This window comes from Silene latifolia, chromosome X, assembly GCF_048544455.1.
Source record: "Silene latifolia isolate original U9 population chromosome X, ASM4854445v1, whole genome shotgun sequence".
Lineage (NCBI taxonomy): Eukaryota > Viridiplantae > Streptophyta > Magnoliopsida > Caryophyllales > Caryophyllaceae > Silene > Silene latifolia.
The window spans coordinates 336,653,771-336,761,222 of NC_133537.1; the positions used below are offsets into that span (position 1 = coordinate 336,653,771).

The 107,452-nt window shown below is 37.7% G+C and overlaps 5 protein-coding genes and 1 long non-coding RNA gene across 6 annotated transcripts; 4 read left to right on the forward strand and 2 right to left on the reverse strand.

Annotated features, from left to right (window-relative positions):
* The first annotated feature begins 14,850 nt into the window (after positions 1-14,850).
* LOC141622524 (uncharacterized) lies at positions 14,851-15,980 on the forward strand. Its single transcript, XR_012533001.1, has 3 exons — positions 14,851-14,931; positions 15,589-15,684; positions 15,773-15,980. It is a non-coding gene; the product is annotated as an uncharacterized LOC141622524 (long non-coding RNA).
* Positions 15,981-31,889: 15,909 nt separating this feature from the next.
* Positions 31,890-41,485, reverse strand: LOC141619084 (ARM REPEAT PROTEIN INTERACTING WITH ABF2). The gene is made up of 19 exons (XM_074436116.1): positions 41,170-41,485; positions 39,762-39,916; positions 38,887-39,059; positions 38,671-38,791; positions 38,499-38,573; positions 38,082-38,176; positions 37,896-37,971; positions 37,131-37,238; positions 36,060-36,188; positions 35,880-35,948; positions 35,656-35,715; positions 35,414-35,537; positions 35,142-35,281; positions 34,881-34,944; positions 34,490-34,569; positions 34,293-34,357; positions 33,775-33,892; positions 33,561-33,685; positions 31,890-32,664 (listed from the first exon to the last, which is right to left on the reverse strand). The coding sequence occupies exons 1-19, from the start codon at positions 41,387-41,389 to the stop codon at positions 32,580-32,582; spliced, it is 2,082 nt and encodes a 693-aa protein (XP_074292217.1). The 5' UTR covers positions 41,390-41,485; the 3' UTR covers positions 31,890-32,579.
* An 18,501-nt stretch (positions 41,486-59,986) lies between these two features.
* LOC141619087 (putative LRR receptor-like serine/threonine-protein kinase At4g29180) lies at positions 59,987-66,067 on the forward strand. The gene is made up of 9 exons (XM_074436118.1): positions 59,987-60,221; positions 60,815-61,370; positions 62,156-62,607; positions 63,391-63,529; positions 63,618-63,689; positions 63,924-63,995; positions 64,404-64,475; positions 65,439-65,510; positions 65,594-66,067. Exons 1-9 carry the CDS (start codon positions 60,146-60,148, stop codon positions 65,640-65,642), a joined length of 1,560 nt encoding a protein of 519 aa, XP_074292219.1. The 5' UTR covers positions 59,987-60,145; the 3' UTR covers positions 65,643-66,067.
* Positions 66,068-68,319: 2,252 nt separating this feature from the next.
* Positions 68,320-69,444, reverse strand: LOC141619096 (uncharacterized). The gene has a single exon (XM_074436125.1). The coding sequence runs from the start codon at positions 69,296-69,298 to the stop codon at positions 68,594-68,596; it is 705 nt and encodes a 234-aa protein (XP_074292226.1). The 5' UTR covers positions 69,299-69,444; the 3' UTR covers positions 68,320-68,593.
* A 4,150-nt stretch (positions 69,445-73,594) lies between these two features.
* On the forward strand, positions 73,595-74,788 carry LOC141620972 (stemmadenine O-acetyltransferase-like). Its single transcript, XM_074437706.1, has 2 exons — positions 73,595-73,969; positions 74,165-74,788. Exons 1-2 carry the CDS (start codon positions 73,595-73,597, stop codon positions 74,786-74,788), a joined length of 999 nt encoding a protein of 332 aa, XP_074293807.1.
* Positions 74,789-78,362: 3,574 nt separating this feature from the next.
* LOC141620973 (vinorine synthase-like) lies at positions 78,363-79,469 on the forward strand. The gene has a single exon (XM_074437707.1). The coding sequence runs from the start codon at positions 78,363-78,365 to the stop codon at positions 79,467-79,469; it is 1,107 nt and encodes a 368-aa protein (XP_074293808.1).
* The last annotated feature ends 27,983 nt before the right edge of the window (positions 79,470-107,452 follow it).

A 107,452-nucleotide genomic window follows, 5' to 3' on the forward strand; every position in this document is an offset into this window, starting at 1 on the left:
TACGATCCAAATTTGAACCACGTACGGCCATAAAGTCTCGTGGCTCGCGGACTTTGTGTCGACTTACGCGGCCTCCCGGACCCGGCCGAACAGGAGATCCCGAATCTGGAAGAAGACAAAGGAGAACAAGTGTGGGAGTTACATGTGGACGGAGCCTCAAACGCCAAAGGAGCAGGAGTAGGGCTGGTCCTCAAATCACCCCAAGGAGATCTCATAGTCCAAGCCGTACGATGTGAATTCAAAGCCACAAACAACGAAGCAGAATACGAGGCACTAATCCTGGGTCCGAAGTCGCTCGATCTCAAAATCGGACACCTTCGGGTTTGCGGTGATTCTAAGCTTATAGTTAACCATGTGAATGACTGCTATGAAGCCAGGGACCCCAGGATGATGGCATATTTAGATGTAGCAAAAGAGCTGAAAGTCAAGTTCGTCACATTCAACATTAAGCAAATCCCCGAGAGAGCGAGAATGCGAAGCGAGACGCACTAGCCACCACCCCGGGGGCAACCTTCAAAACAGAACTATCTCCACGATACCAATTGTCCACGTCTTTGGAGCCAAAGAACACTAAAATCCCAAAGAAGAAGGAAACGAAAGCGATGTGCGGCACCAAAGATGAAGAAAGTACTCCAGACTGGAGGAAACCCTATCTAGACTGGTTGCAGAATGACGTCCTACCAGCAGATAAAAAGGAGGTAAGGGGCTTTAAAATGAAAGCATCCAGATTCCTACTAATCGATAACGTCCTTTTCGGAAATCCCACGCTGGACCCTACCTCGGATGCCTGGATCGGGAAGAGTCCCAGTCATTTTTGCATGCCATCCACAAAGGGAGAATGTGGAAACCATGCGGGGCGAGGAGCCTGTCCAACAAGGCACCGAGGCGGGGATACTTCGGCCCACAATGCGCAAAGATGCCATGGAATTCGCAAAAGATGCGACGCTTGCCGAGACATGCCCATGTCGCCACCAGGCCACAGAGCCTCTCGCACCACGGTTATCTCACCATGGCCTTTCATGAAATGGGGGATGGATATCGTGGGACCACATTACCCGAGCACCAGAAACAAAGTCTACATGCTCGCCATGACGGATTACTTCTCCAAATGGATAGAAGCGAAATCATCCTCCCAGGTTACGAAAAACCCGGTGATATCTTTCATTAAACGCAATATCATATGCAGGTTTGGCATTCCATCTGAAATTATATGTGATAATGGTTCCCAATTCATTGGAAATAAGACGAAGCTTTTTGTGCTAGGTGGAACATCTCGTTGCGAAATCTACCCCGTAAACCCCGGTCAATGGACAAGTGAATCCAAAATAAGATTATCATTGAAAACTTGAAAAAGAAACTAGAGGAGATTGGGGGCAAATGGGCGGAAGAGCTACCTCCTGGTTCTCTCGGGCCGATAGAACCACACCAAAGGTTGCAACGGGGCAAACCCCCTTCACTGGTGTTCGGAGCGAAAGCGATCATCCCATCCAAGTCGGGTCCCAACCCACGATATGGATGCATCACGAAGATCGGAACCAGGTGGAAATGGCAAGCGGCTGGACACAATAGATGAACTCGAACCGGCGCCCGGATCGGGATGGCTTCCTACCGACAGATCGTGTGGCTAAAAGCTACAACAAGAACGTAAAAGTAAGAACTCTGCAGGTGGGAAATCTGGTCTTAAGGAAAGTCTTCCAGAATACCAAGAACCAGCAAGCAGGGAAATTTGCCTACAACTGGGAGGGGCCATACCAAGTAGAAAGCACAGTGGGAAATGGAGCCTACCGACTCATGACTATGGAAGGGCAAATGGTTCCCAGATCCTGGAATATCACCCACTTAAAAAAATATTTTATTTAAAGTCACCAGCAAGGTCAACAACCGGGTACTCAGCCTACCAGATACAGCCCAGCCAGGTTCTAGACATTGCTTTACATATTTTCTGGCTCTGAATATTTTTCTGTCTCTAAATACTTTTATGCCTCCAAAAATTCTTCTGGCCCTAAAAGATATTTTCCTGCTTCTAAAATATTTTTCGATTTTTTACATTTCTCTGGGTCTAGATATCTCCTGGGTCTGAATGTTTTCTGGCTCTAAAAACGTTATTTTTGAATCCAACATTTTTGGTTCTAAAAGCCTTGCTCGTATTTTAAATTCTAACAAACTTTAAAATTGCAAAACCATCGTGAAACATTTAAAATATTTTCAAGTAAGCCAAGGAAATAAAATGCAAACTAATCTGGCAGAGCTTGTATTCACTGCAGAAGGCGTGTGTCCGTGGCTAAGCACATACAACCGGGACAACCAGCCTCCCGCGATGCATTAGCACCCACGCAAGCCTGGCTCCTCTGGACGAGTGGGCATACTAGACCCCTTAGCCAGCAATCTATCAGCGATGGCCAAACAAACGACGTGCATGCACAAATCAAAGCACCAGAAACGGTACGACACAAAAAGATAACTAGTAGAAAATACTTAAGTCACAAAGCAAAGTACGTCGGCACCGAGCGGACCAAAAGTACACAAACTGTTCAAAATAAAGATGTCATGCCCCGTAGGGCAAAAACTAACTAAACATAGCATAAGTCTTTCGGATGCGAGAAATACTAATCTACGTCAATGTGCACCACGGTTTGAAGCAGTGCACGAGCATCGGGAGCGGAGAATTGACCTCTTCCTCGGCGGGATCATCGGCGAAATGATGCCAGCTCCACCAAGCCAGCCAATATATCCAGATTGAGACCATCCGGAAAGGTAGCAGCAAGCCTCCCTTCCTCAGCTCCTAAATCCCAGGCCGAATGTCCTCCCTTCTGGAACACCTTTATACAGTCAATCTTCGTTTCCAGAGCAGCATAAGACAGAGCATCCACCAGAGTCCTTTTTAACTCCTGCACCTCAGAAACCTTCTCCTCCTGAATCTGGGCAGCACGAGCCTCTGCATTAGAAGCACGCCTTTCAGCATCAGCAGCCTTCCCCTTAGCATCAACAGCCTCCTTCTCCGCATCAGCAGCTCTCTTCTCAGCATCAGCAACTTTCTTTTCAGCACCAGAAACCCGCCCCTCAGCAAGAGAAAGACTGTTCTGCAAATTCTGCTTCTGAGTGGCCTCCTCCAGCAGCAAATCCTGGGACTTATTCAAATCGGCCTGAGTTTTCAGCCTATCCTCATTTGCCTCCTTTGCCAGCTTCCGGAGTTTCGCATTTTCTGCTACCAGAAGAGGCACCTTCTCCCGCAGATACAGGGCCATCTGAAAAGACTGGTGGACCAGAACCAGGCATCAAAAAAAAAAAAAAAAAAAAAAAAAAAAAAAAAAAAAAATTATATACAGCAGCGGCCAACGGATGTTTACCTCAAAAGAATGCTCGGTAGCACGATCCACCAAGTCAGGCAAAGGACTGCTATCCAGTGTAGACCTAGGAACCGGAAGAAGCATCTGACTCATCAAGTCCAGGCTACTCGTAGACTTAACCCTACCAAAATCATCTGGAAGTGAAAAAACAATAACCCCCGGAGTAGATTTAGCCCCAGAAGCAGGAGCAGTTCTGGAGCTAGAAGCGGTCCCAGAAGCAGGAGCAGTCTTGGAACCAGAAGCAGCTCCAGAAGCAGGGATAGCTCCAGAGGCAGGAGTGGCTCCAGATGTGGGAATCACATCGACGCAGCACACACGGGGGCGAACCCGGGAGCGACTTTGGAAATTGGAGCATCTCCAGAAGCAGATGATCCATGCCCAGGTAATGGGGGCCTCACAGCCAGAGGCGTAGCCTCAATCGGAGTCTGCTCCTTAACCCGTTCCGCAGCAGCAGACCTCCTTTTGGGACGGGGTCCAGAACCAGGGGCAGGAGTAGATTTTCTTTTCTCAGCAGGCTTGGGGGCAGCCGTAACCTGCTCTTGCACTCTCTGAGCCAGAACATCTTGCAATGAGATTCTAGATTTTGCAGAACCTGTAAGCAGCAAATATTAAGTCAGAACCAGATATACGAAGAATCCAGAAATAGAACCAAGTCAGAAAAGGGAAGAGCAACGCACTAGTCGACATTGAATCTTTTTCTTCAGCAGCTGTTTTCTTCACCACAGCAGCAGAATCCTGGATCAGATTAGGAAAGGTCCTATTCTCTGGAGGTGGACTGAATAATTTGGAAAGCGAGGCAGTCTTGTCAGGAGACAAAGGCAAGTGGCACAGACCTACACAATAAATCAAGTAAGGAAATATAAGCGCCAAAGAAAAATGCACAGGAATAAGGGCATGCAAATACCGTGTGTTGATCGCCAGACACTGACGATATAGTCAGTCGGAGCGGGAAGAGTATCAATTTTCACGAAAATAAAGCGGGAAAACCACTTGCTATCATCCGGTTTCACGGGGAAGATGATGCAATTCTTCTCCCCGTCTCGAACCCGAATAGTCACTTGACCCCGAGCCAGGGACCTGACCGAGAACAAGTGTGCAAGATCCGGAAGACCAATTTCATAACCAAAACGATTGTTCATAGCATCAATCGCGAGCAAGGTTCGCCAAGTGTATGGGGCCACTTGGCAAATAGCCAGCCGATTCAAGTTCAGATACTCTTGGACCAAGGGAGGGAAAGGAAATCGCAGACCCAGACGAAAAGCATATTCGTACAGGCAAATCCACCCTTCCCTCACTGAGTCGGCTTTCTGGCCCGGAGTCGGAATGTGGAACACCACATCATCAGAAAAACCGAAGGTTTTCTTGATATACTCAAGATCCTCGGAGGTAAAGTCAGAATCACAGGAGTGCTTGGCGGAGAGCACACCGCCGGAAAGAAAAAGGTTAGGCGACATTGCCGGATCCGAGTCTGAGATTGAAGAAGCGGTTTTTTGTGACGTAATATGCAAAGAAATATAAAGAGGGTGAAGACGAAGTACCTGTGGAACAAAGCAACCGGCGGAGAAGATGGGAAGTGATTGATGGTGAAAAGTAGAGAGAGGGAGTAATAATGAGGAGGATAGGAAAAGAAAGGGAGTACCGAGGGATTTATTAAAGAGGGAAGTTGGGGAGTTATGGTGAGGGGAGAATTCATAGGGAAGTGGGAAAGTGGCGGCAGTTTGTCTCAAGTGGGGAGTTGTAATCATCAGGTATAACTGCCCAGTTTCGTCAGTTCTCCGCATCGCAAATAGAAATTCCCGCCTAAAAATATTTGAGACGGAAATTTGGGGGCAATTGTTATGGATAAAAATGTCATTTATTATCCGTGACATGGCAGCGAATTATTGGCGAAGAAAAGTGACAAGGGATGCCTACGTGGCGTGCGACAATTGGAAGGAGAGGGGAGAGAGGGATTGCTGAGGTGGCGCATTGTGGACCATGGGATGGAAAGCAAACAAACACAAATTATATAAGATAAAAACTCACGTGCAAAGGAAGAAAGGGACCTTGTCAAACAACTACTCCCTATTCCTTAGGGAGTTGACCAGGAAATCCGCAACAGAAGCAGAAGCAGCCGTCAAACCCTAAATGGAGACTCCAACAGCTATAAAAACGAGAGCAAAGCAGTCTACGAAGGTCATTCACAAGTATCATCAATCAACAGCTCCACCCAAAAAATCATTGGCAATTGGCGATAATTATCTAGCAATATTATACTTGTATTTCCTTACGTATTCATAAAATCTCGATTATAGTGCTATAATTGGCGGGATTCCGACTCCCCCCGCGGTTGTTCCCACACCGGGTTTTCCGCGTCACCAAAAATCCTCCGTGTCTTTCTCTTCGCTTATCTTCATTTCGTCATTCCTTTCGTTCGTACTTTAAACATAATTGGCATTAAGGATAATCACTATCACTCACATAATTAGTTCATAGTCGGTAAATTTTTACCAAAACAGTATTGTCCACAAACTTTTGGAGGATTTATCTATTGGTGGACTCACTATTACCATACTACCAGTAGACGGTATGGATTTGCCTTGGATATTGAGACGGAAACTATTTATCAGTTTTCTGAGCCAGAGGACGTAGTTAAAACTGCTTTTGGGTTCGTAAGTATGGGAACAAATCTAGGGTATATAGCTTCAGGAAGAGGATTTACATGGAGGGTCTTGAAATTGACAGACGTAAAATGTGGTGAGTGGACTGAATTAGCCTCTATTAATGTGAATACTCTATGTCGTCGCTACGATGAAGTCTTGGATCCATATGTAAATTTGCTTTATCAACCGGTTAAATTATTTGGAGGGCAACTGTGGTTCTACTGTGATATCAAGGACGGGTCTGCTTTGGCTCGTTATAATTTTGGTAATGATAACTTGATGGTTTTTCGGATCAAGAGTAACCTCGATTATTGCACCCTCCTGTCTCATGCAAACACATTGGTTTCGCCGAAGAACTTGTAGGACTGCAAACAAATGATGACTAGAATGGTGACGGATTCACATAATCGCCTTTTGTTTACTAGCCAAGCCGGTGATCTCCTCTTCTCGCCTTCTGTTGGGTTTTCGCCTACATATCTGTCTGTGTTAGTTTCATACTTGTAAGTAGGGGGGAAGTTTATTGCTCCTTCCCTTCATCCACAGTGGCGAATCTAGGATTTAGAGAATGGGGGTGACAGGTGTTAGGGTTTTAAATCTCGGTATCGGTCGCGCGCGATGTCACGTAATCACTTCCGAATTGCTTGTTGCGGACCAAAATCGCTCGTCGCGGTCGATTTTTGTTTCACAAGTTTTTTTGGCTATATTTTTATTAAAATGGGTAAAACATCATTATTAATAGTATGATGAAGGATTAGTGAATATTTTTATTAAAATGGGTAAAATCGCTCGTCCCGACCCGTCTCCCAACCTGGCCCGACCCGACCTGCCCTATATACAGGCCGGTTTCGGGTCCCCAAATCTCAAGCCCGACCCGTCCCAACCCGGACCCGCCCTAAACCCATCTCCCGGGCCACCTTTAACCCGACCCAGCCCGTGCCACCACCTATCTCGGGTCGACTCAGGGCCTCCCAAGTCAAACCCGGCCTGCCCCTTGACCCGAACCCGGCTGACCCGTACCATTAACCAGCCATATTGTATACTAATGTATGTATTCAATTCACACATTTTGTGTGCTACCCGGTAACGTTAATTTATTTTCCTTTTATTTTTATTGTATATGCTTGTTTTTTTTTTTTTTTTGGTGTAAACCATCCGGTTTAATCCGGATTCGAGTCGGGTAGGACCACTAGGGTGGTAAAGCTCTCCCTCATGAGCTTTAACACTGCTGTGTTCCCAGGGCTCGAACACGAGACCTCTGGTTAAGCTAGAACAACCTCTTGCCAATTGATCTAATTACAATTGATCAAAAATTGTAATTATGTAGCTCACGCTTTAGCTCATGTTTTTCCTAGGGTGATCGGTAGAGTAGAGTGGTCAGATTCTCTGCCACCGATCGCGAACAATGCTGTTTCTTTTGATATATCGTTAATGCAGTAAACCTTCGGGTTTTCCCCTCAAAAAAAAAAAAAATTGTAATTATGCCAAGAAGTTTCCTAAGGCAAGACTGCGATATTGTATATACCGATATACGTATGCTTTGTCCTTGAATGAAATCAAGAAAATCACTCGGTCGAAAACAACTTTAGGATTATCTATTTGCTTAAGTGAATTGTTTTATACGGTAACTGTCCATTGACTTTATTTTTGGTTGACCTTCCTTGCCCCGGCTCAGCTTTGACTTTGACTTTCTTTGACCATGATGGTTTGACTCTCTTTGACCTTCACCTTGACTTTGCCACACTGGCTTGCCTTTCTCAAAGCACCAAAACACATACCAAACCACCATATACAAAGGCTATCAACAATCATTAATACATTACAAAACCCATCATCAAAATAGCATAGTTCAATAAGATTACAACCAAATAAAGTTCGGGTTACTTATTACAAAACCCTAACTATTGACTCAAATATAACATAAAAACAATATTAAAATAACCTACTTGACTCGACATTTTATTGTACTATTAGTGAAGGGTGAAGGATGATCTAATACGAAGCTAACAAACACAAATGCTCATGTATGTGTGTCGTCGGCCACCGTGAAAGATGAAAAATCTGTATCGTCTCTTCTTTAGAACTTTTTTTTTTTTTCTACTTTCTCCTCGTTCATCCTTATTCAGTTCAGGGGCGGAACTAGCCTAATTCTACTGATTAGGGATGACAATGGACCGGATTTGGGTAGGGTCCGATAGGATCCAGATTCATATCCGCCACACCAACGTTGGATCCATATCCGACCCATATCCGGCGGATCCAAATTTTCCAGATTCATATCCAGATCCATTTTCAAATAAGTGGATCCATATCCAACCCATATCCACGGGGTCCGAAAAATTAGGATCCATATCCTACTCATCAGGGTCCGGATCCGCGGATCTAGATAGGGTCCAGGATCTGTTGCCATCTCTACTACTGATGGTAAGTTTTGTTCAATTTTTATTCAAATACAAACCTACGTGCAACTTGATTTTACGCAATTTCCAAATTCTAGACATAATACTTTCCCCCCTAATTTTTAATATTCGTTCTTGACAAACTCCAAACGTTGTGTATTTCAAATATTGATTTTAGTAACGACCACAATCAAATATAACATAAATAAATTAGTAAGGAAAGAGAGAAATAAATGGACTTATTAATATACCGGGCTGAAATATATACAAATAGTACCCGTCTTAAATGAATAACCCCCGTGGGGATCGTTATCTTGTATACACCAGTGAGGAGAGGATTCTCAATGCGTATACACACAACACACATCGTTTTGAATTTTTTGGCAAATTGGGGTTCTTTTACAAATTAATTTACGATTTACGATTAGGGGTTGGTTTCAAACTTATTGGGTCCAATGGGTCCACGTCATCACTTGTATTTTTTTTTTATGTTTTTATATGAAGCAGATAGAATAGTTACTATTTTAATAACATTCCATGAGGCTAGTAGATTAAAAATTAAAAAAAAAAAAAGAATCACACCATGTAAGCCGCTAAAGTTACAATAAGTTTTGCTTGTGACAGAATAGTGTCCCCAGTGGCGTATCTAGGATTTAGACGGTGGGGGTGCAAAAATTCATTAACTAGAATACGTCAGTTAGTAGCGAGACTTAGAGGACATCAACGCTAGAGTTTATTTATAATAAAAAATAGCTCTCGTGAGTAACTAAGAATGATAGCATGAAATCGTAACATTGATTCAAAAATAAACCCATAATTTTGGCATGAAATCGTAACCATTAGTCTTGTGTAAGGCAATTTTATATCAAATTTTTGTAAAACGAATCCAACATACGCATATTAGTGGGTAAAAGAAATTATTAAAAACAAACCCGGTTTATGAAAACGTGGGTACGACCGTTCTACAAAACTAACAAAAGTATTTTTAATGAATAATAGGTGTATTAGTGTATACAACTTGAAAATAATATTTACCTAAAATGCATACACGTATAAATGTAAATTGGGGGAAAAATAATAATTTGTGGGCAGCGAGATTTGAACCCTAGAAGTCAGAAAAGGTGGCATCATAATTTACCACTCACACCAGAGCAGAATAATGATAAATCTTGAAAACTAAAATGTATACATTTCCAAATTTCAGGGGGTGCGGGTGCATCCACCGCACCCCCTCTAACGACGCCATTGAGTGTCCCTCTTACAATAAGGCAAGTGGGAGGGAAATGAAGCACCCTATGAATAGTGTCAGAAGCTCTTTCATATGAGTATACATATTTTATTATTTAGTCTTATATTTTAAGAGATATTGAAGTAAAGTAAGTGTCTCAAAATGTGAGAAAGTCATATACAGTATGAAAAAACAAAGGGAGTATACAATAACCTTTTATCTGATCTAGCCCATACTTCGCTTGCTATTGTGAATTGGTTATGTGCTTATTGTCACTTTTGTGCGAATTATTTAGCATACTTTTCTAAATTATTCACTAATCCTTCATCATGCTATTAATAATGTTGTTTAAACAATTTTAATAAAAATATAGCCAAAAAAACTTGTAAATCAAAAGTCGACCGCAATGAGCGATTTTGGTCCGCAACAAGCGGTTCGGGAGCGATTACGTGACACCGCGATCGCGACCGATACCAAGATTTAAAACCCAATACCCGTCACCCTCATTCCATAAATTTTAGATTCGCCACTATGGATAGAGGGAAGGAGCAATAAGCTTCCCCCTACAAGTTCTGGTCACCATTCTGGTCATCATTTGTTTGCAGTCCTACAAGTTCTTCGGTGAAATCAATGTGTTTGCATGAGACAGGAGGATGCGATAATCGAGCTTACTCTTGATCCGAAAAACCATCAAGTTATCGTTACCAAAATTATAACGAGCCAAAGCAGACCCGTCCTTGATATCACAGTAGAACCACAGTTGCCCTCCAAATAATTTAACATGTTGATAAAGCAAATTTACATATGGATCCAAGACTTCACCGTAGCGACTACATAGGGTACTCACATTAATAGAGGCTAATTCAGTCCAATGATCACCAGATTTTACGTATGTCAATTTCCAGACCCTCCATGTACATCCTCTTCCTGAAGCTATAAACCCTAGATTTGTTCCCATACTTACGAACCCAAAAGCAGTTTGAACTATATCCTCTGGCTGAGAAAACTGATAAATAGTTTCCGTGTCAATATCCAAGGCAAATCCATACCGTCTACTGGTAGTATGGTAATAGTGAGTCCACCAATAGATAAATCCTCCAAAAGTTTGTGGACAATACGACATTGCATTCCTCATTTCCGAGTTAACGTGCTGTATACCCTGAAGATCGATAAATCTCCAACCTTTGTCGATGCCTATAGTAAATACCTTCAATTTTACTTGTTCATTGTAGGATCTAGATGCACAAACACACACTACTTTATAACGACCAGATGAATCAACTGCTAAACCCGCGGTACTCGTACCCTCTACAGGAGGCAGACTGATGTTTTCTTTAGTCATAGGATTCGCCACATGAAATATATCTCTATTAGACGAATTTGTAAGCAAGACTAACCCATTAAAACAGGATACTACTGCAGTTTTTGAAGGAATTTGGATTTCTGTAGCATTATTCAGTGTAGGCGTGTCATCGTCGATATGAATCACGTGATTATGATCGCTATGTGGCGAATGAGTCTCTTGAATGAGGAAACCGGGAGTAGAAATTCGACAATTTAGTCTAATGAAATTAGGATCGCGAATTATGTCGTACCATTGCTTGCACACGTATCTCATAACGTGAAAAAGGGTATTACCAGGAATAAATATTAGGATGTTAAATATTACCTCTATTGGAAGATATGGTGTGTTACGAGAAAGGTTCGAGGAGGAATTTGGATAACAATGATCATGAGGAGGCTTTTCAACTGCGTTTCCGGTTGCGGTTGCGGTTGTCATCGTTGCGTCTGCCGTTGTTGCCGTCTTCTTCTTTGGTGACATTCTTTGTGTGTATTCAATCTTCTGCCCTATTTGTGTTTCTTGTTACAGTTTTTCGATCAACTCTTTTCTACAGCCGTCATATATAATATAATATACGGAGTAATAACCTAGCACCTAGCTAGGATGAACTCAAAACAGAAAGCTCAAAAGTGAATAAATTTGTTTGCGTAATCTTTTAGAACTCTTATTTCTTAAATACTATTTTAAAATCCGTGAAATTTACGGGCGGTTTTATGTTTCGTAGTTAGATAATTATCTTCAAGCTAATACTCCGTATATTAATAATAAACTAAAAGTCATACGAAAGTCAATCCAAACTACCCAGTTGACTTTTCACGGTCTACGAGACGATACGTTGACCACGTTTTTCTTCATTTATATACTCTCTCACATTCATCATAATATTCCCATTTTGTTTTGGCACAATACTTTAGGAAAAGTATTAAAATAGGAGTAAAAGAGTTGTGTGGTGTTGTTGATATGAGAGAGGGATGAATTATTAGTAGTTAAATAAAGAATTGTGGGGCCAAAACATAAATGAAAGTAATAAAATAGGAGTAAAAGAGTTGTGTGGGGTTTGGTGATATGAGAGAGGAATGAATAAAATAAGTGTAAAAGTTTCTAAAAATAGAAAGAGGAACATTAGTTGAATAATCTGTTTCGGGAAAGAGGGGACATTATAGTGACAGGGAGGGAGTATTATTTTTTAGTGTCGAAATTATAATTTTCTGAAACCTCTTTTTATAACAAACGAAAATATGTCAAGTTTACGTATAAATTTTAAAAATTTGACTGAATATAATCAATGTCAAAATTTAACAAGGTTGACTTTGTGCGCAGGGCCGGCCCTGTGGGTGTGCAACCCGTGCGGCCGCACAGGGCCTCAGATTTTTGGCGGCCCATTTCTGTCTAACTTTCAGATATTTTTACATTAGAACGCATATAAAGACAGTCTATCATAATGGGTGCAGCGGTAGGAACTCTGCCATTGGAAGGAAGCACTCCGAGTTCAATTCCTCCTCCAAACAGTTTTTAGCATTTTAACGTTGTAGTGGGGGCAGTTTTAGGGGTGTAAACGAGCCGAGCTTGGGTGGGCTCGGCTCCAATTTTTTAGCTCGAGCTCGGGCTCGGCTCGAAGCTCGTCGAGCCTAAAAATTTGAAGCTCGAACTCGGCTCGGGAAAAGCTCGAGCTCGGCTCGAGTTCGAATCGAGCTCGTTTTGTCATTATATATTTTCACTTTCTCACCTTTTAAATTTAACAAAATATAAATATTTTTAAAAAACAAATAAAATTATAAAATACTAAAAATTATTATATTATAACATACTTATATAAATGTCTAAATAAAATATAATTTGAAATAATAATAATATTACAATATAAAGATTATACAAAAAAATTATAAACGAGCCCAAACGAGCTTTCGAGCCGAGCCTTGCTGAGCTCGGGCTCGGCTCGTATTTAACCGAGCTCGGCTCGAGCTCGAGCTCGGTTTGACCGAGCACGAGCCGAGCTTTGACCGAGCCGAATCCGAGGGCTCAACGAGCCGGCTCATATCATTGACAGCCCTAAGTGGGGCCCCTATGGAACCATTATTGCAATTTGCAACTTTAACTGCCATGGTATTTTTTTTACTTGAAGTTAAACAATGGACAATTTGTGCTCGTGTATATTTGTTGTAATCTTATTTTCTCACACAATAAATTACAACTACTTTTAATTATTTATACTGAGAAAATATTAATCTCTCTCCTTTTTTTTAATATATGAGGTTTTGCTTTTTAAGGTAAGCCTTTTATTTTAACATTTACAAAAATATATTTGTTCAAAAACTATAAAAGTACTACCATTAAATTCCCTACGAAAAGTTCTTTCATTTGAGAATACATATCATGATATTTAGTCTTATATTTTAAAAGATATCGAAGAGAAAAGTGAGGGTCTCAAAATGTAAGAAAGTCATATATAAAAAAAACAGAGGGAGTATATAAACTGATATTGTTTGAATACTAAATTTACTAATAACAATATAAATAGGAAAAAATGAGTAGTTTTATGTTACAATATACTAATGTACATTTATAAAAAAAAATGTCTTAATAGTTAAACTAAAGGGATAAATCTTGATGTGAAAACTGAAGAATAAACTAGTTTTAATTAAACCCGTGTAAAATTGCACGGGTATATATTACAATGTCGAGTTTTTTTGGGTTGAGACGAAAATATTGGTACATGACCTTCAAAAGCGGGAACAATATTAACCTAGGGCCCCATTATTAAATATCGCACAGGGCCCCCGAAAACACAGGGACGGCCCTGTTTGTGCGTACAATTGCTCAGTATTCATGACATCATTATACTTGTTGCAGTTTTCCTTGTTTGGATCATTGCTGAGTATGCTGACTGTTGGAGGACTCTTAGGTGCACTAGTTTGTGGGAAAATAACCAGGGCCGGCCCAGAGGCCCGTTTGCTGGGTTAAATGACAAAGGCCCAATCATGGGAGGGGCCCAATATATAAAAAAAATAGCAATCCAAGAAAGACCCGCAAAGGGGTCGTTTGGTTGCATATATGAATTTGTATTGCCTAGGAAGTCATAAAACACGTGAATTTGGAATTCATGTGAATTGCAAAAAAATGTTTGGTTGCCATGGAGGAAGTGCAATTCATTTAGGAACTTACCTATGGGGGCCTAGGTAAGCAACTTCTTCCATTGTGGAGGAATTGGAATTCATGGGAAATTTCAATTCATATGAATTGGGGTAACCAAACAACATACCCATTTTGCAATTCACATAAATTTAAATTCCTGCATTGTTTAGTGGGTAACCAAACAACCCCAAAGTAGAGAATGCCAGTATCAAATTTTCAACTAATAATTACTTTTCTTCAATCCTAAAATCAATTTCTCTTATAAAATTTCTAGGGTTCTTAAAAAAAATCAATACTTTCATCCTTCAAAATTGACATTTTGAAAATAGTAGATAACCCTTGTCTTCCGACTCGTTATTCGTTAACCTCCATTCGCCTCTCCGTTCGCTTTTTCGTTCACCTATTCATTAATCGGGGACTCAAACTGAAAGGAGCACTATCCGTCTTCAGCTTGTGACGTATAGTGCCCGTCTTCAATGAGAATCGTGCCTGAAGTTATAGGCGGCTTCCCACATTTTCAAAATGTTGCTAGCACGTAAGGATGTTCAAGAAAATATGAAGGGTTGAAACCGCCAAGGACATTAGCGGCTTATCCTTTTACGTTTTCTAATACTTTAGGTATGTTTTGAAAAATAAGACGACTAAAACCGCTAACTATCCTAGCTAGCGGCTTCATATAAAAACACAAAAATAAAATAAAAGTGATGACGTGGACCCATTGGCCCAAAGTAATTTGAAATCAACCCCAAATTGCAAATTAATTTATAAAATAACCTCAATTTGCGAAAAAAAATTCCATCGTTTTCTGGTTTCTTGCTCCAGACTCGAACCCTAAAAAATTCAGGTACTATTCTCTCCTTCTCTTTCTCTTTCTTTCCTAAATTATCGATTGATCAATTTTAAATTTCATCCCCATCAAATCTGGGTTTAATTTGCTGTGGGTTTTTTCGTTTTGAGATCATATTTTGGGGTTAATTAATTCATTAACTACCCGTGAAATTGATTTGATTGTTTGTGGGTGAAATTGATTTGATTGGTTCGTATTAATTCCGGCTTGTATTCCTTTGTTGTTTTAACTTTTCATGTAAAACCGTCTTACACCCAATTATTTGTTCCCAGTTAATTAGTTTAATTCAACCCTTATTTTTATTATACAACTGGTTGTATATTCAACTTATTTCGTGTTGTGGAGCTTTGTTACAAAGTTGTCGAGCTATATTTACAAAATTATCGAGTTATGATACAAAGTTGTTGAGCTTAACAGAATAATTATTAAACTCAATAACTTCGTAAAATAACTCAATAACTTATAAAATAACTCAACAACTTTGGGTGAGAGCTCGATAACTTTGACGCGGTTGTACATAACTTTTATACAACTAGTTGTAGGATACAACTAGTTAAGTTGATTAATTCCGCCTATTATTCCTTTGTTGTTTCAGTTTATCCTGTTATTTTTCGAGTTAAGTTGATTAATTCATGTCTGCATGCATGCATGCAGGACCATCCTGTTGTTGTTCTCAATGGGCTATAATCTCACGGTCGTGGAGTATGCTGTTATATTTGTAACATCACAGATAACTGGTTTGATTATTGAGTGAGTATTTCTCCCTGTGTTTACCGTTCGAGTAATACTCTTTATTATGTAGGTTCTTTACCTCACTAGCTAAGCTATTCATTTGCAGCAATACGTTTTTTCCGATTGAGAAAATGATCAAATGGAATGAAGCCAAAGCCATAGCCAAAGCCAAAGCTCTCCGCGAGAAGGCTAACAAATCTTAAGCAACTAATAATAATCCATGCGTAGTCGTCCGAGTATTTGTTTTTCAATTGTCGTTCTGTCTTGTTTGCTCAACTACTTAATCATGTTTAATTATCAGTCAACTCGGTTGCTGCTTTTTTTTTTGGATGGAAGGAACATGTATTAAAGAAATCAAAGTTTAGAGTACATCACGGGGGCGGGTCAGGGGATAAAGGCACAGAGGCCAAAACAGAGTCACTAATACAAAGATCAACAACAAAAGGAGGGGCAAGAGCCCACTCAAAACAACCTAAAAGAGAACTAGTATCATGGACGGAATGATGTGCAATCGCATCCGCCACACGGTTAGCCGTCCTCTTCTCAAAAATCAGCTTCAAATGGGGTGAGTCCTGCAAGAGGGCCCTGCACTCAAGAATGATGTTAGTGTAAGGACCACAAGGGGCAGAAGTCTGCAAAATAGAGTTGACGGCATCCAGACAATCCGACGCAATCAGGACATTGTTCACAAGGACACTAGAACGTACAAGCCCATCGCGGATGGCAAGAACTTCACACAGGAAAGGGTCACTCCCAGGGAAGCGGAGTGACCACCCTAAAACCCAAGACCCAAAACAGTCTCTAATGACACACCCCAAACTGGCTAAACAAGAAGAAGGAGAAAGGGCCGCATCAACGTTGGCTTTGAGCCAACCCTGCGGCGGAGGGGCCCAGCTAATAGGAAAGCTAAAGGCATCAAGGGGGGTGGTACCGGTGCAAGGGGCAGTGGGGGTGCGGTCATTGGCTCTGGTCCAGGTAAAGGTTTGGGAGAAGACGGAGGTGCAGAAGGAAGAAGAGGGCCGAAGGTTAGAAGGGGAAGGGGAGAAGATAAGGTCGCAACGCCTCATCCAAAGGCGCCAGATGGCAAAGGTGAAGAGGGTGTTCCAGCTAGGGGAAGGGGAGTTACAGTTATCGAAAATCCAGGAGTGAAGGTCAGGGCCGAAGAAGGAATTTGGGACATTAATTGAGGCCCAAAAGTCAGAAGCGAGACTGCAATCACGGAGGACGTGGAGAGAAGTCTCATGGAGGGAGGGACTATGACAGAGGGAGCAAGAAGGGCAAGGGATGATGTTTCTAGCAAAGAGGGAAGCTTTGTGTGGTAATTTGTTCCACCACAAAAGCCAAAGGAAGACTTTGATCCTAGGTTGAGTATGAATTTCCCACAACCATGACAAGTCCAGGGAGAGGGGGGTGGGTGGCAAGGCGGGGAAAGGGGGGCCAGGGAGGTGGTGGTAGGTGTCCCCCACAGAGAACTTGCCTTTGGGGGCAAGGGAGGTGGAGAGGATGTCGCCTCGAGGGGAGGAGGGGATTGGGATTGAGAGAATGATCTGGGTAATATGGTCGGGAAGCTCGAAGTCAAGAGAGTCAAAGGACCAAGTACCATTAGTGATGATGGTGCAAAGTCTCGCCGTAGAGGAAGTAAAACTGAGAGGGCCAGTGATGACAGCCCGGAGAGGCCCCAAACTGGTCCAAGGATCATCCCACAACCGGATAGTGGAGCCATCTCCAATAGACCAGGTGAGTTTATTTTTGAGAAAGCCCCACCCGATTCCCACGTTTTTCCAAATATGAGAACCATAGGAGAAAGAACGGGGACGGGGGGTAAGGTATTTACTGTGTAAGGCTTTGGCAGCAAGGGAGGATTTGTCAAGGAGGATTTTCCAACTCAGTTTAGTGGAAAGGGAATCATTGTGAAGCTTAGCGGCCTTAATACCCAGTCCACCCAAGGAGAGGGGAAGGGTAACAAGATCCCAATTGGCAAGGTGAAGTTTCCTAGAAGACTGGCTAGACCAAAGAAAGCTCCTGGTAATTTTGTCAATGTCGCGGAGAATGGAGGAGGGGAGGCGGATGCATTGCATAGTGTGGCTGGGAATGGCATTAAGGGTGGATTTGATGAGACAGATTCTCCCAGCTTTGGATAAAAAGCGAGATTTCCAGTTGGCAAGTTTGGTTTGGATGTTGTCGAGGATGAAGTGGAGGTCGGCTCTTTTAGGTTTTTTACCGTGGAGAGGATAGCCAAGGTAGGTTCCAAGGTTGTTAGCTTTTTTTATGCCTAAGGCATCTTCAAAGAGGTGGACATCGGAGGGGGAGGTGTGTCGGGAGAAGATGATTTTGCTTTTGAGGCAGTTAATTTTTTGGCCAGAGGCGGAGCAGAAGGACAGGATGGTGTCTTGAAGGGCACAAAGGTTTTCCTCAGAGGTTCTGCCAAAGACAAGGATGTCATCAGCAAAGAGAAGGTGGGAGAAAGCGGCTCCCCCTTTCCCGAGAGGGTAAGGGGTCCAATCGTTGTCATGACAAGACTGATGGATGAGACGAGAGAGGGCCTCCATACAAATAATGAAAATGTAGGGGAGAGGATCGCCCATCGGATACCCCCGGAAGGAAGGAAGTCATCAAGAGCGGTACCATTAAGGCTAACCTGAGCGGAAGCCGTGGTGATACAGCTCATGATAAGGGAGATAGTGTCAGGATCAATGTTGACCGCAAGAAGGGAGGTTCTAATGAAATCCCACTCAAGTCTGTCGAAGGCCTTTTCAAGGTCAAGCTTAAGGGCAAACCAACCCAGGTTACTCTTGGAGAAGTGTATGGAGTGAAGGATCTCTGAAGCAATGATGAAATTGGTATCAGTCCCTCGGCCAGGGACAGAGCTTCCTTGGTTAGGGGAGATGAGGCTGTGCAAGTGGGGTTTAAGACGGCTGACAATAATTTTTGTTATCATCTTATAGGTGGTGTTGCAAAGGCTAATGGGTCGAAAGTTTGTGATTTTTTGAGGGGAGGGGATCTTAGGGATAAGGGAGATAATGGTTTGGTTGATGGAGGAAGGAACGGTCTTAGTTGAGAAAATATTTTTAATGAAGGGGATGAAGTCAGGCTTTATGATGTCCCAACACCTTTTGAAAAAGCCCGCGTGGTAACCATCGGGTCCGGGGGCTTTGTCACTCGGTTGCTGCTTTGCTTACAACTTTTGATTCTTAGCTTATTGTCAACTCTACTACCCAATTAGTTGTCATTGTGTTACTTTTGCTTAAGCGTTTACTTAAACTTTTGGTTCAATTGCTCAAGCAGTTCTAAATTGTGTGTCGGAGTATCGTCTTTTAGCCAGTTGATGGCTTGCTTAAGCTTTTGGTGGTGTTAGTCTTCTGTAGCCGTATGCCCGTATCCATGTATTTTTTTTTTTTTGCTGTAGACAAGAGTGGAAGTTGAAATCCACTCTAGAGACCGCCGGTAGACGCTATCTTATACTATTACCGATTTAGCGACGGTTGGGGTTCCATTAAGTTATCTCCGTGCCTCACTTGCTCTGTAAACAAAATATTTTTGAATCTTGAATTGTGGACATCTTTTCTGTTGAACAGAGATTTGATTTGGCATTTTGCCTATATTCTACGTTAATAATCAAAATCAATTATGCGTATCATTAAATTGGTTGAGTTAAGGCTGTGTTTGGCAAGACATCTCAAGTACCTGATTTTGTCAAAGTAGCTTATTTGACCAAAATTTTAGGTACCTTAATTTTTCGTAAGCGTTTGGCAAGCAGTTTATTTAACCAAATAAGCTACCTGAAATGAAACTCTACCTAGAGTAGCATTTGAGATTTCAGGTACCTGGTTTGCTTTTATTTTACTTTTTTGCCCTTAAATCTATAATATTAAATAGAGTAAATTATCAAAAACTACCTTTTATATACCACTTTTTAAAATTTACTCCCTTTTAAATTTTTTTTTAAAAATTACTACCTTTAAACGCACTTTTTTTAAAAATTGCTACCAAACTTCTATTTTTGTGTTTTTGTGACAAAAATGCCCCTAATCTTTCTAATTGGGCAGAATTGGGTCATTTTGTTTGCTTCATATCTGGAGTTTTACATAGACAAAAATTACGTTCTTTATACGGATAGAATCTTGAAGAAATCTACTTTCCAATGGCGTTGGAATCAATAAGTTTTACCGTGTGAATTTTGCCCAACAAGCCTTCAAAGACTGATACAATTTTATGACAGATTTGCGTCTTTCCACGAGAATTGCGATTCCCGACAAACTACAAATCACCCAGAAGTCTACCTTACCAATTCGGAAACTAGACTCAAAGGGCTACAACCATGTGAAAGGGCGTTTACATTAAATCAAAATAACACCATGGAAATGGCTCCTCAATATCGACACACGAATCTGAAAAACAGGAATTTCGGTCTTAAAATCGTATCAGTCTTTGAAGGCTTGTTGGGCAAAATTCACACGGTAAAACTTATTGATTCCAACGCCATTGGAAAGTAGACTTCTTCAAGATTCTATCCGTATAAAGAACGTAATTTTTGTCTATGTAAAACTCTAGATATGAAGCAAACAAAATGACCCAATTCTGCCCAATTAGAAAGATTAGGGGCATTTTCGTCACAAAAACACAAAAATAGAAGTTTGGTAGCAATTTTTAAAAAAAGTGCGTTTAAAGGTAGTAATTTTTAAAAAAAAATTTAAAAGGGAGTAAATTTTAAAATGTTGTATATAAAAGGTAGTTTTTGATAATTTACTCTATTAAATAATTATTATATCCTTTTACGTCATTTAATCAAATTCAGTTACCTTTTCAGTTAGTTGTCAAACATTTTTTTTATATAATCCGCTACCTCATTAGTTCTTAATTTTCACCTACTTTATCAGTTATCTTTTTAGATTTCAGTTATCTTTTCAGTTTTTAACTAACTTTTCAGGTTTCAATTATCTTTTCAATTAGTTTTACCAAACAGAGCCTTAATAGTTAGTAGAACAATGAAACAATGGTGAGTTTAGGGAATTGCTCACGTTTAATTTTAGATATGAAACCTTTTAGTATGACTTTGAAAAGTGAAAAGTAGCAAATTGCTCGCAAATGTTAGGGGCTATGTGCAATCTACCTTAAACGTTTGAGACGATGTGCAAATTAACCCAATTTTATAATTACGACGATTTTGCTTCTACTACCACCCGATCAAACAAAATTCTTTACCTTGTGTCCAATCCTAACTCTCATCTCCCATTCAAACCCCAACCATAACCTAACATTATCACCCATTTTAGTTATTTGGGTAAAATTGATTTGATTGTTTTTATCATTAAATCATTGATTTGATCAATTTTAAATTTCATCTCCATCATATCCTAGGTTTAATTCAACTAACAATTTAGCTAATTTTCAAGTCGGATAACAACGTAAATAAACTTGTAAGGAAAAAGAGAAAAACAAAATGATTTAGGTGTTGTTTGGCCTAGTTTATGTGAAATAACTTTTACTTTCTAGAATGAGTTTTTTCATAAACTACTTTTTGAAAAAGTTGTGATTGTTTGGCCTAACTTTTGTAAGAGTAGTTTCTTAACAAATTGATGTGTTTGGCCTACTACTGCTTTTTAGGTTTTTTTTTTGTTTTTTTTTTTCCATAATCCTAAGGGTTTTTGGGAGAAGTAGAAGCAGAAACATCAATTTGGTGTTTCTGTTTCTAGTAGCTTTTTATTAACTTCTGGCTTTTCAAAAGTAGTTTTTTATCTCCCTAAATTATAGTGTTTGGCCCAGCTTCTACTTTTACAATTAGAAAAGCACCTAGAAAGCTTGGCCAAACACCCCCTTAATCTAATTAATATCCGGGGGTGGCATTATAATCACAAAATCTCTATAAAGATGTCAATATACCGGATATATCCGTGTTAAAGAGAGACTTACTAATATAAATAACCCCGTGGGGCTCGTATAGTCTTATACACAAGTCACAACATACATCGTTTGCTGGTTTCTTGCTTGACACTCTTAACTCTAAAAAATTCTGGTAATATTCTTTCTTTCTCCTTTCTTTCCTTTCGCCGTTTCTTTATGTTATTTGGGTGAAATTGATTTGATTGTTTTTATCCCTAAATCATTGATTGATCAATTTTAAACTTCATCTCCATCATATCTGGGTTTTTTGTGTGCTTTGAGATGATATTTTGGGGTTAATTAGTTCATTAATTAATTAAACCCTAATTAATTCATTCAGCCCTTAGTATTTTTGTTGATTATTGTATCCGCTAATCTTACTCTCTTTTCCGGGTTCGGGTTCGTTGGGGGGTAATGATAAGATGTTCATATAATTATCATATTTATTTACTAATGTCATTCAAATTCTGATGATAATTATTTGAGTGACATTAAACAAAACGGTAGTAGCGTTATTATTGCCCTTAATTTGTATTCTCGCATGTATGCTTTCAGTGTGATTCCCTCAATGCCGCGGACCCGTCACTTTTATTCTCGCACCCGTCACCCTTTTCTTCGCACCAAGCTCTTTTGTATGTGTGTAGCGATAACTGTTATTACTCGAAATGCTGTGTGAGTAATTCTCTCTCTCTCTTTGCCATAATAATAATAATTATAATAATAATAATAATAATAATAATAATAATAATAATCGTATGTAGGTCGTTGACCTCATTAGTTAAGATATATTCATTGGCAGAAAATGGTGGTTTCTTCGTGACATACTATGGAAATTATATGGTGTATCGTGTATAGCAAGTAATATATATTGTAGTATTATATGTCGAGATTATTTTACCATATTAGAAGATATGTTTTATGTATATAAACATAGGTTGTACAAGGTTGAGGAAGAATAAGAGATTATCATTCACTTCCAAAATCGTTTTCACGTTTCTTCATGGTATCTTGAGCTAGGGTTTTTTCTTCCACAAAAAAAAAAAGGAAAAACAGCAGACACAATGCCAGGAGACGATGGCAAAAACACGAAACCTAAAAACATCCCCTCCAATTCTCCTCTATACCTCCACCCATCTGATAACCCTAACTTATCTCTTACGCAAATAATCTTCAATGGCGACAATTACGATTTATGGGCCGCCGCTGTCAAGAATGGTTTGGATGCGAAGAATAAGTTAGCCTTTGTCGAAGGAAGAGTGAAGAAACCATCAGATGTTGAAGGAGATGATATTGAGACGGTGGCTTGGCGACAATGCAACGCCATGTTAAAGGCATGGTTGCGGAATGTAATTGACCCGAAGCTACATCCGAGTATTGCATTCGAATCGACTGTCTCAGAAGTATGGGAAGAATTGAAGGACCGTTATTCTGCCGGAAACGCACCAAGAGTGCATCAATTGAAAGGGGAATTGACGGAATGCAAGCAAGGTCGACTTTCTGTAGTCGAGTATTATACCAAACTCAAGACGATATGGGACGAACTTGCGAATTATAGCAAGGTTCCGGCTTGTACCTGCGGCGCAGCAAGCATGATAGCCAAAGAAAAGGAAGAAGAAAAGGTCCATCAATTTTTGATGGGACTAGACAAGACTTTGTACGGACAAATCCGTACCAATTTATTGATGGAAGAACCCATCACTTCACTTGCTCGTGCATACGCCTTAATATTGCGAGAAGAGCGACATTCGAGCATGACAAAGGTGAAAGAGGAGAGCAATGAAGGTGCCATGGCTGCAAGGTTCCACAATGCAGGAAGAGGAAGGGGGAACTCATCGAAACAGGAGAATGAAGATGAGATTGAACCACCTTTTTGTACTCACTGCAAGAAATATTACCACACGGAGGAGAACTGCTATGATAAACACGGGTATGAAACCGTGAAGAACAGAGAAAGAGGGAGAGACCGTCGTGGTGGATATGGCCGTGGACGCGGCCGTGGAAGGTCACAGGGACGCGGGCAGCAGGGAAATCACCAGGCCAATGCTGCGAATACCTCGTCGGGATCGAAGGAAGGAGAAGGATCGATGCAGAATCTGCCCTTCACGAATGACGAAATAAACAGACTTCGAATTCTCCTTAGCGCCAGTCCTGAAGGTAATGACAAGCTAGCAGGTATGCACATTAAAATTGATGATCGAGAATGGCTAATTGATAGTGGTGCTTCGCACCACATGACAGGAAGACGGGACTGTCTTTCGAATATTTGGACCGAAGATCCATCTACCATCGGTTTACCTGATGGACGACAAATTAAGGCCACTGAACACGGTGAAGTTGTTTTAAATGATCGATTCATCTTGAAAGACGTGCTATACGTGCCCACATTGACATGTGATTTAATTTCGGTTCAGCAATTAATTTATGAAAACAATTGTGTAATAACATTTTTTTCGGACTATTGTGTGATGCAGGATCCGGTTTCGAGGACGGAGATTGGACGGGGTGAGCATCGTGATGGAGTTTACCTTTTGAAGTCGAAGAAGGCTGAGTCGGTGAGTAAGGTGTCGATGAAGAAGACAGATGAGTTATGGCATAGACGGCTTGGACATCCGTCGAGTAATAAATCAATTTCTTTTTCTAATTTAATTGGTTATAATTTGCATTGGGATTCTAGTCAAGTATGCGATCCTTGTTGTAGGGCAAAACAAACTCGTAATTCTTTTAGTCTTAATAATAAAAGGTGTGACACATTATTTGGTTTAATTCATGTTGATATTTGGGGAAAGTATCAAATTGCTAGTTTATCTCGTGCCCATTATTTCTTGACCATTGTAGACGATCATAGTCGGGCTGTATGGATATATTTGATGAAAGAAAAGAGTGAGGCGTGTGAATTGTTGAAAGGCTTTTGTCACATGGTCAGAAATCAATTCGGAAAATCCGTCAAAGTTATACAAAGTGACAACGGAACCGAATTGTTATCTGGCGTGATGCAATACTATTACGCAGACCAAGGGATTTTATTTCAGACTAGCAACGTTGACACACCACAACAAAATGGGAGAGTAGAGCGAAAACACCGTCACATTCTAGAAAAGGCTAGGGCTTTGCGTTTTGCCGGACATTTACCCATTCGGTTTTGGGGAGAGTGCGTTTTAACAGCTGCATACTTGATAAATCGGACACCTACACCCTTACTTCACAATAAAACTCCATACGAAATTTTATATCAAAAGAAACCGTCTTTCACTAACCTCAAAGTCCTCGGATGCTTATGTTATGCACACAATAAAGACAAACCTCGAGATAAATTTGGAGAGCGAGGGAAGCGATGTGTATTCTTAGGATATCCGCATAACAAGAAGGGTTGGAAAGTGTATGATTTAAATGCACAGCGTATGTTTGTCTCGCGTGATGTGTTGTTTTTTGAGCACGTTTTCCCATTTTTTGAACCGTCCAAAAACGTTCCTCCTGAAAGTGTTGGGGAGAGTGTTGTGTATACTGAAGAGGACGTGCCCTCTGACAATGAGGATGCGCCAGTTTAAGGACAAAATCCCAATGATAATGTGGGAACAAGTTCACAAACTGACCACAGCACACATTCGGATACAAACAATGTCGAAACCGTCGAAGAAGTGCAGGGTATCTCGGAAAATGTCGAGGAGGAAAGGGTCGGCAGAGGAGCAAGGGAAAGAAGGGAACCGTATTGGAGAAAAGACTATGTCTGTAAATCGACAAGAAAGGTAAACCCCATTATTGAAGCTCATCACGATCAATCAACCTCCAAGAAATCAGGTACTCGTTATCCTTTAGACGATTATGTTGTTACTAATTGTTTTTCTCATTCACATAAGTCTTTCCTGGCTAAAATTGATGAAGTTCGAGAACCCGTTTATTATTATGAAGCCGCAGGTGACTCGAAATGGAGAGAGGCCATGAATAAAGAAATAGAAGCACTGGAGTTAAATGGCACTTGGAAAATTGTCCCATTGCCGGAAGGAAAGAAACCCATAGGATGTAAGTGGGTATACAAGATTAAGTACAAGGCAGACGGGTCCATAGAACGCTATAAAGCGCGGCTGGTTGCTCAAGGCTTCACACAAGTTGAAGGGATCGATTATCATGAAACTTACGCACCGGTCGCTAAAATGACAAGCGTTCGTTGTCTGCTAGCCGTGGCAGTTGCAAAGCGTTGGAATATAGAACAATTAGATGTGAACAATGCTTTCTTACATGGAGATTTGGAAGAGGAAGTGTATATGAAGATTCCGCAGGGATTTGAACGAAAGGGGGAGAACAAAGTTTGCAAATTATTGAAGTCAATATACGGCTTGAAACAAGCCTCGCGTAATTGGTTTGCTAAACTTACCATGTCATTAAAAAGGTATGGTTTCGTTCAATCCTTGGCCGATTACTCTCTTTTTACCTATAATAATGGAACCGTCTTCATGGGAGTCTTGGTATATGTTGACGACATGATAATTGTTAGCAATGACAAAGCGACAACTGAAAGGTTTAAGGCCTTTCTCGACAAGCACTTTGGCATTAAAGACCTAGGAAAGCTGAAATACTTCCTTGGTATCGAGGTCGCGCACGGGTCGAAGGGTTTGTTTCTTAATCAACGCAAGTATGCGTTGGGTATAATCAAGGAAGCTGGACTCGAAGGAGCGAAACCCGTGTCCACGCCGATGCTGCAACATCACCAGTTAGAGCTTGCGAATGGGTATTTATTAAAGGATGTGATGAAGTATCGAAGATTAATTGGAAGGCTTGTCTATCTAACGATTACGAGACCCGACCTTGTCTATTCGGTCCACATGTTGTCGCGTTTTGTTAGTGAGCCACGAAAGGAGCATTGGGATGCCGCTCTAAGGGTAGTGCGATATATAAAGATGAATCCAAGCAAGGGGATCGTATTGAGTAAGGATACGGACTTGGAGCTACGAGGGTATTGTGACTCGGACTGGGGGAGGTGTGCCGTGACAAGACGTTCCTTGAGTGGGTATTATGTGTCCCTGGGATCGTCACCGGTTTCGTGGAGAGCAAAGAGACAAGTTACGGTGTCAAAGTCCTCGGCAGAAGCGGAGTACCGAGCTATGGCAGGAGCAACAAGCGAATTGATCTGGCTAAAGTCATTTTTGGCTTCGTTGGGGGTATTCCATACGAAACCCATGATGTTGTATTGCGATAATCAAGCGGCCATTCATATAGCGAAGAATCCGGTGTTTCATGATAGAAGAAAGCATATAGAGATTGATTGTCATTTTATTAGACAACATGTAGTCGAGAACACGATCAAGATGGCACATGTTCGAAGTAAAGAACAAGTAGCGGACTTGTTCACGAAGGCTCTAGGAGGAGAGGCTTTCGATCATTTGCAACGCAAGTTGGGTCTTGGCTTAACAAGAGCTCCAACTTGAGGGGGAGTATGGAAATTATATGGTGTATCGTGTATAGCAAGTAATATATATTGTAGTATTATATGTCGAGATTATTTTACCATATTAGAAGATACGTTTTATGTATATAAACATAGGTTGTACAAGGTTGAGGAAGAATAAGAGATTATCATTCACTTCCAAAATCGTTTTCACGTTTCTTCACATACCAACTACTACCACTTTAGCGGAACAAAGTGCAATAATATACGAGTACGTGGAGAAACTCAAGGAAGATGCAGAGGCAGAGTGTGACGATCCGCACACTTGAACCCTTAGATTTATTTATGCTTATGTAATTTCATTTCCTTTGTACATTTGTAGTAAGTATTTTCTTAGTAGTTTTAGAATAGGTTTCCATAAATAGGTATATCGCTATTCTGAACTAAACTTGTAAATTCAATGTTTCCTGCTACCAGGATGTAACTATCATATTTCCCTCTTTAGCGAGTACTAGTGAATGAAAATCTGCTTCCTACCTTGTGCATTCGTATTGCTTGTTGTTGCTTTGTTGTGAACGACTTTTAGCCTTCACTTTTCTAACAAGCCGTGTTTGTGGGATCGACACTAGGATCCCGACTCACACCCCGAGACCGATTACGAGTGCCTAGTGCCTGACAAACACTAGTGCCTGACGCTCTCGTGCAATCCTGTCTAGTGTTGCCGAGACCCGAGTATCGTGCTAGTGAGCGATCCTTCACTAGTCCGAAGAGCTTGTCGCTTGCATCTTGCCTAGATTCGGGCAAGGGTGCGCGCCACGGTTCGGCTAAAGTACCGGACCGTGACATTTGGTATCAGAGCCCGGTCTTCGGACAGGCGTCTGCAAGCCGCATTTGTTTATCGAGATCGAGAAAATGGGCGAAACAATCGAGGACCGAGTGGATGCCTTAGAGGACACAATCGACGTCAAGCTTCCCAAACTCGAGGACATCGTTATGCGGATGGCCGCGAGCCTCGAGGAGTTGCAAAAGACGGTTTGTGACCTTGAGACGAAGGTGGACGGGATGGATATCCGCATCCAAGCGATCAGTGGTGCGATCCCCGACGATCGGGAGGAAGAGATCAATCATCTGCATCGAAAGGTCGAGATGTTAGAGAACACTTGCGCCACGCTCGTGAAAGCGGTGGCCAATGACAGGAAATCTGTGGGGAGCCATAAGGTGAAGGCACCTCCACCTCGTGCCTACGATGGGGCGAGGGATTCGAAAGCGGTGGATAACTTTATCTTCGATATGGAGCAATACTTCCGAGTAAGTGGGCTCGACGAAGACGCGGAAGTTGTCACGGCTAGCATGTATCTAGTCGACGATGCCAAGATGTGGTGGAGGGCTAGATACAAGGAAATCGATGCGGGCACGATTACGGTGACATCGTGGGCCGACTTCAAGAAGATCTTGAAGGATCACTTCTACCCCGAGAACACGGAGTTTGTTGCTCGGAAGAAGTTGAAGGAAATCAAGCACACCAAATCAATCCGAGAATATTTGAGGGAATTCTCAGCGTGCATGCTCGAGATTAGCGAAATGTCCGAGACGGATAGGACATTCGAGTTCATTGACGGGTTGAAGAGGTGGGCACAACAAGAGGTCATGAGGCAGAATCCCAAAACTCTGTCTTCGGCCATATCGGCTGCGGAGCGCCTACTCGACTTTCACGGAGAGCGAGAGGCACCAAGAGTTGTGGCACCAACGGGGAATATGGGTGCATCACAAAGTGGGTACAATGGACAAAGGCCACAAAACAGCGCCATTTCAGTTGGGAACAGTCGGTTCCGCTCGCAAGGAAGTCAAGCCCAATCGGCGAGCACTACAAACTCGCCCTCAAGCTCGTCTTCTAAGGCGGGAAACTCTACTGCTTCCACAACGAAGAGACCGTTCGCGTGTTTTGTGTGCAAGGCTCCCTCACAAGATGGCCGATTGTCCGAACAAAGCGGAGTTCAATGCCATGTTCAAGCAGATGCCGAAAGGGGCTCAAGAACGTCTTGATGGGGCGTTGGCCGACTATCACCAAGAGTGTAACGAAGACTCGAGTGATGGTGAAGACCAACCACGGATGGGCTCACTCCAACGGATCAGCGCGATGGGGAAATACGAAGATTCCTCCGCCAAGAAATCCAACGGGCTCATGTACGTGGACTTGATGGTGAATGGGAAGCAAGCACGAGCCTTGATCGACTCGGGCGCCTCCCATAACTTTGTTACGAAAGAGGAAGCGGATCGGTTGGGGCTAGTCTGCGGGATGCTAACAAATTGCCTGCTGAAGCGGTCAATGGGAAAATGAGACGCGTCCAAGGAGTGGCTAAGAAGGTCGCGGTCCAAGTGGGTGAGTGGGCGGGGAGCTCGACTTCACCACCGTTCCGCCGGATGACTTCAAGTTAGTACTCGGGATGCGCTTCTTTCGAAAAGCATTGGTAGTATTGAAACCAAGTGACGGATCGATGCTACTAATGGGGTCTATCGTAGTGAATACGGTAGACGGCGACGAAGACAAGGGGCAGCATCGAATTTCGGCTATGAGGGTGATACCGACGCCGAAACAAGGGATGCGACCTTGGAGAATGCCTAAAGGTTCGGTGGAGCCGAGGGCGAACAAGACCCAGGCTAACTACGATGCTAAGTGGCCTGGGGACGAAAGAAGAGTCTACCCCCTCACCGAGGAGTAGACAATGAGGGCCGAGATGCCCAAAGAAGTAGGCCTCATACCATCAGGGGCCGCGTCGATGTCTTGAATCGACGTCCTGGTTTGCGGGTCATCGACCCAAGAGATAAAGCCTCATACCATCGTGGGGCCGCGTCGATGTCTTGAATCGACGTCCTGGTTTGCATGGGTCGGTCGACCCAAGAGAGAAGGCCTCGTACCATCGGGGGGCCGCGCCGAAATGCCGATTCGGCGTCTGGAGAACTCACTTACCCTTGAATGCAGTGCGAAGTGACGAGAGACAAGGTGAAGGTCCGCCGGAGCCGCACTTGGAGAAAGCCCGAGAGAGATCTTTTCAGGCGGCAAAGTGGACTTTCCCGAAACACAAGGAGCACGTGGTGGACTTGGAGAACATGATGTTCGGCAGCTTCTATGTCAAGGAACTCCAGCCTATCCTTGAAGGGACGAAGAGGCCAGTCATTGTTTGGGACGAAGCGCACATTCATGCCGAGTTGTACAAGCCAATCCCCAACACTGCATGGACAGTCAGAGCTCACCGAGGATGTCTCACTAAAGCACCATTCAAGATTTTTTGTGTTGCCGAGGGCGGCAACAGATTAGGTGGGGGAGAGTGTGACGATCCGCACACTTGAACCCTTAGATTTATTTATGCTTATGTAATTTCATTTCCTTTGTACATTTGTAGTAAGTATTTTCTTAGTAGTTTTAGAATAGGTTTCCATAAATAGGTATATCGCTATTCTGAACTAAACTTGTAAATTCAATGTTTCCTGCTACCAGGATGTAACTATCATATTTCCCTCTTTAGCGAGTACTAGTGAATGAAAATCTGTTTCCTACCTTGTGCATTCGTATTGCTTGTTGTTGCTTTGTTGTGAACGACTTTTAGCCTTCACTTTTCTAACAAGCCGTGTTTGTGGGATCGACACTAGGATCCCGACTCACACCCCGAGACCGATTACGAGTGCCTAGTGCCTGACAAACACTAGTGCCTGACGCTCTCGTGCAATCCTGTCGAGTGTTGGCGAGACCCGAGTATCGTGCTAGTGAGCGATCCTTCACTAGTCCGAAGAGCTTGTCGCTTGCATCTTGCCTAGATTCGGGCAAGGGTGCGCGCCACGGTTCGGCTAAAGTACCGGACCGTGACACAGAGGCAGCCAAATATAAGGATGAGTCGATGAGACGGACACGATCTTAAGCAACTAACTAACCCTATAGTCCCCGTCAGTACTCTAGCCATAGTATTATTTAACTATGTTGGTAATTCAACCAATCTAGTAAAAACTTTTATATTCAAATCATATTTTGATTCGATTTCTTATAGCTTTGTTAAACGCAGTGGTAATACAGTGGCGCATCACTTGGCTCATTATTTGACCCTAGGGCCTAGACTATTCGACCCGTGTGTGTTTGGTTTGATGTGTGTCCGGACATCATTGGTGATCTTGTAGCTACCGACTTGGTTTTGGCTTTTGAGAATTTTTTCTTTTCTTTTGAAAAAAAAATAGTCTTGACTAATAATATCAGGTGAGAATTGGGTAGTTGTTTTGATTGGGCTTTGTTGCGTGAAGTACAATAGGCAGGGTTCAAATGATTGAGATGGCAAGGGAATTGATATACTGTTCTTGCAAAACTAATTCGACTATTTTAAATTTTGGTTGTTACGGTTGCCGTAGAGTTGTTATTTAATCGGCTTAAGTCGGGTAGGATCAATATGCCTTTTTGGCTTTCAATCCGGGTCCGGGTTATTTTGGGTTGATCGATGTGTCGAGTCGGGATATGTTTGGATGGGATCTGATTATTGTCAGATTTTTACAATGTTACTTTCGATTTTTGACCAGCAAGTCTTCCTTGTGACGGACATATTCGTCACAAGTTTGTGACGGGTCAAAAGTTTGCGACGGGTGAACTATTACCTACGTGGATCAATAAGACAAAACAAATTGTTATTCCCTAGACACCCTGCTTTTTTCTTATCTATCCACATGGATAGTACTTGATCCGTCGCAAGTTTACGACGGATATACCTGCTACAAATGAGAATTTGTGATAATTCTAGTTTTGACCATATCAAGTTAAACACTAAATCACTGGCATTTAGAATCAACTTTGAGCTTAAATAAATGTCTGGTCGTCATCAATCATATCTAGGTAATGTCAAGTTAGGTTCATATCGGGCATTTAGAATCAACATTGACCAAATCTTTGTTTATCAATTAAATTGAACTCACTACGAAAAGAAGAGCATCACAAATGTTGCCATTTCATTCAAACAAAGTTTAACTAACGTTTAGCATTATGGTTCCGTAACCTGACTAAGAAATCAATCAATACTGTTAAATACACTTCCTTCAAACTCGAAAGTAATTAGACATTACCAGAAAACATGAAAATATCGACACCAATAAAAATGCTAGCCTTGTTTATAGCATCAGATAATCCTAATCCTACCCAGCCTGTGAATAAGCATATCTTCAGTATCCACACTGATTGAACAGCAGCATCTTCAATGCATATCATCTTGGCAAAAGCCGGTCTCAGGCATGCACAAGTACTAATACAAACTTGCACTCTTCTAAACGCCAAAACACGGTTCGCAGACGATGACACACTACTGCTTCCTGCATAAGTTAAGCCCCCCAGCTTTGTATACCGTGTTAGAAAACCGTAAGGGGCCCGTATCCGTACTAGAGTTGCTCTAAGCTTTTTTTTTTTTTTTTTTTTGCTTCTACTATTTTATCAAAGTGAAAAAGACACGAGGCTGTTGAGAAGCACCGGGTGAAAGATGGAATTGAAGGTTGATTAATCCACTAGCTAGGTAGGGCATTGGAAGGTTAGAACAGTGGTCGAGTTGCTTACTTTTGTTTGCTTGTTTAGACTTATAAACATGAAGCCGACCCTATTATTTCGAGGAACCCAAAAAGTAAGATCGCAACCTTAGATCATGGCATCAGGATTAGTGAATAGTTTAAAAAAGTAGTTTCTGATTTCTGGTAAAGCATTCTGCATCAGTGAAGGGTGCCTACACATTTCCACAGCAAAACGACGGTGAACAGAGAAATCAAATATAGTCCGACATCTTGATATAACCATAATCGAAGATAAATCATATGAAAATGCTGAACAGTTCACACAAGCGACAGAAGTAACAATAAGCACATAACCAATTCATGATAGCAAAGAGAAGAAATCAAGAAATCGTTTTTTTCCCATGGTATCGGTCAGATAAAAGGTTGTGTATCAATGTATTCAATTCATACACTTTTTTCTTTATTTTACTATTGAAAAGAGACGCTCTATGTTGAATAAAAACTCCAAAGATAACTGGAAACATTATTACTCCGTATATGACTTTGTCAAGAAGACAAATACTTCATCAAAAAAACCAATATCAGCTTTAATAACTAATTAGATATCAAGGCAAAGCTTCAAGTATCTAAGAAACCCAAGCTTATGAATTTGCGTGAGAGAGTGCTATCTCTCCAGTTACTTGGATTTACTAAATCATTTGTTCCTTTTTTTTGCCACCCAGTTCACTACATGAGTAAATTCTAACTGTAGATCTACTACCTTCTTTAACGCACGTCTATCACTGTTCATCCACAACCTTTAATTACACTATCAACTTGAAATATGCCCAGCCCACTTACTGTAACAACTTTTTGCGTCATTTGAAAATCTAGTGAATCAAAACAGGAGTACTAACTAAAAAAAACATACAGGGGGCATGCCACCAAAATTGCACGACAAACTAATACCCCCTCATGCCATCACGCACGTAACAAGATTTTTTTGCATATTGTCATCTTGTATATGAATCAGAAACCCGCAATATATGAAAAAGGGAAGGTCAAGGCCTGCTAGCTAGGAGGAAAAGGTGAAAAGCATTAAACTATACTCGGTGTTCAAAATGCTTACCCAGGCATGACACTCAATTTATCATACTGCTCCAAAATGAAAAGGATGCAAGCCTGCCTCAATGACACCGCATGAATAGCCTCAGAAAGCTCGTACATTGCTGACACGTTTTCAAGTGATATATCCTTCATATATAAGAAGAGGAAAAAACAGAGTGATGTGTCACTATAGAAATATATAAAAGCAACACTTGCAGAATCTTCGATCTGCTTACCTGTGCTATGGTGTACTCACAGAGACGTTTCAGTCCCTCTAAAAGGTACTGATCAGCAGCCCTAAGAAGATCTTGAGCGATGTCAGATGTTATATCGACTGATCCAGTATATATAAATCTGTAACATATGAAAAGGGAATTAGAAAAATGAACCATTTGGTAAGCCGAGATGGAATTTGTCAACCCAAAGTAGACGGAAATATTGGATTCAGAGCACTTAGAATCCAGGAACATATCATTGGTGGGAAAAGGTAGTGAGATTTTACTACAGTGGAAGTTGGCCTCCAACCTAATGGTTGGAAAAGTCTGAAGTCGTCGGATTATGAGAACACTAAACATCACAAGTGAGGCTGATATACAAGAATATGGGTCACTCACTAGACAGGTTCCTTCTCATTAATAACCTTCCTTAAACATAGTATTACATTTTCTTTTGATTTTTAGAAAGACATTACAAGGAAATTAGCACATCGCACATATTTTAGCAAAAAGAAAAACAAGGTACATTAAAATACTACCTCATCATTAACTCAAAAATCTCCCATCTGATGTTAGGAATCTCTATATCTCTAGCATCCTTTTCCTGTCCCATTATGACAACAACAAAAATACATCGCGTAAAAGTCTAGATTGGAGAGAAAAAAAAAAGGAAGAAAGAAAAAGAGAGAGACCTGGGCTTTGGCCCACCTCAATTTACGAGACAGGTTAAACTCACCCGATAACCTCCATCAAACATTGCTCGAAATGCATCAGATTTGGCAAGAAGGCAGATTCGATGAGCAAAAAACCGTCTACCTGAAATAATAATGTGACCACATAGTTCAAAACAAAAGTAAAGTGCTAGCCAGAACTTGGACTACTGCCCTGTTTTAGGACAATAAAAGGCAGCCCGGTGCACGATGGCGTCCCCGCAAGCCGAGGGTCCGGGGAAGGGTCCCACCACAATGGTGTAATAGGGGCAAGCCTTCCCTTGCCATTTTGGCAAGAGGCTGCTCCAAGGAATTGAACCTGTGACTTCACGGTCACAAAGCAACACCTACACCGCTGTGCGCCAAGGCTCCCCTTCTTTTAGGACAATCATAAAACAAAATGTTTTTTTTTCCAACCTTCAACCAGGAAAGTAACATCAGACAGTGTTGCACTGTTTACAAACTGTTCCCCCAAGTAGACCTGCAAAATAATTTTATAAAACTGTGTTAGTGAAAACTGCACATATCCATTGAATAATCACAAGACTTTCAGAGATAATAAACAATCATGAGTCACATAGATACTCTGCCTGTTTTTATGTCTCAGCAAATGGGAAATTATGATTAGGATATGGATGAATGATTGTTATGGCAAGTTGGCAACTAGTGGACCCTTACCTGCGATATGGGAGAGGGAGGAGCTGCATCAACAGGAGAAAGAGTCATGGCTTTGTTTGCCAACTTAAAGAGGGCCATGGCACCGTCATGTTGTTGCTTAATACTTGAGGATTTGAGAAGCCCGAGAAGTAACTCCAAACCTATCAAATGACGTCCACGACAGAAAATTAAAAATCGAAAAAAACATGTGAACCGGGCCTATAAATCGTACTCACAAGTCACAAAGAGGAAGATATGCACAAAAATGATTGCAACCAATTAGATAGAGATACCATTCTCATCAATGAATATTTTTGTTTGGTCCTCTGGAGAGCACAGATGAGCGAGAGCCAAAGAAACTTGTCTTTGAGCAGCTTTTTCACCATTACGTATGAGGTTCAGCAGATAAGTTAAAACCTGCAGAGAACAGTTAAAAGAGAGTTGGGAAGAAGTTTTAATCATTCAACTTCAATATGAAGCATGTGAAAGTGTGTATTTGTGTAATAGTGAAATTTGAGAGCTAAAAAATACTCACCCGACCATGTATCTTATCCTCCAATCTTTTCAGCGTTTTGGCTATGCAATCTTTGGTTGCCTGAAAGAATTTTTTTGGCATACACCGCATGAATAATGATTTACAGTTACAAGGGCAACTTAAAAGTACTGTTGCTCAACTGCATATTTAAAATCATAGCAACTAAAACAAACTTAAAAGCATAACATAAGTAGTAAGAGAGTTTGACCAAACAGGAAACTAACCTGCACAATGAACTCGCCCTCCTGCAACTTCTGAAAACCACCCACCTTGATAAACTCTGCTACATTATCCTGATAGTGTACAAGACATGAGGTGAGATTGGCAATCAACATAAAGAAAAATATTACATTTACGGCGTAGTTATGAAAGAATCTATGATCTTAATTTAGGAATGAGAATACCTCATTATCCGCAAGACCATAGAGAGCGAAAGCAGCATTATGCTGAAGGGAACCGTTTTTGGAATCAAGAAGTTTTAACAGAGGCACTAACCCACCACTATGAGCAATCCCAGCTTGATTATGTGACTCCTGAATATATTTTAAAATAGTGTCATTTCGATAATCGAGACGTGCAACATCAGAATAAATGAGACAACTTTGAAACTGCAAAGCACACTATCTGACTATCTGTACCTAAATTATGCCTTTCCAACTGACATTCACACGCAGAGCCTTAGAATAACAAGTTTTTGACACTTTTTAAACGAAAACAGGACCTGGTAACAGTGAATATTCCAAACAGAAGGCTTTTCCATGACGAAATAAGTCATTTCAGGTAGCTGATTTCTCAAATGCTACCTGGGGTAGCATTTCATTTCAGGTACCTTATTTGACCAAATAAGCTACTTGCCAAACACTTCCAAAAAAATCAGGTAGCTGAAATTTTGGTCAAATAAGCTACTTTGGTCAAATAAGCTACCTGAAGTGTCGTGCCAAACGGAGCCTTAAAGTATGTGTTGAAAGACTCTAAAAGGCATTCGGGTACATTTATGAAGATCTGACACTGTGATTAGAGTTATGTGTCGATGCATAAAAAGATTTAAGGGTCGTTGACTCAAAGTAATGGTGAATTGATGGTTCTTAATAGTCCACCTAACTTCCTGGTGAATTTATGAAACACGATGCAACTAGTCAACAGATGCAACACTTGTGAAAAACCACTATGACTATGCAATATCTGAAGGAGTTGGGGTGATAAAACTACATAATACACGATTGTATTTTTCCCCCTCATCATTTCTTCTATGATCTAAATTATATGATCATAAATTATAAATCAAGCTGCCAGTGAATAAAGATTTGGCAAACAATTATAACTGCAAAACAAATTCATTACAATAAACAACACAGACAGCATACAGTTTTTCCTATCTAGCTAGGTATAGAACCATAAGAATATATCTATATCAAGTGGGGATGCACGACGATCAAAACAATAAAAGTAATAGGAACAAGAAAACGGATAACAACCTGTGCTAATCTCCCCAGTGCAAAGGCTGCCATTTCCCGCAGCTGAACGTCAGGAGATCTGAGCATCTCAATCAACGGAGGAACAGCACCTCTCTGGACAATATGAACCTATAAAGGAGATAATATGTTGTAGTCAGAAAGGAATAACATTTAAAAGAACAGCATCAGTCAAACTAGCCACGTAAAGTCTGGCAAATACTTATATAACTATGCATGGATGGGTGTGTTATCAGTTTAGCAATGAGAAGAATAAGCATTATTGGTTTCCTCTCTCAAACTACTTTTGGTAGAGAATGATTCCAGATAAGATAAACTTTACTAGAGCTGCAAGCCTGCGACTTAAGTAGTTAAAAATAAATTGATACACCCAAGACTCAAAACTAAATTTAGCCCTCCTTCCAAATGAATATACATCAACTTTGTAAGTAGTAAATACGGGAGTTGTCTCTCATTTAACTTACATGTAATGTTATCAAGTTATGTGATAGAACGGATAAGCCCTGGCTAGAATTGGTATCTAAGTACTAATATTTATGTTAAATATCCAAAAAGGGTGTAATGTCCTTTAGAAATACGGAGTTTCTATTTAACGACTGTTTTATGAGTTTATGTTATTAAACAAAACAGCAGTGCAAGGGTATATTCAGTAAATGCATAAATCACTGTAAAATAGACAGAACAAAAAAGCCAATTATATAACAGCTCTTTCTATTTCTATTCTACAGACTAGATGAACAATTAAGAATGTCACTCTCGAAAAGAAACCTTGCAATCCGAATCTGTTGCCGCAAATTGTCCAAGTAATAAGGCTGCCTCCCTCTGGCTCTCAGAGCACCGTGAACTGTTACCATCAAATACAAACAAGATTTGTATTACCCCAGTTAAGATTTTAAAATCAAATGAAGAAACAGGCAAAAGAACACAATTACACCAAAATAAGAGCTTAATGACCTAAGTAGCCCAATAACAGGTTGCAAAGCTCCAGCAAGCAGGACGTCTTTTTTAATACTAGGCGATGAATGTACAAGATTTCCAAGCACACCAACCTGAAAATATCAAAGCAAACTCATAAGATGGTGATTGTTCTTGATGCACAAGTACCAACTCAATTCCATATAGCCGTCGGATATGAAAAAAGAGTTAACATTTGGTGAGGTAATGTGATGCTGAGCTCGTTTGAGACTTGATCTCAGAAGTAAGAAAATGGATCATTGTGGCCAATACAACCATCGAATGAGATTGCAGTAAATTTCGGATTCTCATAACCATGATAACTCAGTCACGATGCAGTGTTGCCGCCCAGATTCTTGACAATCCGTATATGCAGCAAGCCACATAACTAGTTGAGTTTTAGTGGAAGTTACTTACCGCTTCATAATGTATAGCAGCATCCCCAGATTTAAGCATAAGGATAAGAGCTGGAAGAGCATTGCAATCAACAATCTGCAAGTCATAATGTTGAGTTGATTAAATATGCATAAAAAGTAACTGAAAAGTTTAAGAATGAGAATTCTAAACTGGCTCAAGAAAAGTTCATCACCTGCTTCTTATTTTCGTCATTTTTAAATGCCAAAGTGCGTAGTGCCCCAGCAACTGCTTTTTGCACCTTTGCATCACTAAATTCAAGCAGTTCGACAAGAGGTGGAATGCCTCCTTCTGCCCTGGAGGTAAATCCAGTATTCAAAGTCAACAATTATAGAATGCCAGTTTCCATCTGAGGTATAAGTGTATAGCGCACCAACGCAGGAAAACGTACCTGACACGAGTTTTAATGCTACTATTTTCATGAGCAAGGTTGGTTATTGCATCTGCAGCTCTACGAATGACACCAGAGACAGCTCGAGAACTTAAGCTCCTCTTGTGCCTTTTCAAAAGATCCACGATAAAAGGTAATGCACCAGCATCAATAATTAGTTGTTGATGCTCTGGCTGCAAAGTGGGACGAGACAAATACGTGAGTTATACACGAGGCTGAATAAGTTGAAACCCATTTGAAGGTCTCCATTGTATAGTTTGGAATTTGGCTGATGGATTAAAATTTAAATAAGGTGGCAATCCCAGCTCTATAGGAATTTGGTGGCATCCTAGAGAAGAGGTTCCAAGCTTGTATAAATTAAAAAAATGGTGTCTGAAAATTGTAATATGAGAAAATGCCATGTAAGGAAAATCTCATAATTGAGAAGAGAACATCTATCAATCAAAACCAGATTGTTTCACTAAGACACTAGAGATCAAGCATCAAACACTAAACCTGATGATGATGCAATTAATTAGGTAATACCATTCATAGACCAGCTATCTACTAGTTTCTCCTTTCTTATGTGATATTTTCATGGCAAAGAGCGAAGCACAAGTTTGATGATGTGCAAGGAAAAAGACAACTATACACCAATCACATTTTCCGCCTTATACGAAAGACATGTAGGTGGGAAAAAAAACTTGTTCTATTTGAAAACAAGTTAGCTTCCTTAACCCTTTCCATCTTAAAAAAATCCAACACAATCTGCTACTTCGTCATGAATAAATAATCATCCATATATCGTCATCACGTCATGCTTAAAAGATGATACTCACGAATATTAAAACTTAAAAGAAGAAGAGGTGATTAAAATAATTAAAACTCTAACTGACCTTCACAGCCAAAAGCCCTAGTGCAAAAACACTAGCTTTCTCAACTTCATGCTCATGATGTTTCACACTATCATTCTCTGTCAAAGGTGGCGCTTGAAGATGCTTCACCAGCACAGGCACCGCCCCACCTTCCACGATTATACCAACCACATCCTCTACAACGACAAAGTTCAACAAATATACATTCAATTGAAATTATCACACCAAAATACGACACTTATTTCTGCTACAATTATACTCGACTCCACCCCTTTCAAGAACACTATGTTGTCCCTTCAATAGCAAAAGGCCCTTTACTAGTCCGCCATTCCTCCTCAATCAATGGTATGATCTACCCACAAGCCACCACAAGTCATACACTATCACCCCATAGTTGACTAATTTGATACAAATGTGTTAGCAATGATATGCAATACACACTTAATAAAGCATTGGATACATAGAGTCCATCATTCCAATCAAACGCCACGGAATACCACTAACAAACTGTACAATTCACTGTGGTTGTGGTCAGGGGCGAACCTAGAAATAAAATTTTGGGGTAGCGAATTTTTCTAATATTGTTTTATACTTATCTTAAGGTCCATATATAAGAATTTTGGGGTAGCAAAACTCGATAATTTTAACCATTTCATGAAATTTTGGGGTAGCACTACTACGAGCTAGGTTCCACTCTGGTTGTGGTTGTGATTGTGGTTGTGGTTGAGAACCTGGTAACCCCGAGTCATATGAAATAAACCACTCAATGGATAATAGACCACCAAAACACAAAATTTAGCATTGTATCAAGCAATGAGGAGCCTAATAGTCTCCTCTATCCCCAAAACAATCCATATACTCCTCAGTTCAAGTACGCGCTTCATTTACAAGAACACTCTAATTTAGTCAAATTAAGTACTTCAACATCATCAACATTAAAATATACAATTACAAAGTTCGATCATACAAAATCAAACCCTAACACCAACATCAAAACCACAATAACACCAAAAATCAAGCTAAAATCTCGACGAAAGTAGCATGAAGCGGATTATAATGCTCTAACTTATTCAAATTAAACACTTCAACATCATCAACATTTGAGCAACACAATTAATAAGCTGGATCATACAAAATCAAACCCTAACATCAACATCTAAATCAAAACAACACCAAAAAAAAACAGCTAAAATCTCGACGAAAACGCGATGAAGCGTATTATCAGCAAATGATTATTTCTTCTTTCCTTTTCAATTGCGAAACCGCTCTTAATTTATTCAAATTAAGTACTTGAACATCATCAACATTAAATTATACAATTATGAAGCTTAATCATACAAAATCAAACTCTAACATCAACATCAAAATCACAATTACACCAAAATTCGGAAATCGGCTAAATTATCGACGAACAATCATGAAACGGTACCGTTTTTGGCGAGTTCGGCGAGAACATGAGTTGCTTTTTTAGCGGCGTTTCTATCGGCTTCGGTCCACGAGAAATTCGCCGTCAATATATCGACTTGCGCGGCGATAGTTTGACGAAGTGAGCCGCCAGAAAGCGGGTCGGATTCTCTCTCCTCCTGGTGGTTTAATTTACGCTTTTGCCCTTTCCTGCTGCTCGAATTTTCCTTGTCTTGCCACCCCATTGTTGCCTAATTGCCTAATTGGTGGGACGGAGAGGAGCTCCACTGTAGGAGGGGCCACGGATTTTGAACCGAGGATGAGAGAAAGGGTAGTGTCGTAATTTTACAAAAATATTTCTCAAACATATAAACTTGGTAAACGGATCATTCGGATTGGATGCGGGTTTGGTTTGGTCAATTTGCCGGATCATTTTGAGCTGCCAAGAATTCGTATCAGTTCGAATCGGAGTCAAGCCATTTCGACTTCCGCTCTTTTTTATGTCTGATTATCGGTTATTATTAGACCTGTCAAACGGGTTGGGTCAGGTGGGTCGGTTTACAATACCGGTCGGGTTGAATACGGGTTGGGTTATGCGGGACACGGGTTGGTTAGGGTCAGAATACGGGTTAAGAAATAATTTCTAACGTCTATTTTAAACGATTTTTTTAAAAAAAAAAAAATTTTGAAAATGCAAAATATATTTAAAATTAATATTTTAATCATATTCAACGTTTACCTTAATTATATTGACATAATTATTAAAATATAGTTTTTTTAATAATTATTTTATTATTAAATATTATAAAAGTTATATAAAATTAACTTTTTAGTTGTTTTTGTAATTTTAAGTAATAAAAAAATATTTTTTTAATTATTTTTTCAAATATAATATATAAATATTAATATTTTAATAAAAAAAATTATTTACGTTTGACCCAACGGCTCGACCCGTTCGGGTCGGGTCTCGACCCTAAAATAAGGAAAATTTCGGGTTCGGGTTGCGAGTCAAAAAACCGGGTCTGTAACCCTAAAAACGGGTCGGGTTTTCGGGTCAAGATTTGACAGGTCTAGACTTATTATCGAGTTGTTTAATGTTAAGAGTACAAAGTAAGCTCGGATTTTCGGTTTGAATGTTGAGTGGGATACAAGTCCGATTAATCAAGTTGGATCGTTCAGATCGGTCAATTCTATGAGGTCTACCCTCACACAATTTCCGGCCAAGGTTCGAGTTTTCGAATAGGGGAGTTGGATATGCAACGTGCGAATGTCAGGAGAGTTGATAAATTGTGGGCCTGGTCATTTTCAACGAGCAGTATTTTAGTGGGTTGACCCAGTCATATTCATCGCTCACACTCAGTCCAAGATATGGACATTCTCTTTCACAACTACCCTCTTTTAACTCCATTTATTTATCACAAATTCTCATTGAAGACATGACATATCCGTCACAAGCTGAAGACGGATACCATTTTACCTCACAATGTACCCACTTTTTCTCTCTCTGCAACAATATTCATGTAGTCCCCTTTCTCCACTAACTCATTTTGTTACCATTTTATCTCACAAAATATCCGTCACAAATGATAACCCGTCACAAGGGAGACCAATTGTTTATTTATTTACCATATATACATAACCCGTCTTAAATTTAAGACAAATATGTCTATTTTAAATGAAAATTTATTTTTATATTAATCTACGGTAAAATAGATGATAGTGAAAAAGGGAGTGATCTATATACTTTGTTCAGCCTTCTCTTTACATGCATATGAATTAGTAGTGTTCAAAATGAGTAACAAATAGTCTTTCTTAACATGGACAAGTCCATTTTAAATTTACAATGAGTCAAATAGCATCTAATTTGTATAGATAAGATAATTTGTTTATTGTTAATCTCTAAACATTTTACTTTTGACTTATCTTTCATATTTGACTTGTTTTAAGTTTAAGACGGAGATTTCAGTCTAAAACGAAAATTTGTTAATGAGTAAAGTTATCAATAGCACTATTTAGAGGTGGAAGTAGACACGTGGGTTGTTAGGTTGGCACGCCTCAGCATGACCCATTGCTCACTTTAGCACGACAAAGCTTGACATGACCCAACACAGTACAATCCCCCATGCGCACAATGCGCCATAGGCTGTGGGCCATGCCTGAGCCTGAGTTTGAGAAAGGAGAGCATGCCTAATTCAGGCATGACACAACGCGACCCACATGAACACGCCCACCATACAAACAAATAGGGTTGAGAATTGAGATGGAGGAATTGTTCGAGGCACGCTCAAGCACGACACGATACGCCATGGGTCGTGCCTGGGTCACCATTTCCATCTCACCGGCACAACATAGCATGAAACTCATCTTCTCGTGGCCAAATCGTGTCATTTCCTTCTACAGGCACGGTGTGCCGGCACAGGGCACTCTCATCTCTAGTTACCTTATTGTAAAGTTAAATTGTTTTTATTTAGCTAGTCATAGTATTAAAGAGATTAAGTTACAATGTTCTGCATTTTAGAAACATATAAATAGAGATCGCTGCTTAATCTATTATTTGGCGAAAACAATTAAGTTGCCTAATATACTTGGCTGAATAAATTTTTTTCGTTATTAGTTCAAATATAAAATAAAATGACATTTAATAGTTCATTCAGTTATATTGATCGAAAACTTAGTATGTGACGTCGACATTGGTGTCGTTGAAGGAGGTATTGGTGGTGGGTGTCGGTGGTTGAATGGTTGATGTTTGTGGTGAGTGGTGGAGGTAATAAGAAAAGGTATTGGAAACTCTTTGCAAGTGGGGTGGACTTGGAAGAGTAAGAGGTAAAATCAATCAAATTATGCCCGAAAATGGATAAAGGGTGCGAGAAATGAGCAAAAACATTGACTATATGAATGAGAAACTTCATTCCCTTTCATATCCCTTAGTTAAACGGAAATCGATCAATTCTTACGGTTTAGGAAGTTACTTTATAGCTCTCATGTGAGAAAAATAACAATAGTAGAAGTAGTAGCCAACGATAGTGTAACGTCTTAGACCAACGATAGTGTAACGTCTTAGACCAACGGTAAAACTCTAAGTGGTTACCCACGACAGCTCCTTAGATCGTCTACACGGCTCACAAACCAACACTTATCATTTCCAGCGCAATGTCCCTCCCATGCGCATCTTGAAGAGGCGCTTAACTGTTAATTTCAAGAACTGAACTTATTTCAACTTTTAACAACTCCTTAAAAAGGGTTAACGTGATAAAAATCAAACCAACTCTGACTCAATCGATTTCAAGTACTCCTTGCTCGTCTTCAACTTATTAATTCCGTACTTAAAAAAGAATAAGACCATGCACTTTTTCAGATTGATTGATTGGATATTTGGATAATCTAAACTAGTCTTAAACCCGTGCAAATTGCACGGGTATGCTATTAAAGACATTGTTATTATAAAATGGTTGAAATAAATATGATTTAAATTTAATGCCAAATCAAATTTAAGATTGTACACTTCATTTGTAACTTTCAAAAAGCTTGATTAATATTATTACTTTAAATGATAAATATCATTAAAAAAATGAATTATATATAACGTTTATACTATTTAATAAGAAAAAATTATAATTTGTAAAACTCTTATTATATATAATCAGAAGGCATATACTCCATAGTTCGTAGTAAATGTGAGTATCGGTCTAGTTTAGACCTGTTGAATTTTTACCCTACCCGTAAACCCAACTTAACTAACCCATATTATTTTGGGTCAAGACTCATAAATCGTTATTCACATTCCGATTGACCCTAATTTAATATGACCCGTTAAAATAATAAAAGATGTGAAAATTATTTTTAATCCGTATTATGACACTATTTTAATCCATTTTTCTTTAGATAAATAAATATGAGTTCATTAACCCGTGTAATTTGGGCTAGGTAAAGAAACACAAATTCTTTTAAAGATTATATCATCTTGAAAATATAGTTAATTATACACTCAAATTAATTTGAAAGTCATGACTTGAAAATCTTGACCCGTGACCCATGACCCATTTAATCCAACCTCAAAATGATCAACTAATTTCGTGTTGAAACCCAACCTAACCCGTTTGACCCGATATGTTAAAGATAAGTTTATGTTAAATGTGATTATAAAACTAAGATACAAAAATTATTAAAAAATGAATATTTTTATACACCCTCCATTTTTATATGACGTTTTTATAATACATTTAAGGTATATAAATTATTAGAATAGTGAACCCGTGAATCTTATCATATATCCCAACAATTAGTTTCATTATAGACGGATATATCCGTCTAAAGTGAAAGACGGGTCAAATATGCTTAACATAGTGACATTTTTTGGCCCCATCATGTAACTTGTTGCTTCTTATGTTTAAAATGGGTGGATATTAGTCCGTCTATAACTATAGACGGATATCTATCGTTTATAATAAGAATTTGTGATATCCCAATTAGCTCTAATCGGTATTATAAATTCTAAATTTAATAATTCAACGTGGATCGAGCTCGGCCTGGCCACATTTACATCAATAAACTTACTAAAACCCATTAGCAATAAATCTAATTAAACCAAAATTCTTGTTAAGATGAAAGTATCTATCTTTAGTTTAAAACGGGTCAAATATTTATATATTAGATTATACGGAAGTAAAATGCCAACAGACAAACAAAAAATTGTCTAATCTTACAAATAAGATTTGTTTAACCCGGTTTGTTCTTAAGACGGACATATCTGTTTTAAGAAAGATCATCCCATAAATAAATGTACTCTGTGTAAACTGGAGGAGCCAACTCCCAAGTATACGATACAAACACATGGCAATGTCGTGAAATGAAGCAATTGAGTTTCTCTCCATTTATTCCTCTCTCCATTTTCTTCCATTTCCTATTAATGGTCTAGATTCCGTCTCAAAACAATCTAACGGTCAGTTGAATGAAAAGGTTGAGAGTGGATAATGATTAAATATTGTTCTATTAGAAGAAATGGAAGGAAATAGGGAGAATCTCATCTCGAAATAAGGGTTAAAGATCCTTTTTACATAATTCCACTCCCAAAACCCAATAACCACAAAATCTCAACCTAGACCCTTGCCTATCCATATTCCTGAACCATCTTCATTGTCATACCAATCTTATTCTCAAATTTCTCAGATTTATTCCCAATAATTTGAACTTTTTTCATTTAGGACAGATTGTTAATTAGTGAAATTGAACAATTTAAAATTATGACCCGTGCAAATTTAAAATGATTTAGGTGAATTGTTAAATAATAAAATCTCGTGATATAATCATATAAAAATATACTTATAATTAAAAAGTAATTGATTATGTTATATAATTCAAAATTTTAAAATAAAAATATAAAACGTATTATCTATGCTGTTATGTTATGTGTAAAAAGAAAAAAAGAATTGGGTAAGTAACAATCATATAGACCCTATCTAAACAAATAATTAAAATTATTATCTCCAACCTAAAATTTTAAAGTAATAAGTACTAAGTAGCCTATTGAAAAACAAGGGTTATGCTCATTCATGGACGCATTTTACTCATTTATGGACGCATTTTACATTTTTACCCCTCTTATTTTAAGACCATTCTTTCAAACTTCTCATTTCTAATCTCTTTTTAACTTCCTCCGCATACCTGCCGCCACCGCCCAACCACCATCCCTATCGGCTGTTGTAATTGCGCAGTACCGAAATGACAAATCTTCGCTAGCAAAGTAGTATTGCCACAGACTCACAGATAATAAACGAACTACTTTTCAAATGATTATGCACAAACTCTGACCTCACACCAACACCAACACAATTATGCATATAATCCAAAGCATCAGCAACATTATCCTAGTCAACGAATTCGACAACACGGTAAAACTATGATTCCCTGGGTTTCGCAAACAATCACCCAAACTAGCGCCATCGACGAATTCATAAACAAGATAAACATAATTAAATTAATACAATAAATTGTTGTTTACAAAGTTTAAAATGAAATTATTATTCGATTAAAATGAGATTTAAGATGTATTATAATTGATGAATTTTACTAACAATTTGATTAAATTTTTAGGGCAAGAAGAAAAGGGGGAAAAAAGAGAGTTTTTTTTAGAAGGGTAAATGATGGAAAACTTATGGAAAAAAGTCCATGAATAAGTAAATTCCGTACATGAAAGAGCAACTACGAAAAACAATACACAATCATTGGTAAATTAGGTCGAAAGTACTTTTAAAAATGGGTTTCAAAAAATTCCATAAATATGAGATTTTATACATATGTGACACCATCTTACACAACAATTACCAAAATACTAAAAAAAATGGCACTTGGATAAAAAATAAAAATACCAACAATAAGAAACTTTATTCACGCCTTAGGTAGATATAGAGTACTATAAATTTTGTGATAAATGTGTAATCACTTATCACTCCCTCGGAAAGTCAAGTTAGGATCCTCTTGAGAAAAATGATTACGCATATGAGGTAATACCTCAGACCTTATAGTCTTTGAGCATATGCACATTTTTTTGAGCATATTACCATTTATAAATATAGTTTTTGAGCAATATTATATTTTTTTAGTATAATGTTTTAGTAAATGTGCTCAAACAAATTATATTAAAGCAGAACTCAAAAACTTTAAAGTAAAACTCATAAAATAAACAATAAAAGGTAACCTCAGATTTATAGTCTATGAACTGGATCCTCTTCACGATCTCAAAACTAATGGAGGGTTCATTACTTCTAATAAATCATTTTTATAAATTATTTCAACTACACATTACCATTAATCGTTAGATTATTTCGAGATATTATCTACACCGTTAAGAAATAATAGAGATAAAAAATAATAGAGAAAATCCAAATTAGATAAAGTCATACTCATAAACCCCCATATTTCTCTTCACCTTCCGCCACTCACTATCATCTTCATCATACCAATGTTTCTCTATTTTCCATAACTTTCTCTCTTCCTCCCTTCTCTACTCTATTCCATTATTAATTATTCCAATTAAATTATTAATTACCAATAATCCACCAATATGGAGATTTTTTTTATAATAAAGGTGATTGTGATTCCTTTTTTTTTGTTTACACTATTTATATTCGATACATGCAATTTATAAATATGTATTCTGTATTCAGATAAATTATTTAAGCTTCGATATTTTTTTGACTCGATTTCTAGAGTACTACTGATACGGTGATAAATGTTCAATTTTTTTTTTTTTTTAATTTTCGGAATTTATGATATTTTCTAGTAATGGTTTTGGATTTTGAAATTAGAGAAAATCATTTTTATTCAATACGGAGTATTATTAAGAATCATTATTTTTAATTTTCATTGATTTTTATCATTTATTTTCCGATTGATTAATTTAATTTGTTGTTATGATGATTATAATTTAATGGCCATTGAATTAATGATTTACAATTCTTAAACCTTTTGTTTTCTTCGATAATCGTCTATTGTCTACTCCTCACCAATCATGTAATTAAATCCTTCAAAAAAACGTGGGATCCTTTATTTTAGCAAAAATAACTGATGCTTTGAAAATTTGACTTTTAACCACAGAGCGACACCTAAGCTCTGTGGTTGTTCTTTTAATAAATAAGATGTGATACATTGTCATATCAAACTATATTCAACCCACCCAAATCATTTAGCACGGTATGTCTCATCATGAGACGGTTGTAATAGCTCATCAAAGAGATATAAATACGGACAATTAATCCATCCTCAAAAAGCAAAATTAAGTTGGATACCCAAATCATTAACAAATAACAATAGCTTTGCCTAAATGGCGTCCCACTAAGAATAACAAAATCTCATGTTAATCAGGGTTGGTTGTACCTTCTTATTTTGGAGCCTACCTCTTTATCCCACCCACATCCGATCCCCACATTTTTGTACGTCCTCTACTGTTTCCCAACTGTCACAATTAAGATTATGTCTCTTACGAGACGGTAAATTGGTAATTACGAGACGGTATTTTAAAATTTAAAGTAACGATGGTATCGCAATAAAATAGGTATAATTTACGATAAATAAAATAAGTATGTTTATTTATGCTTATTATCATTTGTAATTATTGTATTGGATGATAATTGGATCAAAAATTCAAAATTCATATAGATATCAAATTACTCATTAAAAAAAATCTCAAAGACACTCAAAAATAAAAAAAAGGTAAACAAATAAACGGAAAAAAGAAGTACGAAATTAAAGATTTTTTATCCACAAGCAATAATAAAACCGGTCCCGAAAAATACGTAGTAAGGTATAGTAGTTAGATAAACGACTGATCAATAACGTAGTAAAAGATCGTCTTTCGCAATAGGTTATACTATTCGTCTTAAGAATAAATAGGTCAAATAACTTTCCACTTACATATATAGACGAGACAAAACTTTTGCAAATCTCAATGCATTTTTTTAACGGAAATTTACCATGGTACCCCTTAATTTTGTCAGATTTCTCATGGTACCCCTGCTTTTAAGAATCTACCTATGGTATCCTTGATGTTCCATTTTTGTGCCCATGGTACCCCGAAAGTAACGGTCGTTAAATTGAGGTTAAGTTTTGATGATGTGACAATAAATTAGGCCCTGTTCTTTCTGGCTTTTTAGAGTAATTTGAATCAATCGAATGGAGTGATCAATCAATCGAATCGAATAATCGAATCGAATGGAGTGAACTAAATCAATCAATCAATGAATGGAGCCGAGCCGATCAATCAATCAATAGAGCCGAGAATAATCGAATCAATAAAAAGTCAATTGAAATTTAAATCGAATCAAATAATCATATTAATAATAATAATATTTAATATTATTGTTATTATCTACTATAATAATAATAATAATAATATTCATAGTATAATACTATTTATACTAAAATTAATATTTTTAAGAAAAAAATTATAATATTATACTCCCTCTGTCCCGGTAATTTGTTGTCTTATTCCATTTTGGGGTGTCTCATTCAATTATTGTCCTTTCTATTTTAAGAATGAACTTGATGAACAATTTGATCATTCACACTCAATTTGGTCCGCTTGTCATTTTATAATTGGCCACTCCTCTTTCCTTGGTCTTTGTGCCAAAACCAAAAGACAACAATTGACCGGGATAGAGGGAGGAGTATATGAATAATCATAAATTATAATAATGAAAAAATAGTAATTTTTTACTAATAATATTCCTAATAACAATAATAAATAATAATGTCAATATTAATAATGATATTAGTAAAAATAATTGTTTCGAATAAAAACACTCAAGTAAGCGTTGCTCGAATCCGGGTCGGGTCAACGCGCTCCTCTTAGACGATGGCACCTCGAACCTATGCTTGCTCTCTCCGGATGGATCTTTCACGCGTAACAAATAGGGCCTCAGAGGGTTCGCAATAGGTCCTTCTCTGATGCCTTACGGTACTGTTGAATAGTTGGGACCTTGCTTGAAGCTAAGGTTTCCGCGCCCTCTCATAGTAGCTCGAATAGTCTTACTTCTAGAGAGAGGAAGTTGTTGGTGAGAAGTATTTTACCATTGATGGGTGAATAATGAAGGAAATGTAGATTCATATACATACTAACATACTCATATATGTCTAAATAATTTGTCATAAAATTAAAACGGATCTTATGCATGCAAACAATAATATAAATAGAGGAGAAATCGTATCCTTACATAGTGGATTTCGGCTATTAGGGCACAAGAGAGATCACCTTTCTCTTCTTGTTCTTGAGCTTTTCCAATGGAAGAATGAAGATCTAAGAGTAAGATCTCTCCCTAAGCTTAATACCCAAGGCTTTCACTTAATCTAATTAATATTATAAATACTAGTATAATATTAATCTTAGTAGAAAAATGGAACCAAAATATTTATAAACTCTTATACTATTTCGGTTTTTTTAGAGAGATAAAAGGGAGGATTTTAATTCTCTCTAAAACTATATTTTTGGATGATGAATGAATGGATTAATTACTAACACATTTTAGAGTAATAGGTAAAATAAAAATGAAAAACCAATGATGGTTTTTCACATCAAAAACCGGGTGGTAGGGGGGGCTTTTGGGTGAGCCAATGCACGAAATGGTTTGTCTTCACAATGCACCATAGGCTTACATGGCTACTAAAACAAAACAATCATTGTGTTTAGCTACTAATTAAACAATTAATTAGCTTAAAAGCCCCTCCTATTTTCGGCACCTTTAGCTAATATGGATCCCATATTAATTTTGTCAATTGTCAATATGTTACATGTCACATGTCACATATATTTGTTATGTATTTTTAACATATTAAAAATCAACGTATTAATAAAAATACGTCACATACAAAATCGACTTAGTAATATCATAATTACTTGTGCCAAAATATTTTACCAATTTATAAATCACAACTGATTGTATTTATAACAATTCATTCAATTTAATTGTTACATTAAACAATTATTTCATCCGAGTAATGATACAATTCAATTACTCAGACCGTATCTTATTAAATCACATTTCAATATGATATGTAAATTTTACTTCCAAAATCGTCCGTCAATTTTCAAGTAATTTAATTAACTCGTAACATTATACGATTAATTAAATAATCAATTAAGAGTATTGCCCTTTAGGTATGACCTAGGGGGTCAACTGATCACCACCGTCACACGACAAGAATGTCAAACTCTAGTCGACCAATCATTACCGATATATGTTGACCGGTTGACAAGAACAATATTACTTCCCAATTGTATTCATTTTAATGAGACTTAAACATGTGATCATCATGATCAACAGTCGTGATCGCATTATTGTCGGAGGACACATATTCCAACAATCTCCCACTTGTCCTCGACAAGTGTGCGTCACCAATTCTCTTGCCCTATTACTATCTCCCACTCAATGCAAGGTGTCTTTCAGGTCGTACTTGCAAGTGATCATATCGAGAGTGGTTTCCTCGATCCGGAGAATAAGCGATTGACCGGATTTATCCACTCGGATGCCATCCGAGCGTGGCCACGCATTTCCAGTTCATTACTCCTCGAGTGGCCCTGAGATATGTTATAACCCTGACTAGGGGTGGACAATTCCTATCGCACTCATTCCCTTCGACTAGCCACAGTCATCATAACCCAAAATATGCCCATTTGACCCCATTTACGAAGGTCGTAGTAACACAAATCAAAGTTAATCTGAAACTGTGCCATCTTAGGCGAATAGTCTTTAGTCAAAAGAATCGACTCATTTTGAATACTATAGTAGCTCTCGCCACGACCAGGCTATATAAATTTGTCAGAACTCTATAAGCGGTCATAAGGCCCGACAAAATGTTCCTAACAGTCTGCCTATGTGATCGACTAGTCATCTCACATGACTCTATGGCACTTGAACTTGCCATCAATCGCATCACACTCTAGTCACTTCGAGACGTCACCTCATATAAGTAACTATGGGCAAAAACAATGTTAATCCATGTTCACTTTAACGGGGTTCAATTGTCTCTACAACCCGTTTGGACATAACAATGTTCAAGGTGAGTTAATAATAACTCAAACGACAAATGTCGACATCACACTCGGGTAGTCAATATCATATTACAACCTTGTGATGTATATCCTAAGTGTAAACACTTATGGATTGCAATAGAAGTTTAACATGCCATGTGTCCATGTGTTCAAACTTCTTACACTTGCTATTTCCTTCACATTCACGTTCTCTCTCATAGCATGAATCTTACCAAGCACACATCAAGGTTTCTGACCTTGGTTTCGGTTCTTTAACTTGAAAGAACTTTCTTATCGACTATCACATAACGAACGAATTTGTGATGAATAATACAACTTGTACTGATCAAGTATTCCATTCACACATAATGCACTAGGTATATGTATTGTAGCATCTTGTAACAATTGACAAGATATTTCAGCTTAGCACTTCTCACAAGTCCTAGCTTAACTAGGAAAGATTGATTTTGAATAACCTCTTTATTTAATCAAGTATCTTCCCAAAACTTCTCATTTCACTTTCTAGGTTTGAAAGAATTGGGATTCTCATAAATCCTCATATGTGCTCGGATTTTCTACAATATGTGCAACCTCTTATCACATAATGGAGTATTCCGTCAAGCACCGAAATCGCTCATCGGATTCTACTTGAGAATTCATGACGTTTCTTTTATGGCTTACAATCCATCATCATGCTCTTATGCATATGATTCATAATTGGACATGTACATGATAATTCTAATGGCGGAAACATTAGTTACTAATAATCATGAGATCAACCGTTCTTAGGTTCTATGAATGACCATGACTGCTAATGGTAATTCCATTTTCATTCATATGAATAACCTATACATAAGTTGATGTGATGTGTATCTCTCAATACTGATCCAACATCCCTTGATGCAATTGGATTCATCATAGTCCATTTTCATCCAGAATTGAAAACTCAAATCTTCCTTTATGAAGGAAGGTATTAGCTCGTCATTCTTCAATGAGTGATGAGTTATTAAACTTTTTCAAGATGATTGCTCCCACTAAATTCCATGTCTTCACATGATAATTGCCTAGCTCCCACTCAATTCCACATGTTTCGTAATTGACTTCTCAATCGGAACTTTTAAGGAATTGAAATCGAAGAATTGCATTTGCCAAGTTATTAAGATAGAACCATATATGTTCCCATCATATCCCTTCAAAATACACTTTTGAAGTGGTCTCATTTTAACCTTATTAAAAGATTTTAATATCTAACTCACACATATCATAATGATGTGTAGTAATGTCTTTATTCAAATATAAATAATATTTAGAATACATCCTTTGAAATACCCTTTTGAAAGGAGGTTTAACCACTTCATTTTCATAATGAGGTTAATAAGTGACATTAGCTTGGTTAGAACTCAACTTAGCTTTTGAAGATATCGGTATATCAACCTTTGCAACTCGATCATAATTAGTATGTCACTATGATTCATTTAGGCTCTCAAGTAAATGGTTCATTTAGGCTCTTAAGTAAATCTCAAGGTTGAAACTATTGGTCAAATGTTTCATAAACTTAGTCAAAAACTTGTTAAGACTTTACATTAGTCATTTCTTCCAAAACTGACTTTTGGTGTCCTCACGTAGTACTCTTAAGAATGTTTCTTTCGAGTACTTCACGTGGTCTCATTAGTCATATAGAACTTACTTGAGACCATAGATATACTATGTAAATAGATATACCTTCATTCAAATCATTCTCTCTTGCGTAGATCTTCATTTACACAAGTACACAATTTTATCTTGCCTTGTGTGTTGTGTCCTCATTTTTCTCCCACTCTATCTTTAGAATAAATACACTATAGATTCAAAGATAGCATATGAGACACAAATTAATGATGTTGAAGTATAAGGAGAACTATCTCATAGGTTGACTAATAAATATGGATTTCAAATGTGTACTTGGTGATAGACATCCCTTTAAGAGAGTTCATAGACTCAAAAATCGCTTTATAAATGATCATACACAAGCCTTAAGCATGTGGACATATAATGAAACCCGTCATTATATTTGTCTATTAGATCACTTCAAGTGATTAATCTTATGTTTCAAAGTGCAAGCAATTTAAAGATGAAATTTAGAACATTAAAAGGATAAATGATAAAACGGGTGACTTGGGTTGCAAACCAAGTCACCATCATCCAAAATACAAACCATTATCCAAAATACCTTTCCATGTCGAACACGGAAACTTAAAGTTCTAAAAATTCAAGACATAACTTTAAAATAAGACAATGGAAAAACAAGGCTCCATAAAAGCTATCCATAGCTTCATCATGGTTTCTTATGCTTGCTTTTCCTTTCCTTGGTCTTTGCTTGGTGGAGGCCCTATTTACAATAAAAGGGAGATACATTATCACAACTTTGCATCATAATACCATAGTTGAATTAGAAACATAAAAGAAGGTTAGTCATTTACCTACTGGAGTGATCTTTCCAGCTTTGATATCACCAAGGTATTTGGAACAATTTCTTTTCCAATGTCCCATGCCATTACAATAATGGCACTTATCAAGAGGACCCTTCTTGACTTTGGAGGTGCTAGCTTCACAAGACTTAGCTTTGGTGAATGTGGGAGCTTGCTTCTTGCCCTTTCTCCCATTCTTCTTGAACTTCCCCTTACTCTTAGTGCTTATATTAAGCACATCCTTGGGAGGGTTCACATTTAACCCCATGTCCCTCTCGGCTTGCACAAGTAGCTTGTGCAATTCCTCAAGAGACACATCCTTGTCTTGCATATTGAAATTCACCCGGAATTGCACATATGCCTTGACTTTAGACAAGGAGTGTAGAATCCTATCTACGATGAGTTCTTTGGGGATTTCAACCTTTTGAATTTTCAAGGTCTCGACAAGCTCCATGAGTTTGAGCACATGAGGGCTAACCTTTTGGCCCTCTTTGAAGTCGAGATCAAAGAATGCCGCGGCCGCCTCGTATTGGACGATCCGCGGAGTTTGTGAAAACATGGTCACAAGTTTGGAGTAAATCTCATTAGCATTGCCCATTTTAAAGGCTCTCCTTTGGAGGTCCGCCTCCATCGCAAATATCAAGACATTTTTCATTGCGGCGGACTCCTTTTGGTAAGCCTCATATGCTTCCCTAGTGGCCGCGGTGGACCTAGTGGAGGGCTCGGGTGGAGAGGCCTCGGTAAGGTAACGAAGCTTGTCGTCACCTTCGGCGGCTAATTTGAGTTGGACATCCCAATCGGAGAAATTTGACCCATTCTTTTCAAGTTTACATCGATCCATAAAGGATCGGAGCCAAGACGAACTAGCGAGTGGTGTAGCATTAGGAGTCGGTGTTGCCATTTGTTATGAATAAGAAGTGGTCTACAAAACAAAATATAAGGAGTAAAACAAATGTCGTTTTAATAATACTCGTAAAAATGTATGATTTAAACAAGTTATATGCATTTTTCTAGTGACCTCTACCCAACTAGAATAAATGATTCCAAGACCCAAATTCATATTGACTTAGGCACGGTAGGGCCGATTCATCCTTTATCAATATAACTCGGTGGATTAACGTTTAATCGATTCTACTTTTAGAACTCTTGGTCGATAATATTACATTAACATTTATCTTTAGCCCAAAACACATTCAACAAGGGCACGGTAGGACCGATACATCCCTTATCAAAAACTTTTGTTGAGTTCAATCCAAATTTCGAATAAATGTGTCCATGATCCAAATCCATATCAACTTGGGCACGGTAGGGCCGATACATCCCTTATCAACATGAATTCGTTGGATTAACATTCATCACCCACTTCCCCTACGTAACAAGGTTTGTACCCCGGTAGGGCCGAGTGCACTCCCTCGCGAAATAGGTTTTCATGGTTTCTACTATTTGGTAAGGCTATATCTCAATTAATTGTTTTAGCGAGAGGTCATGTCAATTTATTATCTATCACGTTTTAAGTGAACTAAAGCGGTGAACTACGATAATTCTAATTGACACGGTCGATAAACTCGATGAAATAACAATGCATGTTTAGTTATGGCGATTTAGCAATGCATGTGACATAAAATAAAATGCAAGCATAAAAGAATAAATAAATCCTAGTATGGCCTTTCCTAAAATAGAAAAACTCTTTAACTATTACATATTCGGAAACCAACTCCATTGGTCCCTTGAACTTCGGTTGTGGCACGCATCTCGAGGTAACACCGTCTTTATGTATCGCCATTCTTGAAGAAATCCGTCTTTGGGAACTCCGGAATGAATTAAAATTACATAATAAATTACATAATTCCTATTATACATTTGTAACTAAAATAAAATAAATCTATTAAATTACAAAACGGTGATACGAGATCACAATAAAAATTACAACCGAATCGATACTCCCATACATTTCGGGAAATACCAATTAAAATCTAAGGCCATACTAAGTAAAATTACATAATTCAAAATTACATAAATTAAAATTTTGACAATCATAAGAAAAATGCAGCATTATAATATGTATGAACATGCTCAATTTTATGCTAAATCGCCTTTAAATTGCCAATATCGTATATTACTCGGTTTTTACGGATTTGCGTGATTTCAACATTTTATAATCACAAAAATACATAAATTCATATTTATGTACTAGTTAATTACCCCAACCACTTAGGACTCAAAATATAGTCTTCACTAATAAATTGACCATAATTAACTTAAAATATAAAATTGTTCATAAATTAGTCCAAAAATACAAAAAATAAGCTATTAAACTTCAAATAAATCACAAAACTTCAAATAAATTCAAAATTTGAAATTTAAATTCATGAACATTCTGGAAAAAATACCATGACACTCATAATGTTCAAAATCTTAGGTTAAAAATAATTTCGAAAATTTCCGGGAAAAACAATGTTGCGGTTTATCGATTTTAACTAAATTAATCATAAATCATGAGGAAAAATTATATTCATAAACTTTTCATTTTTAGATCTGGAAAAATAATAAAATGCAACATTTGAGGTTTTTCCTTAGTCATAGATTATGTTTTATTAATTTTTAACAAATAATGTCACTATTTATGCTATTTTTCTTCAAAAATCCATAAATCATGCATAAGGACTTCTTTATGGCCAATAATTTTACACACATCTTGTAAAATTGCATGTGACAACATATAAAATTTCTATGACCAGATTCGAAAATTAACTCATATTAACCTATTTTTCACTTTAAATCCGAATTAAAATTGAAAAATCCATTTTTCGAGCATAACAAGTCCTAAAATTATGAAAATTTACAGGTTATCTCAAAATAATATGTATCACAACATATCCAAAAACCAATGAAAAATTCGAAGTATAGCAAATTTTAGACCAAAAATGACATTTTTACTCATAAAATCACATTTAAATGCCATTATTGTAAATTATGAACAATAAAAATCCGAAAAATTAACCAAAAAATCCCAAAACACTTTAGGACCAGAAATATTGACATGCATGTAATGATTTCGTGATATATCATAATAACACAAATTTTACAAGTTTTATTTTGTTATTCTTATAACTCGGAAAAACTTTTAACCAATTTGCATGCAAACAACCGTGGCTCATGATACCGATTGAAGGAAATGTAGATTCATATACATACTAACATACTCATATATGTCTAAATAATTTGTCATAAAATTAAAACGGATCTTATGCATGCAAACAATAATATAAATAGAGGAGAAATCGTATCCTTACATAGTGGATTTCGGCTATTAGGGCACAAGAGAGATCACCTTTCTCTTCTTGTTCTTGAGCTTTTCCAATGGAAGAATGAAGATCTAAGAGTAAGATCTCTCCCTAAGCTTAATACCCAAGGCTTTCACTTAATCTAATTAATATTATAAATACTAGTATAATATTAATCTTAGTAGAAAAATGGAACCAAAATATTTATAAACTCTTATACTATTTCGGTTTTTTTAGAGAGATAAAAGGGAGGATTTTAATTCTCTCTAAAACTATATTTTTGGATGATGAATGAATGGATTAATTACTAACACATTTTAGAGTAATAGGTAAAATAAAAATGAAAAACCAATGATGGTTTTTCACATCAAAAACCGGGTGGTAGGGGGGGCTTTTGGGTGAGCCAATGCATGAAATGGTTTGTCTTCACAATGCACCATAGGCTTACATGGCTACTAAAGCAAAACAATCATTGTGTTTAGCTACTAATTAAACAATTAATTAGCTTAAAAGCCCCTCCTATTTTCGGCACCTTTAGCTAATATGGATCCCATATTAATTTTGTCAATTGTCAATATGTTACATGTCACATGTCACATATATTTGTTATGTATTTTTAACATATTAAAAATCAACGTATTAATAAAAATACGTCACATACAAAATCGACTTAGTAATATCATAATTACTTGTGCCAAAATATTTTACCAATTTATAAATCACAACTGATTGTATTTATAACAATTCATTTAATTTAATTGTTACATTAAACAATTATTTCATCCGAGTAATGATACAATTCAATTACTCAGACCGTATCTTATTAAATCACATTTCAATATGATATGTAAATTTTACTTCCAAAATCGTCCGTCAATTTTCAAGTAATTTAATTAACTCGTAACATTATACGATTAATTAAATAATCAATTAAGAGTATTGCCCTTTAGGTATGACCTAGGGTCAATCGATCACCACCGTCACACGACAGTAATGTCAAACTCTAGTCAGCCAATCATTACCGATATATGTTGACCAGTTGACAGTAACAATATTACTTCCCAATTGTATTCATTTTAATGAGACTTAAACATGTGATCATCATGATCAACATTTTATTCACAATGTTGTGCGGAAGCGTGAATATCTTGTGTCGGGCTTGGGCCTCTAGTGTATCTGTGTCCATTGTCCATATTAGTACGATATTGTCCGCTTTGGGCCAAACCCTCATGAATTTACTCTTAGACTCCTTACAAAAAGGTCTCATACTATTATATTTTGTGGCACTTATAAAGATGAGCTTTCACCTTTACAGTACTCTTAGGCTCCTTCCCAACAGGTCAAATAACTTTCCACTTGCATAAACAAGACAAAACTTTTGCAAATCTCAATGCATTTTTTAAATTTATCTTACAACATGTAATCCTTAACCCGTCTTAAAATTATCCGTCTTAATTCAGAATTTGCACAAGATTTTATACGTGATAAACCTCTGATCTGTTTCTTTTGTTTTTTAACCCTTTTTCCCGCGTTTGACAGTCAATTCCTGGATTAATCCACTTCACCCCACCCGTAAATTCCTTCTCCTTCAACTAACTCCACCCTTTCTCTTTCTATCTCTTTGATTCCTTCCTTCCTTCCTTTCTTTTACGACGCTTTCTTCATGACTCATTCCACTACTACTATTCTCCTCTTCCTTCCTTCTTCTTTATGTCTCTCTGTTGACCTTTCTCTCTCTTCCATTACACCATGTCCTCTCTCTTCTTCCCCCTCCTTCTCCTCCTCTTCTCTCTCTTCTCCCCCTCATTCTCCATCCCTCCATACAGTACGTCCCCATTTTCTCTTTCTCGTTTCGGTTTGGTTTCAAGTATTGTGGGTATCAATTTGATTCTCTCCAAATTGATACCCACAATACTCCTACTAATTTGATACCACCCATCTCACCCATCCCGCCACCCAGCTAATAAACCGGTGGGATGGGTGGTATCAAATTACAATATCGGAATCATATCATTTGAATAGAATACTCCTCACGTATATATTCAGTTAATGATATGATTCCGGTGAATGGGAGTAGTTAGTTATTTACCAAAATTTAATTGTATTGTGGATATCAATTTAATAGCCTCCTCAAATCAATCAAATTGCGCCATTTTTTTTTGTTTAATATATGAGACGTATTTTAATAAAATTGAGCAATTCCAAAGAGTTAGAGAGGTAGTAGTTCTTAGACTAATTTGATACCAACCATCTCACCAATACCGCGACAGTAATAATTAAATGGTAAGATGGTTGGTATCAAATTAGTACGACTGCTTTTCATTTCATTTCCATGCGTTTGTTCAAGTATATGAAACTAGAAGGAATAGATATTCAGCTGGAAATTTAGTTGATATGTTTATGTTATTCATTTGACAGGTTTTTACATAAATTGCGGGTCGTCGACTGAAATAAGATCTGATAATCAGCAATGGGTACCAGACAAGGAGTATATTTCCGCAGGCGCGAACAGAAACTTGCATTTGTCATGGGTTTTACCAATTCTATCAACTGTGAGATCATTTCCAGTATATGGGAATTTAAACAAGAAATTTTGTTATGAAATTGGTCCAATTGTTCGATCAGCTAAGTATATGGTTAGGACCACTTACTTTTATGGTGGAGTAAATGGGCCTAGCTATAAAAACCCGCCTGTTTTCGACCAAATAGTTGATGGGACTTTATGGGGTAGGGTGAATACTACAGATGATTATGCTCGTAATATGTCGAGTTATTATGAAGGGGTGTTTCAAGCTGTAGGGAAAAGTATTAGTGTTTGTGTTGGAGTTAATGAGGTTACTGATTCTGACCCGTTTATTTCTGCTATTGAGTTGGTAATGTTGGGGGATTCAGTGTATAATTCGACTGATTTTGGGGCGAATGCTTTGACTTTGATTGCTAGGAGCAATTTCGGGTATACTGGGCCTATGATTAGGTGAGTACATTGATTTCAGTTTGGTTGGTTTGTATGTGGTTTTATGTGTTTGATTTACAATGAATGGTTGTGTAAGACTGTCGACCTGTCGTAATTGTAGATATATTTCGTTTGACTGATATGCAGCAGTGATTGGTTGTTGTTGTGCTTGTTGTCGTTGCTGATGAAGTGTCGTTTTTAGACTGTACATAAGAATGAATGAATAAACGAACTGCTGTTGATAGACTAGTCATATTAGGTGGGCAATAGTAAACATGTGTTTAATTATGCAGTTTAGCAGTAGTTCTCTTACAGAAATGTTACCGGTTACCCCCCTGCCTCAAGAGTTCCCTTAAATGGCGGGGGCAAGAGGGTTGGCTGTACGCAACCTTGCCTCTTTGGTATAAACTAAGGGAGCTTAACTCTAGATGATCCACTATCTAAATTGCGTTATGATGACAAGAAGCACATTCAGTTTAGAGAGTAGTTTGCTTCGTTGCATCATAATCCAGAACCAATAAATATTGTTTCTGTCGAAATAGTAGAACTCTTCGATATGCTAGTTTATACGAGAAAAAAACACTTGGGTACATGTTCAAATTTGAAAAACACAAGGTGAGTACATCGTAAGAAATCCCAAATTTCTGAACACTGATTGGAGGATTGATTAATCAATTACATGCTGGAATCATGTAGTGTAATTAACTGTGACTTCAATTTTGTGTAACTCAAATGACATAATTTGACCATTGAGATCGTATCCTTGTCTTATTCAGCTTATGATTTTCGGTGATTTCAAATGCCAGGTCACCAGAAGATCAGTTTGATCGGTTCTGGCAGCCTTTCGGAGCCAATGGTCCAATAACAGGTGTTTCAAATGTGTCTGTCTCGGGAATATGGAATCTGCCACCTGCTAAGATCTTTGACACACGCTTAACCGTGGAATCAGGACCATTGGAGCTTCAGTGGCCTGAAGGACCCCTTCCAAGTTCAACATACTATATAGCTATGTATTTTGCTGACGACCGAGCATCACCATCACACAGGGAATTTAGTATTAGTATAAATGATGTGCCTTACATCAATAACTTGAATGCGACATCATCCGGAGTAGCAGTTTTTGCTACTAAGTGGCCTCTTGATGGTTTGACAAACTTAAAGTTCACTCCAGCAGCCGGGTCAGATTCTGGTCCTCTTATAAATGGCGGAGAGATATTTAATATCTTGCTTCTTGGAAAGAGAACTCTTGTGCGCGATGGTCAGTAATTCAGTATACCTCCAAAATCTTTACTGTATTTTTTTGTTTATATTTTTAAATTTTGTGCTCTATTTGTTTCGTGAATGTGTCTTTGTTAAGCACACTGATGCTGGATTTGTTCACCTTTTCCCTAACCGTGTCCCTGAAATTGAATTTCCACGACTAGCACTTGGGACGGTAGTTTAAATGTTTGAGCGGATCAGTTAAGGAAACTATATCAATGTAGTAATTTTAGTTGTGATAGAACACCTGAACATTATACCAAGTGAAAAAGACAATAAGGGTTTAGAGTTTAGACTTGTTAGAGCATAGAGGTTGTTTTATCAGGATCATGTAGTATTATGTTTTGGAAGTATTATTTGGCAATCACATCCTTAGCCAACGGAAACACATATGGAGTATATCATACTCTTTACAGTTACCGTTAAAAGTATTTCTTTTTCATGGTTAAAAAGGATTGACCTTTTGGTTAAATATTCAAAGAACATCAATATGCATATGTGAACATTGTCAGTGACATTTTCCTGAGTTCACCGAGCAAGAATAGCTATCAGTGCTCCTAGTTCTGTTCAGTGTGTTGCATCTTAGATTCTTAGTGTTTTCAAGGGAATACTGGTAACATTTACCTAGGGGTGAATGGCATATTAACATGATTGCTAACTGAGTGGCCTATAGTTTACAGCTTGTTTATTTTATTGATTTACGTATTGGTGGAGAAAAGTGCTTAATGAAATCTTGTGGACCTCGTTGTGAAGTTAAATCAACCGTTGTTTCTTCATACAGTGATTGCATTAGAACGTGTAAAAAGCAGTCTAGCTAATCCTCCAGAAGATTGGAATGGTGACCCTTGTTTTCCTGCTAAATATTCTTGGACTGGGATTACATGCTCAAATAATGGTAGTCGTATTCGAATTATCTCGATGTAAGTTCAAATTTATGAATAAATGATCTCTTCTGTCCAGCTAGTGACTTTATGCCCACTAATGCTTACTTTCTCTTTTTGCCATCAGAAACCTGGAGAATATGGGCCTTTCAGGATCATTGTCGCCACACATTGCAAATCTGACAGCATTAAACACAATGTATATCCTTGCTGTTGTCATTATTATTCTATTGCCTACGTCCATCTTTATCGTCCCATTTGACTTTGGTGGTCAAAGGCTCCAAGCGATGAATTTCTCAGAATATAAGATATGTCAGTTTGAACACCTAAGTCAAATTAGGATGATATAAGGATGAAATACTATATATTGTTTTGGGACGCCTAGTTAACCTTTGGGAAGTGCTAATTGTTGTATCCTTGCTCTTGATGACAGAGTGCTTCGTAGAAATAATTTGTCTGGAACTATACCTTTCAGCCTTGGCAGCCTGAAGCTTCTAGAAATCCTGTAAGATTTTTTTTCCTCAGTGTATATCTGTGACGAAGTTATTGTACTCAGCAGATTGTTTGCACAACTGTTTATATTAAGTTATACGGAGTAGTTCTTACTGGTATATACGCTCTTATGAGAAAGCCAACATTGTTGCTCATGGAATCTATCATAAACTGCATACAAATTTGGATGGATGCAACTATACGAGTGACTCGCAAGTCGCAAGCCATCACCTCCGGACACAAGACTTTCCTCTACTAGACCACTAATGCCCTTTCTATCAGCATGTTCAATTCTGATCAGTCGAACATTTTCTTTTTATAGGGTTAGATGCATGCTTCATTAAAATAAAACCTCATTTAGCTTCACTTATCTAAACCTTAACTCATTCGCACGTCTCTTATTTGATGATGTTCACTCCAGGGATCTTGCAAGCAACCAGTTGAGTGGAACAATTCCTTCATCTTTAGGAGACCTTAAAAGCTTACGAGAACTGTAAGTTTTATACGCGTTTCTTCCTCTGAGATATTATCCGATTAATTGCCTATACCCTTACGAGTCTTGTTTCTAAGATGGTAATTAGTTTACGGAAGTTCTATAAGTGGTATGCTACATCTATTTGAGATAGAATCTATAGACTTATGTGTGATATTGGCTATATGCCATAGATACCTAATAGGCTACAACCTCCTTTTCAGTTGTATTGATCATCTTTCCAAAAAGATTTCCCAAAATAATAGGACACCTTTTTAAATTTCTAGATGTCCCTTCATTTGTCAGTGTGTGACCATTACATGAAATTCAGTTTTACTATTCCGGTGTTATGTTGTGCTAAATGTTATTTTAGGAAATATGGCGAGTAATTTGTTTTTATGCTACCGAATATTTGGGTGTGGTACATTAGACGTGGCAAAACAAACGTCACTCGACACTTGAATTTAGATCTAAAAAGAGCGATTTGAGTATCGCCTGATGTTAAATCAACCCAACTCATAATTTGCCATAGCTTTGTTGGAACTAATATTGACCCGTTCTAATATGACCTGATCACAAGAATCTTGTTTGCATTTAAACAAGAATTACATAAATCCCATTAGCAGAACATATCCCTTTACGGCATCCGGTTTTCCGGTTGGCTAAAACGGGAATAGGACTGTAAAAATACCGAGATCTGTAGAAATAAAGGACCCTTTCACTCCTTATCCTAAAAATCGAAAGAGGTGTCATTTGATTTTTTTTTTTCCTTCTTCTTTGAAGTCCTGTTTTCTAAATTAAAGGCCAGTCTTTGTGATTTCTGTTCAAACCATGAACTTTCAAATGAGGCTTCTCTAAATGAAGGCTCATTTCTAAATCAAGGGTCCTGTCTTCGTTATTCGAATGCTGTTTCAGTTTATATTTTATCTGATAATTTCTTCTCCAAAATATCATGTTAATGTCATAATGCTCTTAATCATGCAGGCATTTAGAGCACAATAACCTAAGCGGAACAGTCCCAAAAAGCCTCCTTCAAAAACCAGGGCTAAACTTTACGTAAGTCGACCCCGAAATCCTTTCAGCCAAATTAATAACAACACATTATATTCAAACTAAACTCTTATTTGTCCCGATTCTAGATTTACGCCTGGTAACCGCCTTTCACTACCGCCTGGACGAAAGCTTTGAGAGTTCCTTGGCCCCGGAAATTTTGTCACCTTAACATACAGCTGGAAACCTCATTGTTTGGTAAGAGTTGTCTGATTACTGGTTAAAGGTTAAAGCGCTCTGTGAACTGTGAAGTACTCCGTACTCGGTACTGTAAACAAAAGCTCCTGAATGCTGCCTGGTAGTGATGCTGTACATTTATTGTATATTTTTATTTTATTTATTAATTTTGTTGAGAGATGCTTTTCTGACTGTCACTGTATGTAGTGGAGTAGTATATTCTGGCCCCTCTTCACCCAAGAGAAAAGAAATGGATGACCCATGTTTTTTGTCTGTGTAATCTTGTTAATTATTTGATACTACTTCCTTATTTTTTTTGGCTACTTGCTAGAACTGACTGTAAGTTTGTAACTGTAATGCATACAAATTTTGTTTGCAAGGAAAAATGCATTGTTTGGGTGTACCTCTTTGTATTTATTGTGAATCAGCATGGCAAATGGACGATGTTAGGGCGCTAACGAGTGGTACCGAGTCTCGTACTACCCTCTCACATGCCCTTACGTAGGTCCATCATTTTAATGGACTTTACAGGATATATGAGAAGGTGGTACCGAAACTTGGTGGGCGCTAAAGTATTGTAAGCTGTGAGTGACTGAGTGTAGGAGTTTTCCTGCATGCTGTGCTGTCATAAGTGAAGGTGGTAAAATCTGTCAGGAGCATCCTTCGATTGTAGTAACCTTAAATTTTCTGGTCATCTGCAATAAAGGTAATTATCTACGAGACCGTCTTACATTTATTAGTCTCTTTATCTCAATCATTTCTTTACCTTTTATATTCTTTATCTGGAGTATTTTAATCAAATGTAAATAAATGCTTGGTACGGATTGAGTATAATGTAAGACCACTTTAGTGTAAAAAAAATGTGACCCTTCTTTACATTTTTCGTTCCTTTTTTAACGATACTTACGCATATAATTATCCAATTTTAAAATTAATGTCTAGTCATGGGTTATAAACTTATAACACAAGTAGGTTCCGTCGTAAAACAATTAATAATAGTAAGATTAATTCACCGATCTTTAGAGCGATCAGTTTTTCCTTCTTTTACCAAGATCCGATTCTCATAAGCGGATTAATATATCATTTTACTTCACATAAAAAAACCATATTATTTTTTTATTTTTTTTGATGACGAGAGAACCCGCAGTCACTATTGATAACTGCAATTTGCAAAATGTTTTCAAGCCAAAGAAAGTTAGACAAAAAAACCTCATCAAAAAAACAAAAAGGGTAGCATGATTTCACTCACTTTACAAACAACTTACTTGTGCTTTGCCTCCCTTGGTAAAAAAATTATGCACTTGACAGTTCACAGTTGACAGTACAACTGTGCAACTCTCCAACATGTATGGTGGCACAACTTAGCATTTCAGAGTGAACATGTCACTCTCTTTAACCCTGTTTAGTAACTTGTTTTTGCTCTTTATGTTGCTTCTCTTCTATTTCTACCAACCTCAATTATTATTTTTTAATATCATTCCTATAATGGTTATCTGATGCAGTCCTTGACACAATTTTGATTCTGGGTCATTCTAGAACAACCTCTTTGTGTTGCTAACATAAGGGTAAGACTGCGTATATCTTGACCTGTCAAAAATTGACTCGGCTCGAATGACCCGACCTATACGCCGCCCGACACTCGAACCCGAATATTCATTGTTCGAAATTGACTGTTATCCCTAAATAACTTGATAATAACTTAATAACTACCTCGAGAATGACTCGAACCAGAATTGACTCGACCGGACCTGATTCGAGCCGAATTCTGTTAAAACCCGAAAATGACCCGACCTGATTCGAATCTGACCCATTTGACCCGTTTGTAAGATCTACGTATGTCCGACTCTCCTTATCCTGCAATTTGCAGGAGCCCTTGAGAGTTGAGGCATTGGAGTAATGTTGTTGATTTTGTATTCTTAGAATGGCTATATCATTGTGACAGAATGATTTGCCTCAGTGTTTACTGAGGGGTCTGAATTTTACAGTGCTACACTGGAATGTTCCTATATCAGAAGCAATTACTGCATTTAGCCTCAGAAATGTTACTTTTTCTTAAATGTTCATCCTCAGGTTATGTCTGAATTGCAGAGAGTAAAGTAACAACTAGATATGACAGCTGATGTTACACTAACCAGGTTTACTTGAACACTTCATTATGTGAGTTACTTGTATAATGTAGCATTACTCAGACTCGGTTACAAGTGTACGACAGGTTTAAATGTCGTCGAACTCGTAATACAAAAAAGTAGTTGAGTAGGTGAGGTAATATGAAGTGCATGTCTGAATAACAAAGGTACACATGATTAGTAATGCTTATAGGACACAAGAGGATCTGTCAAAATTAATTCCTTCCTAATCTAGGCAAGGCCACATGCCCAAAATATAAAGTACTTTCTTTGTTAAGGCTCTTTATCTAGCTCATCTTAATGCATATCTAAGGCATATGGAGTAAATACATGACATTATTAATATAGGACATTCATTAATAATTACATCATTAATTATCAATGCCGCCATCCGACACATACATAATGTCAGTCACGTACTCCCCCATCTCAATCATTTGTTTACGTTTGATTAAAATAAGTAAATAGCACTAACATTAAAATAGAAAACAAAATATTAAAATCAAAAGTTACTCACAACAACATTACCCTAGTACTTCAATGACTCTCGCAAATTGCAGGGTAAAATCGAATCATACTCAGAACATTACCCTAGTACCTCAACGACTCTTACAAATTACAGGGTAAAATCGAAACATACTCATCACAACAACATTACCCTAGTACAGTACTTAAACATACTCACAACAGCATTACCCTAGTACCTCAATGACTCTAGCAAATTACAGGGTAAAATCGAAACATACATACTCACAACAACATAACCCTAGTAATTAAGTACAGTACTTAAGAAGTGCTCTTAACTCTGATCTTAGATTTTCTGATAGGAAAAAGAGGAGGTAAAGAGGTAGTAGTTTTACCAGTATTAGCACAAATGGGTACATTAACCATAGGCCTAATTCTAAATGTAGCAGATTTAGTCCTCTCTAAACCCTTTTTACTCTTCTTCTCCTTTTCGCTTTCTTCAACCGCAGCAGCCTCTCCTAGTGCGCTACCAGAAGACGAGGATGAGGACGAGGACGACGACGAGGACGGTGACAATGTGGAACTACTACTACCCTTCTGTTTCTTTAACCTTAACAATTCTTTCCACAAAACTGTACAATTTGGTGGCTTTGGTGATGGGTCATCATCCACAAACCATATCCTTGGCTCTTTCTCATCTCTTCCTAATACAATCCCACTGTTTTTCTCAATGTTGTCGAATTCTTCGACCGATGTTTTTAGCTTGATTTTACTTAGTTTTTGAGATGCATCAGTTATTTGCCAAAATGGGAGAAGTTTTCCTTCAAAAAACAGTTCATCAGCAGACAACATTGTGTTATTATCTCCTTGTAAACTGTTGTTAACCGAAAGAAACTCGAATTCCGGACCTAAATCCATCTCATCTTTGTCATAAGATGAGCTTGAACTGATAGAAATGACGCTTTCGACGTCGATGTAATCTACTGCTTCTGTTGATCCTTCTGATGCTGTTATAGTTTTTGACATCTTTCTGCAATTCTAGTTGATTTGGAGAAATTGTTTTTTTTTTTTTTTTTTTGATTGTTTTATGGTTTTTGGTTTTGTTCAATTCATGAGTTGGGAGTGTGTAGTGTGACTAGTGACTAGTGAGGTTAGTCACTTGTTGTAAGTTGTAACTACTTGTGATAGACTGGTATGTCACGTGGAACAATAATATCGGACGCATTTGTTGTCAGAATCGCGATTCGACCTAACGATTTTACGATTTTACGATCCAAAAATGCTTGACCGATCCTGGATCCTACGATTCTATTAATTTGAAAATTTCTAGAGATGGGATCATAATACGATCCTACGATTTTACGATCCTACGATCCGATTCCATAATAAAAAAATTAATATATATTGTTATATAATGACACCGTAAAACCCAAATTTTGCGTATGTTGTTCATGATACTAAAATCATTAATTACCAATATTTTATGAATACATATTAATAAATAAGTGTTTTGATTTTCAATTATATTTTTTTACCAAATAAAAAAGTATATTTAGTAAGTTTGTAGAATCTTGCGATTCTACGGTCCGATTCTACCGATTCGATCCTACCCTCCCCATCGATCCAAAGTAAAATCCCGATCCTGACAACATTATTTCGGACGATACAAACTGGTACTAAGTTCGGTACTGGGGTTGGGTAATTAATTATTCTTATGTCGTGTGGACGAACAAATATTGGTAAATTAATTGATATTATCATCACGAAGTACAATAATTATGGTTTGAGTTCAAAACTATTAATATATTTGATTTGATTACTCGGATATTATATATTTTGAGGATGATATGACCGTGACTTGGTGAGTAGTTAATATCAATCTCTCACATGAATAACGTATTTACTAGACGAACAATAAGTGTCGAGTGTTGACTGTCGACTGTCGACGGAGGTGATTCAACCATAATGTTATCCTAATACGGAGTAGTAAGTAGTAAATAGTCCAACAAGGCCTGAACAAATAAGGTACTGTGGTAGGAATGTGTTTAACTTGATAGGAACAGAACATGGGCAGAAGACATGTGCTCTTCTTTTGTATACGGATTATATCGTATTTTTTAAAACAACAATGATATGGTGTCATTAGATATTTCATATTCTGTATAGCATCGATATGCTATGCACAATAGTATTATTTAATTTATTGATTTCTAGTACATGATAAATAAACTCGTGGATTTCTTAAAACTAGTACTTTCTATGTAGCGATCTAGGTTGCATGGACACTCTTCCTAATCGGTGTTTCCGTGTCGGACACCCGTGTCGGATACGATACTCATCGGACACACGTCAAAACGTGTCGGATACCTGTAAAGCCGTGTCTAACTTTCATCTTTTATTTGGGCACGTGTCCGACGCGTGTCCATGGTATTTTGAGCCGTGTTCATGGTATTTGGACACACCTTCAAACGGAAAGTTGAATTTAAGGTAAATGGCGTGAATTGTTATATGATTGAATTTGGTGGGCAAATGACGTTCTTTAGACAAGTAATGAGATGTCGAAATAGATTGATTATAAGTTGGTTTTTGGTTTTAGAAATGAGAACAAGTTATATTTAACGTCAAAATTTAACTTCATTTATTTAAATTTAATATCAAATACTTTTTCAAAAATAAAATCACACATATATAACTACAAAATATATATTTTTTAAAATTTAAATAACGTGTCCCGTATCCTAAATTTCATGGGATGTCGTGTCACGTGTCCGTGTCGTGTCCGTGTCCGTTTTGGTGCTACCTAGGTAGCGATTAATAATTTACACTTTTTTTTTGAGTGTCTCAGTTAATAGTTTTTACTTTCTTTTTTCTAGTAAATAAACCAACTAAATTATGAGTATGGGATCATTATCTTTCTTTACCTTAATAATCTTGTACTCCGTTTGTCCCGGTTATTTGTTGTCGTTTTTTATATTGGAGGTCTCAGTCATTTGTAGTCCTTTCTATTTTAAAAATGGATTTGATGAGCAATTTGATCATTTACACTCAATTTGTTTCACTTGTCATTTAGTAATTGACTCCTCCCTCTTTTCTTGGTCTTTGTGCCAAAACCAAAGGATAAGACCATCCCCAAGAAGTGGTCACGCTAACTAGGTCACGACCCGATTTTACTCTTAATCCCACCTTATTAACCTTGACCCATTTTCACCCTCCCAAGCAGAAGATCGCGACTTAGGTCATCAACCCTATCATTTACCACTTCACAACATTCCCAATCATACCCCACTATCATAATTCATATTATATAATTTTATTTATTATTTTTTTATTGTTCAACCAATAAAAAATATCCACCTTGAAGGTCACCAAGGTGGTCAATTTGCTCAACAAAGGTCACAAATTGACCTTTTAATGTAAAAAAGGTCACCAATTAACCATCAAAGGTCACCAAATATACTTGCTTAATTATGTCATTAGCATGACCAAGCAAGGTCATGACCTACCAATTGAGCTTGCTTGGGCATGGTCTAACAATTGACCGGAACGAAGGAAGTACATCCCGTACGTGTTAGTTATTAATTAGTCCAAGAAAGATGACAGAGAAGAGTTGGCCCACTGCTTCTAAGAACAACATCACTAGACAATCTCAAAGCCCAGCCCAAACTTATCCGAACCAAAAAATTATGGAGTCATCCAAAAGTATTTACGCAATTGTCGAAATATAAGAACACCTTGATCAAAAGTTTAAATTGATAGTTTTTTTTTTAATAAACTCGCACAAAAAGGTATGAGATCTCATTTTGTTTGGATTTGACTTTATATTCCCACTAGAAATCGAAGAATTTTTCAAACATGCACGTTTATTATTATACTGAAGAATATATGCCAGTTAGTTTATCCGATAAAATTATAAAGTGTGGTACTCATTAATCATAACTTAGGTTCAGTTTCGACCAATTAATATATCTACTCTCGTGACTTCCTTTACACTAAAAAAAATTATTGTACCGAAGAAAAAAAAACTTCCAAGTCCCAAATATAATGATTGTTATTGTAGAAACCAGGCCATGTCCTTAAACATATTCCTTATCTAAGCTTACTCCAATGCAAGATCGTCAAAGTGACTCTAATAGCAAATTAGCAACCAAGGTGTATTGATATCATTGGGCATTATCTAACAAGTAGAGATAATAACCCTAATGAGATCCTACTGTATTTCCAATTTGAAATAATCATTCATTTATCTAATAAGTACTTCAACGACCTCGAAATATAATTTATCATCCTCACATTTAGTGGCGGATTTTGAAATAACAAATAGGGGAACTGGGATCTGAACACTTAATTTTGCGCGTGACTACTTACACCCAACCATTGCACTAAGGACAGTAAGTGGATTATATATCCGATGTATTACCACCAATTGCTTAGTTTTTGAGCATTACAATAAAGTTTTCGAGTTTTGTTTTAAAGCTTTTGAGTTTTATTATAAAGTTTATGAGTTCATTCAATTAGACATTAAGCTCAAAAAATTGCAATATAACTCAAAAATATTACATATAAGCTCAGTTAAATTTGAGTTTTGACGGAAAAAAATTAAAATGTAAGATATAAACTTTAAAAGGCTCAGAAAAAATACACATAAGCTCAAAAACTAATGAGGTATGAGGTAGTACATCCGATGTATGTTCTTATTTCTCCACTAAGAGGATCGAACCAATTGATAATTTCTTCATTAAATTATCAGTAGGGTTGGAACCCTTTCGACATAACTAAGATCATCCACTGCTCACATCAATCCTTTGAAATTGATTATTTCAACAATTGTCACTAGTATAAATACACCTAAAACAATCACATTGCATTCAAGCAATGCCCTCATTCAAATTATACTCTTTAATTGTTCTATAGGAGAACAAACTCAAAAAAACGATTAAAAACAGAAGGTCGATAACATTCCTCATGGATAAAACTCCGAACATCGACGTACAAGTAATATCGACCGATACCGTAAAACCCTCATCTCCTACACCATCTCATCTCAAACAATACAAACTTTCATACCTTAACCAAATCCTACCATTAGTCCCAATTTTCCCTACATGTGGCCTTGTCTTTTACACCATCCCACCACATACACAACCACTTAATATCACCCACCTTAAAACAACCCTCTCCGAAACCCTCACCGAGTTTTACCCTCTCGCCGGTAAAGTTACCCAAACCGCGGTAAATTGTAACGATGACGGTGTACCCTTTATTGAAGCTAAAGCGAATTGCTCGATTTCCGCTTTCCTAACTTTGCCAAATAAACTCGACTTTATGTCGAAATTTCTCCCTCCGTTGTCGTCTCTAGGATTAGGAGACGGAGACGGAGACGGAGACAAACCTGTGTTGGAGCTTACTCACGTAGCAATTCAAATAACGGTTTTTACATGTGGCGGTGTTTCGATTGGATGGTATGATATTCATAAAATCATGGATGGTATTTCCGGTTCTACATTTCTTAACTATTGGGCCGGCCTCTCGAGTCAAACTCCAGAGGCCGACTTAATCCGTCCTGATTTCGAGTCTTGTGTTTCCGCCTTCCCTCCAACAACCAAACCATTAGAACTCCCTTCCACTATGAATTCTTATACAAAAGAACAACATAATAATAACTCAACAATTATAGCGAACAGACCAAAGTTGGCTGATGTAAGTGGTAAAGGCTCTCATCTCTTAAACGAGTGGTCAGGGGTTCGACTCCCGACTCTTGCGAATGAAAAAGCCAAACTTGAAAGGGGTCAACCCATTAAGCTGTCGGTAGGGGATACTCCAGATCAACACAGAAAAAAAACAATTATAGCGAATAGTTTCGTTTTTAAAAAATTTGTTATTTGCGAACTTAAGGCGAAAGCCGTGAGTAAAACAGTAGCGAAACCGACTAGTTTTCTAGCCATAGCCGGGTTTATATGGGAGAATCTATTATCCATCTCGTCCATCTCGAAAACAGTCGAAAATGATACGGGTTTGAAGGGTTCGGTCCTTCAAGTTACGTTAGACCTAAGGCCACGGGTCGACCCACCTCTACATAAAGGGTGCATTGGTAATCTTGCTTTGATCGCGGTGGCTAAAGTCGAGAACCAAACAGAGATGCCAGAGCTAGTAGCGGAAATTAACTCGTCCATTTCGGAGATGAACGGATATCGAGGAGAGGAGGGTGTGGAGAGTGTTATGGAAAGTTGGAGGAAAGTTATAAGTACGTCCGAGGAATATAAAGATAGAGTGTATAGGCTAACTAGTTGGAGTAGACTCGGGTTTAATGAACTCGATTTCGGGTTTGGTAAGCCGGTAAGGATGATTCCGACTGATGGAAAGATGTGTGAGTTTCACAAGAATATGATTATATTGAATGATTTTAAAGGTGAAGATGGTGATCATGGGATTGAAGCATGGTTGTTCTTGGTACAAAATGATATGGAAGCTTTGATTTGTAAACGTGAATTTCTTGCATTTGTTTCTCTTGTAAACTAGGTTACCTTTGGGCTATTGAAAATCAATAAGTCTCCCTTGTGACGTGGGTTAAATATCATCCACATTGGTAATTGGTAGATAAGACAAAAATCAGAGTGCCTAAGAATTCACAAATGACTTGTTTTTATCTACTCATGTGACTTTATTTGACTCGTCACAAGTTTGTGATGAATACGGTACGTCACAAATAAGAATTTGCGATTGAAAATATAGGTATAATAATGAGACACAAGATGCCTATATTAAGACTAAGATAAGAGATATAGTTTTCTAATCTAATTTAAGGAAAAATACAATCATCACACGAATAATCGTTTTATAATATAAATATTCACAGTTAGGAAGTCCCAAGACATTAGGGAAATCTAACAAGATGGAAACCTGACTTGGTTTAGGAATTATTTTCAATATAAGGGCTTCATGTGGAATTTAAAGTAAACATAAAATTAGAAAAATGACTATAAATAGATTTTTAAAGCATGCAATTCACTATATTGATCATGCATTTAGTATTGTAATGGTAGCCTCATCATCAATAAGAGCAATGAAGAAAAGATGAAAATAGGGGTATTTGTGGAATATGATTAGTGATTTTCATTTATGAATAGTGAATAGTCTTTTTACTAGGGTTTGATTGATATTCTTTTTACCAGGATTTGATTAATCTTCGATATGATTAAACTATGTGATTAAACTCTGTATTTGACCAGTTGTTGGCAGGGGGAAGTTAGAGGGTAGCAAGGGGTAGCCGAACCCAGAACCTCTCAACTCTTGCATTTCTGCAAGCTTCAATGTTTAACCCAGCTATCGATGTATTTCTGCAAGCTTCAAGATTTAACCCGACTACCCGAAACTCTTGTCTAGGAAATGGAGGAGTGATACACACCAAAAATATCATAGAGGGTAGCTAGTTTTAGGGGCGAGCAAAACCGTGTACCCGATACGGTTTTGAAAACCGTATCGGGTATACGGTTTTAAAAATCGCAAAAATCATCACTATACGGATCCGATACGGTTTAACCGTATATATGGTTTTCGGGTACCCGGAAAAATCGTGTATACGGAATCCGTATATACGGATACGGTTTGGTGACAAAATGCCCAATTAAACATTGTAATTATTCAAGAGCTAATAATTACCTCTAATATGACCACCTCTTATAAGGGGCTGATTTTTGTTTATTGAGATAAGTTAGTAAAAAAAGTCTTAAAAAACATTAAAAGAGTGGAGTTGAAAGATGAACTTTGCATTTTTTAACTTTTTTTATACAAAAACTTCAAACCGTGTCAGAAACCGTATATACGGTTTCGTTTTTGCCCGACCCGGATACGGTACGGTTTTTATAAAACCGTATCGTATATACGGATTTTCGTATCGTATATACGGAAATCCGTATAACTCAAACCGTATACCGTATCGTATCCGTATTATAAAACCGTATCGTATATTTTTGCTCACCCCTAGGCCCTAGCTAGTTTAGATGTTAGCTCTCTAGTTTCTAATTTCGTTCCCAAGTTAATTATAGGTTATCTAAGGGAATTAGTTAATGCGTATATAATAATCTATCAATGAGTTTTAGGAATCAACTTGTAAGATTTATCTCATGCGTTTAATGAAATTTAGGTGATTTATTCACTGTAATTCTATTATTAGGATAACCTATTAATTCTCGTAATTGAATAACTGCATTTCTATCTTTTTTATTTCCGTCTTAATTTCAATCGTCTCAAGGAGGGAATGGTTGGTAATCGAGCGCGAAATTATTGACCTTAACCAATAATAGAATACCATCAAAGGGGTGAATTTACTTGTTGTTCAAGGATATCAGTTACGTTATTAGTTGTTGTCGAAGGTATATAGAAAATGCATGATATTTTCTCAGAAAAGGACCCAATGAATGGACTATGTAATAGTTTTCAAACGAAATTATGGAATTATAGACTATGAGGTCGTCGATACTTAATATTTTCTCACATTTGTTTGTCAAATGTCCACATATGATTAACACGAATTGAACTAATCATAATCGAGGTCGACGACTTGTTATCCCACTAGGGGCGTAAAAAACTAGTACAGATTTCGTGCATTGTATATGTGGTATATAGAGTTTTCTCACATGTGTTTTTCAAATGTCCACATATGATTTACACTTCAACCCGATCATAGTCGAGCTCGATGACCTGTTATCCCAATTGGCACGTAAGTAAATGCTAGTAAATGTTGGTCAACTTTTACAACTTTTTTATTACACGTAAATTTTTTGGAGAGACGATCTCTCATTAAGTTATTAAGATACGCAACATTTCACCAAAAAATTGAAAAAGAATTGTTTAAAAAAAAAAAAAAGAATTATAAGAACTTCCGACTTGTTATATGTAGAATAATGGAGTATATTACATTGAAAGTTCCTCCTATTTACAAGTAAATGTCTTAAATTGATCATGGAGGACAGAGCTTTATATTTTATAAGTTAGGTAGAAATAAGTTAATAAGGTTATTACTCTTTCTTAAGATATAAAGGTAACATATGGCATGTTTACCGGGTTGTTCGTGAAAAAAAGAATACGTATCGGATGTATTACATCATATCTTTCTAATAATTGAGTTTACATGTATTTTTTCCAAGTATTTAAAATTTATTAGTTATATAATAATAATAATAATAATAATAATAATAATAATAATAATAATAATAATAATAACGGGTTTTCTATCCTATGCCCACTGGGCATAGGTTAAGAAAGTAAAAATAGAAAGATTTAAATGTTTTCCTTGGAAAAAAAAGTAAAAGTAATTGTATATTACAATTTCCCATAAAGACATCATTAAATTCTTTCTATTTTTGGCTTTCTTAACCTATGCCTAGTGGGCATAGGTTAGAAAAAATAATTTTTCGATGAGTAAAACTCGAAATTAGTTAAATTTATAAGTATAATTTTTTGTGCAATGTTGTATTTTTTTAGTTTAATGTTTAAGTAAACAAACTGAAACAGTAAAAACTTTAAAATAAAACTTGAAAAGTTTATTATAAAACTCAGAAAGTACACACAATTCAATGTACTTCTAAGGCTCCAATATATAATCTATTTTTTTTTTTTGGTGAAGTCCAATATATAATCTATGAAGTGGTTATTCGTTCACATTTGTTTGTCAGCAATTAATTATTCACGTCAAGTTATTATTCAACCGATCATAGTCACGATGGTCCTTATATTTAATTACAAGACTTAACCTACGTCAACGTTATACAACTGTTTATTTTTACTATAAGTACGTACAATTATTCAACATTTTATGAACAAAAACATCAAAATACAAGAAAAAATGAATCTAGAAATCCAAGTAATATCAATGGAAACCCTAAAACCTTCATCTCCTACACCTTCACATCTCAAAACATTCACTGTTTCATTCTTAGATCAAACATTCCCTACATTTCACGTGCCTTTTCTCCTTTTTTATCCCACTAAAACACCGCATAACGATAATATTACTGAAATCCTAAAATCGTCACTGATTCAAACCCTAACCCAATTCTACCCTCTAGCCGGTCGATTCATCGACGACTCAACAATGTCGTGTAACGACGAAGGCGTACCCTTTGTCGAAACTCGTGTTAATTCCCGTCTTACGGATTTTCTTACAGTGTCTCGTAAACTTGAATTGTTACCGGAGTTACTCCCACCTAAAGACTTACCGTCTCTTGGGCATAGGCCCATTTCGGAGCTTACACCGTTGGCATTTCAAGTTAACGTTTTTGCATGTGGTGGTATCGTAATCGGATGTTACATGTTACATAAAGTTTTAGACACGGCTTCGTTAGGCACGTTTTTCAAGTATTGGGCCGGTCTAGTGAAGAATCAAGCCCAAGACGCTAACGTTGTTGGGCCGAACTTTGATGCAATTGTCAAGGCCTTTCCTCCACGTCCTACAGCCGAACCGGTCATTGCACCGGACCGGGTTAACGGCCCACCAAAGAATATCCTCCCTTCCTTTGTTGTTCTAGCAAGGTGCTTCAAAATAACAAAGAATGCTATAACTAGCCTTAAGGCTACGGCCGCGAGTGGGGCCGTTCCCGGCCCCACTTCATTTGAGGCCGTTGCAGGGTTCGTTTGGGAAAATGTCATGGTGGCTGCGTGTATGGCACGTGATCAATCAACACCTAAGGATACGGTATTGTCAATGAGTATGAATATGCGACCGCGAACTAATCCGCCACTTCCTAATGAATCCATGGGTAATTGCACAACTATAGTCCAAGCCAAGGCTAAAATGTTGGAAACGACATTGAAAGAGTTGGTTGGGAAGATTCATGATGTCATTCTGAAAGCGAAACCGAAAATCGAGAAATTTCAAGGGGAAAATGGTATAGAGGAAATATCTTTGGACATAAAAGAGACGACACGAATTATAATGCACGAAAATTCACGTGTTTATCATCTTAGTAGTTGGTGTAAGCTTGGGTTAAATGAGGCGGATTTCGGGTTTGGGAAGCCAACTTGGATCATACCAACGGATGCTAACCCGCCTCCGTCTCTTAGGAACTCGATCCTGTTTACGGATTATAGTGATTCTAGTGGTGACGACGGAATTGAAGTATGGTTGTTTTTGGAGGAGAAAGAGATGCACTTCTTAGAGTCCTGCAAAGGATTTCTAGATTACGCTTTTCCGAATTATTAAGGTTTATTTATATAGAACTATTGATTGCGTCTCAATCATCAACTTGTTTGTGTGTGTAATAATACAGTATAAAAATATAAAAATAAACAGTGTTGTGCTATGGATTTTAATTATTTGTGTAATATTATCAAATTTCAATACTGTGTTTGGATAGTAACGCTTTTGCGGGTGTTTTAGCCATGGTATGAACTATGAAAACGCATTTTTGCTAGCGCTTAGGGTGACGGGCTGCAAAATCAGCACACGTAAACTTGGTATTATAACCGGTGCATATACATTATAATACAAGGAAAATGAGTTTGTACCATCACGTGATACTGAGTTTCGTATTACTATACTAAGGTTATATTACATTATACTACTCGATAATAACAGAGAAATGTCGCAACCAAAGCAGCGAGGTAAAGTGATGAGGTAAATAATTGAAGACCTTGGTTATCATATTGACAGTAAAACTTTGGTTTGCATTTGGTGTAGTCTTCTTGTGAGAGCAAATTTAATGGTAAGCTAGTTGGCAACTAACTTACCTTTGTCATTTCATATTTTAGGTTACAATTATTTTAGGAAAAATTAATAGGAATAATCTATCCTATTAGGCGTCTTCTATTATTGATCCATGTTCTCTTTAATCCCACAATAAAACAAACTAATTAACATATCTTTAAAGCCTAAACTTGGTCACTTAACTTGTTGTATCAGGTTAAAGAGTAGTGGGGCCCATATTTTTCTTATTTATTCTCATCTTCTTCTTTCTTTTCCTACGTCTTCTTCATTCATTATTTTTTCTCCATCAACTAGTTTTGTGGCCCGTGAAATTCACGGGATGTTTTGTTTCTACCGTAATATTTTTAGTGATTTAATATCATAAAATACTACGATCAACTCAACTTACGATTTTCATGTTTTAAGTTAAAACTTCTTAGGGTTGTATAAAGTCAGTTAATCTTTTGTACAACAGTTTAATTGTTACACAAAACTATAATATTGTCAATGAGAACCCTCACTAATTATTAGATATTAAAATTGTATCAACAATTCAGGAAATAACATAACACTCTCGATTAGAATTGTTATGACAAAACTAACATTTCACACCACCCATAATATTGTAGCTAATAAAATAATAAATTGCGAAACTAAGAATTCCAAAGGAGAAACTCGAACAACAATTACATCATTAAGACATAATACTTTATATATTAAAACAATATTATACAAAATTGTATGTCATCTCTCCAAAAAATTTCACCTTTAGCCATATACTTCAAAATTTGAAGTACTTCGGGTATTTGCCACCCATCGCAAATTCCACGTAATTGATATGTTCTTTAGATTGTCATACTTAAATACCATTGTCTCCTAAAATTTCAATTACATAACCTTTGAAAAATGCAATAACCATTATAAATAGGGTAATTTGATAACTTATACCTAGAATAAGTCACTTTTTCAAATCTTATACCTAAGATAACTTTCTTTAAAATCTTATACCTAAAATAACATTTTTTTTCCAAACTTGATACCAAATCTGAAAAAAAGCCTTGAATTGACAATTTTACCCATACTAATTAAACATTGTCATCATTTGTTTCACCCATTAACACACATATCTACAATTACCACCACTAAAAAACATTAAATTAGTAAGGGCAAAGTCGTTAATTTAGGGATTCTTTTAAGATTTGGTATCAAGTTTGTAAGATAATGTTATTTTAGGTATAAGATTTTAAAGAAAATTATCTTAGGTATAAGATTTGAAAAAATGAGTTATTCAACGTATAAGTTATCAAATTACCCTTATAAATACAATGTATTGATAATAAAAATAACAACTAAAAGAGACAAAAGACAAAAATTAAGGTTAAAGCTCATTCACCTAATGTTAGCGTAGAATTTAGAGATGGGTGAGGGATTACGAGCTTCTCGTCGAATATGGTGGCTGTTAGGCCCAGTTTAGCCTGGTCTGATTGTAACCTGGCCTGACTCAACAAGGCTGATTGATCAAGACAAGAACCGGACAAATCTGACTACTGTTTAGCTGCTGAAGAATATTATGGCAAGAAGACTACTAAATCCTGGAAAAGAAGCCTGATAGTCGAAAATCATAGCTTGGCGAGTACTAAAAACGACTGGATTAAGCGGATAAACAAGAAATGCGATTGTATAAGCCAGATAACCATGCCCTATTCTCAAGGAAGACCAAGTCCAAACCTAAAACTATTTAATCCATGAATCTGGACGGAAAGAAGAGAAGAAGCTAAGGATTGGTTAAATTAAGAACGGGTCAAGCGAGCTAATAGGAGGCGTGCCCTATAATTCCTAAACAATGACTCCTACAATTAGGGAGGAGGTTGCTCATTATAACGTTACTCATTGTAACGTTGGGCAGATCATGGGTAGAACTATAAATAGGAGAATTTAACAATTGTAAAGGATATTCATTATTACTTAATTTTATCTATACTTTATCTTTTTCACTCTTGAGCATTTGAATATTCTTTCAACATTGTGCCCGGTATATCAAAACAATAAAAACGTTATTCTTATACTTATTTCTTTGTCATTTATTCATACCATTCTAATCTTATAGAACTAGATACCCTGATCATTATATAACCAAGCCGGATCCCTCCAGGAAAATCCTGCTAAAACAATTGGCGCCCACCGTGGGGCATCTAGTTCTTCAACCAATAAAATTCTCCTTATTATCTCTCAATTAATATTCACACACAAAAATGGTGGAACTCACCGAACAACAATTAGCGGCTGCTCTGCCAAAATCAAGGAATTGGAAACAATCCAAGAGAAAGCGCTCAGTGAAGCAAATCAATAGGTCAAGGAATCGAGTCTAGCCTCAAGAAGAAATTGGAAAATCGGGCTTCGGGCTCCGGACCGGTTCGAACCAGAACCCCATTCTCATCCATCATCAAAAACATAGACTTCTCTAATTTTGGAACCCCGGAGAAGGATACATTATCCGACTCCAACCATTCCCAATGATGAGACAAACAAAACCGAAGCCGCAATAATGATGGCTATGCTTCAAGAAATCCAAAAACTCCACAACAAAATAGAAAATATACCCGAGTGCCGGACCACATAGTCAAGTAGAAGTTGACGACTTTGCGATTCACCTTTTGCAGATGAAATTGCAAAGATTGATCTCCCCAAGAAATTCACTGTTCCATCCATGAGAACCTATGATGGAACCTCGATTCACAAAACCATGTTGCCATATTCAAACAAAAATGCTTGGTCGCCTCAATACCCAAATAACTCGAGCAAGTCTCTGCATGTGCAAAGGCTTTGGCACGACCCTGACCGAGCAAAGATTACGGTGGTTCATCAATCTACCAAATGGAGGTATCAAGAATTTTGCGAAATTGATCAATGCCTTCAACCAACAATTCGCAAGTAGCGAGAGATATGGCCAAGAGACCCGAGAACTGTTTCGGGTAAAACAACTTCCTGAAGAATCTCTCAAAGAATTCCTGGCCGATTTGTCAAAGAAAAGGTGGCCATTCCCGGATGCGATGAAGAAACAAAGAAGAGAAGCATTCGGACAAGGAGTCCCGCTTGACAAAGGACATCTACGCAGACACGACCAAGAAAGCATGTCCAACCTTTGCCACTGTCCAATCCATTGCCTTAGAGCATGTCAGATTAGAAGAAGATCTCAACTTCAGGACGAACTCATCCGGAGGAAAGCAAGGCTATGGACACACCAACAGAAAAGTTCATACCGAAAAGGAGGCAATCCTAGATCGACCCTATTCCAGGCCGAACGGTGCAAGTCAATATGGCACAAGAGCATAAAGGTAACCTTTCTAGCCTCCCAACTATTCCTGAATATAACTTCTCTATTAATACTGCAGGATTAATCAAACGCCTGGAAAACCTGGGAGATACAGTCAGATGGCCAAAGAAATCCGACAACCCCAGGAAAGATCCAACAAGATGGTGTGACTTCCATCGGGACATCGGACACACCACGGAAAGAATGCATTCATCTCAGGAAACAAGTAGCATATCTTCTAAAGAAAGGCTACTTGAAAGATATAATCCAGCAGTCAAAGAATAAAGATGAAGGACAAAATAAGAGAGACCCAGGAAGCAGCAGAGATCCTCCTCCTCCTCCTCCCATCTATGAAGTCAAATTCATAAATGGAGGATCGAAATATCATGGTCCGACCAGACTCTGCAGCCAAGAGAAATTTCCGGGGAATCAAGACTCCAACCTCCTCCCAGGCCCGAGTCATTGCCTGCTATTACCTTTGATGACTCGGATCACGCAAGGAATATCGGTCTACACCACGACAGCCTAGTAATCACAATGCAAATCGACACAGCCAAAGTATCAAGAATCCTGATAGATGGAGGAAGCTCAATCAACCTGGTGATGCTTGACGTTCTTAAAGCTATGAAGATAGACGAAGGAAAGATCATCAAAAAATCCAGCGTCCTGGTTGGATTCAGTGGAGAAACAAAGAACACCCTGGGAGAAATCAGCTTGCCTACCTATGTGGAAGGCGTGGCTTCATATGAAAGATTTGGAGTAATGGATTGCCTATCCTCGTATAATGTAATCCTGGGCAGACCATGGATCCACAATGTCAAAGCAATCCCATCAACATACCATCAATGCGTGAAAATTCCAACGAGAATGGGGGATAACCACCATCGAGAGGAGAACAAAGGATGGCTCGAATGTTACACTCGGGCTTTGAAACCCTCAAAGTCGGTAAGTCCTTGCATAGCAATTAAAGTCACCTATCAGGGAAGAATACATAGCACAAACACAGATGGAAACTGGAGAAGTCATATTAGACCCAGAATTCCCTGACAGGAAAGTACTTGTAGGGTCAGATGCACCCGACTCAATCAGACCAAATCTGGTCAGCTTTCTTAAAACTAAAATGTCTTGTTTTGCTTGGTCACATTTTGATATGACTGGTATAGATGCTGATGTTATTACTCATAAGTTGAACATTGACAAATCCTTTAAGCTCAGTACAAAGAAAAGAGAAGAAAATTTGCTGCAGAAAGGCACGAAATTATCAACCAAGAAGTTGACAAGCTACTGGACATGGGAATGATCAGGGAAGTGATGTACCCTGACTGGCTTGCAAACGTGGTAGTCGTCCAAAAGAAAAATGGCAAATGGAGAGTCTGTGTAGATTACACCGACTTAAACAAAGCCTGCCCAAAAGATCCATTTCCCCTACCACACATCGATGCAATGGTAGATGCCACTGCAGCCACGAAATGTTGACATTCATGGATGCCTCCAAATGGATTCAACCGAGATAAAAATGCACCCAATGGACCAGAAAGCACGACTTTCATCACCGAAAGAGGTATATATTGTTATCTTTGCTATGCCCTTTGGATTAAAAAATGCAGGTGCAACCTACCAAAGGCTAGTCAATATGATGTTCAAAGATCAAATAGGAGACACCATGGAAGTCTATATAGATGACATGGTAGTCAAATCAAAAAAGGCAGAAGACCACGTCAAAGACCTGGAAATAGCCTTTCAAATACTGGAAAAATTCAATATGAAGCTCAACCCACAAAAATGCCACTTCGAGTCTCAAAGAGGCAAATTCCTGGGCTACATGGTGACAAAAAGAGGAATAGAAGCCAACCCTGAGCAGATCAAAGCTATCCTGGAGCTAGAACCACCAAAAACAGTCAAAGACATACAAAAGTCCGATCGGAAGAATAGCGGCCCTGAACAGATTCATCTCAAGATCATCAGAAAGATGCAAATCATTCTATAACCTGCTAAGGAAGAACAAGGACTTTCAATGGACCCCGATCATCAGTCGCCTTTGAAGACCTGAAAATATATCTATCCTCTCCCCCTCTTTGGCTAAACCGGTCAAAGATGAACCCCGACAAGATACACCGATCCCACAAATCGCTATCGTGCGATCCTGGTCAAAGAAGCGAGACGGACAACAAAGACCACTGTCTATTATGTAAGTAAAAGTCTACTGGATGCGAGAGATCGGTATGGCCTACTAGAAAAATATGTTTTAGCTTTAATAATGAGTTGCACAAAATTAAGACCATATTTTGAAAGTCACCCTATAATAGTCAAAACAAATCTTCCTATTAAGTCTGTACTTAGGAGACCGAATTGTCCTGGACGAATGTGCAAATGGTCACCCCAAATAAGCACATACAATATAACATTTGAACCAAGGACAGCAATTAAGTCACAAGCACTAGCAGATTTTGTGGCTGATTTTAGTCCGACCCTAGAACCCGACCTAATAAAAGAAGTAAATAAACCGACCAAAGACCAAACGGACCTAGAATGGACCCTATTTGTCGATGGAGCAGCCAACACAAGGGGCACAAGCCTAGGTGTAGTACTAAAATCACCACAGGGGGATAAGATAGTACAGGCTATAAGTTGTGCATTTGAGGCCACCAACAATGAGGCGAATATGAAGCCCGATAGCCGATTAAAGGTATGTATTGATCTTGGTGTGCAAAATTTAAAGGTACGCACTGATTCCCTTCTCGTCTCCAACCAGGTAAATGGCATATATACTGCAAAAGACCCCAAAATGATGCTTTATCTAGATGTTGTTCAAATGCTAAAGTCAAAGTTTAAAAACTTTAATATTGACCAAATTTCCAGGGACTTAAATACCCAGGCCGATGCCTTAGCCGGCCTAGGGTCCAACTTTAGTCCCCTTGATTTTGACAAAATACCCATTGTGCATTTATTAGAACCTGCAATAAACAAACAAGATGAAAGTTTCCCAATCTACATTGCTAATTCTTGGACGAAACCTTACTATGATCTGGCTACAACAACAGTGGGAATCCTACCCTTAAATAAGCAAGATGCCGAGCACACTGAAAATAAAAGTCGCCTCGTATACTATTATTGACAACGTGCTTTTTAAGAAATCGCAGGCGGACCTTACCTCGGATGCCTGGAACCACGGGAAGGCGAGCGGATATTATCAAATCCATGAAGGATCTTGTGGAAATCACAAAGGTGGAAGAAGCCTGGCAAGCAAAGTACTCGAAACAGGATATTATTGGCCCACCTTAAGAGCCGATTGCCTGGATTTTAGCTCTAAATGCAAAGCCTCGTCGATTCACGGACCATATATCCATCACCATCTCGAAGAACTACATTCCATATCCGCACCCTGGCCATTTATGAAGTGGGGCATGGATATAGTAGGAAAACTACCTCAAGCACCCGGACAGAAAGTTTTCATGCTAGCAATGACTGATTACTTCTCCAAATGGATAGAAGCTGAATCATACAGGCAAGTCAAGGAGAAAGATGTCATAGCATTCATCAAACATAATATCATATGTAGATATGGCATCCCCTCCGAAATAATATGCGACAATGGCACACAATTTGTGGGAAAAAGAACAAAGACAGCCTTCGTGCTCAATGGAACATCAATCTGGTAACATCCACACCAGGATATCCAAAAGCCAACGGTCAGGCGAATCCAAGAACAAAGTGGTGATCACCGCATAAAGAAAAAGCTGGAAAGAAGAAAAGGTAGATGGGTGAAGAGCTTCCCCTGGTCCTTTGGGGCGACAACCACGCCTAAAACATCCACCGGCCAAACCCCTACTCCTTGGTCTATGGATGTGAAGCGATAATCCGGCCGAGGTGGACATTCCATCACCCGGATGTAGCCTGAACACAACAACAAACAACATACCTCTAATGGAGGATAGCCTGGACTTAACAAAGAGCTAAGAGATGCGGCAAGCATCGATTAGCGAAGATACCAAAGAAAGAGTTGCGAGAAGCTACAACAAGACTGTCAAAGCCAGGGTGTTCAGGGTAGGAGACCTCGTTCTCAGGAAAGTATTCCAAAACACAAAAGAGAAGAATGCTGGCAAATTGGCCCCAACCTGGGAAGGCCCCTATCTGATTGATTCAATAGTCGGCCAGGGAGCTTATAGACTACAAACCCTGGACGGAGAAATGATCCCAAGAGCTTGGAATATTACACACTTAAAACTATTTCACATATAGAATATATTTGCACAATCCAGGTATAACTTTTTACTTTAAACACTTCTTGCCTGAAAACTACATGTATGATACTTGCAATTATATGAATAAATGCCGTATATGATTTCTTCAAATTATGTGCCCAAGTACTTACCTATACTCTCATAATTACTTAGTGAAATCTTCAACACTTGTTTTACATATTGCATCTTATTTAAAAACAAATCTTAAAGATTGGGGGCCACCCCCACCAAATATCCAACTGATATCCAAAATTCGATTGCAAAATATAGGCCTTTAAATATTGAGCTCAACATAACATACAAACCTGGAAAATCTATTCCTGGACTGTATGACATAAATGGGTCATAAGCCCTCCAGACAGGCAAGGGACATAAGCCCTCCAGACAGGCAACAACCCCACCCATAACACATTAAACTGGCCTGATCCAGTCAAATAACTGGCCTGATCCAGTCGAAAAAACTGGCCAGATCCAGTACACGTCTAACATCACAAAAGTACTTTGTCAAAACACAAAAAGAAGCAAAACAAAGACCAAATATTTATTCACCCAAAATAATTGGCCCTACCTAATAACCATCCATTCCAGGAACATCCCCCCTGGATGAGCCAAAAAAGTTTCTGATACACTCTAAATATTCATTCCAGGGACATTCCCCCTGGATAGACCAAAACCCAAAAGAAAAACAAAACTAAGCTACTTTTGAGCCAGTGACCGACTCACAACCATCCGCCATTTCCTGATCATCAGACTTTGCCTTGGAAGGAGGAGAATCCACTTCTTCTTCTTGACCCATACTGGCCAAATCAGGATATTGAGTGTCCAAAGCCATCTCATCTCGATCCGGATTCCAATTAGCCCGGTCAGATTCTGGATCCCTCATAGCATCAACCCGGCCTTTCCCGAAGAAGTACTGAGCAGCATCAGCCAACCGCGCTTCCACCAACTCCTTTTCAGCTGCAAGCTCCTCGTTCTTTCTTAACTGATCTTGCATTGCCTGCCTCTCAGCCTCCAACTCTTGCCTGACAACCTTCTCAGCATTTTTTGCAGCCACCTCACAAACTATAGCAGCCCTGACCGACTCCTTGGCTGTCCCCAACTGAGATTGGAGTACCACTTCATTACCCCTGGATGTGTGCAGGTCACGGTTCAGTCTATCCAGCTTTTCCTCCAAATTAGCAACCTTGGCCTGTGCATCCCTAAGCTGGCAAGCAGTAGCCAGCCCGGCATCCAACCCCTGCATACATACGAAATCAATCAGCCAAACACAAGATAAAACAAAAAACACATAAACGATTAAAAATATCCCTTTACAACTTACCTCCCTGGCCTGGGAAGCAAGAAAAGTCAGAATAGAAACCACCCTGGTAGATGACTCAAGGGTACTAGCAGATAATAGCTGGTCGCTCATCTTTGCAGAAAACTCATCTATCCGAGCCCGGGCATCATCCATGTCATCAACCCTAGCAGGTACCTGCCTTATACTCCTGAGAGGCTGAGCTTGAATAGGCTCTTTGCCTCCCTCTTCCTCTTCCAGGATCACATCTTCCCTCTTCCTTTTTTGAGCCTGGACGACCTCAGGCGACACTATCCTAGGCAAATCTTGGGTAGGCTGGGTATTGGAGACCAGAATATCAAGTGTCTTGTCACTCCCACTAGCCTCCTGGCTCTTGGACTGTTCAGCAATCCTAGCCACCCCAGCCTTCAATTCTTTTGCAGAAAAACTGGCCAGCCTAGCAGAAGACCTAAATACTGAATACATAAAAATACATATATATGAGTGTCGAAGAAGAAAACGACAAGAAGATAACAGATAAACATAAAAATATATAGAAGACATACAGGAAAGAGCAGTAGAACTAGGCTTGCCTTTGGGTACTTTAACCCCAGTCAACTTGGTCTTCATATACCGGGGCAACAATTCCCTGCCCAAGCAAGCTGGCCAGGTCCTCTCTTCCTCGGGAATAGCAAGGAAAGCATCTATCCTTGCAACAGCCTCTTCATCTAGAGGATCATGATTCCAATCAGGAGCTACAAACATTACAGGAACAGGTAAGACTTATATACCTCACTCCCATTCAATATAGCTACAAATTAAAAGTACAGGAAACCTACCACTCTCCAAAGGAGGATATCTCAGGTAATCAAAGCCTGATCCCAGAGTCTCAGTCCGGATAAACAGGAAAGTCTTTGCCCAACTCTTGTCATCTCCAGAGTCCAGGTTAGTAATTAATGGAGTCATCTTTGACTTAATTCTCAAATTAAAACGACCAACAGAAGGATTTTTAAAGTGATATACTGCCTTGATATCGTTGAGAGTAATCACAAGATTGTGTTTAGCACACAAATTTTCTATGGAATGAACAAGTTTCCAAACCATCGGCATAATCTGAAAAGGTGACACTTCCATAGCACGGATGGTGTCAATCATTAAAGGAGTAAAAGGTAACTTACAGCCTGCTTTGAATGCCCATTCGAAAATACAGAACCAACCAGGTGATACCCAGTTAGCCCTAACTGGACAAAATTCAGGAATCCATACCTCAGTCGATTCAGGAATTATTTTCTTCTCCCTTAATATTTTGTCATAATTTGTTTTCAACCAGTTCTCTTCAGGAAAGTAAGGATCCAAAGATTGAAGGGCAGTGAAAACAGAATCCTGGTACTTAAAAGCCACAGCACGAGCAGGTGGATCAATCTCCATCACTTCTTCTTCCTGGACGTTTATAGATTCAGGCTCGGCAGCAGCAGCTTTCTGGGATGCAGGGCGTTTCTTTGCTCCCATGTTTTCAAATGTTTGATTTATTATTGAAATTGTCGAGATAACAGAACAGGATTACTAAGAAGAAGGGAAGAATTTTAGAAGAATTTCAGAAGAATTTTAGAAGAATATTTAGCAAAGAAAGTGGAGGAAATTTGGTGAAAGATAATCTTGCCCTAAATACCGTATTTATAGAAAATCTATAACGGTGTGAAAACCCTAGGGATTGCAAAACTCTCAGCATGACATCACCTAGCCGTTATAGTGTCCAACGGTAACTAGGATTCTAAGAGTCATTGATTAAGTGTAAGTCTCTTTATTGTTTAGCCCGGTAAAAATTGACATTTCACCCCCGGCCGACCCAAAGACGGGTAAAATGTCAAGGGGCAATTGTTAGGCCAGCCATTTAGCCTGGTCGATTGTAACCTGGCCTCGACTCAACAAGGCCGATTGATCAAGACAAGAACCGGACAAATCGACTCTTTGTTTAGCCGCTTGAAGAATATTATGGCAAGAAGACTACTAAATCCTGGAAAAGAAGCCTGATAGTCAGTAAATCATAGCTTGGCGGAGTACTAAAAACAGCCTGGATTAAGCAGATAAACAAGAAATGCGATTGTATAAGCCAGATAACCATGCCCTATTCTCAAGGAAGACCAAGTCCAAACCTAAAACTATTTAATCCATGAATCTGGACGGAAAGAAGAGAAGAAGCTAAGGATTGGTTAAATTAAGAACGGGTCAAGCGAGCTAATAGGAGGCGTGCCCTATAATTCCGGCAACAGCTCCTACAATTAGGGAGGAGGTTGCTCATTATAACGTTACTCATTGTAACGTTGGGCAGATCATGGGTAGAACTATAAATAGGAGAATTTAACAATTGTAAAGGATATTCATTATTACTTAATTTTATCTATACTTTATCTTTTTCACTCTTGAGCATTTGAATATTCTTTCAACATTGTGCCCGGTATATCAAAACAATAAAAACGTTATTCTTATACTTATTTCTTTGTCATTTATTCATACCATTCTAATCTTATAGAACTAGATACCCTGATCATTATATAACCAAGCCGGATCCCTCCAGGAAAATCCTGCTAAAACAGTGGCTAAAAAGAAAAATTATTGGATCAATACAAAGATTTATGACTTGTAGATACATAATATCATTTAAAAGAAGTGATTGAAAATCCACACATTCCATACACATAATATAGTTGATGGCTGTGTAGAGTGTTAGATGATATATATATATATATGGGTTTTTCTAACGTGTGCCCTTAGGACACACATTATTAACCCATATATGGTAAGATTATCAACATATTCAAATGAGATACTTAAGTATATTCTCATTTTTACCATATTTAATGAGAATATGTTGATAATCTTACCATATATGGGTTATTAATGTGTGCCCTTAGGGCACACGTTAGAAAAACCCTATATATATATATATATATATATATATATATATATATATATATATATATATATATATATATATATATATATATATATATATATATATATAAGGTTCTTCTAAGGTCCTCCTATCATATAAGGCCCTAAGTCCTTATAAGAGCCCTTGGATGGAAGGGATGGAGGGATGAGATTACATCTCATTGAAGGGTCACAATTCTCCCTCCCTAATCTCCTTCCCTAATTGTGTATAACTCTACCTAATTTTGTACAACTCTACCACCATTTCTAATCTCCCAACTCACTTCCTCATTCACTCATCCTCTCTCATTTCTCACATTCACTCTTTCTCTCTCATTTTCTCCCACCCTCTCTAAACAAAAAAAAAACCAAGTTGATACAAAATAAAAACCAAACAAATAAAAACCCAACAAAAATCTCCACAATCAAACAATTAAAAACCCAAAAATCTCCACAACCAAAAAACTAGTATAACCTATCATTAATCAAATTTTGTCTATAGTTTCTCCATTTTAGAATAGCTTATTGTTTTTTCTGTCAATTTTTAGAATTTAGTAATGGATTCTATTGTCGTTACTTTTTTCTTGTCTTTTCTAATCATCATTTGTCGGGTCAGATTATCGTTTCTCCGTACATTCAACATGGGTTACACCATGGTTTTGTTGCTTCCTCCTCTGCCGACCACCGCTTTCCTCCTCTTTGTCGTTCTTCTTCCGCCGCCTACCTCCCTTTCTCCTTTTTCTCCTTTATTTTTTCAGATCTGAGAAAATAAAGTGGTGGTGGTTGTTTGTATTTTTTGCGGTTCGTTGTTCTTCATTTTTTTTCAGATTTACTTGTTTTGTAGTTGTCGTTGTTCTTCAGATTTATTTGTCCAGTTTATTTTTTGTGTTTTGTCGTTGTCCAGTTTTGTATTTTTTTCAGATTTATTTGTTTTGTCGTTGTTCTTCATAATCCCCAATTTGAAATTTCAGATTTGTTATTTTTTTTAGTTTAGTTATTTTTATTATTATTTGAGATTTGATATTAATTTTGTGTGGTGGTGTTTTTTTTAGATCTATTGGTTTTTTTGTGTTTTTGTCATATTTACTTTATTTTGTAATTGTTATTTGGTTTTTAATTTTTGTTGGTTATTAATTTCTTTGTTGGTTATACACTTAATGTAACACCCGCGAATTTTCCATTTTGGCAAATATAATTTAATTAACCGTTCTATTGTCTTATTTATATTTTAATTATTTAATTTAATTAATTTCATTATTAAACATGATTTTTATAAATATTATATTTTTAAAGCTTAAGTTATACAAAATAAATATTTTGGTCGGACAATAATAATAATAATAATATTTCCCGTCTTGAGTTGTAATGGGCTTGAGACGTAATTTCTAGTAGAGACTGACTCAATTTGAGTTGTTAGGCTTTTTATAACTTATGGGCCTTTTCTCCTTCTCTTTTCTTTTCATAAAACCCTCACCTAACACCTCACAACTTCATCTCCCTCATTCTAATTTCTGAAATTTCCCCCAACAACCTCTCCACCATTGTTAACCCTTTTGCTCTCAACCCTAAAATCACCATAACTTGCTCAATTCTTATCCAAACTAAGTGATTTTCGCGCCTATCTCTTCCTCTCATCGCCCTCCTTCTTTCTAGGTAAGAAAAGAACTACCTTTCCTCCTTTAATAGGGCTGTCGAGCCATCCTCTTCATGGTACCCTTTTTCTAGTTTCGATTTTTAGTCTTATTTTGTGTTTTCTTATGTTTAGGAGAAGTTTTAGTTGACCCGGAAGTGGATTCTTGCTTGTGAGACGATTACTTTAGAGGTTAAGAGCTAAAAAGGTAACGGTGATGGGTTACTCGACTTTTATGTTAAAATTGTGTGGTTTTATGTAGTTATAATCTCATATGAATGTTAAAAGTTGTATCTTTCATGATTGGTGCTAATTTGGTTGTTGAATATCATGTTTGTTTGCAATTCTCACATGTTTGGATGAAAATCTCATGCTACATCTCTTGAATCCGAAATTACCCTTTCACATGCTCAAATATGTGTTTTTGCAGTTAGAATCATGCTAGGATACGTAAACAATTGATGGGAAACGATTTTTGTTGGTTTCAAATGGTTTGGAAGTGTTTTGCTTTGAATCCGCGTGTTTGTAGTCCCAGTAGGGTGATGCGGCGGCGGTCTCTTGACCATTTGGGAGTTCCCTGTAAGTTTTGAACACTTTTTAGAAAGCTCGTAGTCCCAGTAGGGTGACCGTGCGCGGTCTCTTGACCGACCGGGAGTACACTGAGGATTTTAGGTGATTTTGAGTTTGGCTGTATTCCCAGCCGGGTGACCGGCTGGGAGTGCACTAAAGGTTTTTTTTGAGTTTCTGAAATTTGGCTGTAGTCCCAGCCGGGTGACCGGCGGCCGGTCTACTGACCGGCTGGGAGTGCACTGTAAGTTTTATTTAAATTTTGATTTTGGCTTGTTGTCCCAGTAGGTGGGCCGTGACAGCATGGTCTCTTGACCGGTACTGGAGTCCCCTGTGAGCTCATTTTCACTTGTAACCTCTAATGATCAATGGTTTATGCATGTATCTTCTCCCTTATTGGTATTTGGTTAATATAAGACTTATTGATGTTATGTTCATGCAAACTATTGTTACTCGTACTTGTGATCGGAGTGTGACGTTTTACATTGTGCGACTACTCGACATTCCTTATTTATTTGCCCTCGGACATTGGGTCACGATTATGTGCCATTGTTTCCGAGTTGGGCTATCTTCCTTCCGCCTCTTCGGACCTTGGGGTACGGATAGGTACCATGGTTCCGATTTGGGGTTACTCGACCTTGGGGCACGGCTAGGTGTCATGGATCGAGTCTTGGATACGATTTGGGATTGTATGTCGAATCGGGTGTCGTCCATCCCGAGAGTCTGGCCAGATTTAGACTAGGACCGTATTATGATCGTCGTCCTACCAGGAGGTTGGAGTCTAGGGGTTTGTCTTGTTTGAGTCAAAGCCTTTGTAAATGTCTTGCTTGTTACGGTCATTGGAGTGTTCTTATATACGAGATTGCACGTCTTCTATGATTGTTTGTGAGAGTCTTGGTCCTATCGGATACTAGTGGTGAAATGTAAGCCCCTAGTTGCGATATGATCGCCGGGATTGATGTTCCCATCCGTTCTTATGGTGAGATGCAAGCCATAAGTATGAATGTGACATTAGTAGCCACGTCCCGTGCTATGGTTGTTAAGAGGCTTTCAAATTAATGGCTATTGGTTTCCATCCATGTATTTTCTATTAAATTGATCCGTTGTTTACCTTCTTCATATGATTCGATGCCTATCTCATTAAGAATGCAACATGCCTATATCGTTATGATTATCATTATATTCCCTTGTTCATATCATTCAAGTATGATGCATGATTAATATGTTTAATTAAGTTCTTGCTTATGTGCATTTTGACATATTGTGGCTGGGAGAACCCTGAGTTACTCCCCACTGATTGTGGCGTTCATGTTTACATGAATGACAGGTTCGTGATGCAGATTATGGGGAAGACGTGTGAGCTAGCGAGAACGTTGACCCTTGGACCTTAGTTATAGGTTGCTTAGACTCACCTATCGTTAGACTTGTGTTTATTCGTGGGATATCTTTTCCCCAACGCACTTGTTTTAAATTGTAAAACTTAATTATCTTTCTTTTCATTTTTGTTGATCACTTATGGTGAATTTCGTACTTTAAACTCTTAAAAGTTTTAAAAATCTCGTAATTTCCGCCTTAATTTTGATGCCCTATCGAGGGGTGTCACAGTTGGTATCAGAGCATGTGTTGCTCCCGACGCACACACGTGTACCCCGAATTTAAATTGAACTTGACCCCAAATAATGAACGAGAGATGGGTAGAACTAAGGACCTAAGTTGGTAGTCTCTTTGTGCATGCTATTTGTTAGGTGCTAACATGGTTGACTTTTTTGGAGTCTTGAGAAGATGGTACGACCAACCAAGGTGGAGAATACTATCATGGAAGCTCTTACTCTAATTCTTCGGAATCAACGGAATGCTAATGCTCAAGTTAATCATCGCTCTAACCGCCGTGGCAAGAGGCCATCTGTGCCCTCATCTTCGTCATCTTCTAGCAAGAAGAGGTTGGTGCCGAGAGTCCAAGGACAAAGAGTACAAGATCATGGAGGACAAGAGCCGAGAGTGCCAGAGCCTAAAGGACAAGTCCCTACATCTACTAATAGGCTTAAGAAGGACCGCAAGTGCTTCAAGTGTGGGCAAGCTTATCACCCCGGGATTGGATGCTATGATATGCCCTTGAAATGTTACCATTGCAAGAAGCCCGGACATCTCTTCAAGAATTGCCCCGAGAAGAAGACTACCCTTCCTCCTCTCCCTCATGCTCCGGATGCCGAGCCAAGAAGAGTCATTCTTGTCGAGAATCAAGTCGGAGCCGTTGTTCCTCCCGACACCGCTATGGGTGTGTTTTCTATCCTCGATCCACCTTTCCTTACTTTTATCCCGTGATGCTCATCCTTCCTTTCTAAACTCTCTTTTGCCTTACCTTGGAAGCTAGTTTGGTACCCACCCGACATATCCCTTGTTTTTGTTTCTCCTTCCATAACATCTTGCTTATGAATCTCTTTCTCTTGAAGGATTTCTTTACCTTCTCGAAGATACCTTCCTCTCTTTGAGTGCCTTGTCATATTCCCTTGTCTTTGCGCTTCTATGCCTTTCGCAACTCTTATTCCATATCTTGGGAGTTGTCTTTGTACCTTTTCTCCTTATAATGCCCCTCTTGCATACCTTCATTTTTGCCTTATGGAATGTTAACTTCGGTCGGATAAGTTGGCTTTTGTGGAGTTTGTTTGTGTTTGACCCTTAACCCCGGTTTTGAGAGGTCGTGATGTTAGAAAGACTTAGGTAATGTGATGATAAATACTTAGTGATTCTTATACCTAGTGCCTTGACCAAGTGAGTATAATTGATTGGCGGATTCTTTATGTTAGGAATGAGTTGCCTATGTGATTAAAGTTATAGAACTTGGATTTGCTGTTTATGTTTGGGATTTGAAAGCTTAGTAGGTTGAGCGTCGTTACCTTAGGAGTAAACATGAGATAAGTTTAGGATATGGATTTGGAAGAAAACCCATTTTTGATGTTAATGATTCCGTATAGAATGGTGATGTGGTTTGATATTAGTTGACCCTTGAGGATTTTGTTGAGAAGCCCTTGCTAATTCATTCTTTGGTTTTTCAAAACATTGAGGTTGTGACGAATACTTGAGATAAAGAGATGTTGTTATGCTTGAGTGGTAGATTTACCTTAGGGAAACCCTAATACGTGATAGGATAGGTGAACAATGAGTCTAACCAATGTATCAACCCTTAAGCGGATGAATTACCTTGACCCATGTTTTGGAATTTGGTTGTTTTGTTATGAAGGCACAATATCCTAATAGGTGTGACCTTGTTAGAGAGAACCTTAAGTCTTGGAAAGTGTGTGGTTTAAGCCCCAAAATCCCCCTCGTACCTTTAATCATCTTCCTTCCCTTCGTTCATACTTGATTGGATTTATTTCTTAAGTATAAAAGTTTACTTGTCGTTTCCTTGCCTTGAATACCTCTCTAATTCTAATGTCTCTTACTGGTGTTAACTAGTTACCTTTATTGTTGACTCCTTTAATCTCACACCTCGCCATACTCATATATCCCTTTGAAATTACCTATCATTTCCTGACCTGGTTATTACTCTTTGTTGCTTAGTAGAGTGATGGTGTTGTTGGCTACGTTGTAGAGTGAGTGAGATGCTCTTTGAGAATTCCTTGTGAGCCTTGATTTCGTCAAAGTTGAATTAGTGGAACTTGAGTTAAGTTGAGTAGGAAAAATTGTATGACAAACCTATTTACTTTTGGTTGGTGGTCTTTATGATTTGGGGAATGCGACCATCTATGCTTGTGAACTCGGGTGTGAATAAGATTTTGGTTTGGAGTGTTAGAAAGTACGAAGACCTTAAGATTTTGACCTTTGATTGAAGATTTTACTATAGTGAGAACTCCTAGTAGTCGATAGTTGGTTAGGTGTGTAACTGTTTTAGTAGTTTGATCTTTCGTGGAAATCGTTTATAGATGATTTATATTTGAGAGTTATGGAATCACAATTGTGGTGGAGTTACTTGACCCACGGGGTAGTTTAAGAGTAAAGTGTGGGTATTTTGAGGAAATGCTTGGGAGTTATGTGGTTATGAGTTTTGTGGTTAGGAAGTTTTCGGAACCGTTCAGGATGACTTTGTTGTTCGAGATTTAAGTATCTAGTGTTTCCTTGTTGCCTAATTTCCCGTCCTCTTTGACCATAAGTGTTTCCGTTCATACCTCTCTTCCTCGTTTATGCTTGCTCCTCCTTTAGAATTTGATGTTAACCTATGAAATTCAATCTTTGATATCCTTGTAGATTCGATTTCAACTCTTCTCCTAGGAAGTTCATCATAGCTCTTTTGTTGGTTAAGTTTGAACCCTCTTAGCGTATCTTGTTTTCATGATATCTAAGTTACTTTTCAATTCATAAAATTTCTAAACATTTCAAGCTACCACTTTTGATCCATTGTTAAAAGTTTATGTTACTTTACTAAACCCTACCTATTTTAAGGGTTCAAAAATGAAAAAAAATTGATTTAGTTATCCTTTGTTCTACGAGTATAACTTCATTTTATTGATTTTTAATTGCTAAACCCGAGTTACTTTTAACTTTGCTCAATTTCTAACTAACCTTGATCTACTTATGATTTCTTTGTCAGAGTTTGATATTATATATTTTCGGAAATTTGACTTCCTTTTGAGTTTAAAAGTGAAACCTTTATCTCTAATTTGACTTTGGCAAAAGAAAATTTGAGTGAATTGCCTTTTTCTTTTGATTTTAACGTTGATCGGATGTTAGAACTCGTTATTTGAAACGTTTAATAACTTGTTCTACGCTTGTCGGCGAATGATTTTTGTTTTAAATTTGTCTTAGACTTGGAAGGTTAGCGTTCTTGTGTGCACGACAAGAGCAATTTCGTTCCATGAATGAGACTTATACTTTTGAAAATTCTTTGTTAATGTTTTTGAAAGTATTTTGATTTTCGATTTATACAAATGATTTGCTTTTGACCATATCTTCGATTTGGAATGTGATGTTCTCGAATGCGCAACGAGAGCATTTTCGTTCCTTTGATGAGAATTTGGTTATGTCAAAAAAAAAATTTTATTTGGGATCTTTGAAAGGATTTCGATTCTTACGATAAGTAACCTTTTGATGTTTTGTTTACCGATTTCAAAATTTCGGTTTTATTTTTATACCACTTTCCCTTTCTATTTTCAAGTTTCGAGGACGAAACTTTTTAAAAAGTTGGGGTGATTGTAACACCCGCGAATTTTCCATTTTGGCAAATATAATTTAATTAACCGTTCTATTGTCTTATTTATATTTTAATTATTTAATTTAATTAATTTCATTATTAAACATGATTTTTATAAATATTATATTTTTAAAGCTTAAGTTATACAAAATAAATATTTTGGTCGGACAATAATAATAATAATAATATTTCCCGTCTTGAGTTGTAATGGGCTTGAGACGTAATTTCTAGTAGAGACTGACTCAATTTGAGTTGTTAGGCTTTTTATAACTTATGGGCCTTTTCTCCTTCTCTTTTCTTTTCATAAAACCCTCACCTAACACCTCACAACTTCATCTCCCTCATTCTAATTTCTGAAATTTCCCCCAACAACCTCTCCACCATTGTTAACCCTTTTGCTCTCAACCCTAAAATCACCATAACTTGCTCAATTCTTATCCAAACTAAGTGATTTTCGCGCCTATCTCTTCCTCTCATCGCCCTCCTTCTTTCTAGGTAAGAAAAGAACTACCTTTCCTCCTTTAATAGGGCTGTCGAGCCATCCTCTTCATGGTACCCTTTTTCTAGTTTCGATTTTTAGTCTTATTTTGTGTTTTCTTATGTTTAGGAGAAGTTTTAGTTGACCCGGAAGTGGATTCTTGCTTGTGAGACGATTACTTTAGAGGTTAAGAGCTAAAAAGGTAACGGTGATGGGTTACTCGACTTTTATGTTAAAATTGTGTGGTTTTATGTAGTTATAATCTCATATGAATGTTAAAAGTTGTATCTTTCATGATTGGTGCTAATTTGGTTGTTGAATATCATGTTTGTTTGCAATTCTCACATGTTTGGATGAAAATCTCATGCTACATCTCTTGAATCCGAAATTACCCTTTCACATGCTGAAATATGTGTTTTTGCAGTTAGAATCATGCTAGGATACGTAAACAATTGATGGGAAACGATTTTTGTTGGTTTCAAATGGTTTGGAAGTGTTTTGCTTTGAATCCGCGTGTTTGTAGTCCCAGTAGGGTGATGGCGGCAGTCTCTTGGACCTGGGAGTTCCTGTAAGTTTTGAACACTTTTTAGAAAGCTCGTAGTCCCAGTAGGGTGATGGCGTGCGGGTCTCTTGACCGTGGGAGTACACTGAGGATTTTAGGTGATTTTGAGTTTGGTTTGTATTCCCAGTAGGGTGACCGCAGCCGGGTGACCTACTGGGAGTGCACTAAAGGTTTTTTTTGAGTTTCAAATTTGGTCGTAGTCCCAGTAGGGTGATGACAATGTGCAGTCGGTCTCTTGACCGGCTGGGAGTGCATTGTAAGTTTTATTTAAATTTTGATTTTGGCTTGTTGTCCCGTAGGTGGACCCCAGCAATGGTCTCTTGACCGGTGGGGAGTCCCCCGTGAGCTCATTTTCACTTGTAACCTCTAATGATCAATGGTTTATGCATGTATCTTCTCCCTTATTGGTATTTGGTTAATATAAGACTTATTGATGTTATGTTCATGCAAACTATTGTTACTCGTACTTGTGATCGGAGTGTGACGTTTTACATTGTGCGACTACTCGACATTCCTTATTTATTTGCCCTCGGACATTGGGTCACGATTATGTGCCATTGTTTCCGAGTTGGGCTATCTTCCTTCCGCCTCTTCGGACCTTGGGGTACGGATAGGTACCATGGTTCCGATTTGGGGTTACTCGACCTTGGGGCACGGCTAGGTGTCATGGATCGAGTCTTGGATACGATTTGGGATTGTATGTCGAATCGGGTGTCGTCCATCCCGAGAGTCTGGCCAGATTTAGACTAGGACCGTATTATGATCGTCGTCCTACCAGGAGGTTGGAGTCTAGGGGTTTGTCTTGTTTGAGTCAAAGCCTTTGTAAATGTCTTGCTTGTTACGGTCATTGGAGTGTTCTTATATACGAGATTGCACGTCTTCTATGATTGTTTGTGAGAGTCTTGGTCCTATCGGATACTAGTGGTGAAATGTAAGCCCCTAGTTGCGATATGATCGCCGGGATTGATGTTCCCATCCGTTCTTATGGTGAGATGCAAGCCATAAGTATGAATGTGACATTAGTAGCCACGTCCCGTGCTATGGTTGTTAAGAGGCTTTCAAATTAATGGCTATTGGTTTCCATCCATGTATTTTCTATTAAATTGATCCGTTGTTTACCTTCTTCATATGATTCGATGCCTATCTCATTAAGAATGCAACATGCCTATATCGTTATGATTATCATTATATTCCCTTGTTCATATCATTCAAGTATGATGCATGATTAATATGTTTAATTAAGTTCTTGCTTATGTGCATTTTGACATATTGTGGCTGGGAGAACCCTGAGTTACTCCCCACTGATTGTGGCGTTCATGTTTACATGAATGACAGGTTCGTGATGCAGATTATGGGGAAGACGTGTGAGCTAGCGAGAACGTTGACCCTTGGACCTTAGTTATAGGTTGCTTAGACTCACCTATCGTTAGACTTGTGTTTATTCGTGGGATATCTTTTCCCCAACGCACTTGTTTTAAATTGTAAAACTTAATTATCTTTCTTTTCATTTTTGTTGATCACTTATGGTGAATTTCGTACTTTAAACTCTTAAAAGTTTTAAAAATCTCGTAATTTCCGCCTTAATTTTGATGCCCTATCGAGGGGTGTCACAGTTGGTATCAGAGCATGTGTTGCTCCCGACGCACACACGTGTACCCCGAATTTAAATTGAACTTGACCCCAAATAATGAACGAGAGATGGGTAGAACTAAGGACCTAAGTTGGTAGTCTCTTTGTGCATGCTATTTGTTAGGTGCTAACATGGTTGACTTTTTTGGAGTCTTGAGAAGATGGTACGACCAACCAAGGTGGAGAATACTATCATGGAAGCTCTTACTCTAATTCTTCGGAATCAACGGAATGCTAATGCTCAAGTTAATCATCGCTCTAACCGCCGTGGCAAGAGGCCATCGGTGCCCTCATCTTCGTCATCTTCTAGCAAGAAGAGGTTGGTGCCGAGAGTCCAAGGACAAAGAGTACAAGATCATGGAGGACAAGAGCCGAGAGTGCCAGAGCCTAAAGGACAAGTCCCTACATCTACTAATAGGCTTAAGAAGGACCGCAAGTGCTTCAAGTGTGGGCAAGCTTATCACCCCGGGATTGGATGCTATGATATGCCCTTGAAATGTTACCATTGCAAGAAGCCCGGACATCTCTTCAAGAATTGCCCCGAGAAGAAGACTACCCTTCCTCCTCTCCCTCATGCTCCGGATGCCGAGCCAAGAAGAGTCATTCTTGTCGAGAATCAAGTCGGAGCCGTTGTTCCTCCCGACACCGCTATGGGTGTGTTTTCTATCCTCGATCCACCTTTCCTTACTTTTATCCCGTGATGCTCATCCTTCCTTTCTAAACTCTCTTTTGCCTTACCTTGGAAGCTAGTTTGGTACCCACCCGACATATCCCTTGTTTTTGTTTCTCCTTCCATAACATCTTGCTTATGAATCTCTTTCTCTTGAAGGATTTCTTTACCTTCTCGAAGATACCTTCCTCTCTTTGAGTGCCTTGTCATATTCCCTTGTCTTTGCGCTTCTATGCCTTTCGCAACTCTTATTCCATATCTTGGGAGTTGTCTTTGTACCTTTTCTCCTTATAATGCCCCTCTTGCATACCTTCATTTTTGCCTTATGGAATGTTAACTTCGGTCGGATAAGTTGGCTTTTGTGGAGTTTGTTTGTGTTTGACCCTTAACCCCGGTTTTGAGAGGTCGTGATGTTAGAAAGACTTAGGTAATGTGATGATAAATACTTAGTGATTCTTATACCTAGTGCCTTGACCAAGTGAGTATAATTGATTGGCGGATTCTTTATGTTAGGAATGAGTTGCCTATGTGATTAAAGTTATAGAACTTGGATTTGCTGTTTATGTTTGGGATTTGAAAGCTTAGTAGGTTGAGCGTCGTTACCTTAGGAGTAAACATGAGATAAGTTTAGGATATGGATTTGGAAGAAAACCCATTTTTGATGTTAATGATTCCGTATAGAATGGTGATGTGGTTTGATATTAGTTGACCCTTGAGGATTTTGTTGAGAAGCCCTTGCTAATTCATTCTTTGGTTTTTCAAAACATTGAGGTTGTGACGAATACTTGAGATAAAGAGATGTTGTTATGCTTGAGTGGTAGATTTACCTTAGGGAAACCCTAATACGTGATAGGATAGGTGAACAATGAGTCTAACCAATGTATCAACCCTTAAGCGGATGAATTACCTTGACCCATGTTTTGGAATTTGGTTGTTTTGTTATGAAGGCACAATATCCTAATAGGTGTGACCTTGTTAGAGAGAACCTTAAGTCTTGGAAAGTGTGTGGTTTAAGCCCCAAAATCCCCCTCGTACCTTTAATCATCTTCCTTCCCTTCGTTCATACTTGATTGGATTTATTTCTTAAGTATAAAAGTTTACTTGTCGTTTCCTTGCCTTGAATACCTCTCTAATTCTAATGTCTCTTACTGGTGTTAACTAGTTACCTTTATTGTTGACTCCTTTAATCTCACACCTCGCCATACTCATATATCCCTTTGAAATTACCTATCATTTCCTGACCTGGTTATTACTCTTTGTTGCTTAGTAGAGTAAAGTTATACAAAAATTGGACTAAAGTTATACAAAAAATTGGACTAAAGTTATACAAAAAATTGGACTAAAGTTATACAACAATGAACCAGAGTTATACAACAATGTACCAGAGTTATACAAAAATGAACCAAAGTTATTCAAAAAACGACCAGAGCTATACAAAAATTGGACTAAAGTTATACAAAAATGAACCAAAGTTATACAAAAATGAACCAAAGTTATTCAAAAAACGACCAGAGTTATACAAAAATGCACCAAAGTTATACAAAAATTGGACTAAAGTCATACAACAATGGACTAAAGTTATACAAAAAATTGGACTAAAGTTATACAAAAATGAACCAAAGTTATACAAAAATGGACCAGAGTTATACAAAAATGCACCAGAGTTATACAAAAAATTGGACTAAAGTTATACAAAAAATGAACCAAAGTTATACAAAAATGAACCAAAGTTATACAAAAATGGACCAGAGTTATACAAAAATGCACAAGAGTTATACAAAAGTTAGTCCATTTTTGTATAACTTTAGTCCATTTTTGTATAACTTTGGTTCATTTTTGTATAACTCTGGTTCATTTTTGTATAACTTTGGTTCATTTTTGTATAACTTTAGTCCATTTTTTGTATAACTTTGGTGCATTTTTTTGTATAACTTTAGTCTTTTTTTGTATAACTTTGGTCTATTTTTGTATAACTTTGGTTCATTTTTGTATAACTTTGGTTCATTTTTGTATAACTTTAGTCCATTTTTATATAACTTTGGTGCATTTTTGTATAACTCTGGTGCATTTTTGTATAACTCTGGTGCTTTTTTGTATAACTCTGATCCATTTTTGTATAACTTTGGTTCATTTTTGTATAACTTTGGTTCATTTTTTGTATAACTTTAGTCCAATTTTTTGTATAACTTTAGTCCAATTTTTGTATAACTTTAGTCTTTTTTTGTATAACTTTGGTCTATTTTTGTATAACTTTGGTTCATTTTTGTATAACTTTAGTCCATTATTGTCTTAGATGAAAAAAAGTATCTCACAAAAAAAAACGAGATTTAAAACACGAAATCGAAAAAAAAAAAAAAAAAAAAAAGTGACGAAATAAACCGAGACGCAAAATCTGGAAAAAAAAAAAAAAAACGAGTTTATATAATTACGGCGGTGGTGGAGGTGGCGGTGGATGTGGGCGGTGGGTGGTGGCGGTTGGGATAGTGGTGGGTGGTGGTGAATGAGGAAGAGAGAAATGAATGATTTATTTGGTTTTTTGATTTATTTGGATTTCTTGATTTATTTGGATTTTTTGGGTTTTTTTATTTATTTGGATTTTTTGGGTTTTTTTTATTTATTTGGATTTTTTGGGTTTTTTATTTATTTGGATTTTTTGGGTTTTTTTTTGAGAGAAGAGAAGAGTGAAATGTGTGAGATGAGAGAGAAATAGGTGGGTAGAAAACAAATATATAGTAAATTAGTGGTTAATTAGGGTGGATTAGTAAAGTGTGTTAATTTGCTTGTATAATGACTTTTGGTGGGTTCATCTCATCCCTCCATCTCCCTCCATCCAATGGCTCACAAAAGACCTTATGGACTCAAATATATAATGGACCTTAGTTGATCCTTCCTCTATATATATATATATATATATATATATATATATATATATATATATATATATATATATATATATATATATATATATAAAAAGATGGATTGTTGGGATTAGAAACCCAACAGATGGGAGTGATTAACAAATAACTTCTTCAATTATATACATTTAGTGTAATCCCCTATTTACTAAAAGAATAGGTGGATCTCCAAATTTTCCCGCCTAAAATTTTAACATCTAGAATTGGCTTATTATTATAGTCTATTCTATAGAGATATCTTGAACTATAAATGGATATAATTTTTTAATTGGATATATTCATAAAATTGAAATGCTTAGAATCTGCACAAATTTGATATGCAAAAGATTTTCCTCCACAATTTTTATGATAAAAAATTCATTAATTTTCTATGAAATAAGAAATTGTGGATCAAAATCTCCTATATACTAAAAGATTAACAGATCTCTAAATCCTCATGTTTAAATTTTCCGCCTAGGTAATATTCTACTGATTTCCTAATTAATTAATGTTCACTATCAATATTTACTAAACAATATTTATCTCTTAATTTATTTTCATAGCATCAATCATTTCTAACTTTTACATAAATAAGGCTAATAAAATATCGTCTTGGAATTACATATGCAAATTTTCTACCCTTTTCAAAATGGAGGTAAACTGCATTAGTTTAATTAATTGTCAAATCCTATAATATATGTATCTAAAATACCGTGCATTTGCACGGGAGCTATACTAGTTTATGAACATGCACTTATCACTCCAAGTTAATGTCATCAAGAGTTAACACATAAATTGGTAGATGAATGGTTTCGTTTTTAAAGGGAATAATTTATATATTCTTAGAAATAGATGAGTTAATTTTAATTTGTTATGTCACATTTAATTTGTCACGTTACTTTTAATTTGCCATGTCACATTAATTTAGATACCCTTTTAAATAGATTTTAAAGATATTTTAGGTAGCGTTTGTTTAACTTTACCCTTTTAATTATAATTATTAATAATATAATATTTTATGGATTAATCGATTAAAAAATTGTCATGTGGATTGAAATGCCATGTGAAATAAAATTAAATGATTTATATAGTCTTTTAAGTAAATTGTATAAATATATAGATCATAGATAGATAATAGTAAGAGAGTGAAGTTGGTATTTTGGTGTCGGCGGAATTGGAAGTGAAATAGGATGAGGCTGGGTGCAATGTGAATAATAAACTACTCTTTGTTTTTGTCATTTTTTTGTTTTTCCATTTCTTTGCTACTCCATTTTCTGCTCTTTTTTTTGCTTGGTAATTAATAAATAAATTAAATAAATAATTAAAATGTATAGAATGTAAATTGATTGCTAATCTTATGTGGAATTAAATTAATTAATTGCTAGTGACATATATATGGAATAAAATTAATTGCTTTTATCTAGCCTATTAATTATATAGTATAGATTTCATTATCCATAGCCCATTTTCTTTCCCTTAATTTATCTTTAATCAAAAGAAGTTGCTCAAATTCCTCAATGAAATATCCACCTGCATATGAATCCTCCTCTAATTCATGGTTTTTTGCAACATTGAAGGAGGTAAGATGCTATCACAATATGAACGCAGTGATACGGATTGCAAAGAAGGGAGTAAATGAATGGAAAAAGTTCTATGGGTGTCCCTTATGGCCAGTAAATGAATTGATTTGAATTTCATTTACTATTTGATATAAACCCTAATCTGATTTTGTTAAAAAATTGATTCGTGAACTATTGTAGGAAAATAAGTGCGGGTTTTTTGTATGGATAAACAAGGGTCATCTGATGGTAGCAATTTTCATCAGAAGTGGCTTGAAGATGAGCTGAAGAAAATGAAGATGAAGAAAGGAAAGTAGAAGAAAGAGGTTTTGCAGTTGAAAGTTGAAGTTAAAAAACACATTATGTGGGAGAAGGTTGCTTTCCTAGGACAAATTTTCTTTTGGATTTTTTTTTGCAATATGTTGAATGACGAAGAGGGGTTGATGTAGTTCTTCTGTTGGCAATACTAGCAAGAAGTGTAACAATCCAACCTTATATTAGTGGAATGAAAAGATTCTTGTTTTCCATTACATTCCTATTTAAGTTCTTCTTGTCATTACAGTTG

Bases quoted from the DNA above. Each gene is read 5' to 3' on its own strand.
- LOC141620973 (XM_074437707.1), top strand. From the start codon at position 78,363: ATGTCGTGTAACGACGAAGGCGTACCCTTTGTCGAAACTCGTGTTAAT.
- LOC141619084 (XM_074436116.1), bottom strand. From the start codon at position 41,389: ATGGGGTGGCAAGACAAGGAAAATTCGAGCAGCAGGAAAGGGCAAAAG. The intron at 38,574-38,670 runs GTGATGAACTTT...TATGACTTGCAG, and splicing joins ATGACGAAAATAAGAAGCAG to ATTGTTGATTGCAATGCTCT. The intron at 35,949-36,059 runs GTATTCTCATTC...GTACACTATCAG, and splicing joins ATGGTCTTGCGGATAATGAG to GATAATGTAGCAGAGTTTAT.
- LOC141619096 (XM_074436125.1), bottom strand. From the start codon at position 69,298: ATGTCAAAAACTATAACAGCATCAGAAGGATCAACAGAAGCAGTAGAT.
- LOC141620972 (XM_074437706.1), top strand. From the start codon at position 73,595: ATGTCGAAATTTCTCCCTCCGTTGTCGTCTCTAGGATTAGGAGACGGA. The intron at 73,970-74,164 runs GTAAGTGGTAAA...TGCGAACTTAAG, and splicing joins ACAGACCAAAGTTGGCTGAT to GCGAAAGCCGTGAGTAAAAC.
- LOC141619087 (XM_074436118.1), top strand. From the start codon at position 60,146: ATGTCCTCTCTCTTCTTCCCCCTCCTTCTCCTCCTCTTCTCTCTCTTC. The intron at 61,371-62,155 runs GTGAGTACATTG...TTCAAATGCCAG, and splicing joins TATACTGGGCCTATGATTAG to GTCACCAGAAGATCAGTTTG. The intron at 63,690-63,923 runs GTATATCCTTGC...TCTTGATGACAG, and splicing joins CTGACAGCATTAAACACAAT to AGTGCTTCGTAGAAATAATT.